This window comes from Cajanus cajan, chromosome 4, assembly GCF_000230855.2.
Source record: "Cajanus cajan strain Asha chromosome 4, NIPB_CcT2T_4, whole genome shotgun sequence".
Classification (NCBI taxonomy): Eukaryota; Viridiplantae; Streptophyta; class Magnoliopsida; order Fabales; family Fabaceae; genus Cajanus; species Cajanus cajan.
Genome location: NC_138520.1, coordinates 5320159 through 5464337, shown reverse-complemented (window position 1 = coordinate 5464337; position 144179 = coordinate 5320159). Strand labels below are relative to the sequence as shown.

Below are 144179 nucleotides of genomic sequence, written 5' to 3'. Positions count from 1 at the left end.
ATGAAATAGAAACTATAAAACCATTACTCGTTGCTTATGTACATTATATGAATAAGTTTGATTTTGCCAATATTTTTTTCCAAGTTACGAATCCCGTTCTCCATTCTCATTAATTCAAGTTACTTATATACATGTGGTTATATTATCTAATACAGCTGAATCAATCATGATAATCGGAAAAGATTACACAGAAAATAATTTAAAGAATCAAGAAGTAACTAACTCCTAAGATCACGTAATTGACAGCTAAGCTAACACTCCCCCTCAAGTTGGGGAGTAAATATCTTTAATCCTCAACTTGCCAAGAGAGTCATGGAAGATCCTCCCAGATACTACCTTAGTAAGCATATCAGCTAGCTGGTCTTTGGTCCTCACATATGGAAGGCTAATAATCTTGTCATCTAGGTTCTGCTTGATGAAATTTCTGTCCACATCAACATGCTTCGTTCGCTCATGTTGTATAGGATTTTCAGATAATTCAATGGCTGATTGATTATCACAGTGAGTAGTGAGTGGGGAGAGATTGAGAATTATTTGTTCAAGGTTTCAAGGGGGGTCTTGAAGTCAAGAGTTCTAGATGGCATACGATTCATGAGGTAAATAGAAGTCCCGATAGCTTCTTCCCAATATTTTGATGGCATATGAGCACCTATGAGCAAGGCTCTTGCTGTTTCTAGGATATGTTGATTCTTCCGTTTAGCAACACCGTTCTGTTGAGGTGTGTTAGGACAGGAGGTCTCATGTATAATCCCATGAGTATTAAAAAAGTGACGAAATTGATTATTAGCGTATTCACCTCCGTTATCTGAACGAAGAACACGAATATAAGTGTTGAATTGTGTTCGAATCAAACTATGAAAAGTTTTAAATATATCAAAAACCTCACTTTTATGCTTAATAAAATATAGCCAAGTAACACGCGTGCAATCATCGATAAAGGTCACAAACCACCGATGACCAACTAAAGATGGCAAGGATGATGGCCCCCAAACATCAGTGTGTATCAAACCAAAAGGAATATTAATTTTATTCAAGTGTGTGGGAAAAGGTACACGATGACTCTTTGCAACTATACAAGTGTCACATGTTAATTTACTCAAATCTATACTAGCAAAGAGTTTTGGAAGTACATGTTTCATGTAATAAAAAGATGGATGACCCATACGTGCATGCCAAACCCGAATCTCTCCTTCTTTGTTGTTGCTAGCCTTTCCCACATTATTTACTCTACTAGAATTCAGATCTTCCATGTAGTAGAGTCCTCCCCTCTTAGTACCACGCCCAATGATCTCCTTCGTGAGGATATCCTGAAAAAAGCAAAACTTAGGATACATAAGTGCCACGCAGTTTAATTGTTCAGTAGCTTGCCCAACAGAAATAAGTTTATTTGATAAAGAGGGAACAAGTAAAGTATTAGGCAAAGAGATATGGTTTGAAAAATTCACTGTCCCTGCTCCTGTCACTGGGTATGATTCTCCATTGGCATTTATGATACAAGATTATCTAGGTAGTGATTTCTTTACTAAATCACTGGCACAATATGTCATATGATCAGTGGCACCCGAGTCTATGATCCACCCTTCATTATTACCATTATTAGAAGACAAGTGTGTAAAGTATATGTTACCTTCATCATAGGTGTTAATTGAGGAAGATTCAACCTGAGTAACAAGGGATAATTGAGGCTCAGTATGTACTAGAGAGACCTTCGCTATCCCTCCTTCCTTTTGTTTCTTAGATTGGAGTTCATGCCACCAGTCCGGGTAGCCATGTATCTTGAAGCACGTCTCCTTGGTGTGCTTTTTGTTTCCACAATGGGTACAACCGCCTTCAGTATTTGATTGTTTCTTGATAAACTTACCACTATTCCTTAAGCTTCCCTTTGTAGCCATTGCTGCAGATGATCCAGCATCAGTGCCTGACAGCATCACACTCTGTCGTGTGTCCTCCCTTCTAACGTAATTATATGTTTGTTCGAGAGATGGGAATGGCTTCATCTACAACACATCTCCCCTTACACGATCCAAACGGTCATCCAGACCATCAAGAAACGTATAAACACGATCTTCTTGCAATAAATCTTTAAATTTCTAAATATCATGAGCACATACCATTGGATTTGGTCTCCGAAAATCAATTTCTCTCCATAATCCTTGAAGAGAATTATAATAAGTCTCCAACGTTCCACCAGCTTGTTTCATGCTATTGACTTTCCTTTTGAGATCATAAATCTGAGAGGAGTCACTACTGTCAAGATAGGTGGTAGCAATAGCATCCCACACTTGTTTTGCAGTAGAGAATCGTATGAAGTTTCCCACCAAACTTTGGTCTAAAGAGTTCAAGATCAAGCTTTTAACATTGACATTCTTTGTTTTCCACTGTCGATATGTAGAATCTATCACAGTAGGTTCTTGTACATCTCCATTTATGTATCCCAGTTTGTCCTTCCCGGAGAGGTGAAGTTCAACCACCTGAGACCATAGACCATAATTGGATCCATCAAGTTTTATATTAATTGTATTGCTGCCTGACTCTTGTGAACTGGTTTGTGGAGCAAACTGGTTCTGTGCCAGGACTTTAGCCATGGTAGCAGCTAGAGACTGCACGAGGTCCTCTAAGATGTTAGAGGATGCCTGAAGTTCATTCCTCGTGCTCTCATCTGCCATTTGAGCTTTTGATCTTCAGAACCCAGCCCTAGGATCAACCGCTCTGATACCATGCCAATTCTGGGAAAACAGAATCCCGTTCTCCATTCTCATTAATTCAAGTTACTTATATACACGTGGTTATATTATCTAATACAACCGAATCAATCATGATAATCGGAAAAGATTACACAGAAAATAATTTAAAGAATTAAGAAGTAACTAACTCCTAAGATCACGTAATTGACAGTTAAGCTAACATTTTAGGCCTACTTTTTTCTAAGTAATTTGATGAAGAGTGTTATGGGATACCACTTGCATCAATCTCCATACTACTTGCACAATTGCATTCAAGTTAGGGTTTAAAAGATGTTTGATGTAGCAAAAGTTCACCTTCCTCGTCAAGATCCAAGCACACTTCCTCGATCACTAACTTCATAATTTTGTAGTAGATTTGCAATCACTAAGAAGGGTTTGTCTCCTATATTCGTCATTTTATCTTTATATGAGTGTTTATTTGATAATTATTGTATTTTGCATCGATTAGGTTGTGTGATCCAAACTTGAAGTATCCCTCACCTGTTGTTTCAAGGATATGTTGTTGATCTACGTTCACATTTTCTTCCTTTGAGTGAGCATGTCAAATTAAGGTTCAGAGGTCGTCATTAAGTCCTCTCCTAAATTTTTAACTCTTTTGTTCTTCATGAGTTTGAATGTGTTTCTCTTTATATCCACAAATATTTTCAAAACACTCAGTGTATTTTAATTGAATATAATAAAAAGTATTATTTGTCTTCACTTGTACTATTTGTCTATATTCTTTCCTTAAATAGCTCACCAAACTTTTTACCATCTGCATTTTGTGTTTCTTACATTCGGGAAGTATAATTTTCTCAACAGTGCAGTATAACAACAAATCTTTATCACGTAACACAACATTTGCAATCAATAGGGGTGTTCAAAAAATTATATTAAATTAAATTAAACTATTATAAAAACTAAACTAAACTAAACTATAAAAAACTAAACTAATTTTTATAAAAACTAAACTAAACTATATTTGAAGTTTAGTTTTAAAAACTAAACTATTATAAAAAGTAGTTTAGTGCACTTTAATTATTAAAAAAAAACTTATAATTAGGAAATGTTCTAAATAATTAGTTAGAACTAAACTAATAAATAATTAAATTGGATTAAAATAGAAAAAACTAAATTATTTTTATAAAAATTGAACTAAAATAAATTTTATGTTCAGTTTTATAAATCTAAAACTATTTTCTAAGGAGTAATTTGTTAGACCAAACTATTAATAAAACTGAATTTTTATTATTAATACATTTTTCATAGCTTTTCAATTTTGCCTATTGCCCACTTTTAAGTAAGTATACTAGTGGTTTAATGTTACTGTGCACAACTACACAATTTTTATTAATTTACAAGATTAAAAGAAAATTAATTTTCATTTATTAATTGAATAAAAATTTATATACCTTTCATAATTATTACTCATTCAATATTTTTAATATAATTATTATAAAAATTTAAAAAAAAAATGTATTATATATGTATGTACAAACTTCTCTCTTTATTATCCAAATAACTTTTTTATGCTAAAAATATTATTAATTTAATAAAAAAAATTATAATATTAATTAATTGAGTTTAACAATTGAGTTTACAACATTATAAAAGTAACGGTATACATTTTTATAATATTTTTTAAAAGTCATACTATTTTGTAAAGAACGTATTAACTTAAAAAAATAGTTACATATAATATTTAGATATTATTTTTAAACTTTTATTTAATAATTAATAAGATCAGTAAATTGATTGAAAATTAATAAGATTTGATTGATTTTAAAAAAATATGAATAAAATATCTATCATGTGGACTTTTATCAATGTTATACTTGTTTTACATTTCAAGCTATTTTAAATTTAATTCATAATTAATATCAATGATTTGGTAGTTCAATTTAAAAATGTTGATCTTAAATTTGTTTTTTTTAATGTAGTTCAATTTAGTTTATAGTTAATAATAGTTTAATTTAGTTGATATTATAGTCTAGTTCAAACTCCTAGAACTATAATGAACTAAACTAGATAATAGTTTAGTTTAGTTTAATCAATATTTATTTTAGTTCAATTTAGTTTGGTGAACTATTTATTATAGTTTAGTTCAATTTAGCAATTTTAACACCCCTAGCGATGAAGATCAAGGGAAAACCCTAAATATCCCGTCAAGTGTAACAATGAATTGCCAGACACATCTGTGTGACATTTTATTATTTTCTTTTGTCCTTTTACATCATTTATGAGTTGGAAGACATCTTTGCTACAATACAAAATGACAAGCAAAAATTTGTCATTCTTATTCTTATTGATTGTCCATAAGAGGTAAGGATCGGAAATACAGAAGACATGTGTCCTAAGTTATAAGTTATCGAATTCATGTGTAAGAGGCAATTGTATAATACGACAGATTAAATGCAAATCCACATCTACATAAATTAAACCAACAAACCACTATATTTTTCTATATTCAACACATGTAATTAATTGATTTTAGGTTAAAACCTTTATTTGGTCCCTTATAATATTTTTTTGTTTCAATTTAGTCCCACTTTAATTTTTGATTTCAATTTGGTCCCCAATAATTTAAATCATTGAAACTTGGGACTTTCGTCCAAATGATTTAAACGGAGTTAACTGGTGGCCACGTGGATGCCACGTAAATGTCACGCAAATGGATCCCAAATTTCTTGAATACACTTGGAACCAGAACGGGCCGTTTTGGTTTCAAAACGGGCCATTCTGGTTCCAGAATTTCACGAAAAAAAACTCAAGATACAAAGCATTTCAAACACTAGATTTGGTAATATTATCAATGGGGATTGATAACTTTAATTGCTAAACATTTAGGCTATATAGTGTATCATTAAGGACGATGCAGTATATTACTAAGGACAATGGTAACAGGTTTTATTTCATTGTTAGTCAGACTGGAGTGAACCACTTACTACCAAATTGACTCTATACAGTCAAGGATGAATTTTTGAACTTTTTCAGTATATGTTATTTCATGTGCACTCTCAGTAATTTCTTTGAACTTTTTTAGTATATGTTATGTTCTGAATTTTTGTTTTCAGTTTCTAAACCATGTTTCTGTCTTTGAATTTATGATATGTTATGAATTTTTATTTTCAATTTTTGAATCACATTGCGGCATTTTGGTCAAGATTTTGAACTGGATAAGTTCAAATCAAAGAAGGATTTTAGAAGGTTTTATTTATTTGATTTTTTTTTAGTTTTATTCATAAACAATATTAATTTATTGTATTTTTTATTTATTGTATTTTTATTAATATATATATATATATATATATATATATATATAATGAGCAAAAAATACAATAAAAAGCATGAAGTTGGCGTTCTGGAAACGGGTCGTTCTGGATTCAGAACGGCCCGTTCTAGTTTCAGAACGACCCGTTCTGATTCACTCATATTGTGTTAAATTTGCATTTAGAACAGCCCGTTCCAGTTGTAAAATTAACACATAACATGTGCAAGCAGAACGGACCGTTCTGGTTTCAGAACGGGTCGTTCTTGTTCCACGTCTATTCATGAAATTTGGCATCCACCTGTGCATCTACGTGGCATCCACGTGGCCACCAGTTAACTCCGTTTAAATCATTTAGACGGAAGTCCCAAATTGCAATGATTTAAATTATTGGAGATCAAATTGAAACCAAAAATTAAAGTGGGACTAAATTGAAACAAAAAAATATTATAAGGGACCAAATAAGGATTTTAACCTTGATTTTATCAAAATAATTTATTAAAAATAACTAATTATGGGGATTGTTTGCCAAATATTTTAGTAGTGGTGTCTCATGTAAGAAGTGAAATGTTGTAGTGTGAATTTTTGTTAATGAATGTGTCTAAGTGAGTTTGTTGGTAAAGATAACGAGTCATTTCTTTGTAGCCTTAGTAGTAGATAGAAAAATAAGCCTTTGGTCTTTATTGTCAGAAGATTCCCCCTTCCATTATTCTTCTCTACCATGAATTTTGTAATATTAACGTTAAATTAGTAGCAACATTGCAATCAATAATCATAATCGTCTTGCATTTTTAACATGTTCTTTTCCCCCTAACTTTACTAGATTTTTCGTAATGAGTTTCTGTCTAATTATATTTCCAAGCTACTAATTAAACCATATATTAATAAATCATGAATGATTAATAATATAACAATAAAGTATCATCTATTTTACACACTTGTACATTACATGATGCGAAATATAGTATCATTCTTATTTTGTTTAGTTTGTTTATCAATCTACATATAAGAATTGAAACGGTGAAAATTGAAGTAATATATACATGTTTAAAATTTGAACTTTAAGTCGTCGCTGTAATTTTGATATACAAAAGGAAAATCTTTAACACAAAAGATACTAAATAGTACAGGATTTTAAATGATAAGTAATGACAAGGAAATAAAACCCTTGAAAAAACAATTACAATGCAAAATGCAAAATAAAACGGCCTGCTTAGCGTGTGTGGATCTCTAAATGACCATAATAGTTAAATTAGCAGAAAAATATAACTAAAATGACTATCCGAAAATAACATTAATTAAATAGTTAGATAAAAAGTCATTGATTCAATTGCACATGATTCTATTAAGCGATATCTCGAGTCCGAATCTTGTGACTAAAAAACCATAATTGATAAAAGAGATCCAACTAAAAACATAATCAAGATCTTCAACAAAAATTAACTACAAGTACAATCGATGAGTATTTTGTACTAATAACATTATTAAAAATAATAATAATAAAACAGCTAGGCATCTATGCCACACTCCCTAATAGAATCAACTGTGGGTCTTGGGTGGTTACTGCTTAGGCAAATTTCCCAGCAATACACAACAAAAATTAATGCCTGATAGCTAACCAATACTAACAATGAAATTCAACAGTAAACTAACGCAACCTTGCATATTCCTATACCAAACTTCCTCGGTGATAAAATTCCCCATCACCAATCTGTCGCACAACATTTCAACTAAAAGTCTAAAACAGAGCCCACAACTAAAAGTCTAAAACAAAGCCCACCAGAACAGAATCATTCAAACATTATAGCTCCTGCAGGTTAATAACTTGTGTCCCAAACCCAAAACATAATTTCCATCAGGCAAATTACCTTTCATTTATGACATTTGATCACAAAAGCACAATCTAACCAAGCAACTTGGATTGCCAGAAAACCAAGACTATAAATTCAATACACAGTTGGGCGCTTAGCTCCATATAGGAGACTTGCTCGAGGGAGTCTATTAAATCAGGCACAAGGAAGCAGAGCGCAATATGGTAAAACATGGTTATCGGCTTAGTAGAACACAAGAATGAAAGATATTTTCAATATACAAGCATATACATCTCTACCGGTGACAATGACAAGTGTACACAGCTAGGAAATCATCTCCAGACAGATGTTAGGCTTGACCAAAAATCATAACAGAAAAGTAGGCAGTAGATAACTAGATATAGCGACTTTCAGACATGATATTGAAATGATGCAAGCTACAATATATTACAATAATGATAAACAGAAAAGTAGGCAGTAGATAACTAGATGTAAGGACTTTCAGACATGATATTGAAATGATGCAAGTTACAATATATTACAATAATGATAAACATATTGGCAATTAAGACTGGCCCTGTAATGAGCAGAAAAGAAAACAGAGAGTAGAAACATGATAAGAAAATTTTATATAGGAAACATGTCCACTTAAAACAGCCATACCATTCTAAAAAGCAAAAGGTTTTATTTGTCGACTAATCCCAATTTTATCATATGCATGTCTACTACAAATGTACTATAAACAGGCTAAAAATCTTATTACATCAAACCAAACATCATATAAAATAAATCCACATAGCATTAATAGATTGGCCACAAGTATCCAGGCCCTTAGATTTCTATATAATCATCTTATTAATGTAAAAGACCATCCCTGTTCATCATATAACAGAAAAATAAAGCACAAAAACAATCTGAATGTAAACATCACCTAATGCATGCAAACCCACAACTAAGACAGTTGAAGTTAACAATAATCAACCAAGTAAAACCCTTAAATCAAGAAAGCTAGAGAATAATGAAATTACCATCCGCCAAAATAATTTTAGATATAGCATTAGCAACATGTACTTTAAAAAATGAGAACACAAAAAAAAATGCAAGAGCATAACTTCACTAGTTCAGCTATATAGTAGTCTCAAACTCTGTATAACAACCATTAAATTTATATCTATGGGTTTGGTGCTTCCCATCCTTCATATATGAATTTTCGCACATGGATACTGTGCAAATCAAGTGCCTATAAGAGTAATAAGACAATATTATTATATGAACAAATATCCTTACTCCTTAGTTAAAAAATAAAGAGCGCACCAGAAAATCTATCAGAGAAGAAGTCTGATTCTGCTAGCTGTCTTAGATTGTACCCAATCTATTGCCAAACAAAAGCAAGAAGAACACAGACAACAATAAATAAAAGCAGCCTCTTCAGATAATAATCTTGTTGCCCTTGATGTGTGCGCAGGGGATATCCATGAGCATGAACACCATGAAATGAATGAGAAAATCCATGTGGGAAACCAGCTGCTCCCCCATACATGGCCCCATCATGAAAACCATGCAACTGAAAGTTGAACAAGGACGGAATAAAACCACCAAAAGCCGCAGACAATGCGAAATTCCCAAATCTTGTGGTTGCCACCGGGGGTGGTGCAAATCCACCTCCCAAGCCACCCATAAATCCAAATCCATGTTGATGAAAATGATTTGTTTCGGGTGGAGGAGCAGTTTCAGGCCTCTGACCAGCCGGACGGTGCGGGATATTAACACCTGGAATAGATTTTGATCTTGGATCAGTCGAAGTCTTTCCTCTCCCATACAAGGGAACCAGCTTCTCCTCCTCCACAAGAGCCTTGCACACAGGGCATTCTCGCGACTGCGAGTGAAGGTGAAGCCATTTGTAAAGACAAGGCCAGCAGAAAAGATGACCACACAAAGTAATTATGGGGTCTTGCGCTAATTCAAAGCAAATGTTGCATTCAAAATTGGCAGCATCATTGTTATTATTGTTGCTGAAGTAGGAAGGGCTTGGGGGTGACCTGCCTGCTGATTCCCCAAACCCACTTGCCATCTACAAAACCCAAATCATCAGATGCCTATACACAATTTAATGACTAATGAGGGATCCAATAACATAAATATCAAGCACACACATGACAATCCTCGCACACCAAAAAAAAAAAAAAAAAAACAATATTCTACATGTGGTTTTCGTGAACCAAAAACCTATCCAGTTGTTTCATAACAAACAAAACGTGTTTTCAATGACATCCACATCTAAACGACGAAGCTCTATTGGTGCACGGAATTGAAAGTAACTGTCAAACGGAACAAAAATAAATAAATTATAAAGAAAATGATATATTTGTGTTAAGCAGAACATAAAAAATCAAACAAACACGAAAGAGGTAAAGGTGACGACATAGCTAGATACCGCTAGGGTGCATAATAAATAGTCAATCATAAAGTCTATCCTACATCAAAATTTGGAATTGCTAGAGAGATGAAAAATGAGGGTTTACAGATTCGGCGCATTCAGAAGGAAGAAGATGAAATCGAAAAGGAAAAGTGGAAATAGAGAGGTAGAAACCTGTGGAAAGCGAAAAATTGAGAGAAGAATGGATCGGTTGGAGAAGTCAATAGTCAATAGTGAAGAGAGAGGGTAATATGATTCATGAGTGACTTGCAATTTGGTTTATCTGATTCTGCAGAAAGGAAGGGATAGGAACCACGAACCTTCTTTCCTTTTACTTAATTTACTTATTGGGTACAAATCATCATTTAATTTATTTTTATTTTTTATCATCAGTGTTTTAAGGATTCATCTTAATCAACAGTCAAGTAAAATTTGATTAATAATTATTTTTCTCATGTATATAAAATAATGTAATGTTTTAAAACAATTGGGTGGAACAGCAAAAAATAAAAAAATAAAAAAAAATAAAAAAGACAATTAGGTGGATTAGTTCAAGATTGAAAAAAATAAGTACATATACAATTTTATCAAATTTTAAAGAATATTTATGTAATTTATTTAATTTTGTAATTAATATAGCCATATATATATATATATATAATTTATATATTTTAAAATTAACAATCTAGTTATTAATGTTATAAATTTAAAAATATATTTTGAATTAAATGATTCAATTTAATTATATTAAACTTAATTCAAAAGTTTTATTAATTTGTATGTAAGACTTATGTTGTTAATAAATAATAATGTTGTATTCACAATCATCGTAGTTTAAGATTTTTTTTTTTTACACACGTAGTAAAGAAAATAATAAATATATCATTTTATGATATAATTTTATTAAAATAATTTATCTTTTTAATAAATATATTACTTTTAATTATAGTAGTAGAATAAATTATGATGAGAAAATTTTTAAAAAACATTATTACATTAAAAAATAAGAACATGATTATTATAGAACATCTTCTAAATATTAAAAATGTACTACCATTTGGAGGCGGCCGGAGTAAATGCATCTACTTTATTGAGGATTAAGTAGGTGTTTTATTAATATATTTAATAAAAATGAGATGTATAAAAGGAAAGCATTTTTTTTCACGATTAAGGTTTTCGTACAAGTATTAAAAAATGTAATTAATATTTTAAATTTCATAAAAAAATTATATATTTATAAGATTTAACTTAAAATAATTATTTATTTTTTATAATATAGTACATACTACATAGTATTTATTTTTCATAATGATTAGATTTTTTTGTCATTTATATTCCTTTTATTTTTTCTCACACTACAATAAATATTTCAGAATTTAATAGAAAATGCATTTAATGTTTTAGATGGCCTTACCTGATTCAATTTAATTTCACTCTTTAATTTTTAAAAATATTTAATATTATTTTTCTGTTCAAATTGATAGTAATAATATTAATAAAATCGGTCGAAAGAATAATATTAAACATTATTTCAAAATTATAAAAATAAATTAAAATATTTAAAAATAGTTAAATCAAATTAAATATTTCATGAATAAAATAATTAAATTAAATAAAAATTTATCTAACATTTTTATTTAAATAAATTTGTTTTTCTTTTATTTATTTAATTATTTTATTAGATAATTCTTTTGTTTTTGTGATATTTTTCTTTTAATTTCAAGTACTCAATTTGTTATCATTGATAATCTTATTAAGGTAAATAAAATAAAATACAAATTTATTTAAACAAAAAAAATATTAGATAAATTTTTATTCGATTTAATCCTACTATTTTTAAAATATTTAATTTGATCCTCTAAATTTGGTCCTCTAATTTTTAAAAAAATATCTTATGTTATCATTCCATCTAATTTCATTAATGTTAATGTCAAAACATAAGGACAACGTTGAAAAAATTTAAAAATTAAAGGATCAAATTAATTTTTTTAAAATTAGTGTAATTAAATTAAATCTTAAAATAAATAGAAGGACTAAAAATATAAATTTATGTTTATCACACACATATATATAGAGAGAGATAAAGAAGAGTTTAAATAACATCGATGTAATTTTTTATCAACTATTATATCGTTCAATAATTTTCAATTAAATGTGAATTTTATTCATCCAACTGTTGAATTATAACTTTATATTACTTTGTATATTTATGTAAAATTTTGTTAAAATTTAACAATTTAAAAGTAATCAAAGTGTTCATGTTTTATATTTTGAAATGTATATATTACATCAATTTTGTTCTATAATAATGAAGTATTAAATCATCTTGAATTAATATAAAATTTCATATATATGATTTAAAAGTAAGAAACTTTCAACTTAACGGTAAATTTTAAAAGATTCATACTTAATTTAAAGTTATTGAACCATGTATAATTGGTATAAAAAAATTATATCGATATCATTTGAACCATCCTTCTACATATTTGTGTATATGTATGTATGTATGTATTTATCATAATTATTTCATATTAAAATATATACATGTTATAATCAATGAGATATTTATATAAATGGTAAAACTTTCTTCTATAATATATAAATTATAAAACAATAACCTTAATTTATTTAATAATATATTACTAAATGATATTACAAAAAATATTTATATCTTTAATGTATTTTAATTAATTTCTTAAACAAAATTGGTAAGATCTAAAAATACCATTTGAAAACATGGAGCACATAAAAGGTATTATGTTAAAAATAATAAAAAGATATGAGTTCAAAACATAGAATTTAGGCTCAACTATATCTTTGTTTCTTTTTGTTTAAATTATTTGTAATTTTAGTTTTTTTTTATTATAGATTTTTAGAGTCGATTAAACTTTCCTTTTTTAAAAATTAAGCAAATTTGTTTCTTTTATCATCTTCCTTTTGATTTCTCTTTTCTACTTAAAATCTTCGTTAATCAAATTTGATTAAATTATTTAAAACTTTTTTCTACTTTAAAATCGTCAACCAAAATATCAAATTTACTCAAAATATAAATATATATATATATATATTAAATACAAAATATATAATAACAAACTTTAATTCTATTATACATCAAATATACGATAGAAATAGAATTAATATCGCATTTACTTTTTATCTTATTCTATTTTGACATGATATCTTGTGATATCATTAACACCAAACTGGCCTAAGCGTATGAATAAAGGGAAAGGGAAAATTTTGTCGTGGTTAATTGGTTTAAGAACATGTCAAGGGTTGACTCGGGTTTGAATTTTGATCTATATTGGCTTTAAATTTCATCCCATCTCCTCATCCATTGGACGAGGACTAAAGAATTAGAAGAACAAAAGAATTTAAAGTTTGAACAGCTCCATGGCTTCTCTCGTTTTGTATTTTCCTTTTATAATAATCCTTCTAGACATAAGATGACAAAGCAAAGAAAACTCGCACAAACGCAATAACGTTAGTCAAGCCTCACACCCAACAATAAATAAATGACAGAGAATCAAAGTCTCCGTCTACGAACACACTAAACAAATCCTAATAGTGATTCAACATTGGTGTTCCAAATTCTATCCCCATTTTCACTCCCTTATATTCATATTATCACTTCATAAATTTACAATTAGGTTATCTCACAATCACAAACAAACACATTCCATCATAGATATTCTTATTCTTACGTAATGAAGAGCGTCAAATATTGGCTAATAGAGCACCCTTCTATCGTCTCCTTCCGCTGGAGTCCCACCCAGTCATACGGCGGCACGTGGTGGTTCCTCATCTCCGCCACCTCGTTCTACGTGGCCGCCGCCGTCACCCTCCACCTCCTCCTCAAGCTCTTCCGCCTCCGCCGCGGCGTTCCGCTGGGACCACTCCCGGCCGTCCACAGCCTGGCCATGTGCGTAATATCCGCCGCGATATTCGCCGGCATGCTCTTCTCGGCGGAGGCGGAAGCCCGCGACACGCGGTGGCTGTGGCGGCGGACGAGAACGACGTCGTTGGAATGGATGCTGTGTTTCCCACTGGGCACGCGTCCCTCGGGTCGCGTCTTCTTCTGGTCGTACGTTTTCTACCTGTCGCGGTTCCTCCACCTGGTGCGGACATTCTTTGTCGTTTTGCGGCACCGAAGGTTGTCGTTTTTCAGGCTGTTCAGCAACTCGGTGCTACTGGTGATGTCGTTTCTGTGGCTGGAGTTCTCGCAGTCGCTTCAGGTGCCGGCGATTCTGTTTTACACGTCCGTTTATTCCGTCGTTTACGCCTACCGCTTCTGGACGGAGATCGGGTTACCCGGCAAGTCGTTTTCGTTCGCCGCCAATTTTCAAATGTTGCTGTTGGGCTGTAATCTGGTGTGCCACCTCGGCGTGCTCTCGTTGCATTACTTGAGAGGAGGCTGCAACGGAATCGGCGCTTGGCTTTTTAACTCTCTTCTCAACGCTGCTTTTCTCGTACACTTCTTGAAGTCCTATGCCAACACTCATTGCACAAGGAAGCCTACTTGAACAATGAACAATGAAGAGGCCTATCCCAACATAATTATATTATTACTTAATTTAACGCCTTAAGTCACTAATTAATAATTACTTGAGGATTTTGTAATTTGAGGACTAATTAAGCTTCATTTGCTGCCTCAGTTTTTTTTTTTTTTTTTAAACATATTTAGCTTGATTGGGTTCTTCGTTTTCTTCTACGTCAAATGTAATGACTCTGTTTGTATGAATACAGAGCTTGTAAAGCTTTCATTGACGGCTTTCAAATTGAAATTGTGCAGGTCAAGAGATAAATTCCTTAACTAATCATGGTACTTCTTTTGCTTATCAAAAAAAATCATGGTACTTCTTTTAACTATTTTAATTAAGGACCTTCGTGCATGGCACTGCAATTTTAAGAGGGTAAGTGTGTGTTTGCTTTTGCGTTTGCATCATGCTTTTTTGTCTCGTTGCTTTGGAATGTACGTGAACGGCTATATATAGAAACACACCAAGAGACTGTTCTTTCTACTCATCAAAATCATTGGAAAGGAATGTCTGAGATACGGTTCACCATTATAGATTTATGTAGTTGAGAACTGCACTGGCCACTGGGTGTCGTGTCAAATATGTTATAGTTGTTGATGATTTTTATTATATGTAAATTTAAATCTATGCGATACGAAACCATATTGCACTACTAGATTATTAAGAAATCACGTACGTTTTCATGTATTATTGGACAAATATAAATTAAAATATAAGAACTTTGACGAAAATCAAAAGCAGATGTTTTTATATGAATATTTTGTGCCGCACCAATTCCTACTATCAAATGTTTTTCAATTTAAATAACAATCAAGTGATTCACGCGTGAATTTCTAAACAAAATGACAATATTCCATGTCAAGGAGTGAAATCAATCATTATATAAAATAGCAAAATAAAGTGCCTCATCAACATGAATGTTGTTGTTTGAGTGGGAAGTTAAAAATTTATAGTTGAGTCACAGTTTATTAAAAAAAATAACTGTTTTGGATAAATAATATTTTTTATAATTAAAAATTAAATTATTAAATTATCCTACATTAAAAGAAGAAGATGTAAGATTATCAAAATAAACAAAGAATAAAATTATCTTTAAAATATATACACTAAAATATTATATCGACTTTATACATTGTCATAGATATTAAAATAGAAAATATATATGTCCAAGAGAATATATGAATTAACTTAACATAAGATTATTCTATTTTTTAATTAGTAAGCATAAATCAACTATATAAAATTATTTTAACTAAATTAGTTATATCAATTTTAATTTATAAGCATGTAATTGTATTAAGTTAAATCAAATTTAAATACTAACATGAAAAAGACACCCATTCATGCATTTCTTTTCTGGACTCTATACATGCATTTAAAAGAAGAAAAAATCAAAGTTGAGTTAAATATATCTATACATCTATTCATATTATAAAAAATATATATTTCAACAACTATTTTTTTTATCAGACATTTTTATCCCTCAACAACTTTATAATTTTAAAAAACCAGTCTTTCTGTAGTAAATAAAAACAAAAATAAATAAAAAGCTACCTACTAGCATGTACTTGTCTTCAAATCTTAATTGTTTTCATTTTTACAATTATGTTTTCTCAAAAAAATTTAAAAATAAATATAAAGACATAAAATGTCTCTTTCCTTATGTTTTAATGTGTGAGATATGTTCTTGCCGGGCATGAGGACTAATGAAATGTGGTGTGGATAATAAGGCCAGTTACGTATGAGGTATGCAAAACTAAAAATACTATGTCCTAATTACATTTAATCGTTAGCATAATTTAAAGTATTTAGATTTGACTTTTCTAGTGCCTATGATTCTAGAAACAGTTCGTCAGCTTAATAAATAATAAACTAATTAAGAGCCTACTAGCCAATTCATTATTATAAAAGGGTGCTATCAATTCATGAATTAATCGATATTTTAATTTGTATCATTTAATTTTAATTGCATTAAGATCACGTATGTACATACGCACATACGTTACATTAAATTCAAGCCAAGATATCATATAATCAACATCTTGGTTGCCAAGCAAACTTACAATCATTTGTGAAACAGAGTGAGACACACACCGTTATGGACATTAATTAACCTTCTATAAGGAGATGCTTTCCGTAACTCATCCAAAATGGTCACACACTCGCACTTTAATTCTTCTTGTCCTAGTCATTTTATGTTTTATTTTTATGAACTTCGTGCTATTATTACAAATATATTATTTTGTGATTAAGGCCAGCTTAGTTTTAACATAAATGGAATGAAATAAAATTTTATTTGTTATATGCATTTGTTAATTTTATTTGTGAATTTTAAAATTTTTAAAATAAAATTGTAAAACACAAAAAAAAGGGATAAAAAATATATATTTATTTTCATATTTTTTTTAATTTGTAAATTGTTAAAGTAAAAATTAAGTTATAATGTGAGAATTTTTCTCACTTATATAATTCATTTTAACGTTATCGGTATAAGATATCAAATACACACTCCTAATGTCGATATCTCAAGTATAAATTTTTTATATCCAATCTTTTGGACATAGCAATTTCAGAATAAGTAATATAATAAGTCTAATAATGTTTATTAAAATAAATTTTGATATTATCGTAAAATTTTATTCTAAAAAAAAAGTGACCTGCTAGATAATAAAACAAAACATAAAGAAGCAGCATTTTTTTTTTTTACATAAATACGGTTCACACGTGCATTCAAAGCTTCTTCTTTTTTTTAAACACATTAGGTAATTTCTTATGTAGAAAACGATGATGGCGTGTGTTAGATAATTTTGTTAAAAAAATATTTGTGTTGATTTGAAATAAGTTTGTCTGGAACATAAATTATTTGAAAATCTGTAGTAATATGATATTAAATTATAACATAATAAATTATATCGACAAAAAAGTTTTTTAAAAAAAATTGATATTAGTATTATTTACTAATGAATGTCAATTATGTTTCTTCACTTTTATTTATTTTATTAAACGAACTGTCCTTTGTTTTTTTTAGGACAACGTACTCACTTTTTTTTATTTTTATGCAAACGTACCCACTTTTTAAAAAATATCATTTGTGCGTTTTTCTACGGAAGAGGGGAGAGAGGTACCTCAGCTACCTTACCTATCTGCGTTTTTCAACATTTTTTTTCATTTAAAAAATAAATGGAAACACACATGTGAACTCGGTTTACGTGAAAAAAAAAAATATCATTAATCCACTTCTCACTTGTGTTTCCACGTGGCCTTCACATAAATTCTAGATGTCATTTTTTTTATCTTAAAAATGAAAAGGAAAAAAGTTAGTTGGGTATGGAAAATGCAACTTTTAGCTTTGTTTTCTGGTATTGAATACCCGGATTAGAACTTTATTTTAAAACGATCCTAAGTTATTAAATATTTTTAAAAGTACTTAAAAAAATGGATTTAGAATCTAAATTAATTTTACAAAAATTAATTTATAAAATGACGATTTTCTTTTACTTATCTATACTATTACGATGTTATTTTTAGATGTTATAAAATTTTTAATATATCTCCATCACGCTTGATATTTGCATTATATATATATATATATATATATATATATATATATATGAATGTTGATAGTTAGTATGAATTGTTGAGATAAATTGATTTTTAAAATTTAAAATTTGAAATTGATAGTTTATATTACTTTTTGATTAAAATATGTTAATTTTAAGTATGAAATTAATATTACCTTTGAGTGAGATATACTGATTTTAATTTTGAATGAGTTAATATTACTTTTTAAGTTGATTTTAAAATTTGGAATCAGTAAATATTACTTTTTATTTTTTAATGTCATAGCAATTATACTTCTATCAACCACATAGTTTCCAAACATCATATTTATAGTTATAAAAGTATAATATTTATAGAAATATAATAATGGTCAAAGGTTGAAACCATATTTGGGTGGTAAAGTCGACCGACTTACCACAACTATTCATCTCAAAGATCCTTTAAAGCATGCGACCCATCAAGCTAATAACGTTAAAGAAGCATTTACTAGGAGACAACCCAAGATTCTACCTTTTCTTTCTTCACCTATTTTGATTGTATTTCAAGCTTAAGTAGTTCAATTAGTTCAGCGTTTGATTTCTTTTGAATTTTTCCTTATGTTAGATGTTTGAGTTTTGAAACGGGTGGAGTTAGAGTTTATGTCTTGAAGAATTTGATGCTTTGTGATTTGTTTTATAACTCCACAACTTGTTACTTTACCTCATGAATTACTTACTCTCGAGAGTTGAATAAACAATTTTTAATTTGTGGGTCAAGGTATTATGTGTGGCAAAGCATTCTGGGTTTAGAATTACAATTTGAATATAAGTTTGGCTAAATTAAAAATTATGCAGCAAAATTTTCAAGTAAAAGGAACCTGCAAAATTGCCTTAAGTCACAAAAATTTGGCTTATGCGAAATCTTGAAGAAAACCATATCGGTCAATTTGTGCAATTTAGGCTTAAACAAAGAAATATTAGCTTAAGCGAGACTTTGGTCTATTAGATTTCGCCTAAATTTGGCTTATGCCAGATTTGTTATGCTTAATTCAAACTTTTCCCTTTAAGCTTTTATCTTTTAGGCCTGAATTTGGTTTAAGTTAGATTTGTTCCACTTAAGCCAAATTTTTCTCCTAAAACTTCTATCTATTCAGCTTGAATTTGGCTTAAGCCAGACTTTTTCCGCTTAAGCCAAACATTTCCCTTAAGGCTTTGATCTTTTTGGCCTGAATTTGGCTTAAGCTAGATATGTTCTACTTAAGCCAAACTTTTCCCCTAAAGCTTCTATCTTCTCGACTTGAATTTGGCTTAAACAAGAAATTCATTAAGCAACCTTTTGCTTATGAAGCCCGTGGCTCTTATTCCAAGATTCATGCTCTCATACTATTTACTTACAAAATAAAGATTGGATAATACATAGCAACATAAAAGATTAGAATTATTTATCATTACAAAATAAAGATTGGACGGTACATAACAACATAAAGACTACAATTGTTTGTCATTGCAAAATAAAGATTAGACAGTACATAAACAACACTGAAATATGAAATCATTTTCTCATAATCCTACTTTGTTCAAGACACACAAAATACACAATAACAATGTCATTGTCCGAGACAGTCCTACGACACAAACCAAAATAAATCATTTCCTTCTCTCATCAGCAAGCACCTCTTGTAACTTCACAATTTTGTTGCTTGCCTCTTCAAGTTAGTGTTCAATTCCATCTATAGACTCATCTTCTACATCATTTTCATAATCCTTATTTACCCATTTAAAAGGGTTCTATAAAAATTAAAATAAAATAGCAGGAAATCCAAATTTTAGTAGGAAAAAGAAAAAGCAATGAGAATCACATTACTATGAAAACAAAATACATATATTCTAGTTACGACATCTCCAAAACCTTCTTCCACGATTTTTTTTCACCATTGGTTGTGTAAACGAAAGCTCTTTCCCCACACAAACATAGTTTGCACCTCCTCCTAGATGACAATGAAACTATTGTTGTAGAAGACATTGACGCATCAAATTTACGGAAACTACAAAAAGAAAACAACATGGAAGAAGCTCTCAAACTCTCACACTCTCTCTAGGGTGGCTACAATTTACTAAGGTCACACTCTCATGGTTTTGGTTACCTCGACAAAGGTTTTTCATTATAAAAAAGAACACTTTAAATTTTAAAAAAATGTAAATTCCAACTATACTAAATAATTACACATGACATTTATTAATCCACTTCTCACTTGTGTCTCCATGTGGCCTCCACGTAAATTCTAGATGTCATTTTTTTTATCTTAAAAATGATAGGAAAAAAAAATACAGGTTGTAGCTTTGTTTTCCAATATTGAGTACCCAGAATAAAATTTTATTTTTAAAACGATCCTAAGTTATAAAATGTTTTCAAAGGTATTTAAAGAAAATAAACTTAGAGTCTAATTTAATTTTACAAAATTAATTTATAAGATAATTATTCTTTCACTTATTTATATTATTATAATTTTATTTGTAGATGTTCTAAAATCTTCAATATATCTCCATCATACTATATATTTGCATTATATATATATACCAACTGTAAATATTCTTGTTAAAGAGAATTTTCTTTTTGTGTAATATTTTTTATAATTTAATACAGATATTAGTAACTTAAAAAATATAAAAAAAATAATTTAAAAATTACTCTCGTTAAACACTAACATCTAAATATTAGAGGGACCGTTATACTTTGACAATAACTATAGAAATATTTGTACATATTTTAATTCTTTATTCAATGCTTCCAACAACAATGTTAGGTATAAAATTTATCCTTGGTGTTATGGTATAAGACTTTTGATTCATAATTTATGTTAGTGCGAGACTTTCATAACTTCATATGACCTAAAAATCACATTTATTAAAAATGTCAATCAAAAAACAAACTTAATAACTTTTTTTCCATTGAAACAAATGAAAAGAAAACATAATAATATAAATAATAATGAAATAAAAAAAACTAATAACAAAATATATTAGGAATTCTGTAATAAAAAAAATAATGATAAACATATGCAAGAAAAGAAATATATCATAATAAAGTTTTTGTTTTCAAAGTTTAATTGTTTAAAAAATTTGAAACAACGGATAACCTCACTCAGTTGAAATAAGAAAATAACATGAAGAAGAAGAGCCAAATAATATTGAGATTTACATATGTTAATGTGCATTATTCAGTATAACAAAAAATTAAAAACTCAAATAACAGAGAGGAGTTACCAAAATTAAAATTGATTTATATTTAGTATAAATTAATTTTATCTGTTCAATTAGTATATAATATAAACTGGAACTAGTAAATACAATAAAACTATAAAAATATTAATTATTATAATAATATTTTTATGTTAATTCTTTTATAACAATTTTTTATGTTAATATTGAAACCATAATTAATGTTTTTTTATTAATTATTATAATTATAATATTCTTTATCTTATAAATACGAAATTTTTTACTCAAATAATACTATTTTTTTAAAAAATTACCTAAATAACAACTGTGTAAATTTATTTCCTCAACTAGCACCTTTTATTGTTCACGTTCAGAATGGGCCGTTCTGATTTCGGGCCGTTCCAGATTAAAAAATAACACATGACGAATGGATCAAAACGGGCCGTTCCAAATTCAAAATTAGCACATGAAAAGTGGAACCGGAACGGGCCGTTCTGAATCCGAAACGAGCCGTTCTGGCCTATATATAATATATATATTTTTTTTTTCGATTTTTACTTATCAAATACCAAAGCTCAGAGACTACCATCAAGTGATTAAATTTATTGAATATTAACATTATAAATATAATTAAATAGATTTATTAAAATTTATTACAACAATAAAGATCAATGGTGGCAGAAACTAAATTCATGACCAACATTTGGATATGTCTTCCTAGTGTGACCAGGGATGTGATAATAGGAACAATTTTTTACACGATTATGTTGTTTTCTAATGTTCATCTCTGTTCTAATCCTACTGGACTTTGGCCGACCCTTGAAAGTTCTCTTGAGTTCTGGATTTGGCCACAAAGTTGGAAGAAAAGAAACATTCAAGAGAAGTTTGACCTACTCGGAGATTTACAGTAAGGCTAAATAAAATGTGGTATGATTGCAGCAAGTTCCAGAAAGTTCATATCCCTTACTCGCATGACCCGCTGGGAGATTTACAGTAAGGTAAAATGAAATTTGGAGAGTTCTGACATGAATATTATTGACCTACTAACACTGGTCAAACTTTGTGGCCAAATCCAGAACTCAAGAGAACTTTCAAAGATCGGCTAAAGTCCAACAGGATTAAAATAGAGATGGACATTAGAGAACAACATAATCAGTTTCCGCCACCATTGATCTTTATTGTTGTATTGAATTTTAATAAATTTATTTAGTTATATTTATAATGTTAATATTCAATAAATTTAATTATTTGATGTTAGTTTCTGAGTTTTGGTATTAGATAAGTGAAAATTGAACAATTTCTTTTTTATTTATAGGCTAGAACGGCTCGTTCCAGATTCAGAACGACCCGTTCTAATTTTACTTTTTATGTGCTAATTTTAAAATTTGAAACGGCCCGTTCTGAACGTGAACAGTAAATGGTTCTAGTTAGGAAAATAAATTTGCACAATTGTTATGTGGGTAATTTTTTTTAAAATAGTATTATTTGAGTAAAAAACTCTATAAATGTTTTAATTATTTATAATATACATTAGTTCGATCGATAAATAAAAACGTGTCGCAACCAAGATAGCGACAGGACGGCAAAAAATAAATTAAAAAAGAGGGAGTCGTCACCAATGTTATTTTTTACGGAAAAACATTGGAAAAACCATAAAGTAGAAAATAGTCTACGAAAACCAAATTTTTTAGTTCGGGTGTCGATTACGTGTGAGGAAGGTATTAGCACCTCACAACGTTCGTCCTAAGACGATTACCTTTAATTAATTAAACAAATTAATTATAATTTATAAAATATTTATCCCACTAAAATGATTAAATATATTTTATTTAATTAAATTATTATTGTTATATAAAGGAAGATAATATATTTTTTATTTTTTGGCTCGACAAGATTTATTTCTTGCTCCTACGTATCTTCATGTGTAATGAAGAATCAGAGTCACGTAGTTCTTTATAGAAAATATTTGTGTGTTGATATTTTTAAATTAAAATTTATTTTTGTTAAATATAGAATTCTTGAACTGTCTCAGCTCATTCACCATAAAAATATAAAATTGACTAAAGTATACACCAAAGCCAATTCAACAAAATTTTAATTATAATTATTGCTAGAGATGTTATGATCTTAAAAAATTTATTGGTTAGGCATTTATGTTTTTGGAGAAAAAATAGAGGTATTTTGGTAGCTTGGGAATGGCCCATTCCGGGCTAGAAATTATAGTTCTTTCTAATATCTTGGAACGACCCGTTCCAGTTTGGGAACGACCAGTTCCGGGCTAGAAAATATAAGCCTTTTTGGAAGGTTGGAACGGCCCGTTCCAGTTTGGGAACGGCCCGTTTTGGGCTAAAATTTACAGGTCTTTTTGTTAGGTTGAAACAGCCCTTTCCAGTTTGGGAACGGCCCGTTCTGGAATAGAATTTATAGGTCCTTTTTTAAGTCTAGAACGGCCCGTTCCGGGTTAGAAATTTTAGTTCTTATTGGAAGGTTGGAACAGCCCGTTCCAGTTTGGGAACGACCCGTTCTGGGCTACTAAAATCATATGAAAATCACTAAATTACCCTCCATAAAAATATAAAAATTGAGGTGTTACATTTACCTTCTATATTTTTGTCTTTTTTTATTCTTTCTTGTACATACCTTTTTTGTTATTTTTTTAAACAAAATTGACATTTCCCGGACGAAATTGGGTTACTACAAAACGTTTCATATTTTTTAACTTTAATTAACTTAAATTGTTTTAATTCTATTAATATTAATCAAATGATAATGATAAAATTTAAAGGGTATCTTAATAAAAGAAAAATATGTATCATTTTCATTTACTAATAATCTTAACTTATTGGTATGATCATAAAATGAAGGTTAAAACCCTATTTTGGTCCCTTATAATATTTTTTTGTTTCAATTTAGTCCCTAATTAATTTTTTGTCTCAATTTGGTCCCAAATTAATTAATTGGTTTCAATTTAGTGCTAAATTAATTAATTGGTTGGGACTTTCCGTCCAACTTGCTTTAACGGTGTTAACTTTTGGCCACGTGGACGCCACGTAGATGCATACGTGGCATCCACGTGGATGAGAATTCTTTTGAAAACACCTGGACCCAGAACGGCTCGTTCTGAAACCGGAACGGACCGTTCTGGGTGCACTTTTGGTGTGTTAATTTTGCATCCGGAACGGCCCGTTCCAAGTGCAAAATTAACACACCCAAAATGCACCAGAACGGCCCGTTCAAGTTTCAGAACGGGCCGTTCCGGTTTTATTTTATTTTATTTATATATAAAATATTAATAATTTTATAAAATATATATTATTGATTATATTTTAATTATGTTATTATATCCAATAAAATAAATATATTAATATTTTTTTATATATTTTATTTTATTATGTTTATCTTATTAATTTTTATCATTTTATTCCTTTAATCTTAAATAAGTTGCAAAAAATTATAAAGTGATATTCCTTTTATCTTATTACTTATTATATTTTTTAATAAAATTAATTAAGAATATTGGTTTAATTGCATTTTTTATCCCTCAAGTATTACAATTGTGCAGTTTTGTGATCTCCAAGATTTTAATTGCATAATTTTAGTCCTTAAAGAATTGCAATTGCGCGATTTTGGTCCTTCAATTTTTAATTGAACAATTTTAGTCCCTCAAATATCATAATAGTATGATTTTTGTTTCTCCCATTAAAAATTAATAATTTTAATATATATATATATATATATAATATTTTAAAGTTAAATAATTATTTATCTATTCAAATTAACGTATATTATAATTTTCGATATTATATCAATAATATTATTAATATATTTATAGATAAACTAATAATTTGATAAATATAACTTGTTATATATTAATATACTTTTACAAAAATATAAGTATATTAATTAGAAATATATATCTGATCTTATATATTTATATTTTGTAAAAGTATATTAATATATATTAAGTTATATTTATCAAATTATTAGTTTATTTATAAAAAGGGTAAAAATATTATTGATATTAATTTATCAGTAATATTAAAATACTAATAATATATAAATTTTATTTATTTAGTAATAGTAAATATATATCATTTGATACATTAAAAAAATATATATACGTTAATTTAAATAAACAAACAATTATATAGTTTTAAAACATTATATATATATATATATTAAAATTTTAAAATTATTAAATTTTTAATGAGAAAGACTAAAATTCCACAATTATGATATTTGAGATATTAAAATTGTTCAATTAAAAATTGTGAGACTAAAATTACACAATTATAATCTTTTAAGAACTGAAATTACTCGATTAAAACCTTAGAGACTAAAATTACACAATTATAATATCACTGGTGGTGTTTTAATTTTGCAACCAGAACGGCCCGTTCCGATTTCAGAACGGGCCGTTCTGGGTCCAGGTGTTTTAAAAAAAATTCTCATCCACGTGGATGCCATGTATGCATCTACGTGGCGTCCACGTGGCCAAAAGTTAACACCGTTAAAGCAATTTGGACGAAAAGTCCCACATTGAAACCAATTAATTAATTTAGGACTAAATTGAAACAAATTAATTAATTTGGGACTAAATTGAAACAAAAGAAGATTATAAGGGACCAAAATAGGGTTTTAATCTAAAATGAAAATATGTATCGATAAAACTTATCATTTTTTACGAGTTAATCATTATTGGGAGAATCGTCGATAATATGTATTGGCAATAAAATATTTTTTTTCATATTATTCTTATTTTTCTTTATTTTTGAAAAATTATATATTAAAATATACTTTTTCATATTTTCATATATTTACTTTTTTATATTTTTTATTATTAATTTACTTTATAGTAAAAATTATATGTAAAAAAGTTTAAATGAAATTGTTAAAAATTGTTTTAATTTTATTATTCAAATGACAGTAATATCAACAAAAATTAATGTTAACCGTGCAATTTATTTAAAATTAATGGCTATATATATAATTACTAACCTATGGAAATCAAAATTAATGTTTTAAATCTAAAATAAATATATTAATTAAAATATTAGTCACTGTAATAAATTTGAAACTGTTAATTTGTTCAAAGTTATTTTTTTCGTTTAATTTTGATATAAATTTTTAATATTTGTTTAATTTTAATCAAGCATTCATATTACCTATTTTAATATTTGTACAATTATTAAAATTATAATCGGTAGCAGTTTTTCTTTTCATTTAATTTTGATATAAAACCGTTAATTGATTATTTTGAAAAATTAAAATATTAAAATATTTTTTCATCTTTTCATATATTTACTTGTTTTTAATAATTTTTATTATCAATTTATTTTATAATAACAATTCTATGTAGAAAATTTTAAATGAATATGTTAAAAATCTTGTTATAATTTTATTAATCAAATGACAGTAATATCAACCAAAATTAATATTATCTGTGCAATTTATTCAAAATTAATGGAAGTATATATAATTATTAAAATATATAAAACAAAATTAATTTTTTAAATCCACAATAAATATATTAATTAAAATATTATTCAGTGTGATAATTATTTTAATTCAGATTTTTTTCATTAATTTTGATGTATTTAAGTGCGTATAGATAAAGTGACACTTTTAGTTGTCTAAGATTAAAATATTGGAAGAAATTATTGGAGGCAAATTTTATATGTGCAAAATGTAGTGGTTGTTAGTACTAATTTATATATTTTTTATAAATTGATTAATTACTTTATTAATTTATTTTATTTGAATATTAATATTTATATAAAAAAAACTTTTGGAGGAAAGTGAATTTTTGAGGGAAAGGAGTTGTTTTCTGAAACTTCTTCCTTTTATATTATTAATATTTTATTCGTATAATAACATTTATATAAATAAAATAAAATAAAAACTTTTGAAAGAAAGAGACTTTTGGTATTGAAGAATTTTTTTCTTTTTATATTATTAATTATTAGATAGCTTATTAGATAATGGGCTATGGAATACGTGGCCCATAAGATGAAATTGGAAGCTAATGAGTTACTACGTCCAATCTTGAGCCCAACCTTATTCAGCTATAAACTCAGTTCCTGATGCGTGTTTGGGCTTGCACTTATGTTTGAGGTAATAATAACAGGAACTACTTATTTTCTCTAAACAATATACACTTTAAAAAATAAAATAAAAATATAATTATAGATTTATAGTTTACGATTAAAAAGTTGAGATTTAATGACAGAGATTTTAATAATTATATATACACACTACCGAGTGCATGGATCAAATGGTGTGTTTTCCCACCAAATTAGTATTCATAAGTTGTAGTTACGCGCGATTTGCAATTGATAAATTCATAATTATCCTTATTACGTACTACGTAGTCATATATATTAAACTCTTAAAAATTCATAATTTTTCTAATTATGTTATATTCATTATATTTTTTTACGGAAAAAATTCATGACATTAAAATTTAAATTAAACAATTTCATTTAGCTAAACAAACCACCTCTAATTCTTTTTAAGAAACTAGAAAGGTCAAAATAAATCGTTATATCCGAATTCTGAATACACCTGTGAACTGTCCAGAAAGGCAGAAACCCATCTACGAAACAAATATATATATACAAATCATAAATGTTTAAAAATCAATATTTAATTTTCTCTCAAGAGAAGCCAATTCCATTCTGATTAGCCAACTTTCTTGAGTATCAACAGTTTTTTTTTTTTTAATGATGATCTTCATTTTTCCGGAAAAATTGAAGATTAAAGACTACTCTTGAATGCAGGTCAAATATTATTTTATGCACGAGGCACGACAGCTTTAAGAACTATGAATATTTTTTTGAATAACTATGAATATACTATTAAGCAAAGCGCAAAAAACGGTAATCAGAATATAATAAAATAAAGGGGGGAAAAAAGTGATATATATACACAGGAATGAAGAAGAATTTTTTTCTTTTTTCCTTTTAAGGCCTTCGGCCCAACCTCTGACAACCATCTCAACAACCTATTTTTCCCCCATTTTCTTCTTTCCCCTCTACTTTCTCTATCTCTAGATTCCCAATTTTCTCTACAAAAGGCTCCTCTTTGAAAGCCAAATCTGCAACCTCATCCAATTTTTCCTAAACAATTTTGGATGAGTGAGCAACCCCCTAAATCTAACGATTAAAAAATTACAACCCAAAATCCCCCAAAGATAAAATAAGAAAACAAAAAAAGAGTTAAAGTTGCCTATATCTTACAGATATTCCTTTCAAGGAACTATTTCTCAAAGAAAAACTGCTCCGCAGACGATTAAACCATGACGATTTCATCTCACCAGAGCCAGTGCATTGACCCTCCCCCTCCCCGTCACTGCTGAATAGGGTTTGATCAGAGCAATCAAGTGAAGCTCCACATGCTAGATTATAAGATTGGCATGCAGAATGGCATACTCGAAGCCTGTTGTCTCCATCCTTGTCACACTTCTGGATTGAGATCTGAAAATTAAGTGTCAACCTCTTCAGACAAATAGGCAACACTACAAACTATGCACTAATGATATCTACAATGTTAGAAAGCATTACAATTCAATAAAAACTAGAGTCTCGTGTTTCACAGTTCCCACCGTTGCAAAAGTGATGCATTAATCGTGTTTCAAATGGCATATTAAAACTTGAAAACTCAGGAATATCTCAAAGCTAACAAAAAAAAATAACATTCATTAAACACCTACAGAACCATTTAAGTTCGGCTAATACTATGGTTTGATCCGAATAAGGGTCACATGCAGCACTTAAATGACGTGTAAGCCAACTAGGAAAAGAAATGAAGGAACGAAACCAACAAAAATCAGATTACTAAACAAAATTTTTTAACTAAAAAAATCATAGTACAGTTGCAAAACGATAAAAGCTAAAGAAAAATTTTAGTATGAAAGGACAACATACCCAGCAGGCAAGCCGTTTAGCAGTCTCATCACAGTAGGTGCTGCCAAATATATTAAATAATTTCCTAGCACCACCAGGGAATAATCGGTGGTAATTGGGTATGACAACCACTTCTTCCAGCTGCTGTAGTATGCTAGGTTCACTGGGCGCACAATGCTGTCCAGAAACATCATTTCCCAGCACATTTTTGCACACTGAAAGACTAGATAGGAGCATGGAGCTGTTCTGGCATGTGTATCCCGCATAATCAGAACAGCGGAATTCGCAAACTCCATTATCACAAACCCCACCATGAAGGCTGCATTGCTCATCGCACACAGCTGCACAAAGTACGAGGGACAAGTTAATAACCTAATTATGGTTCTTTAAGAACTAAATAAATGTTTTTCGTACTTGAACAATTGTTTGACAAGATTGCTGAATCTTTTATTTCCCTTTTTTGGGTTTCCAAAAAATTGGTACTTGATCTTTTATACCAGGTTACATTTTTCGAAAGCTCATCCCTAGAACATCTTATTACATTGGAGTTTCGAAGCAAAGCTTTCAACTTTCACTAACCAAGCCATGAGGTTGGTGAATGGTTGATATGGCATTTACAGTATATGCAACAAAATGGTATACTTTTTAGATAAGGTGGCAAGAAATTAATCCCTTAAAAATAAGCAAGTTATACCCACCCTCAAATCACAAAATACACAAGCTAAGAAAAAGGTCACAACTTGTAAATGTAGATCTCTTGGACAAAGAAATAATCTTGTGAAAAAGATCTAGTCTCAAAAATTGGTGAGTACCAGTGGAGCAGTCAATGCCAGTGTAGCCAGGTTTACATTGACAAATCCCATTAGAAAGGCATATTCCATTGTCATTGCATTTGTTGGGGCAGGAACCTGGAAGAAGTTAATAAGAGAGAGCATTTTTAGAAAAAGAAAATGAAAACTACGCACTGCTGCCAAACTGAAGATAACTTGGAGTAGAAGCACAGCAAGTTAAGCACAATGATTATACAAATCATCACATAAAAATAGAAGTGGGAAATAAGAGCTCACGTCTACTGCAATCATTCCCATGAAATCCAAGAAAGCATCGACATTTTCCATCAACACAATCTCCATTGAAGTTACATGAATCAGGGCATTCACCAGACGCAGCTACTGGGTCAGTGTTACAGAGCTCATGGTAAGCAGGGCAGATTAATTCACCTATAGACAAATGTAATAAAGAGTAAATTTGCTTTGCAACAAATGACAGATTAATGCCACTGTTTAAACAACTAAACATAGACAAAAAAAAATAGCAGTAATATTAACCATTAAAGCCAGGGAACTGAATGGGTCCGCCAGCTTGAGGACACACTTTCCATATACCATCCACAGCAACCTGTACGTCAGGGGTAACATAATGCAGCTTCATTAGAGAATTTGGTAATGAAGGAAAAGAAGGGGCGGGGTGAGCATACAATTCATATACAGGCTTGAGAAAAAAGTAGTAGCAATTACAGCCTGCTCAAATCTTTATGAAGAAATTGCCCTAGTACTCAGACATTACATGATTGTGCAATCACATGTATAATCATTTCATCAAAATGTAAATTATCTATAAATCTAACAATTACATCAATGAAAACGTGGGATCAATAAACATTCCATATTCACTGTATTACAAGAAAAAAAAATATATCATCTCCCAACAATTCATGTTGAAAAGACCAAAAAAAAATTTAGGAAACCTTATTTAAAATAAATAAATAAATAAAATCAGCATCCCTCCCTGGAATTAATGCAATTTATCGACATTGCATTGATTCCAAGGACTGAAGCATATATCACATTAATTTCAGGAAGTACAATTGACGAAAATTTATAGATCAAATCCTTAATTTTCGGTCAGTACCACTATGATAGCATAATGGGCAAGGACAGAATCTACGAGAATGATCACCAGACAAACTCCCAAGAATTCAAAAGCCTGGACTCTCCCACCCAAAAACTAATTCTCACCAACTAACTCCCCCTATCATCTTCTGCCTTTATGCATAACAGGCTAACTAATTTGATATTTTAATAGAATAAAAGGCCTACTCTCAAGTCTCAACTAACAAGGCCTAACTAACATGGCCCACCTTAACAGTGTATTTACATGGTGCTTACAGATCAAAAAAGGGTAAAACTTAGATCAAGTTTCATACATTCTTGGCATTTGCCATCAAGCTCTCCAATTAATGATAACACATGGATATATTATATAAAATTCTGCAATAAATATTTAATTTTAAGTTATTCATTATTGGAAAGAACATCCACATGTCATCGTTAGAATAAAGAACTTGATGGAAAAGATATAAGTTTTGTCCATCGAGGAAAATGAGATCGCAGGAAATTTTAATTATCAAAGTTTGGAGAATCAGACAGTATCAGAGTTCCAGATCAAAATCCAACAAAATAAAGCATTACAAGAAAGGGAAGCATTTCATTTCTATTAATACTCCAAACCATACCTCTAAAGAATTGTTGATACACCTGTGCTGATAACAACCATTTCCCTGGGTCATAGAACCTCGTACAAAGCCTGTGCGTACTAGTGATGAAGCCATACACCTGCACCCAAAAGAGAAAATAATAGTTAGCAACTCCACACATCTGTGTAGTTGAAAAATAAATGTAAAGCATATTAGGGGCATAAGTGTGCATTCACAAATCATACCTAGAGTTACTTCCTCTGACTTCACCTAGCATTCTATCAGGTGCTCGTGCACTGTTAGTGTCTGTACATGATCCATCAGAGTAAGCAACAAAGTAAGTGCAATAATCAGCCAAAGAGGACTGTCCACCTGCAACAACCAGTGAACAGCCAAACAATCACTTAGTGTTCAAATCATTTACAACGGTCACCAAAGAATAGTGACAAGAACATCTATGGTGTGTAATGGGAACAGGACAATAAAGTGGTAACTACATATCAATCAGAATGCTATAGCCTAGAAGGTTAAACAATTTCTTCACAATCCAGCATCAATATCAAAGAATCTGGTCTGAGGTAACATAAACGTAGAAAAGGCATGAACAGATCATAAATGGATTAGCATTGACTTTTATGTTACAAATGAAGGCATGATTCTACATACCCTTATTAGCTTGAGGAAAATACCGAGCCCACTGAGGGAGATCTCCACTATAAGTTAGGATGGGGCAGTATCCCTCTGCCTCCCTGTTATATGTACAGCCAGAGAACTGTGTTGTGTTGCAACGATAGGCTCCTTTCCAAAGATTGCAAGGAGACGTAACAAACTCAGTACCTTGGTTGCGACCCCAATCAAGATGGTCTGCCATACTATAATTGGCCTTGTACCATCCACTATCTTCTAATAGAGCTAATGTCATTTTTGAAACAACAGATCTTGTATCGACAGAACCAGTCATTATCTCATTCATCAGAAGCCTTTTTTCCCAGTGAGACCCTGCAAGTCATTCACAAATCTTGGACTAATCATATACAGTGCCTCCAAGGAAAATAGCTGACATAGTTTTGGGATTTGATATTTTAAGAACCTCTTGAGCAAGATTTAAACAAGAGATGGGGAAGGCCAATCAATATTTAGAATCTTACCCAGAAAGAGGATTAAATTAATTTAATATTTCACTAACAATGCAAAAAATAATGAATAACAAACCTGATGTGCCACGTCCTCCACCATCTTCCAGCTCTAAACCAGAAAAATTTCCTGAGAACGCCTGGCAACAAGTTACTCATCAGTCACTTGTTGAATTTTTTACAAAAGACATTCAAGTACGAGAACAGTAAACAGGACAATTGAAGTATTTGAGACTAATATGTTCCCAAGCAAATACCGAATAATGATATCGAGAATGCATGACAACGCGAGGAAGCACCACACGTGTTACCATTCGTCCAAGCTTTTCATCCATAACTTGTTCGGTAACCTTCAAAAGTCAACAACTAATGATGAGATTATAAAATATGCCATTGAATTGCCTGACATGGAAAGGAATGATGGAACTGAAAATTTCCAATATACTTATTAGAAAGAAAAACAATAAATGCCTAAAAACTAGACCAGAGACAAAAATATACTGCTCAATTAAGTACCACAAAACTTTAGTATCATTCATTCATTATTTATCCCCAAAAATGTCTTCATATTCAATGCAAATTATTTTAAAGACAAGTCAAAGAAATTGAATGGAATTACCATTCACCAGAATCATTACAATTTGTCCCCAGTAATACAAGCAGAGGTTTTACTAAACTTTCACGTATATCATGCTTCATTTATAAGAAAGTGACCACTAATAATAATTATCATCATAATAAGAATTTGGGGAAAATAATCATGACTCAGAAACTTGTACTTTGTGAGACTTACAAAACTAAAAAATTAAAATAAAGTTGATCATACAAAACAAAATCCTGTTTATACCTTGTTCCGTCGTCTTTTGCTTTCATCTCTAAAATGAGCAAAGGCATGTGGATCAAAACCAAGAACATGCATAACCTGGAGGAAAAAACAGATCAAATAGGATGAAGGATGCCAAATATTGCCTCCCGTGCCTCCATATATATAAAAAACAAACCTCATGTATCAGAGTAGCTGAAAGCAAGGTCTCTGCCTCAGCAGTTAAATGGCGAGGTGCAACATTAACATGTCCTGCAAAAAAAAAAAAAAAAGAGTACTTTCAGTTCTGAAGCATTCCAAATGCAAGACAATATAAAAGACCACCAAAACCAACATATGTTTCTAGCATGTTGTACCGGCTATAGCACGACCCCATTGATCCCGTTCACATGCCACCGCCCAGGCAAGCGTATTTCCAGTAGTAGGTCTTGTAGTCACCAAAAGAACCAAGTCGGCATCAAAGACACCCTCTGGGGAAGTTAAACAAAATGGTAATCTCTTAAATTCAGAAGTACAAATGACATCTAATTTTTAAAGGACAAACATTGTACACAACTAATAAAATGTACCCTCAATATATCCGCGAGGAAGCTGCACACCTCCATCTTGTCCACATGCAGAATATCCACTTAACCGCAAGTTACCCTTGACGGGCTCAACTGCCAAAGCTCTCCTAAACCAGTCAGCTGTCTGACCTAATGCCTGAAATTAGTAATGAAGGATAAATATCTCTATCCAATCTTTATATGAATGATCATTTTAATATTTATTATAGTTCTACAAAACCACTTTTAAAGAGACATAAAAAGCTGCCATAATTGACAAATCACCAAGTAACTTTCTCATGGAAAATAAGATTATCAACCTAGTGAATTAAAACAAACTTAAAAGGAAAATTTATTTGACCTTACGAAGGCGACTTTTTTTGTCCTCCCCTGAGATATCTTCAAAAGTGCAGTTATACCAACAATCACCAAAGACTGGAGGATTACCATGGGGATTGCAAGAAGGAAAACCAGGAGGAGAAGTCATTGGAGGCTCCCCAAGCTACTTCATATAAAATTAAAGATTTAATTACAACAAAATACTTGAGAAATATAGTAAATGTTAAGGGTAGATAGATAAAAATACATTCTAAATATTTTTATTTTTGCATTCATATTAATCACTCACTTTGACAATATCACCAATTGCTCGACAATCCCTGTCAGGAGAGTGGCCAACAGCATCATAATTTAGATATATCCTAATAGGTTTCTTTGCATTCTCTTGAGGCCTTGATAATGTTGACACTTCAAGTAACGCCCTACCCTTATTCTGAAGGGAATTCAAGCGACCAGGATCATAAACCTGCGGGGTAATTGAATACACCTTGCGACCAGGTCGCTTCCTCTGTTCAAGAATCTGATCATGTATGCAAGAGTGCGAGGCAATGTTCTCAGTATTCCTTTCCAAGCCTCCCCACTGAAGTTGGTGTTCGTGGGACTTTGCATCGTGGGCCTCCACCCATGTCAATATCAATATAATCTGCAGCAAGAAGCAGAAGTTTAAACATTAGCACATACGGGAAATATTCAAATGTTATCTTCCTTAGAACTTAGAAGGAATGAAATCTTTAAGTAGCCAACATTTACTGGAGCCAAATCTTAGATCAGCAGACTTTCAAAATTAATCATATAAAACCACAGGCAAAGGGTCCCCAAAAAAGACCAATGAATAATCTATAAGAAATCAGCCACCAAAGACGCTAGTTGGACAGCTTCCACTTGAATTTCAAGTCAGATATATATACATATATATATATATATATATATATAGAGAGAGAGAGAGAGAGAGAGAGAGAGAGAAACACACACACACACAGAGAACAACTCCGGGTAAAAAATTGCTCTTACAACAAAACCCTAATATCCAGTGTTCTATTTCAGGACAAACATAACAAAAACACAGAACACATACAAACTTCAAATATTCACTGTCACGCTACTTTCAGCGACCAATTAGAGCCCCACCACAGCTGAGCAGATAATCCATAAATAAACCCTAAACGACCGGAAAAAATTGAACTAAAAGAAATTTCACATACAACTAAAAAAAGCACACGAACTAGCAGTGTTTAACCTCGAAAACAACCACGGCGAATCGAAGCTTGCAATGAAATCTGGAGAGCGTGCATGAGGCGCACCGAACCATTAGCTCCATGAAAACGCGAACACTGAAACAAAAACCTCTCCGATTCCATCAAATCGCCGGCGAATTTTCGATCGGCTTCAGAACGCGCGAAAATCTCTGGCTGCGACGCATTTTGGAGATTCAACGGCTCGGAGACAGGAGCAGCGAAGAGTGATTTGGATTTGAGAGGGAGAAGGGAACAATGTTCGAAGTGAGAAGCGAGGAGTCTGATTTTGGAAGAGAAAGCGTTATTGGCGCATGGAGAGAGTCAGAGAGAGGAAGAGGAGCTTCGGAGTCGCGTTGGAGATGCGATAGTTTCCTCTTTCTGATCTGTGGAATTGACGAATGGAAGACACTGACAGTGAACGGAAGAAGAAGAAGAAGAAGAAGAAGAAAGAAGGAAGAGAGGAAAGAAAAAATATCAAATAGATTGGGTAGAGTAGTGTGTGGAGAACATCTTCCTTTTTTAACCATATTTGGGCTTTTCCAATAAAATACTACCAAATGAAGAAAAATAAAATAAAAATGCTTCTTCTGCTACATCTTACTTCTCAACATCCTTAATTAATAATTACAATGCTAACATTTTATCTTAGTTAAAGGATAACTTATTACTAATGATTTATCAAGATATGTTCCACACGTAGATCTTTTGGTCGTTTTGCCCTAATGGATTGCATTATCTTGAATATCATTTTATGATTATAATTTTCTCAATTTTTAAAATTAAATGAATTTTTTTAAATAAATTATCTTTATTATAGTTTAAATGATTAAAAATTTAAAACAAATTTTAGATTAAAAGTTATTTATCAGGTTAAGAATTCATAATTTAATTAAATTTCAGAATTTTTTAAAGTAATATATAATTTTTTTTATCCATGAATGTTACTGGGAAAACTTTAAAATAGTTTAATTAATCCGGTTAGTAAGAATTTGGTGTAAAATACGAGTATTTTAAAGTTTTAAGTAAGAATAAGTTAATCAAAAGATTTAATTGTGATAAGTTAAAAGTAAAGAATTAAAACAGAATCAAAAACTAGTGAGGGATGAATATTATACCTTACCTGAAGTAAAACAACGAAAAGGGTCTATTAATTTGTTTAAAAATACATATAATTTTCCTTCTTTTATCTTTAAATTTTTATAGTTTAAAATAAATTATTTTAATTTATATGTTTATATTTTTTAATTTTTTTAGTTTCTACCATTAATTTTTTTCTAACATCATTTATGTGAGTAATATAAACGTATTAAATCTACATAACATGAAGTATTTGATTTTTAAGATGTCGATGAATTATTTAATGATTTACATATTACTTACTCATCAACAATTTGACCGCTTATCTGTATTACATTTAATTATAGGAATTATTAACTATCCACAAAAGCATTTAGACTCCTATTTTTTTTTTTAAATTAAGTGACACGTCCATCTCACTTAAATTTAATAAGTCCACATCTCTTAGGTAAAAATAACATTATAAAGAAATTAACAATAAAAATAAAAAAAATTAAAAATATAATTATAGGAATTAAAAAATATGTATTTTAAACTATATAATTTAAAAGATAAAGTCAATAAAATTTAAAAAATATATATTTTATCTTAAAAATTATAAATATAAAGATTAAAAATATTTATTTTAAATTATAAAACTAAAAGATAAAATTAATAAATTTATAAAAATTAGGAAGGTATTTTAACCATTAATAAAAATTAGAAAGGTATTATAACCATTACTTTTTATGCCAAGTTCAGGTTGTTTCTAATATATGGAAGATGGATGAAGTGGTAAGGTACCAACATGTTCACTATTCACGACCGCAACTTGGAGAATTGGAAACGTGGAATTCCGTTCTTGGTATTTTTGTATGAGCTACGTTACAGTTTCCGAAATTTTCTCCGGTCCGAAAAATTAAAATATTAATATATTTTAATAAATTTATTATAAAATAATTATTTAATTTAATATTTTATAATTTAAAATATTACTTTAATATTACTGTAACTCGCAAATTCTGAATGATGCCGATAACTATGTTCCAAGACTACACGTCTAGGATTGGAGTCATTGTAGGATAAAAAAGGGGTGTTTCCTAAATCAAAGAAAAATTGCAATATAGAAGGTGTGATTCCTTCGTCGAAGAAAAAATTGCCCAACAGAAAATAACATACTACCTAAAAGAAAAGAAGATAGCAGAGGAGAAAAAGAAATAACAAAGGTCACAACTGAGGAAGCAATTCTTAATTTATTATATGAATGGTGTTTATAAGCACAATTAATAAAATAAAATAAAAAGTCAAAATATCCTAAAAAGTAAAAACACTTTAACGCTATCTTTTTGTTCTTATTAACATAAATAAATAAATATATAGTTTTTCTTAATTTTTATTTATAAGAAGTATACTCATGTAAGAATCACTTAATTAGTTACTTTAAATATGCAACGGTGCATGTTAACGACCCAAAAAAAAAAAAATTAAAAGGAAAAAACTTACCTTTTTGTTGTACTTCGAAAAAGAAATTAGAATTTCATCTTGATATTTTACATAATATTTTAACATATACTTTTATTTTACATGATATTGAGATAAAATTTCAATTTTAAATAAAGAATGATATAAATAACACCCGTGGAATTTCATGTAAGTTTTTACAATACTATATTAATTTTACATCAATAGTGGAGCTTAGTTATATTTGAGTTCATCGAAAAATGTTAATAGCAAATTTTTATTAAGGAAAATTATTAAGCGATTCAAGATTATTTATTGGGTATACTTTCAATGAAATTATATACATAAATACTATCAATTTATACTAATCAATAAACATATCTTATTATTAACGCAATATATTGATTGTATAAATTGTATATTTATTAATATAACATTATATCATATTATTAGTATAAAATTATACGTACTTGTTAAAAAAAATATTCATTTAAAGTCTTTGAAAGTATTCAGTTTTTGGATTGGTAGTTATATTTGTAAAAGAGATTTTGATGTTTAAGTCAACGAGTGTTCTGAGCATATATTTATAATCTCAAGAATGAGCGTACCTTATGTAAGTGAAATGTTGGTGTATATATAAGAAAGAAAATGTTACCATTAGTAAAAAAAGCATTAAAGTGCATTCAAAATCTTTTATTGTCATGTAATGTTAGATGTTACCATTTGCTAGACTTGATCATTGAATGAAAGTCCCCATTATGTCGAGGACTATTCGAATTAAGAGTAGTTTCTACTAGTTATGTCGATTAGTATTTAGACAATAACCAAGGTTTTTCCTTATCAAGTCATGAATGGAAGCTGAGATGTCTTTGGTAGGGATGTTGAGACCTACCCGGTACATAACCTCCAAGTCTTTGGCTTATTAGGAGAAGAGTTCGTCCAAGTGAATAACCTTTTTAGAGAGATTTTTTTTTTGTTTCCCTTGATTCTTGAATTTTTTAAATCATTGATTTCTTAAGTACGTTGTCATTCGGGATATGTAACGTCAAAGTCACCTCAAGTGTATAATAATGGTCTGTCAACTACCCCAAGAAATAACTAATGAATCATGTGCAAGACCTACCGAGGAGGTGTGTTCGGCTGACCTCCTCTAGTTTATATATTTGTGCATTAGAGAAACACTACACATATAAGTGTAATATATTATAATGTGTAAATTATCTCTCTCTGTTTTTACTAAATACCTTTTGATATCATTATTAAAGTGTTTTTGTGTTTTGGAGTGGTGTTCTTTAGTTCAAACATTTTTCGTTACACACAATTGATCTGACGAGTTGTCATATTTTAGGATAGGAGTGTATTACAAAATAATGTACCATCATTTGTTGATATTCATTTTGATATAATTTCATAGATAAATAATAATTTTTTATTCCCTATTTTCATGGTTCTAACAATCTTAGAGAGAAAAACTTTATTCTAAATCAAAATCCTTTTTTATAATAATATTTACCATGAAAATAGAAAGTATTACTTTAAATTAGCTATATTTGATGAATCTTGTTTTGATGTGGTAGAGTACAAACGCCGAATAATGGGGTTATAAAGGCAATAATTTGTCTTGGAGAATAATTGTGTAATCATGTAAAAATGTGGAGATAAAGGTAAAGAATGAAACTCCAATTGACCTATTGTGATCTATCATATATGATTCAATTATTAGAGTGCTTTGATCATGTTGATTTTTTGCTTCTTTTGTATAATTTGTTGTGGTTAGCAAAATGTGTTATAATTATGATGGTTAAAATCGAGATCAATAGTGTATAACGTAATTGCAACACATTCATGGCGTGACCTTAAGATAGGACCTAGTGCTTTATGATTTTCAGTTGTGTAATATATTGGTATAAAAAAAGGAGTAATTTTAAATTTTATTTATATTTATCAAATTATTTACCATGATAACAAAAAATATTTATTTTGATATAACAATATTCTTTATATTTCTAATACTTGAAAGAACTTTATTAAAGATGTAATCTTCATACCTATAAACATTATGTTTGCATTCTTTTTAACCATGAAAGTTTATGTGATATTGAAACTTTTATGATGATTGTGAATTAATATTTGTTGAATCATGTTGGATTTATAACTTGTTACTTTCATTGATTTGTAACTAATGGAAAAATGATTGTTAATGGTTCTATGATTTAATACTGACAATGTAAGAAAGTTGGACAATGAAATTGAAAAAAATATATGTTTTATGGGTTTCATCTTCGATAAAAAGAAAATACTTGCATAATTTTTGTGGGAAAATAAGAAAATCTTAGATAAATTAATAATATATCAATTATTATTAATATTTATCGTCTTATATCTCGTGACTTTTGATTTTTAAATGGATATGTTTAAGTGCAAACATCTTCACTCCAATTCTTGTGTGTTCCTATCAAAGTCGCGAATGAAATTGGATTAAAATTGTCTCATAGAGAGTGAAATTACTTTTTAGAGAAAATTTTGCGAATTTGCTTATAAAGAAAAAAGTTGTATATCAACACATAGTAAATTGTGGAAGGGAATAAGATTAAGGCCCATTAAATAGTCACAATCACTAACATCCACTTTGTGAATGCGATCCCAAGAATGAAGTTCAATGAGTAACAGCGAAGTTATTTGTTGGCTAAGACACAAAAAAAAATATTATTATATGAAGATGTTCAGATTTTTATTCCTATGCCGAGATGTATTTTTTAAATTGTGCCAATTACAAGGTTGAGGTATATATAATTTTTTTAGTAAAAACAAATTAAAATTCCTTTTAATAAACTTGACAATTGCAATTGTAAGGGTGAGGGTCACAAGCCACCCTTTGAAATATTCACCTAGTGAGTGTGGCGGTAGGCCTATCACCGTGAAATATGGACAAATTTCTGAGTGATACTTGCAAAATAAGATATATGTGTAAGACTGTAACGTATACCATTGATTAGAACACAAAATGAATACTTATTTTATTTGTGTTATACTCTAAAGCCTAGTTAAAAGGATATGATTCATGGCAATTATGTCTCCATATTTTTCTCGGGTAAAAGTTCATTGTACTAGGTATAAGGCTCAAATTCATAAAGTTTCTTATCCTTAAAAAAAATAGTCATATTCCATTAAAAATTGTTTTTTAAGGTTTTTATATATTTTGATTCTTGATTTCAATTTTGAATTAGTGAAGGATTGTTGGAAAATTTTATTTGTAATTTAAATTAAATGTTTTTATTTATTTAATTTATATTTTAATATTTTAATTAGCTTTTATTGATGATTTCAAGAATTAAATCCGTTGTGTTTTTTTTTTTTACTTAGATCAAGTCTTTATTCAGTGCACGTGGGAGCTCAATTAGTTTTATTGGTAACTTTTGGACGTTAGGTTTTTTTGGTTGTTTTACCGGTGCAGGTTCCTTCTTAAAATTACGACACATGGCATACTCTAGTTCATATATTTGTGCGTAAGAGAAATTACAATACAAGACACTATGCATATATATAAGTGTGATATATTGTAATGTATAATTTTTTTTATTAAATATATTATTATTAAAGTATTTTTTGTGATTTGGAGTGGTATTGTTGAATTAGGGAATCTTTTACTATATATGATTGATTTGACGTATTATTATATCTTAGGAGAGGAGTATAGTATAAATTAATTTATTATAGGACATTTTCTTTATAAGAATAATATTTAATGTATTTTGACTCAAATTTCTTTAAATTATTATCTATTTTAGTTTTTGTTATTTTAATTCATCATTTATTGATATTCATTTTTATGTAATTTTATTGATAAATAATATATTTTTTATTTTTTATTTTCATGATTCTAATAAGTCACGTGTAACCTCAAGTGTGTGGTTCAGTAGTAGGGGTTGATCCATGCTTAAGCAAAGTCAGGGGTTTGAATCCTGCCTTGTGTATGCAGTCGCGTTAAATCTTGGGGCCAGCTATCCCACCCTTTGAGGTGTCTCCAACCTAGCGAGGAGATTAGTCACCGTTATCGGCGGTGGATACTCCAGGGACGAACAAAAATAAAAATAAAAATAAGTCATGTGTATTTTTAATTGATGTGTCAAAATATTATTGTGGAGTAAGAAGTGAGACAAGTGATTTTCATCCCTCAAACTTAAGTTGTTAATAAAAAATCATTAACTTAAATAGTTTGATCAAAAAGTCATAACTGAAGACATCATTTTATCCTTATAAGATCGACCTATTAGAAAAGAATTATATATCCTTATTTAATTAAAACTTGAGTTGTTAAATTTGAACAATTTTAAGATGTTCATTGATAAAGTCTTATTTTTAGATGAATTAAGGTATCTATTAATTAAAACCTAAAAATCACTCTTTTAAAATATCAAAATCTATTTAAAAAATTAATCTTTTCTAATAAATATTTATTTATATACATTAAATTAATATTAAACTAGCTCCTAATCATATACTTAAAAGATAAGGTTTTTTGTTATTTAATAAAAAGTATAGTTCATTTTCACGGAATTAATCTCTATTTTCTACAAAGATAAAATGTTATCTTTGTCACGACTTCGTACCCAAATAACATACCCAAATAGAGAAGGGACAAAGTTATTTAAAAAATGAGGTTAATTTTGTTTACGCTATAGAACACATTAACAAACCCTATAGTACTAGTGAGGTTCAAGAGACCTTGGACAATCTTTTCACGCTTTTATTAAATGTGATTGGGATAAGGCCGCCCTTAGAAAGAGCCCTCAACCAAACATTTCACAACTTTTCAAGTACGAGAAAGAAAGACATGACACTTGTCATATAAGACGATCCAAAATTATACTAATATAATTAGTATAATTTAATATAAAAAAAATAATTAGTATAAAATTACTTTAATAAGTAATCATATGAGTATGACAATTCAAATGCAATACACATAAGGACAAAGATTAAATAGAATATAACTAGCATTATTTTCTAATCAATGTCAATGCTTGGTTTTAATAGTTACTAATCATTTTAATGGCTAAATGAGAATAACAGTTATATTGAAATGAAATATTTATTATTTTGATTAGAAAATGTTAACAACATAGTATAATCTAAGTTTTGTCTTCTACTATATATATATATATTATCATGAGTAAAAAAGTATATAAATGTCTGCTCTTTTTTCCCTTCGGAATCAACATTTCTATGAAAGTTTAAATATATTTATTGTCTTTGAAAATATAACAGTTTTTTTAGTTTTAACTCCTATAAAGATTTTTATTTAGTGAATTTTAATTTCTATATATAATATAAAACAAAACAAAAAATTCAATCCCATACTCAGGACTTAAAGCAACAATTTTATAATTTGTACAAATTAAAACCTAATAATTTTGTATAAAATCAAAATCAATAAAAATCATATATATATATATATATATATATATATATATATATAACTTTATCTACAAACAAAAATTTTAAAGATAAACTTGATAGTTTGACTGAGCCATCACAACATATATGGGATGATGGCAGTTGGTCAAACCCCTCAATCCACAACTTACATTCGTTAACATAAGCTATTTGTTATGAACAATTCAAAATCAAGAAACAGTAAATCAGTAATAAAACTATGCCCTTAAGAGAGGTTTAGACAGTAAACTACTGTGCGTGGAAATAAAAATAATACAAAATGTTTTTAGCAGTTCAAACTTGCTCCACCACATTACCAATCAATAATCATTAGTGTCTCCTCTTTGGAGAAGAGAAAAAGTTAGGCCACAAAATCCTAGTATGTATCACTATCAAATATTTCGTCTGCTATACATATAAATTATAAAATGGAAGGTGGACCTCAAAATATAGCAGATAGGAGTCCTTTCATGCGATAAAAGAGATACCACTTTTTCTCCTCTGGGTGATAATTGAGAGTACTCAGCATCATTAATTAGTGTCCCACACCGTCTTTTTTATTTTCTTCCTGCTTTTTAACATTTTGTTGGGGTACACCGATTTTTTTAAAAAAGTTGGAAACTAATCCATAAGTGCAGAGATAAATAAACAATTGCTCATCATGGTGTTAAAGAATCTCAACTTATGGTTCAAACAATTGCTCATTGACCTGCATAATTAATTAAAAATTTGGTTGCCTACCACCGAGGCACCAACTCTTGGGGTTTGTGTGTTATCAACTGCAACACTTACCCTATTGGACTAATGCTCTTAAATGCTTTCATCTAAAGGACGTTTGTTTGGATACCTAGTTAGCTACCAATACGGCACTCATGATAAGCTTTTATTTCATTGACCCAAACTTCCTTCAGGAGCAGCATCCAGCTACAATTAATGGATCAAGAATACCATATTCATGTAACAACATTATACAACAACCTATTTAATACTATTTTCTTTCCATTTCTAATTTGAAAGGAAAAATTGTATCATCTAGGTTATCAATTTATCTCTTATTTGTAGAAAACAAAATGTATAATTTTACTATAAAAACATAATTTCACTAATAAGATTGTTGATCAAAGTAAAATTAGACATTAATCTCGCAAGTAATATATCATATTTGAGCATCGTAAATAAATAAAAAAGTTATTGAAAAAGAAAACATTACTATAGTCAGAATTTTCAACATATATTGGTTATTAACAAAATTGATAGATAACTCTAATGTCTAAAAAAATATAAATAGAATTTGAAAGGCGAGTTTACTATATTTAGTATGGGATGCTTAGTAGGCAAAGGTAGCTAACAAGTGCATTCAAAATGTCATTGCTTATTAGATAAAGAAAGTTGAAGAAGTTGGTGATAGCTACCTATGTATAACACCCGAAAGGAAAAAATCATTCAATAAAAAAACCATTTTATTAGGTATATTTGGGGGTATAAAAATACATTCATTTTTATAATGAGAAGAAGACAAGAGAGTGGGACTGGCATGAGGCCCAGTTTGGTGAAGCCCAACGCCCTGCCACATGGAAAATGTCTAAAGTTATGAAATGCTTGGTGCCAAGTGGGGAATGCCTAATTATATAACTCCTCTGCATTTTTATTCACTTTTTCCATATATATAATATGCATTGCCTATTTATGTGGCTATGCAATTTTTATATGGTTTTTGTAATATCTAATTTATTGTTAAATTGTAAGAAAATAAAAAATAAAAACCATGCACTTTCACTATAATATTGATTTACTTTTCTAATTTCAATAATAAGGAAGAATATGCACAACACATAAACTGTATCCAACAGTAATGCAGTGAGTCTGAATCTGATGTGCCTAACCGGCAAGTTCTGTAAGCTCATAAATACATATAATTGTTTGAATTGGAAACCCAATATATAAACACAAAAAAATCATATTAACTTAAAAAATGCTATGATTATTATTTTCTCAGTAAACATATATTCGATTAGAATATTCTTACAGATTATTTTGTTTGCAAAAATATAAATAAAATTAAAAAAATGTGATAGAAAAATAAAAAAATTATAACAATGTATTGTACAAAGTATGTACACAAATTAATAATATAACTTGTTCAATTATACTTTAGGTGGCGTAAAACGTAGTTCACATAAACATCAGAACATTTTTTTATTGGTGTTTATTCAATCATTCAACGGTCCAAGGAAGTAACTTCTGCTTTTCACCAAACATTTTTATTAGTTATCAGTAGCTGCTACTTCTATGTACTTGTTGCCAGCTCAGAACTTTTGGAAACACAAAATGATTGCGATGTTCACAGGTTTTGCGCTTGAAATTTTTTTATATGCATTTAACAATTACTATCAATTGTAATAATAAATTGAATAAACGTTTAAATTATTAAATTTTTGAGGAGTTTAATTTATAATTATATAATATAATTTTAGTACTAAATAGATAATTTTATAAGAATTTGAAATTATTCAACAATAAATATTTAAATTTAATAAAAATAAAATAATATAATAAATTATGATAAATTTAAATTTATAAGAAGAATAGTCGGAGATTGATTTATTAATTTTTTCTATGAAAAATTTCTTAATTTTTTATTTAATGTTGTAATTATATAGTTAATTTGATAACTTATAATTATATTTAAATTCTAATTTCTTAGGTGAGAAAGTCTAAATTGTTTAAAAAAAAATATCTATCTTTTGATAACTTTTGTTAAACAATTATGCATTAAAAATCAAGATTAAAAGTTGACTAATAAGATTTATCCCAATTCCTTAATAAAATATTATTAACATCTTATTTAGGTTGTAATTTTAAAAAGATTTTTTAACCTTGATTATAAGTAACTCACTATGAGCTAGCATTTGTATACTTCTAGGGGTGCTCTCTATTTGTCTCTCTCAAAATGATTTGTTGTCGCTATGAACAAATTTGTGGCTTTGAGCTTGAGGGATGATTTTTCTCTCAAATTTGTAGCTTCCAAATTATTTTTTCCCTATGTTATATCTAAAAAAATATATTAAAAATATGTAATATTTAAATAATTAAACCTTAAAATAAAATTAACTTTTGATTAAATTTTATGGTCAAAAACAAAATTTAGAAACATAATATATATATATATATATATATTAATTAATATATATTAATAATTATCTAAATTGATAAAAAATTGTATAAATATTTCACAATTATCACCTTCATTATATATATTATTAATATTTGGCTATAGTCTTAAGAAGACATAATTAACATTACTAAATGTGTACTCTTTCTACCGTATACATATCATAATTATATTCCTTTCATGTAAGGCTGCCCATTGAGAGAGAGTTTGAGTTAAAAATATCTTGTCCAACCTAAAACACATCAAGTTTAGGCTCATTTGTGTCTAAACATTTATTCAAGTTATGTAGGTTTGAGGTGGATTAAATTGGATTTGAATGGATTGAACTCAATTAAAACATATTAAGTTTAGGCTCATTTCTACCTTAACATTGGTTCAAGTTATGCAAGTTTGAGGTGAATTGAATTGGATTTGAATGGATTGAACTCAAATATGACCAATAATTTTTAAGACATTTTACATTTTTACATAATTTAAAAAATAAAAATATATCTTAATTATGTAATAAGATAATTTTATATTTTAATTTTTAATTCTAATGGCCTAAAGGCCAAACACTTACTTTTTATTTTCAATTCTTAAAACCAAAAAGGTCGTAATAAATTCATATTTTTAAAGTATAAACTTAAAATGTTATATTGATTATTCAATTTGTAATATTTTGTTTTAATTTTAATATTTTTGATGTTATATTATACCATTGTTATATAACAAACAAAAAAACATGTATGGATTTTGTTTGGCTCAAAATTTAATTTAAAACCAAATCCGACCACCCAAATCCATCTAGTTGAAATTTCAACATTTTTATCCGATAACCAACTCAAAATTGCCCCCCAAAAAAATTATTTCAGTTTTTAGGGATTCGGGTTGTGATTATATTATTCCTTATCATATTTGACTAATTTGTGAATTGTTTCGTTTTATTTATCTTTTATTGCCATACAGTTAAAAATAATTAATATTTTTATTTATATTAAAATTATTTGTAGTTTTATAACATGTGTTTCGTTATTTCTATTAAATAGTTAAGATTCTGAAATTTCATATACAATTATTTTTTCTATTAATTTGTAACCAATGCTATCTTGAAGTTTTACGGTGATTTTGATATGTCAAATAAGTTAGTTTTTAAATTTATTATTAATTAGTTTATAATTTTATTTGATAAAATTAAAATATTTACAAAATAAGTTTATTTCATTATTAATCTTATAATTTATAAGCTACTTCAGTTGAACTATGATTTATAATTTTGTTGTTGTACCACTAGAATGTGTGAAACTTTTAAGGATGATAAAAAAAGCATTTTATGCTGATTTAAACCGTCATAAATTTTGACAATATAAAAAGTCTAAATATTTTATATTGGTTATAAAAATAGTAGAAGTCATAATTTTTTTAAATTAACAATTACTTATTTGTTTTTTTTTTTTCACGTTGTATTTGTATTTTGTTGTTGCGTTCTTTTTCTTGTTGTATTTTTTTCGCATTATGTGGTTGTGCTCTTTCCTTCTCTTCACATCTTTTCACATTTCATTATCATTGCACTTTTCTTTACATTTTATTGTTGCTCTCTTCCCCACTCATTCTCGCATCTTAACATTTTGTTGGCACCGTGTTTTACATTTTGTCACCTTTGCCACCAGATTCACCACTTTTACTACCATATTTGCTTTCAAGCTATCACATTATTAAAGCAAAAGAAAAGGGAATGATAAGAAAATCATAAACAAAAAATGCACAAAGAAAAATGAAAGTAATAGAGGAAAATAATTACCTAAATGTGCAAGAAGGTGAACAAAGAAAAGGAAAAGGTAACGAAACTAAAAATAAGAATCTAGAGTTGAAAACGTGAAATGTGCTCTTTAAATTTTAAACTACTTTTTATGTTAAATATTATTTCATCCATCACAAAAAAAATAAAAAAATATGTTGAATGTTATTAAACCTGTCATAAAAAAGTTAAAATCAACTATAAAATTAACTATCTCTGACGCATTTTATAACGAATGTTAATTTACTCGACATAAAAAAATATTGGTTATATAAAGTTGCATTAGTATATTTTTGTTTTTATTTTTATCTCTAATATATTGATAATGATTCAGCAAAATTATCAGCAAAAAAAAAAAATCTCCGACAATTAGATCAAATTTGGCCACCTTTAACCAATTTATTCGTTAGTTTTGTCAATTACATCCTTAATTCAATGAAATTTTTAATAATTTACAAGCTTTTTAAGATAAACTAGCTAGTTCATAAATTTTCAAAGTTAATTTATCAATTAATTTTGTCATGCAGTTAAATTATTTGTAACAAAAAAAAAGTTTAAATATTGGATAAATATTTGTTGCTATTTAGAAGTGAGGATAAAAAGAAAGAAAAGATGGTTCATAAATGATATAACTTATTTGAGGTCCAAATGAATTACTGTAATGTAACTGAAAGAGTCTCCCTATGAGAATCGAATTAAATGCTTGGCGACAAAGGACATATGATCATGGAAAGTTACGCAGTATAGGCGTTGCAGCGAAGGGAAGCACTGTTTTACCCGATGACTTTGGGTGCTACAAATGCTACTGCTATGGCACATGCCAGTGGGCCTCGGGTGAGACAATGCTGATAGACTCTTACAACATAGATGTTTGGATCCTATCACATCATTTATAGAGCTGCATATGTTTCTTATTTTTCACCATTTTAATATTAGTTAGAGCTAGACTATATTACTGTCTTTTTCAATCAAGCTTTAAATAACATGGTGGGTCATGACTTAGCTGCAACTTGATCAACTTTTTGTTCTCTATACTATACATATATATATGTTCATTAGATTTTATATTATTTTTGTATAACCAGATGAGATGGTATTCAAATATGTGAGTATGACTAATCCAATAAAATCAAATAATATACAAATATGTTCACAACCATGTCCACCCACCATAGAATCAAATAATACTTCTAAATATTCTCACTCCATATCCATGAAGATCTATCTCACGACTTTTGTTAAGAAATACGAGTGTTTGAACAACAAAAACCAAAAATATTTGGTTACATGTTCATTATGTGACTATTGTACTAGCTATTAACTACATCTAAGCTCACACATACATGTACAAACTGCAGCTTTTTTGTCCTGCTAAAAGAAAAGCCTACGATCACTAAAATTTATGCGAACGAAACAAAATTAAATAATGCATTAGGATATTCATAAATACATTTTGGACTATGCATTAGGATATTCATAAATACATTTAGGACTGTTCATACGTAATCACAAACACACACAAATATGTTCATTCTATAACACCAAGATTACAGCGTACTTATTGTTTGGGGCAGCATATATGGTTGATTAGTCATGAAATCCAAAACAAGATGCTCAAGTAAATAAATACCTGGTAATTAGGGTTTACATAAATAAAAAAGTAAAAATCCAGGGTGTCGGAACCTTCTCTCTGACTCCCTTGCAATGCACGATTTTTTAATTAGACATGTTATATTATTAGAATGTTGCGAAAGGTTATGGATTAAACTTAAATAACATGCAACCAATCTTAATTAATAGGATCTTTGGATCACCGTGTTAACCAAGGTTTACATATATATATATATATATATATATCATTCAACCACACCCCAACTAAAAGTTATGCACAACTCATAATCAACATATCACTAATAATACCATCGATCACTTTATTATATTTATCTTAAAGAAAACGTACAATATACTTTCATTCAATATGTTTTTTCATAAAATAAAAGTCAAAGATAACGAAGATCCATTAAAAAAGGATTTCAACATTTTCTAATTAAGGAGGATCAGAATAAGAAGTAGAGTTGGGGTTATGAAAATACACACTCAGTCTGCTAATTAAGAAAATGCAGATTACAACTTTAGGCCTTAGCATTGAAGAAAAGTGATGGATATCTGTTGATGTGATCACCAAACCCAAATATAATTTAGGATTCTCAAATGAAAAGGAAAGGAGAAAAGGATTGCATCGTTTCGAATCAGGTGAGCTAGACAATCACTTCCTTTGAAAATAAGCACTACATGATATTTTCATTAAGCTATAAAAATATGGAGGGTATAGGTTGGTAGCTTCATTAGCATTTGATTTTTTAAATTCAGTATTTAAGAAATTTAGTACAACTTGAATTGTCTTAATTAGGAGTATATATATGAATGCATAATTTTTTTATTTACGTCATAGTATAGCGTTGGATTGCCCCACCCTCAATTTTTATTTTTATTTTCTTTATATATATATATATATATAGTTATCGGTTGTGCTAACACCAACCATGAATCTTATATAGTTTTGTTGACCAGTGAGTGGGATGATTATTATTCTTTCTTATGAGGTCCTCAAACAAAATGAGTAAATGTTTTGAGATGATTCTAACTGCGCAAGTGCTGGCCCAAATAAAACAGAAAGGCAAACCGACCATACCCTTTGCCAAAAAAATTTGTGTTATTCGTATTCATAAAAAAAAATGTCCTTAAATTTATAAGTTACAACCACTCAGCCCAAGAAAAATACCTTATTGTATTTTAGCACTGTTGCTCCCAATATTTTATAATAAATAAGAGGGATATCCATTTATTCAAAGAGTAAATTTTAATAAACTTACATTTTATTTCACATTAATTTTTAACGATTTAATTATTAAATTAAAAGTTTTTAATACATAGATTAAGTTTACAAATTTTAAAAAAATTTAAAACTATTTGACACTATGTGTTATTAATTCAAATTGACAGATAATCATATAATTTTAATTTCTTTTTAAATTTGTAGACTTAGATATATTTATTAAGAATTTTTAATTTGACAGCAAGATCGTTAGAATTTGTGTAGAACGAAAATTATTGAGTGAGGTAAGTTTATCAAGATTTATGCTTGGAATAAGTGGATCTCTCTTATTAAATAATGTATATATATATATATATATATATATATATATATATATATATATATATATGTATATACATACACGCACGCACACACACATATATAATATTTTAAAACATAAATAAAAATGTTTTTTTATCTATTATAATAAAAAGTTTTGTAAAAAAATATAGTTAGAGGATTTAAAATTATACTTTTAAATACGTTGATGAGTAGTGATTTAAAATAATTAATTAATGTAATATATTTAAGAAAAATAATTTGAGATTAATTTATAAATCATCAATCTAGCATATATTTTTCAATCTAAGAGTTTGTTCAATATTATATTATAACATTGTAAATTTTATAATTGTTTAGTTATTTTATTCATTAAATGATTGTATGTTTTATTGTTTAATTGTTGTAAAACTCTAAAGATTAAAGAATTTTTATAAGTTAAGTTGTTTTGAAGTTGTTTTGTGTTGTGTTCAAATTGACCAAGTATAGGAAAATGTATATAAAGTTTTCTTAAGATATGAATTTCATAAGTTCATTTTTTTTAAAAGTTAGAGAGAAAATTTTTGGAACCTTTCTTCCTTCAGACTTCATAGTTTAGCTCTAATTCCTCCTCGGAACAATTCTAATTAGAGAGCTGAATTCAAGTCTAAAGTTGAATTCAAGTCTCGGAGCTGAGAGTTATAAATTTGAATAACTTTAAAGATTTTATCGCATCTTATATTTATTTAATATATTTATTATATATATATATATATATTTCTTTTCTTTTACTTCTACACAATTAAATAAGGTGAAAGAGAAATTTTATCATTTATTTTATTTTTCTCCTTTAAAATGTAATTTAAAAAATTATCTTGTTATTGCTATCTACTTTTTTTTTTTTTTTTTCATTTTCTAAACCAAATACTTTTCTTATATTTTTGGTAATTATGATACAAGTACAAAATATTCATCACTAAAAACAATAATTAATCTCTGTTGATAATTGTGAATATACACAAAGTAAAGGACACAAACATATATTATTTTTATTATGATATAATTATTTTTGTTAAAAATATCAACCGAGTATTTTGAATTTAACATATTAGTATTAAATATATATATATATTTTTTTTTTGAAGAGTGTGAAAAATCTTAAACATAGTATGTGTGGGTGAGATCTAGAGGAGGAGCATATAATATGTAATTATTGAATTTGTAATATAAATAAATAAACTTTATTGAATGTGCATTTGAGCTGTTCCACACGAGCAATGTTCCCCTACAAAACTTCGTCGTTGGCAGAGGGGTCAAGAATAATCAACATGCGGGGCTCGGCTCCAACACCTACGGTCTATATGCCGTCGTAATCAATAGACAACTATCACTCATGTTTTTCTTGCTCCTCATTCTAAGAAGGGGTGTCTTACACAAATTCATGCTTTCTCATGTATAGGTTTTCATTAGTTGATGACAGAGGCCAAAACAAGAAACAAAATGGTAAACTAATTGTTATTCTTGAATGAAATAATTTGGCACATAAACACTTTGATTAATAGGACAAAACGTTATTTGTAGTTTTGCACCACCACAAAATATACATTTTTTTCCCTTCCAAATCTATCTAGTTAAAGCCTATACTGCTAAATAAGTAGTAATTGTTAACTATCATTCTAACCAATGGTTACATGTTATAATTTCTTAGTTTAATAAAAAAAGAAAGTTACAAGTTAAAGAAAACTATTTGTAGCATTTTCAATCTGTCAAGTAGTGTTGGATTAATTTGGATTTTTGTTAAAAAAGGAAGTGTTTTCAACCGATTTCCGCCATGGAATTCCAACCTTATAAAAATGTGCTGCTATCTACTTCTACCCTCTTCAATTTTTATCTTCCTAATGATTAGGGGGAAAACACATGCATCGCTATTACATGTCTTGTTAGATCTTTTAATTTTGTTCGTTCAGCTAATTCCTTTAATTAACTTGTGAATTATTCTAACTTAACTCATTTTTAACATAAATAGTCATCCAATTAAATATTTTGCCTTTTGCCTACAATTAAGTTCGATATTTTATGTAGAAACTAATAAGAGAATTATATTCCAACACTTGGCAATGAATTTTAGTATATGACTCTCATGGTGTCTAAAAGGTATACGTCACGATCTTACACGTAGAGATATAAGTGGATACAGATAATTTATGAATTTGAACTGACTTAAATCAATCTAATAAGTTTGGATTGAATTTTTCAGTGTTCGGTCAGATTTAACCTAATCCAATCAAAAGTCGACACTATGCGAATCGAGTAATGGATTTTGTGTTTTCAACTCGTTATCTGACCCAATCTTATCATATTATTATTATTATTGTTGTTGTTGTTGTTGTGTTTAAATAATTATTTGTTCAGGACAATACTCACTGTCACTCTTACTTAATAACAAATTTTGTATTTTAGGTCGATAACGTTGTAATAATATAATACATTTATTTTAAATCTCATTTTATATTAATTAATAATATTTTTTGAATTAATAATAATGTAAAAAGTTAATAAATTTATTTTAGAATTTAGTTTGTATCATTGTTTGTCTTATAGGTTGATAACATTTTATATATAACAATGTATCAAATAATTTACATATATATATTTTAAAATATTTATTTTTTCACCAAAAATAGATAAATTTAATTATGTTAACACAATTAATTCAACTTAACTCATTCATCATTGGGTTAGATTGGATTGAATTTTAAAAAAAATTACATAAATCCGATCCAACCCAACTCATCAAATTTTGATGGCAGATGATAAATACACCTCCACTCTCGTATAAACACACCCCCTTTTTTAAAAAAAATATATAAAATATCTAAATTACCCTTTAAAAAAATGAAATTCCTAAATTTACACCTCCCTTCCCCGCACCCCCCTTCTCCGCACCTACACTCCACACCCCTCTTTTTTCCAAAGCCTCTTTTCGCTCAATGTCATTAAACAATATACTTTTACAGTCATTCTGAATAGAAAAAAAGGACTAGCCCCACCATAACCAGCATAAGAAAGGCTCTTTGCCGGTGAAGGATTTGACTCTGGTAAGTATCCTTTATACTAAAGCTTCTTTACAATGATTTTCTTTTATATAAGTGCTCGAGTTAGGATTGTTGACTCAGAATTTGAAGTATACAATCCATTCCTGGCCGATTTCTTTCTCAATACCGGGACATCACATGCGTACATAAGGTTCAACCATTGCGTAAAAAGTACATGCATGGAACATTATCCTGTATCTGCATGTAAACTTTAGTCTGGAACGGCACCAGAACGGGCCGTTCTGCAAGAAGAACGGCCCGTTCTACCTTATGACTGATTTTAAAACCCCTATTTTAAAAGTCATTTTTGTACTAGTGTTTCTTTCCATAGAACAAGTAAGAGTCTTTCTCTTACAAGACCACCTGTTGACATTGCGCACCCCTCTTCTTTCTCTTTCTGGCACTCATCTTCTTCTTTTTTTTTTTCCCGCACCTCGCACACCCCTCTTCTTTCTCTCTCTGGCACTCCTCTTCTTCTTCTTCTTACTGTTACGGAATGTTCTTTCCAGAATTATATAAAAATGTTCCGGAAAATACTTTCCATAATATTAAATTCTTATTCCGGAAAGTATTTTCCGGAAATGTTTTGTTACATAATTCCGGAAAGTACTTTCCATAATATTAAAGTTACTATTACGGAAAGTTCTTTCCGGAATTATATGAACAATAATTTTACTATTCCGGAAGTACTTTCCAAAATGCTAATAACTGTAAAAATACTTTCCGGAATGCTGATGATTGTAAAAGAGTCTTTCTTATGCTGGTTATGGTGGGGTTACTCCTTTTTTTCTATTCAGAATGACTGTAAAAGTATATTGCTTAATGACATTGAGCAGATAGAGACTTTGGGAAAAAGAGGGGTGTGGAGTGTGAGGTGCGGGGAAGGGGGGGTGCGGGAAAGGGAGATGTAAATTTAGGAATTTCATTTTTTTAAAAAAAGTAATTTAGATATTTTATATATTTTTTTTTAAAAAGGGGGTGTGTTTATACGAGAGGGGAGGTGTGTTTATCATAAGCCAATTTTGATTGCTAGATAATAAATCTATCTAAATCCAATTCAATCCAATCCACCAACACTCCTACTTATACAATAACTTTAAAATAAAATATCGAATTAAAACCTCTAAGAGCATTATTTATAAATAGACAAATGGTCAAAGACTGCTAGCTGTCCCCTCGCTCCTTCCTTATTTTGTATGACGTGTGCCCATTTTGTGGGGGTGAAACGTGTGCAAATTTTTCATTTCAAAATTTTGCGGAAAAAACAAGAAGGTAATCCCATAATTGATAGAGGCCCATAAATAAAAAGGACCACAAAAAAAAAAAAAGATCTTGGATCATTGGGTTTGATTTCAACTTAGAGGCTACAAAGTCGCTTTATGATCTTTTATATATTAACTCGATGATTGTAATAGTTGTGTCCTTTAGAATTAAAATTTCAGTAGTGCAGTGATATATATAAGTATTTTTGATTTCAGTAGACAGTAGTGAAGTATCTTGAATCTTGATCATGTAATAGTCGTGCAATATAATTCTTGAACGATGCATGGCAGCAAGAACAATTCCTTAGGCATGATTGAAAGGTGGAAAAGGTTGGGAATTGGCACGTGCGTAAGAAGTTGGATAGCACGCTTTACAAAGGTCATTGTACCTTTGAATATCAAGGTTGTACCTCTTCATGAGACGCTGTTGCTTGGTCTTGAACCTGGTATGGAAATAGCCCTGGAAGGTGGGTTCTGTTGAGGTTCTAAGGAAGAAAATGTACGCAAAACTGAAGTACAAAGAGGTCAAAAAAAAGCATATGGGCTCCATCACATCCCAGCTTAGCTCCCAGAAAGTAAGCCTCATGAGCCCAATTGTCTGAGCCGTCAAGAAGCCCAGCCCACAATAAAGCTCGCCGCGGACCTGGGCCTTTGCTTTTTCGTCAATCATGGCCTTTTGCCTCTCCATGTTCTCTAGCTCCTTTCTTCTCGGGTCCTCTGGATTGGCTATTGATTCCAATATCAAGCTCTCCAATGTTTTTGCCATCTGTAAAATGGAAAACAGATGATGATTTATTCATTCATTCATGGAATTTTATAAGATTCTGAAAATCACTCATAATTAAGCACTATTTAATACTTTTTATTGAATGTTTGTGCTATAAAAAATATTTTATTTAATATTTTTGAATAGTGTCTTTTTAACCCTTTGGCCATACCACCCTCACGAGCTTATACTAAACCAGGGTTGTTTTTTCTTTTAAAAAAAAATATTAAATTAAAAAATATATTTATTTATTGAGTTAATGATCTAATCATATTTTTTAATAATGTCATATTATTTATTTATTTAATTAAATAAAAATAAAATAAAATAATTTAAAAGATATGATTATTATACATGATTAACTCTACGTACCTGTTCTGGGCGAAGAAAAACGACGTTACCGAAGACGATGACGTTTCCAGAGTGATCCAATATCTTGGCAAACTCAGCAGCTTGACGTTGATTGTGGTGAGAAAATTGAAGGCAGATCCGAAAATAGTGAGCGTAAGAAATTGAGGTGTGTGGAATGTCTCTGAGCTTGGCTTTCAGCTTCTCCACCTGCGATGCCATGAGAATCTTCCTCGTATCCTTGGCACAAATTCCGTTGCCGCCTTTCACTTTCTCTCCCACCGGAAACGACACAATCTCCGACTGCGCGTAGTTGTATACGCCTCTGCCCTCGGCCTCGCGGCGGAGGCTGCTTTTGGAAGTGTTTGGCAGAGACCGCAACGTCGATTTGAAACCTTCCATCAGTCGTTTTGGGAATACTTTCCCAACTGCCATTCACCTGCCTCTTTCTTTCTTTCCTTCTCAATTTAATCACTTATGACAGAGGCTATAAACCCACTATATTTGCTCACTATATATATAACTCTCACAAACTAACACCAACTTCAAACAATATATTCTTACATTTCTGTACCCTCCAAATCCCCAATTGACCGAATTGACTGAGTAAAGACTCTTTGCACTTTTAACAATTAAGCATGGAGTGTCACATATCTTCCAACTCCCCATCCAACCGAACAAGTCGAATTCAAGATCATTCACGGATTTTCTAAGACTGACTAAGGCAGTAATTTTCATGATTCTCGCACATATTTGATTACGGTTATAAATGTAATTTATAGGCTCATTATGAGAAATAAAATGAAGGCTTATTTCAAGGGATTGGGATTGGAGAAAAAGATTCGTATCCTTAAATATGACACCCATATATATAAAGGAAGAATGGTTTTACTAAAAGGAAGTTACACTCATCAAATGTTCTAGGTTAGGACGACGGGTAAATTTTCTTAGAGTTCATATCACTAGGGTTTTTCCGACCGTTATCCTTTGACCGGAACAATTTCTAACTTCTTTCTTGCATTTGCTTCGCTCTAAAATCTAAATAAATAAATAAGGAGTCATCATTTTTTTCAATAATCTAAAATTTGTTCCGCTTACATTTTTCTTAAGTGGTATTGTGTTAAACGGGTAAGAAATTTATAATCTCATTAAAAAGTTTATGATTAACTATTCATAATCTTAAGAATAGTACTTGACTTTGTTTTTATATAAAATTTAGTCTATTTTAATTTAAAGTTCTTGTTAAAAAAAATATATATTCAGGGGCTCTGGCTTACAAAAGTTTTTAGTTTATTAAATAATTGATTAAAAATAATATTAAAAAAATTACTAGTATTTTACTCGTGATATTCTCTTGAAAAAATACTTCGACTTAATTGTATAATAATGCTTGAAAGGCATTTGTAAACTAATTAGAAAGCGAACTCGTTAATTAGTTTATTTTTTTTAGGTAATTGCCCACAAAATAAATTGATTATTAACTAATTTGCCACCTTTTTTATTTGAAAATTGGGCACAAAGATGATTTGTTCCTTTGAATCGTTTTGAGTCTGCATGGAGCTGGCTGCTGCATCTCATTGGAATCTTTATTTCTTCAAAGCTTCAAGAGTAGTTTATCGTATTTGTCCTTTGGACAATTCTTGAAGACGTATAATTAGATATTAAACAAGACAAAAAGTTGAGTCTCTGAATGAAGTCTGAACCAGATTCAAAAATTAAATTGAATGTAGACGCTGATTTAATGCATTTAGGAATTTTAAATATGAATAAATAATAACAAAACAGGATTTTAAGATGATAAATGCACTGAATTGAGTCTTGTACTTATTCCGAAATGTTTCTTCGTTGCTTGCACGTTATCGTGGAAGACACAAGGAAATCCTAGCTGTCTTCTCATTATTACCTGGAAATATTTACGTATTTAATATACAAAACAGTATTTTGAGTCTGTAACAAAAACAAAAAATGAGCTGTAACAAAATAAACCAGTAATAAGGAGTTTATTCATTTAAGTAAGGTACTGCATTTAAATTTCATAGACGATATTATTAAGTCATTTAATAATTTTATATTTGATGTGTTGTCAAGTATATTAAATAGTAATGTATTTTTTTGTATTAATAATATATTATAACCAAATAATAATTAGGTTAAAATGTAATTACCCTAATTATTGATTTAGACTTAATAAGATCTAACGATAATGATAGAGAAACACTCGAGTGTTATTTTAATGATCGGTTAAAGTTTAATTAGGTTGAAGTAATACCTTAGTATTTGACTAAGATCTAATATTGCAATGGTGATAGACTAATGCCTAATTAGGTCAAATTATGATTGTTCTAAAATTAAATAGGCTAAAGCATTATATTGATAGTTGACCAAGATTCAATGAGACTCAAAACGTACATATTGATAATTGATTAATGCACAAATAAGTTAAAGTGTTACATCACTAAATAACTAAAATTTATCTAAACACAAGAATAACATTAATGATTAATCAATGTCTAATTAGATTGAAATAAAACCTTGATGATTATCTAACACACAATAAATTCCAATTATAACACCGATAATTGAACAAGTATAATAAAATAATTGACTAAAACATAATAAATCATAAGTGTATATTGGCAAGACACTATTAATATAATATCTTACACCGATGATCAATGAAAGTTAAATTAAACCTACACATAACACTGATAATTAGCCAAGATCAAATAAGGGTGAAGTGTGACATTAATGAAAAATTTGTTTTTTCATAAGTGAGATACCCATTCTCAAGCAATAATGATGGGTGCAATATTTTTTTTTAACAGAAAAAGAATTTCGTTGAAAAAAAAGTTACAGGGTACAAAGGAGTGCAATATATAATAAATTGGGTGCATGAAATAATTGTCCATTAATATTGACTATCATCCAATAAAACCCAAACGTAAAATTGATAATTAGCCAAGACTCAGTAAAGTTGAAATATAACTTAAATGATTGATCAAGCTAATTATGTCCTAAGCGCAACAATGATAATTGATCAAAGTCAAGTTTTATAGGGTGACATTGATGATCGACGAAGACCCAAAGCGGATTTAATAAAATTTAAATGTGTAAAATCATTGCAATTTGTAATAATTAGTCAAAGTCTAAAGTGCATCCAGTGCCGGTGGAATTAACTTTTTCAAAGAGAATATGCGAATGTAGTAGCAGATAAATTAATAAAATTAGCCTTCTCTTTTTTTGGTGAAAGGTACTGAACTAAAGATGGGCCTTCACATTTCACAAAAAAAAGAAAATACCTTCACAAGTTCTTCCTCTCATCCAACATGATACATTAAGGTGAGAATAGGTCAATGTTGATTTTTCAAAAATTAAAATTAAAATTATAAAAAATATACTAGATTTAATAGGTCAACCTATTTATATATATAATATAATATAAAATTAATATATATATATATATATCAATAATATAAATAAATAAATAAATTTATAAAATAAAATAAAAATTATTAATATTTTTAATATTTATCATTCCACTTAAATATTTACGTATCCTGTTCATACAAAATTTAAAAATTACAAATAAAAATTCTAACAGCCGTATTTATTGTATATAATTAAAATGATTCTTACTATTATTTCTTTATCGTATTGTATATGTATATCTGTGAGATCACCTCATGTAGAATGAATATATTTTTAGTTTGTTACTATAACTATTTTATTTTATTAAAATATGAGTTAATTATTTTGAATAGGCTAAATGAGATACAAAAAATATTTTAAAATTTTTTTTATAATAATAAAATTACCATTTTCATTAAATATTTACAACCTATACATCAATTTACGTCTATATATAAATGTGTACGAATTGTCTCTCTAACAAAAAATATTCATTTTTCTTTCGTTGTGACATTGTATATATTTCTTTTAAAATTTAAATTTTAATAATATAGAATAAATTATTTTTTTATCACGTAAATTAAAAAAAAACTCAAAACGACATTTAAAAACAGATTTTTTGTTTTTAAAAAATATACTTATTGACCTAATTAATATCATTAATATAATATAAAATTTTAATTAGATTAATAAATCAAACCAAATTTTTAAAAAGGTCGATATTTATAATAAAAAAAAAGTTATAATAAATAATAAATTAAATTTACTTTTAATTTTATAAAATGAACTTAATTTATATATTTAAAATTTGAACTAATTTAACCTATTTACCCCCTAATAATACATGAAGGGTACTGAACTAAAGATGTATCTTCACACCTTCTACCTCTCATCCAACATGATACACATATAATGAATTTAATTGCTAATTCTCAGGCTGAATAAAAGAAAATCGATCTCAACAAAGTCTAAAGTGTGTAAATGGACCCATAAATACTAGGTTCTCTGCAAAAATGTCTTGAGTTACGTAACACGATGAAAGTATATATAGACAGAAATCAATTCGTCAAAAAAAAAAAAACAAGATACATATATAAGTGAGAATTGTATATTAAAAAGCATATTGAGAGTATTTTAATAATAATTGATGCTGCACCTTTTTTTATTGTAATAAAAGTACTTTATTATTAGTTTATAAATTAATATTCTTAGAATTTTAGTTAGCATTTTTCAAACAAAAAAGTAAGAAGTATTAAAGGATAGGATGAGACAAAAAAGATTGAAGTGCATAAGTGGGAATCAAGTAGGGCGTTGGATTCCATTTTCTGGTAGTGGAAATCTACTACCCGCATTTTTTGTCCCATGCCTAAAGCTAAAGCATGCTTATTGAACACTCCATCACATCTTTATGGTTCTATTTCTATAGGAACCATAGTGTAAAGGAACCAAAAAAAATATGGGAATAGAAAAAAGTGTGACACAACATTATTATACATTTATTATCCTAATAAGTCTCGGTCTAGTTAGTAAAGAATGACTCATATCTTAAAAATATAAGTTTGATTTATGTTAAAATTTATTAGTCATTAATCTATAAATAAATATGATAATGTATGTTAAATTTAGTGAGTGTTTATTTTTTGTGGTTAAGTTACACAAATAAATTTATCATTTCACTGAATCAATTTGTATCAAATTTTTGTTTTATAATTTAACTTCTCTTTTTAAGTAATTATTTTTATTTTATATAAAACAAAAATATATTAGTTTAATCATATATTTTTTATCCGTAGATTTTTTTTTGTATAGTGTCTTTTTTAATAGAAATATATTATATTTTGTTTCTTTGCATGAAAAAATATATCACCTACCAATTTTATAAATAATAATAAAATTATAGGTTGAAGTAATAATGTGTATTAAAATAATTTGATTTAGATTTTTTTTTTATAAAAGAATTAGATGAATTGAAATTGGATTAACTTGTCAACTCATCATTTTTATCCCACCAACTTGCTAAAATAAGTCAACTTGTAACTTATCTCTGAATAAGATGAGTTACATTTTTAAATTGTTTTCTTTGGTAATATCGACTCTTTCCATCTTTTTTTTGTGGGTCAATTTAGCCCTTTTTATTTTAGATGGGTTAATCCACTTTATTACACCTATATGTAAATATCTCTTTAAACACTTATAAAATCTTCGAATATGCTCTCACCTTAATGAGTGGTCAAAGTTCACTCACCTAAATTTTTTTTAATCCAAAAAAACTATACATTTATTCCCTTGACATATAACTTTGCTAGGCGTTAAACTTTGTTTATTTAATAATGCATTTACAAGTTAAATTTGTAAAGACACCTACAAGTTTTTATTTATTTATTTATAAGAAATGTTCACAAAATAACTTTTAAACACACTCTTTATTTTTTATTTTTTTTTATGATGAGACACTCTTTATTACTTGAATGACTAAAGATAAGAAGAAAGTAAAAATTTTATTTCTATTTTTTTTAATCCATAAAAATTACAATAATAAAATAAATTATAAATTTTTTACTAGTAACTAAAAATATTCAATTCAATTTAAAATAAATATTGTTATCAATTATTATTTTCCCATAAATTATTTATTATATTTATCTAAAAATTGTTTAATTAAAAGGCCAAGATAAAAAATATAAATATAAATAAAAAAACAACTCTCTTTCACACGTTTACATCGGTCTATATTTTCGTCCTTATATAGTATATACTTCTCTCATCGCTACTTGCTCAAATATAAATTGCGGATACCTAGTTACCCAACATTATGACTATAAAATAGCATTTCAGTCATGTCAATAATGAATTTTTAGCAGCTGAACAAACACTTAAATGGGTATGACGCTAAGAGCACTAAACTTTCATACCCATTACCCTCACAATATTAAGTATTAACAACACCAATAAAGCCTACACTGCTTGAATAGTTTTTTTATTAGAAAAAATAGGTTTTAGTAATTCACATCCTCCCTTCAAAACTTTATGTAATTCATATCCATATGTTTACCAAAAAATATCTTCCCTTCAAAGAAAAGAAAAATCATATCCACATGTTTATGTAACCATGTATCTTTTTACCCTTGCTATATTTTTGTATTTCTCTCGTCTCTTATTTCCATTATATTATTAATCGTATCACATCTGCAACTTCTGTTGTTTTTTCTTTTTCCTATGGCCTTATTTCTATCTTCCTCTATATATATGAGTATACAACCTAGTCAAAGCATTATTTTTCCATTTTATGGAAAAATCAATTATGGCATGAATCAAAGTACTTTTTTTTTTTACATGTCAAAGAATAGTTTTTAAATAAATACTTTTAAAAAATAATTCTTTAAAAATAGATGTAAGTTTCTTTTAGAAAAAAAAAAATAAATTACTTATTTAATTAAAAAAAAGTTTAGTAACACAAAAAGTAAAAAATAAATGTTTATTTTATTTTGAAAAATATTTTTATTAAAAAAATTAAACAAACAAATTCAATACTAATTCACAACTTCAACACGTTTCAAATATATCAGAAAAGTATTGAAGTGTATAATTTTGGGAACCGTATTATTTTTTCAAATATTTTTTTGTTATTTTATTGTTCATATATATATATATATATATATATATATATATTTTTTTTTTTTTTTAACTTTTAACAAACGAATATTCCATTGAACACAAGACTAATCTCTTTCCGGGTTTGACAAATACCAAATGAGTGGATATCTTCATTCAACTTGGATTTTTTCATTAAACTCTAGGCACTTGATTAAGCACCTAGACTTTCTTGTCATTTACGTCAATTCAAGTTGTTATTATTCGTATTAATACCCATTCAAATATAAGGTTTAATTACTTTTCAATTTTTATATTAATTTTACTCTTAATTATTTTTATTTTTATTCATATTTTCTTTTTGGATCTAAGAACTAGTGTAAGACCCCCTTCCCTCTCTTTTTCCCTTCCTTCACTTCCAACCACTCCAACTCTCTCTTCTTCCCTCTCATTCTCTTTTCTCTGAATTGGTGGCTTTAGGTGCTGAGCCAGGGGCGGGTGGAGCTAGTTGAGGGTGGTGCTTCCTTTCAAGTTTAACATTCTCCTCTGGACAAGCTCTTTCTTTTCTCCACTCAAGCTCCCAGAACTAGAAATCTTCACCCGAGGTAAGGGAAGCTAGTTAATTACTCTGTTTGGCCAGGAATGAGTGCATATGCTCATTTGTGGTTGAATGATTGCTGACTTTGAGCTGAGATTTACTGAACAAAATGGGATTTTGGGGTTTTTCCGGGGTTGGATAAATTTTAGGGTTTTTGATGATTTTGTGATTGCATGTTGGAAATGGATCGTTTTTATTGATATTTGATGAAAGAGGAAGCTTTCGGATGGTTTGCATGTTGGATTTGTGGTTGTTTTTGCAGGTTTTGGTTAAGGTTTTCGAAATGGTGAGGCTGCTGCTGAGCTTCGCGCTAAGCGGGGTTCTTCGCGCCTGGGCGCGCGGCCACCAGGAGACCCCATTTGGCTAAGCTCGCTGAGCGCAATGATGAGTGCGCTGAGCGCGCTTGAGAATGTGGTTCTCTGGCTGGCCCGCGCTGGGCGTGACGTGGACCGCGTTGGGCGCGATGCCAATTGTGGCAGGTTTTGGTCTTTTTGTTGGGCGCTGAGCGCGCCCCTTATCGCGCTGGGCGTGAGACTCTTTAAGAGTCTCTGCCTTGTGGGCGCTGAGCGCAATTTGAATTGCGCTAGGCGCGAGACCAAGGGAGGTCTCTACCTTCCCCGCGCTGGGTGCGGGTATTGGTGCACCGGGCGCATGAGACTCCTTGAGTCTCTGCCCGGCCGGCGCTGGGCACAAAGACTATTGCGCTAAGCGCGAGATAGTCTTGGGTTCTCTGGTTGAGTCCCGCTGGGCGCGGGCATACCTACGCTGGGCGCGCTGGCCCCCTAGTGCTTTCTGGTTGTGCTGCGCTGGGCGCAGCCACGTGTGCGCCGGGCGCGGAGATGGGATGATTATGTATGAAGTTTTGTGCTGAGTTGAATTGAAATAGAAGGTTATGAAATGATGTCTAGCAGATAAAGTTATTATTGATATTAAATTGTATCTGATGAATGTGTTGAGAAGTGGTGTTATGTTGTAGTTGATTTGTTGAACTGTGAAGTTGATATGTTGAGTTGTACGTTTATGTTATGTTGTGAGTTGATATGTTGAGATGTATAAGTTATGTTGTGTTGGAATATTGATGTGAGTTGTTGTAGGCCGCAAGGCTGAGTTGTTGTAGGCCGCTAGGCTGAGTTGTTGTAGGCCGTAAGGCTAAGTTGACGTAGGCCGAAAGGCTGAGTTGTTGTAGGAGATCTCCGAGTTGATATGCGTGACGACGCATTGTATGCTTATTGATGATCATGTTGAAAAACTGATGGGATGTATGTTGATGAAGTGTTGATAGTTATAGTTGTTTATATTACTTAAAACTTTCTACATGCTGTTTCTTTTTATGCTAGCTTACCCTTTTGTTGTTTCCATGTGGTTGGACTGCAATGATCATACTATGTATGGGAGCAGAGCAGGGATAGGTGGTGGATAGTGGTGAGTCTGCAGCTGGTAGGCGGAGCTGACTCCTATGGATGTTTTGTTTTGTTTTGTTACGGCTACTTGATATAGTGGCTTTGGATGTATTTTGTATTCTACACTCTAACTCTAGTCGGATGTAGGACATTGTATATATTTATATTCTAGACACTATATTTATATACTCGTTCTATCCTGTCTCGAGTTTCTGGTGTACTGTGATGGTGAGTGTAGTGACCTGCCGGGTCGTTACACTTTAGTGGTATCAGAGCAGGTCGAGTCTAGTGGACACTCTTTGGGGGTGGTTCCTTTAGGCTTTTGTTGTGTTAACTCTGTGATGTGTTGTCTTGTTGTGTTGCTTGCTGTGCTATTTGATGTGATGAATTACTGTGTTGATAGTTGTTGTTTGGGTGATTGGTAGTGTACTAAAAATGCTGTTATTTTGTAGACGATGACTTGAACCAACGAACAGATAGCCCGTGCCATAGAGATGATGGCTATGGCTATGCAACAACAGAATGCATATTTTGCTAGGATGGAAGCTGAGAGAGCTGCAGCTGGTGCAGCAAGACCCACGGGGTCACAGGAGAGCCGGGACCTAGCTGAGTTCCGGAAGTGTCATCCCCCGCAGTTTACGGGTGAAGCGGATCCAGAGGTAGCTGACCGCTGGATACGTGAGTTAGAGAAGATCTTTAATGTTCTGGGATGTTCTCCGGAGAAGAGATTGGCGTATGCTGTGTATATGCTGGTGGGAGAGGCCGAGCTTTGGTGGAGAAACACTTACCAGATGCTTACTGCTCGGGGAGTTACAGTTGATTGGGAGTGTTTCAGAACCGTATTCATGGAGAAATACTATCCGGAGAGCGTGAGGCACGCCAAGGAGGCCGAGTTTTTGCGATTGATTCAGGGTGGGTTGACTGTATCAGAGTATGCATTGAAGTTCGAGCACTTGGCTCGTTTCTATTCACAGGCTATTTCTGAAGCCTGGAAGTGCAGAAAATTTGCGGAGGGGCTGAAGTATGAGTTGAAGAAGGTGGTGGTGCCTATGGCCATCACCGAGTTTCCCGCCTTAGTGGAGAAGGCGAAGATTGTAGAGAGATTGGAAGGGAGTAGCCGGGTGATCAGAGCTGCTGAGGGACCATCTGGGTCCAAGAGAGGAAGTGGAAGTCAGGGGAAGCCGTATGATAGGCCCCAGCCACAACAAAGGGGTCCTGTTATTAGGCAACCTACTGAGACTACCAGAGGGGGAGGACAGGGCGGAGGTGCTGCCCTTAGGTGTTACAGATGTAGTGGATCCCATTTGATCAGGGATTGTCCACACACTGAGAGCAGGTGTTTCAGATGTCAGCAGATGGGACATGTGTCTTTCAACTGTCCCACCAGGGGTAGACCGGAGAGGAGTACTCAGAGGAGCGATGCACAGAGGGCCGATACTCATAGGACTGAGACTCAGAGGGGTGACCGACCCACTACAGCTGGTAGGGTGTTCGCTTTGACTGGTGCTGAGACTTCAACTTCTTCTGACCTAGTGAAGGGGAAGGGCAAGGCTGCTGGTAAGGATGTGATGCTTTTGTTTGATTCTGGGGCTTCCTATTCTTTTATTTCCTATGCTTGTGTTGCTATGTTGGGAGTGCCTATGTCTGATTTGGGATTGAGACTGCTAGTGTCGACGCCCGCTTCTGCTTCAGTAGTCACTTCTGAGCTGTGTGTTGGCTGCCCCATTGTTGTGAATGGGAAGAAGTACAAGGTAAACTTGATTTGTTTGCCTTTGGTTGATATTGACATAATCTTGGGGATGGATTGGTTATCTGCCAATCGTATTCTTATAGATTGTGCCAATAGACGGTTGATCTTTCCGCAGGAGGGAGATGAGTTATTGATTTCAGCTGGTCAAGCTGAATCATGGTTAAGGGATAGAGCAGAAGGTTGCCTTCTGTTTGCTATGATGAGTGAGGAGACTGAGAGAATCATTTCTGAGATAGATGTGGTGAGAGACTTTGTTGAAGTATTCCCTGATGAGGTGCCTGGGTTACCTCCTGTAAGGGAGATAGAGTTTGGCATTGATCTGGTTCCAGGTGCGGGGCCAGTGTCGGTGGCTCCCTACAAGATGGCTCCTGCCGAGCTGAGTGAGTTGAAGGGTCAGTTGGAAGACTTATTGGAGAAGCAGTTGGTGCGGCCGAGCATTTCACCGTGGGGTGCTCCTGTGTTGTTGGTGAAGAAGAAAGATGGGGGCAGTCGTCTTTGTGTGGATTACCGGCAGTTGAATAAGTTGACCATCAAGAACAAATATCCTCTTCCCCGGATAGATGACTTGATGGATCAGCTAAGAGGAGCATCGGTGTTTTCTAAGATCGATTTGAGGTCGGGGTATCACCAGATTAGGGTGAAGGAGGGTGACATACCGAAGACTGCTTTCAGGACTAGGTATGGTCACTACGAGTACATCGTCATGCCGTTTGGTGTGACCAACGCCCCTGCAGTGTTCATGGATTACATGAGCAGGATCTTCCGGTCATTCTTGGATAAATTCGTGGTAGTGTTCATTGATGATAACTTGGTTTATTCGAGAATCCGGGAAGAGCATGGAGAGCATTTAAAGATGGTGCTGGAGGTTTTGAAGGCGAAGCAGCTGTATGCTATGCTTTCAAAATGTGAGTTCTGGTTGGATGAAGTGAAGTTCTTGGGCCACGTGATTTCAGTTGAGGGGATTGCTGTTGATCCGGCTAAGGTGGAGTCGGTGTTGCAGTGGGAGCGTCTGAGGACTGTCACTGATATTCAGAGCTTTGTGGGATTGGCGGGCTACTATCGTCGATTCATTGAGGGATTCTCTAAAATAGTAGCGCCTTTGACCCAATTGACGAGGAAGGAGCAACCGTTTATTTGGACAGATGCCTGTGAGCGGAGCTTTGAGGAGTTGAAGAGGAGGTTGACTACTTCCCCTGTGTTGGTGTTGCCGGATTCTGGTGAGCCCTTTGATGTATATTGTGATGCTTCTCACCAGGGTCTTGGGTGTGTACTGATGCAACATGGGAAAGTGGTGGCCTATGCTTCAAGGCAACTGAAGAACCATGAGAGGAATTACCCCACTCATGACTTGGAGTTGGCAGCTGTTGTTTTTGCCTTGAAGATATGGCGACATTATTTGTATGGAGCTCGGTTCAGCGTCTTTAGTGATCATAAGAGTCTGAAGTATCTGTTTGATCAGAAGGAGCTGAACATGAGGCAGAGATGATGGATGGAGTTCCTGAAGGACTATGACTTCCAGTTGATGTATCATCCTGGTAAGGCCAATGTTGTGGCAGACGCGTTGAGTAAGAAATTCATCCACATGTCGAGCATGATGGTGAGGGAGATGGAATCTTGAGGTTCAAGGGCAGAGTCTGCTTACCTCAGGATGCTGAGTTGAAGAAAGTTGTGTTGGAGGAAGGCCACAAGAGTAGACTTAGCATACATCCGGGTATGACTAAGATGTACCAGGACCTCAGGAAGACTTTCTGGTGGCCTGGCATGAAGAGGGAAATAGCTGAGTTGTGGCGCCCTGTCTGACTTGTCAAAAAGCAAAGGTGGAACATCAGAAGCCGAGTGGGTTGATGCAGCAGACGGAGATTCCGGAGTGGAAGTGGGATAACATCACTATGGATTTCATTGTCGGGTTACCTAGGTCAGCTAGGAATAGTGATGCTATCTGGGTGATTGTAGACCGGTTGACCAAGTGCGCACACTTCTTGCCTGTCAACATCAAGTGGTCCTTGGAGAAGCTGACGCAGTTGTATGTGAGGGAAATAGTACGGTTGCACGGGGTGCCTTCCAGTATTATTTCAGACAGAGATCCGAGGTTCACTCCCAGATTTTGGCAGAGTCTACACCAAGCCTTAGGCACGAAGTTGAAGTTGAGCTCTGCTTATCATCCACAAACGGATGGTCAGTCGGAAAGGACAATCCAGTCCTTGGAGGATCTGCTTAGGGCTTGTGTGTTAGACCACTTGGGTAGCTGGGAGGAGGTCCTACCGTTGGTTGAGTTCACCTACAACAACAACTTTCACGCAAGCATTGGGATGGCACCCTTTGAAGCATTGTATGGCAGGAGATGTAGGACTCCTTTGTGCTGGTACCAGAATGGTGAATCAGTGGTGGTAGGCCCGGAGCTAATCCTACAGACCACTGAGAAGGTAAAGATAATTCAGGAAAGGATGAAGACTGCTCAGAGTAGACAGAAGTCGTATGCTGACAAGAGGAGGAAGCCTTTGGAGTTCGCCGAAGGGGAGCATGTGTTTCTGAAAGTGACACCGACCTCTGGTGTGGGAAGAGCACTGAGGGCAAGGAAGTTGACACCAAGGTTTGTGGGTCCCTATCAGATCATATAGCGTGTAGGTCCAGTCGCTTATCGGTTGGCCTTGCCACCGTCTCTTTCAAATTTACACGATGTATTTCATGTATCTCAGCTGAGGAAGTATATTCATGACTCGAGTCATGTGGTGGAGTTAGATGATGTGCAGGTGAAGGAGAACCTGACCTTTGAGAAGTTGTCGGTAGCTGTAATTGATCGTAAACTGAAGGAGCTGAGGGGCAAGTCTATTGCTCTGGTAAAAGTGTTATGGGACGTGGCTACCGGTGAGGCTACTTGGGAGGTGGAGCAGATGTTAAGGGAGCATTATGCTTTTCTTTTCCCAAGTAAGTCCGTTTTCGGGGACGAAAACTCTTGTTGTTGGGGAGGTTGTAAGACCCCCTTCCCTCTCTTTTTCCCTTCTTTCACTTCCAACCACTCCAACTCTCTCTTCTTCCCTTTCATTCTCTTTTCTTTGAATTGGTGGCTTTAGGTGCTGAGCCAGGGGCGGGTGGAGCTAGTTGAGGGTGGTGCTTCCTTTCAAGTTTAACATTCTCCTCCGGACAAGCTCTTTCTTTTCTCCGCTCAAGCTCCCAGAATTCGGAATCTTCACCCGAGGTAAGGGAAGCTAGTTAATTACTGTGTTTGGCCAGGAATGAGTGCATATGCTCATTTGTGGTTGAATGATCGCTGACTTTGAGCTGAGATTTACTGAACAAAATGGGATTTTGGGGTTTTTCCGGGGTTGGATAAATTTTAGGGTTTTTGATGATTTTGTGATTGCATGTTGGAAATGGATCGTTTTTATTGATATTTGATGAAAGAGGAAGCTTTCGGATGGTTTGCATGTTGGATTTGTGGTTGTTTTTGCAGGTTTTGGTTAAGGTTTTCGAAATGGTGAGGCTGCTGCTGAGCTTCGCGCTGAGCGGGGTTCTTCGCGCCTGGGCGCGCGGCCACCAGGAGACCCCATTTGGCTAAGCTCGCTGAGCGCAATGATGAGTGCGTTGAGCGCGCTTGAGAATGTGGTTCTCTGGCTGGCGCGCGCTGGGCGTGAGACTCTTTAAGAGTCTCTGCCTTGTGGGAGCTGGGCGTAATTTGAATTGCGCTAGGCACGAGACCAAGGGAGGTCTCTGCCTTCCCCGCGCTGGGCGCGGGTTTTGGTGCGCCGGGCACATGAGACTCCTTGAGTCTCTGCCCGGCCGGCGCTGGGCGCAAAGACTATTGCGCTAAGCGCGAAATAGTCTTGGGTTCTCTGGTTGAGTTCCGCTGGGCGCGGGCATACCTGCGCTGGGCGCGCTGGCCCCCTGGTGCTCTCTAGTTGCGCTGCACTGGGCGCAGCCACGTGTGCGCCGGGCGCGGAGATGGGATGATTATGTATGAAGTTTTGTGTTGAGTTGAATTGAAATAGAAGGTTATGAAATGATGTCTAGCATATAAAGTTATTATTGATATTAAATTGTATCTGATGAATGTGTTGAGAAGTGGTGTTATGTTGTAGCTGATTTGTTGAACTGTGAAGTTGATATGTTGAGTTGTACGTTTATGTTGTGTTGTGAGTTGATATGTTGAGATGTATAAGTTATGTTGTGTTGGAATATTGATGTGAGTTGTTGTAGGCCTCAAGGCTGAGTTGTTGTAGGCCGCAAGACTGAGTTGTTGTAGGCCGTAAGGCTGAGTTGACGTAGGCTGAAAGGCTGAGTTGTTGTAGGAGATCTCCAAGTTGATATGCGTGACGACGCATTGTATGCTTATTGATGATCATATTGAAAAACCGATGGGATGTATGTTGATGAAGTGTTGATAGTTATAGTTGTTTATATTACTTAAAACTTTCTACATGCTGTTTCTTTTTATGCTAGCTTACCCTTTTGTTGTTTCCATGTGGTTGGACTGCAATGATCATACTATGTATGGGAGCAGAGCAGGGATAGGTGGTGGATAGTGGTGAGTCTGCAGCTGGTAGGCGGAGCTGACTCCTATGGATGTTTTGTTTTATTTTGTTACGGCTACTTGATATAGTGGCTTTGGATGTATTTTGTATTCTACACTCTAACTCTAGTCGGATGTAGGACATTGTATATATTTATATTCTAGACACTATATTTATATACTCGTTCTATCCTGTCTCGATTTTCCGGTGTACTGTGATGGTGAGTGTAGTGACCTGCCGGGTCGTTACAACTAGGATAACTCATAGTTAAATAATTAATAGTAAATAAATAAATATTAGAAGTTGTAAAAGATTGTGATTAATCATATTTTCCTTTAATTTCTTTTTCTTTTTGAAAGATACATAAAAATCATTGAGAAACTGACATTACATAGGTGACTGATCATCTCAATGCCTTCATCCTTACTTTCAAAGTCATCAAATTGTAATAAAAATTGACTATAAAATTAAGCAAATACTCAAAAAGCTAGAATTAGCAAGACACATGATAGTATGGTCGGTAGAATTGTCCGAGTATGGAATAAAATATGAAAATAAAGGACCACTAAAAGCCTAATGTCTAATCAACTTTGTCGTTGAGTTAAATCCAATACCATAATAAAGAGAGCAATGGTGGATCTAATATGTTGATGGTTCATCTAATGTTAGAGGTAGTGGAGCAAGCATTATTCTTGAAGGATCAAATAACATCATGCTAGAACAAGCTCTCAAGTTTGAATTTAAATCTACCAATAACCAAGTAGAATATAAAGCTTGATCGGCAAGATTAAGGTTGGCAAAAGACGTTGTAGTCAAGAAGTTGAAATGTTGTATTGATTCATAGTTTATCACTAAACAATTTGGGAGAACTTATCAGACAAAAGAACCCCAACTTCAAAGGTATTATCATCTAGTCTCTCAGTTAATCTCTTATTTTGATGATTTTAAGATTATAAACATATCTTTAAAGAAAATAACTCCAAGACAGATCTCTTGTCTAAGTTGGCTATCACCAAGCATCTCGACCAATATAAGACAATCATCCAAGAAATTCTTACAACTCCAAGTTTTGAATTTAAAACAATCTTGGTTGATGAAGTAGGCGATAAAGGTTAGATGACAAATATTTGGATTTATCTCAACAATGGAATAATACCAGAAAGTAAAGTGGAAGCCAAGAAGATCAAGACTAAATCATGTCATTTCATCATTGAAGCGGATGAGCTTTTCAAGGGAGATATATTTTCTCCTCTTCTTAAACTTTTTAACAAAAGATCAAGCACAATATGTGATTGAAGAGATCCATAGAGGTATCTATGACATGTATTCTAGAGCTCGATACATGACTACCAGAGTCACCCAAGATGGTTATTATTGGTCAACTATAAGATCTGATTGCAAGGATTATGTACAGAAACGCAACTCTCATCAAAAATTCGGTAATTTACACAAGTTACAAATAGAAGCTCTTCACCAGATGCAATCAACTTGGCCTTTTGCATGGTGGGGAATGAACATACTTAGTCCTTTTCCCATGGCAAAAGGATAACTCAAATTCTTAATTGTGAGAATCAATTATTTCATAAGATAGATAAAAGTAGAGGCCCTTGCAAAAATTATTGCATATAATATGCAAAAATTCACATGGAAGAATATATTTTGCATGTATGGTCTATAACAAACTATTGTTATTGATAGTGGAAAGCAATTTATAGACAAAAAAGTTTGAGAGTTTCTTAACTCAACTCGGTAAAACATCCTTAGACCAATGGCCAAGTTGAACTAGCTAATAAGGTTGTTCTTAAAGAATTGAGAAAGATTTTTGGAAGCACCAAGGGGTAATGGGTAAAAGAATTACCCAATGTGTTATGGGCCTATCATTGTACACCACAATCAACAACACAAGAAACTCTCTACAGATTAACTTATGGAGCAGATGTAATGATTTCAATTGAAGTAGGTGAGCCAACTCATAGGAAATTGACTTTTCACTGAGTTTGGAATAAAAAAGAAATACATAAAGAACTTGATCTCTTAGACGAGGTTAGAGAAAATGCTCAGATAAAGGAAGAAGTTTACAAATTACGTGTTTCACAAAAGTACAATTCAAAACTAAAATTGAGAAGATGTTGTGATGGAGATTTGGTTTGGAGAGTAACAGGGGAAGCAAGGAAAGACACCTTAGCAGGAACATTTGCAGCAAATTGGGAAGACCATTCTTTTAGTTCTAGAAAATTTACAAAAATGGAGCATATAGATTGGTAGAGTTGAATGACAAAGTTGTATCTAGAATTTGGAATGTCACTCATTTAAAGTTCTATTTCAGTTAAATATGTAATCTCAAGTGATGTACTTTTTTCTTACTTCAATCTTTTTTTTCATTGTAAAAAAATAAGGGTTTTGATTGAACAGGTTATAATGAGACATGCCTTGAGAAAATGAAGGGATGTAACCATACAAGTTTATATAATTCAATTTTTCCTTTATCATTTTACATTCATAATTTATTGTCATATTTTTATTTATTACCTACTCAACAACAATGAAATTTGATTGAGTTCAAAGTTAAATCTCTAGACAGGTTTGAAGTAAAAAAAATATATATATATATATATATATATATATATATATATATATATATTTATAAGTGGATTGATGGTTGAGTTTGAAGTCAATCTATTAAACAAGTCAAAATTGGCCAAGTTTGAAGTTAACTTATGAATTTTTATCAAGTTTGAAAATTGGCCAAATATGAAGCCAACCCATGACATTTATCAAATTTGAAAATAAAACAAGTTTGATATCCATTTATGGAATTTTTATTTTCTGAGTTAAAAATTGGTCGAGTTCGAAGCCAACAAGCTATACTATCTTAAATTAGCCAAATTGAAAGATAAATCTTTATACTCAAAATCAAAGATCAATTTATAGAAGAAAAAAAAAGTGAAACCATTAAACATTATATCATTCATAGAATATATAACAACAAAGATATGTTACCATTACTTGGTCAAATATAAAACAAAACATTACAATTATTAAAACATTAAGATAGAAAGGAAATTACTTAATCATTTTTCTTTCCTTCGCATTCTTCTTCTTCACTAGTATCATTAGGAAGATCATCTTCATTAATAAACTTTTATCAAGTACATCTTTTTCAATATGAATATCATTGAGATTGATCTCCGAAGAAACAACCTTAACTCGATGAATTTCTTTAGCAAAGCTCTCGTAGTGTTCAATTACAACTTGGCATTGCATCTCAAGAAGCTCTTTTTTCAAGTTCTCGTTGTTCAACTTAAGCACTTCTAACTCCTTGACTCCTTCTTCAGGTTGACAATTAGTATCATTTTAGTAGCAATAACACTTTTGACATGCTTGATTTTGCTCTTTTGACAATTTGATTTCTTCTTCAAGAACCTTGATATTATTCCTATATTTTTTAATCTCGTCTTCAAAAGTCTTGGTAACTCTCTCTTCACAAGAATATGGTACCTAAAAAGTAGATGAAACTTGAGAAGTGAAATGATGTTCTCCAAGCTTTAACAATGGAAGACGTAAAAAAGGGAAAAATAGGACAAAGAAGATAGACAAGGAAAGATGAAAAAGCGTGGACTAGAAAAGAGAAGATTAAACGGAGTATATGTCGTGTGTAAAATGAAAAGTCACTATTCATATTTTTAATAGTAAAAATCCCTTAAAGAAAACATCTCTTAATGAAAGGTTTATTATCTTGAAGAGTAATAGAGATAAAAAGACATATCTCAAAGGTCTAATGGCCACAAATAAAGGGGGAGATGAAAAGATGTCTCTAAATGATTACATCCGTCGAAGTTTGAAATGCTTTTATAATTACTAATTAATTATTAATAATCACATGTGATGTATACATGTGGCAAAAATATTGCTATTGATACAAATAACTCTTTCAGTACTTTTACATAGTTTAGAGCTCGAGGGGCTTATGCTCTAATCTCGCCAATGACATAAACTGAGTCAAACACTTGTATTACCAAGTTAATATACGAATCTCCAACTTGGACAATCATCTTGTGTCGTTGTACTAATCAAATTGGTATATTATTTTGATTGTATTATTCACATACCAACTTGAAAACACTGATGTCTAAGTTTGATCAGTTTCTTGACATCGTAATTGTGACAGTTACAAAATCGATGAAAACAGACAAATACAATTGATCAACAAAAAATGAATGTACAATTTTATGAAAGAGGACATGAGGCAAATAGACTACTTTGGTGGTTGGAGTTCTTTTTGGAGGTAACTTCATCGCATTTAGAATAAAGGTTGACAAGAATCCAATTCGATATAAAAAAATAAATACAAAAGAAGATCTTATTGAAAAATCATTTATCCAAAATTATTATGATAATAACATGTAATAAGTGACGAACTTATTAAAGTTTTGATTTGTTTATAAAAAAATAATAAATTTCTCACTATAATTAATGTTTTAATTTCTAGTTTACTTAAAATTAATTGAACACATATGATTATATTTGAATGTTTAAAATTTATTCTTGTAAATTAAACAAGAAAGAACATGGATCGAGTTGAACATTTGCTTCACTCATAATTGTAATGTATATGGATGAAAATGAAATAAAAGAATGTGATGATCCATTCCATGCTGCAATTAAATTATACATATGGTGTGTTGTGCAATGATAATGGTGCGTAAACAAGAGAGGCAAGCAACTGTGGTGTGAAGAGTCCTGATGGGGTACGAGTTTATCACAATGATATTGCGTGTCTTCCAAATCTCCACGTTTCAAATTCATTCTACTAAGTCTTACTCGACCATCCAAATCAGAATGTCACACTCCTCCTTAGTGCTCTCCCAATCCCACCATCGTCGCCCAAAAAAAAAAGAAAAAAGAAATCATGTTTGATATTAAAGAATAGTATCATCGAGAAGCGCATTTTGTAACAAATTTGCTTCTTTTTTGTTTTCAATTTATTATGAATCCTAAATCTTAATACACGGAATGGGCTTTCCCTTTTTCTTTTCCTAAAGGAAGAAGAGAAGGTAGGATTCCTTTTTGGTTTAGCACTACAAATATCTTCACAATCATGTCTTAACTTGTATCATGGACTCGTGGTGGGTTAATTCTTCTTGCAAGAGTTCTTTTTTTTCTTCTTACAAAATGTTTCATCTTGTAAGTTAACGAAAATCATACATAAATCAACTTTCTGTTGGTAGATAACGATAAGAATTATGAAGCTAATTTATAAGATCTTTAAAGCTAAAAAAATGACAAGTTGATATAGCACATTAAGTGTTTTTTTTTAAATTATTTTTCACTTGAAATTTCACCTCAGTAACCTACACAATAAAAGTTGATATAAGACTCTAATTTTAATTAAAAAAAATGTTATAAAAATAATGGGAAAATACAGTTAAATTTTGTCAAAAAATAAATACAAAATAATTAGTTTCTAGTAGAAGCTTATCCTTGTTTGTAGAAGAGAGTTCAAGGTAGAATAGCCAACATCTAAATTAAAATGGCCAAGGCCCAGGGTGTTTTGCCAATCCATAAAGATCGAAGGCCGAGAAGTAGCCTTATTGGGCCGAATTGACCTCAATAATCTGATCCAACAGAAGTAGCCTTATTGGGCCCAATTGTTTCCTGATAATTCATAGGCTGGTGCAACAGAGAACGAAAAACCGGTGAGAAGGAATATTCCTATTGGCCCAAAGTACCTTCCGGAAATTGTGCTTACTTAAGGTTAGCTCATGTTGAATTTCAGCTTATCAGAAAATAATTTATTGTCCATGAGATTTCATTGGTGAAAGCAAAATGCAGTTCACTTCATATTGAGCCAACGCGACAGTGCTAAAAGCAACGAACGAATCTACTGGGCTCTCGTGATGAAATTATCTACGGTCCAAAGCATTTTTTTCCCCTCAAATAATTAACACAATTATTTGTTTATAATTTGAATTCGAGAACATGGTCATGCTAAAACAATTTGCATCCACGTGCCCGGTTCTTTATTACTCCTTTCATATTTTTTTTCATAGTCGTTTTGTTATTGTTATTTTTTTTTTTCATTGTCATATTACTAAAATTAATAAATTATTAATTTTTTTCTTTCATTTTTACCCTTGATAATTAATACATGTTTCCTGCATAATGTGTGTATTTATTTTTAATGTCTACCTAATTTTTCTTCAACTACTCATATAAAGTTAATGTGCATTTATAAGAGTAATATGTTCCCAACAAAATATTATAAAAAAACAAAAAAAAGAACAACTATTTAATAGAGTAGTTCAAACGTCTAAAAAATGCAAAAAAGAAGTTCCTACGGGTATATAATAACTTACCTATATAAAGCATTGAATAATTAATTCACTCAGAAACGATAATAAACTCTCACGCGATCCTCAAAAATTATAAATATCGTCAAATTATTTCTTTAAACTTATAGCTATGAAATTAGTCACGTAAAAAATAAAGAAATCACTAGCAGTTTTTTAAAAGAAGTTCCAATACAAAGTGATACTCGAGTTACAAATCAGTGACATGACAAAGTAAGTAAGATTTTGGCAAGAACGAAGGGTTTAATCTGACAAAGCGAAAGAGGAAAAAAAAAAAAAAAGAGTGAGAAGAGTGGAAGAAAATTAACAGGAAGCAGTAGAATAACATTGATTTTCCGTCGAGGACCGTTGAAGCACATGTTATGGTAAATCAAGGTAGCGGAAAGCTTGGTGATGGGCCGAGGCCCACATGGGTTGGCGTTTTGGGGTGATAGGGAGGGCTAGGAGGCGGCGGAGAGAAGAAGTAGAAGGCGGCCGGTGGCGGCGGCGGCGGAGTCGTACGAGGCCTATGTTTTGGAGGCGTAGGATGGTAGCACTGAGGCTTGTGCGGGTGTGAGTGGACAAGAGCACATGAAATGAGAAGAAAGAGAATCCATAGTTGAAAGGTAGTGATGTTGTTATGGTTAAGCTTAAGCATTGCCGTTACCACTTATTATGAACAATAATAGAGACAGATGGTACTTATAGGGGCAACAGGCAACAAGGTTAGTTAATTATGCACTGTGTGTGTCCCAACCCAACATACTCTATTAATAATCATGCTAATTAATCAATGTCAAACAAACCACCCACCACACCACCTAACTTTATTGGCGTGTCTCTTTTTTTTCTCTTTTCGTCAACACACATCTTCAATTTTCATCGCCCTTGCATTCACTGCTTCGCCGCTATCTGACCCCACTACCACTACCACTCTCACATTTTCCTTTTTACTCATTATTTTTTATCTCTTTTTCTTCATTCTTTATTTTTTTAATCATTTTATTGATAGTAAAAAATATGGCAATGGTTGACCACTTTTCATATACTTTTATTATTATTTATTTATCTTGTGTGTTTTGGTATTGAATCGGATTGGAGATCGTGAATAGGAAGAGTAGGTAATGTAGTAAGTGATTTACCAAATTGAATGGACCAAAGAGAGGATTTCACGCATTCCATTGTGTCTGAGTTGGATACAGTATTACTATTATGGAGCACGATATTTGATTAATTTGGTCGATATTATGCATAGATGTAGGTTGGTCAGAATCAGAAACATCTTTTTCAATTTTGGACCGATGTCATGAATTATATGACGGATGATGGATTGTCTTCATAAATGTATACGACGTCCATATTTTTCTACTCCCTTCTAAATCAACCCAACCTCCATGGATTGAATATACACAATTACTTTACGGGTTTTTATTTTATTAGGTTACCAAATTCATTCTCTCCATTTCCTCCATTATAGTGGCCTACGAGTATATAATAACTTACCTAATCCTTGTCCAAAACATGCAATGTTGCACACGCAAATTTACTTTTGCATTTTTTAAATTTGCGAATGTTTTTCAATTCTTACACCGTCTTTCTAATGAAATTCATTTGGATGTATCTTATTTTCGTTGTACAAGTTAAATCTCCAACCTTTTTTATCATGCTATTTCACGAGCTTTTTCTAAAATATTTTGAAAATGTAGCTATTGAACCCCAAAAGAATATGCAAAAATAGTAATTTACTTGGATGAGATAGGTTCAGACACATAAGGTTCGAGTTGGAAAGTTTAAGTGATGCAAGAAGGAATAATGTAAGTACATAAAAAGAGACATATATATATTAGATCTTATTCAAATTCCATTTGGTCCATCGACAACAAGTACATGCTAAAAAAAATGCAAAGAAGCACCTAGTGAATTTTTACGTTATGTTAGAAAAAAAAAATCGATAAACGCGTGTAAGAGAAGAAAATAAGGAAGTTTGATGAGTTATATTTTTCCTTGTTAAAAGTGACCTATGTATATAAGTTAACATCATCATTTTAAAAAGTTAAACTAAAAAGTGTTTATAAATTAACTGGAATAAGGAATATCATAGTAAAACTTAAAAAGGACCGGTAAATAGAAATAAATTTGTCATACATAAAAAATAAAAGTAATTTATTTAATAATTTTAAAATTAATTAAAATTAAATTGGACAATAATTTTTGAATTGATTTAAATATGTTTTAATTCTCTTAAATTTATGATAAATTTATTTTTGATTACTCAAATTTAAAATTATTATTTTTAATTTCTATAATTTTTTAAAATTTATTTTAAGCTTTTAGGTCATCAATAACATATCAGAAAGTGACTGATAGATTAAAATGGTTATGTCATATCAATTAGATTTAATGTGATGTTTTAACTAATAAAAGGATCTATAAATAAATTTTTGTGACAATATTTGACAAATGTTTTAACAAAATATGAGTATAAAAATTAAAAATAATATTTTTTGAAACTACAAGAATTAAAAAGATCAATTTTAAATTTAAAAAATTAAAAATAAATATACTTTAAATTTAAGAAAATAAAAATATATTTAAACAAACTTTTGAATTTTATAATGAGGTGAACACATAATTAACCTTCCATCCGAAAATGAAGATATGTCTATTAGTCTTCCGGTGATCCTTAAATATAAAGAAAGTTTCTTTGTTGAGCTATATAAGAGATTAAGGTTTTAATTTAGTAGTTTTATTGATAAAGTTAATGTATACAATGACCCAATTAAAAAAAGTCACGTGTTTGCTCCTCTTCAATTTGCTTCCCTCACATAGCCTTTTTTTTGTCCTGGTCGAAATTGACCCTCGTCCTTGGTTCACGTCTCAATTCATGTTCTTCTTCATTCACATCACAACATCTGTGCTACTCCACAAACAAATCACAGTCATTATATTCATAAAATTTTATAAAAAAATAATATTAAAATTAATCCAATCTTATAAAATCTACTTTTAAAGTGAGGATTCATTTCTACCTGCATACTACTTATTAGTTTTATCTTTTGTTAGATTTGAGTTTTTTTTTGGATGGTTAATTCGTACCTTTTTCTTTTTGTAAATTATTTAATCAGAAGTTTATATTATTTTGAGTCCCAAGCCGTAGGTGTGTCGTCTGCAATGGAGAGAAAAAAACAAGGGAAAGGGGAGAAGTAAAGAGTGACTTTCAATCTCATCCTTCAAAATGTTTTCATTATAAGATATTTTCTCCTTTAAAACACCATATGCGTATAAAACAACACTGTTTTAATACAATTTTTATTAGTTAAAATTTATTATAAATTATAAGTAAAATTTATGAAATTAGTCAAACAATTTTATAATATTTAAAGCATTTTAATTAATAGTACTAAAGAGTGTGTGGCAGTATTTCAATCACATATATTTTAAAATAGTGGGTCTAAGGTTCAAACAAATGCATGTTCTTGGCTTTGCATGTGTTTATGGGCCCCGTTTTGATACAAAAATCCTCTGATTTTGACTCACATGATGGGGATGATGAGTGTGATGAATCGGGGATGGATATTTTTTCTGAGGAGGAAAAGGATGTAACAAACACACACTCATCCCCACAATGTTCAAACGGAAACATTACGCTAGTGCCACCAAATAAAATCATAATTAATAATAGGTTTCCTTTTCTTTTTTTCTATTATATTTATATCTGTATCTATATCCTTCTATACATGCTGCCATTTTTGTTTATCTTGCCTTTTTCATCGGATGTTGATTTGGATATTTCTCACCTTTTAGGGAGACTAGTTTTTGTCACCAGCGAAACAGAGAGTGCTTCAAAATTGTTAAGTCTAGACAACGAAATATCATCACAATCAAAGGACAGAACATTCTATTCAAATAAAACTATGATAATATTATTTTTTTGTTACCTTAAAAACGCCAAAACTTGAGCATATAACGAATGGTAATTAGACTGCAAGTTCTTCAACCAACAGATTGTTATATTCTTCTGTAATATTTTTATAATAATTATCGATGATTACAAAAAGTATAACATGAAAAAAATATATTTAAAAAACTTTTGCATATATGAAACATATTAAGAACTTTATTTAATAGTTAAGAAATTTATTTATAAGAATGGTGAAACAGGATTTAAATTATTCGTGGTACAATTCGTTTTTCTTTTTTTAGATAGGCTTAAATAATTTTTTTTACGGTAATGTAGAGTTTTTTTGGTTTATTTGTTACAAAAAAAAAAACCCTTTCAAACAATTCTCTGTTTTAATTCCTAATCCTTTACTTGAGTTTAGTTTCTAATATATCAAAATTTTATTGAATTCTCTGCTGACAATTTTGATCTTCGATTCTTAAAAATTATATATTATGGTGACTAATGTAACATGAACCAAAGTATTTTATGTGTACCCACCATTACATGGACTAAGTTCAAATAACGGATATCAAAATTCAAATGTAAAATATATATAATAATTATTAGGGGTTAAAACCAGTAAAAAAACATATTGTAGAACTAAAAGTTTAAAGGTTCATTAAAAATAAAAGCATTATCAAATAAAAATTAAAGTTTTAATATTATTTTTTACGTTTATATAAAAACACCAATGTTACCAAATCAATTGATTCATGTATATTCTTCTAATAGACTAAACGTAACGGCTCGAATTCCCCAGCATTTTGAAAGTTTGAATTTGAAATTGTATGGAACATTGTTTTTGCTTTCGCAGAGGGTACCCTGCTGTCAATTACATTCCAAATTGAAACTTACGAATTTGGAGGAAGCAATCTTCACAGATCGTACGTTTTACCTAATGGATTAGCTGTTATAGCATCCCCACTTCGGTTTTTCACCATTATAGATAGTACTCGATCAGCTTTATATTTTTATAATTTCATTCAGTAAAAAAATTATTTTATTGCATTATTTGTCATACAGTCATATTTTAATATTTAATTTAGACTTAAATACTTCTTTAGTAATAATTTTTTTTTAAGTCTCAGATTTAAAATTATTATTTTTAATTCTTATAATTTTAAAAAATATTATTTTAGTCACTCGAGTCAATAATAACATATCTGAAAGTAACAAATTGGTACATTATGTTTGATGTGATGTTTTCACTACAAGAGACACTTATAAATAAATTTTAATGCGATAATATTTTAATAAATTTTTTAACAAAATTTAAATATAAAAATTAAAATGAATTTTTTGAAATTATAGGACTAAAAACATTAATTTTGATTTAAAAATTTTAAAATAAATTTATCTTAAATATGAATGACTTAAAAACATATTAAAGCATTTAATTTATTATACCTAAACCATTCATCAATTTTTACTAATAATTAACTTTTATCAAAGAATTTATTTATCATTAACGAAACTTTCGATCAAAATTAGAGTTTTTTATTCATAATATTTGAATTTGAATTCAAAATCTTAAAAGTATTTAATTTTAATTTTGTTTGAACCAATACAATCGGACATTAACCTTTAAAATAATCTAAAATATATATTTCTTATAATTTTTTTAAAGTTTTAAATTCAATTCTCATTGCTACCTATTACACCAAAAAATAAGCTTTTTTAAAAATAATTTAAGTGTTTGATAAATGTAAATGAGAAGAAAAAAAAAATTATATGCCCCACTATATATTTTTATTTTATAGAACCTATATTTTTTTTTATAAAAAAAGTACAATAATTTTAAGATTTTTAATTTAATTAAATTTTCTCTTAATTTTTAAGCTAAATTATTTTAATAAAATAAATTATATAAACTGTTGAATTATTAAAACAAATAGAATATTAAATAAGATAGTAAATGAAAAAACTATTGAATAGATTGAGGTTAAAACAATAAGAAAAATTGAAATACTCTTTTAAGTTTTTGAAGCTTCACTAACTTTATACTTTAATCTTTATAGTTTAAAACTTTTTACTCTTTACTTTTCTTTTACAATTATTTTTAATCTCCATAATTTAAGATAAATCTTTTTAATTTCTAAAATTTTCAATACTTTTCCATTAAATTAAGCCTCTCATCGTTTCCTACCACTTTTGTATCCTCATCTGTGAAACACCCAATACTGAGACTCCTTTTCTTACCTCACATGCTTAAAGACCTATCCTATCAACACAATATAGACATAACAAAAAATAATAAATAAATTGATAACAACACTAAAATAATAAAATACTACAAGCGACTAAAAAAATTTATCTTAAATTATAAAAACCAAAAGGGATTGAAAAAATATAAGACTAAAACAGATTAAAAATATATATAGAGACTAAAAAAACTTATTTTATTGAAATTCTAAAAATTAAAAAATTAATTTAACCTAAAAAAAATAACAGTCATAAATCCATTTATCGAACACCTCAAATTATTAATAAGACTTATAAAATAATACAATTAATCGAATAACTTATCTAACACATTCTTACGCTAAAACGATATCTCTGAATTGATTAACCACCAATCCAGCCACTGTATAGATGTAGCAGGGGCACCAGTTCTCCAATCCACCGAAGCAGCAAAACACAAAAATTCATCAAAGATGAATCAAAGTTTAAAGAAACTAAATATATATACATTAAGGTCTCTGAAAACCCACTTCCCAGGTCAGCAATACATTGAATCAAGTTGAAAAGAAAGCCATCGAGACTTCCCTAACGATCCAGTTGCAAGGTCACATACATATCTACATAACTGGGTGGCTAACGAAAGAGTGAAGAACCTCTATAACCTCAAAATACTAACCTACTACTATATCAGAAAGTTACGAATCACAGATAGTTACATAATACGAAGGGAAGTGGACATTACATACATTATCTTTGTTAGCATAGACAATATAACTTATCAAATGTCATTTCTCGCATCATTACATCTCATTTGCACACAGTCTTAAGCCTCTTCGCAGCTTGAACAAATCCCATGATGACCTGCAACTCGTCCATTTGCTTAACGAGAAAAGAAAACAAAAAAGAAAAACACAGTTTCAGACTACGACTGCCAAATTCATGTTCAAGTTTTACAAGATCTTACTTCATCATATACAAATACACAGTACATTTAAAGGTAATGCTTTTTTCTTGGGGTAGATTAGGGTGACATGCTTCCATAGTAACGTGACTTGCTAAGAATCACAGGATGGTGAAAATATGCTAAACTGGATTTTTTAACCTATGGGTTTCCTGCGTATGTAAACTTTTACTAATTATTAATAACAAAATAATATTAATTATTTAAAATACTAACAATAATTAGGTTGGTATTACACAAAAACACTATAATTAAAAAATCAAGTATCAAATTTAATTTAACTATAGAAATAAGTTTACTCCGAAAGAGATTGGGAACGGGTATGCAATTCACCACTATAAACCTCATTTGAGAACCAGAGAATATTTCTATGATTACCATTTAAGACAAACAAATATGCAACCGCAAATTGTTAGATACCTGCGACATGAAATGCCTTTGAACAACGTCTACTAGCTGCTCTTTTGATGGGTTTGGGACCGCATCCACCTACAGAACCATTTCAAAATGTAAGTACAATTAGGACACATACACCCGCTGCAAAAACCATCTTTATGGGACAGTAACCAAACAGTTAGTTCTAAGGAATTTACTAGATTAAAATGTCGCCAATATCTCCACAGTGCAGCCATTTCAAGTTTGCTCAAATCGACCATCTACAGAAAATATTTATTAAAAAAAACGTTAATAATTAAAACACTAAACATTGCATCATTTACTTTCACAGCAGGAAGGTAAATAAATTAAGAAAAACAAAAAAGTTGATATACCGTGGACCCATGAGGCATAGAAACGGACCCCTTCGACTGTGAATCGCCAGAGAAGGACCTACTCATGGTCTTGTGAGATGATCCCAATGCTCTATGCATTCTATGCCTCGATTTGTGGGATTTCTGTGTGTCGTCCGATGCTGAGATATCAAACAAAGCACGCAAAATTTAAAAAAAAAAATAAGAATAAAAAACAAGTGGTGGGGTCAACAAAGATTAAAAGTAGGACGCCACAACTTTAGGGAGAGCAAAAGCAAAAGCAGAAGACGTAACGGATCCAATGTTACCAACCTCTACCACTTTGCAAACACACGGATATGGAACCCAAAACAACAATTAAATGAATTAATTATTAAAAATATCACAGCAGTATCATATAAGCCTACTTTCAGTGTCGGATGCACACACAATAGCAGTAACAGTCAACATGCAAAGCTGGATACTTCGATCATAATACCAATGCCAGTAAGCAAGCAAAACATTAAAAAACTGTGAAGTGTGAAACTCACCCATATCTGATCCATTCCACTGCATATTTTCAAATTCAAGGTCATCGTCCTCCTCGTTACCAGTGGGTGCCTCAATCACACTAAGAGCATTCCTCTGGAGCTTCACTTCAATACCATTTGTAAGAACCTGCAATTGTTAATACCAATTAAGAACCACAAATGCCGTCCTGATTTCAAATAATCTAAAAGCGCATAAACAATATTAAACTACAAATATCCCAGAAAAAGGCCCTAGACAGACTTGATTTTAATGCGAATTGATCATGTACGATGCAAATTCAATCAGTATTGTAAAAAAGACGAACAAAATAAACTAGAAAGATGAAATTGGGGGAAAAAATAAAATTCGAACCATTAATTAATTAACCATATATAATTAAATTAATGATTAGCTTCTCGTCCACAATGCCAGCAAAACGCTTCTATATGATTCAATTAAAATATCAATAGGACAAGTTGAATCAAAGCACAATCAGAAATCGCATATGCCTTATCCCTGAAAGAGGGAGGCAAAAAAAAAAGGACATGCAAGTAATGAACATGCAATAAATCAAGAATCCCAAATTGAACATCGGCATCCGTTTGAGGAAAAAGAAGAGAAAAAAAGAAACAATGCAAAAAATGAATTATTTAAAATAGGAAACAATGCGAAAAGAGCGTAAAATAGTGAATTGATAGGTGAGACCTAGAATTAGGAATAGGAGTTGAAAGATCATTTAATTTAGTTGGCTGAATTAATAAAAGCAAAGAAAAGAGCCAATTAGCGACTGATCCTGACAGAGCAGCTCAGAAAACACCAGATCCAGCAATAAAGAAAGACATGCAATGGATTCGAAATTGAGAATATAAAATAGTAAAAGGCATTGAAAGGAGAAGACGAAGAAGAGGAGATTTGAAATTGTAAATTGAAAAAGGTGAGTGGATAAGAATTAAGCAGTAGGGTTTGTGATTAGTTGAGAAAGAAGAGAGCAATTAAATTGGAGGAGTAAGGAAATAATGAAACAGAAAAAGGAAAATTGAGCATCGACAATAAATGCAAAAGAATGAGTGAAGGAATTACAATTACCAGCCAATGCCATCCGCCAAGGCCAACGGCTTTCTTAACAACACCTTGAAGACCAACGAGGACCGATTTGGTGCGGTTGTTTCCAGTTACAACCACTTTGGTGTGGCGAGGAAGCACTGATAACTCCTCTTCGCTACTGTCTCCACAGCTCTGCAAATGAGAGAAGCCTCCATTGACCGAACTCTCCATTGCCTCTAGCATTTCCACTTTACTCACTGTTTAATTCATCCAATCATGCATCAATACACCACTCCTACGGAAGATCTCGCATTGCTCCTTGCGAATGCGCCACTTTCAGAAGCAGAGGAGATAGGGTGGGAGAGAAATTGGGGGAATTCTGCAGAGAGAAAAACACAGATGGATGGAAAGAAAGAGAAAGAAAGAGAAAGAGAAAGAGAAAGAGAAAAGAGAGAGAGGAAAAACGAGTGAGAACGACTTCCATTGTTTATTGGTGTGTTGGGATGAATCCCGACGAGACCAAAACCCCCAATCATATTCTGCCACGTCATCCAGGGAGGGTGGCCTCTTTAATCATGCGCTTCCAGAGACCTAATGTTGCGGCATGTATTGTACATCATCTATGTATGCCCACGAAACATTTTTTTTTTCTCCACTTCATATCCTTTTTTATTCTCCTTAACAACCCCAGTTAGCACATTAATCTTCTGAATTTCAAATTTTTCCTCTAAATTTAGTCTTGAGATGAAAATTTAGCTAGCCTAGTACATATCACTGCCTCCCAATCTAATTGCCATACAAGGAGATTTGCTAACCAAATATATTATGTTTTGCCTGCAATTCACATGTACTACTGTAATCATACTTGTGGTCAACTTTCAATTTCACAAAATATCCACTTCTGTCTTGTGCCCTTATCCTCTGTTATAAAATGAATGCTGTAACGATGCAACAATACACTTCCATGGTTCTTTCTGAATCTAACGATGAAAGGGGGAAAAATATACACTAGCTGGTATTTTGTTATGGGGGTAATGTTAATTGTCTACTTATTCTTTTATATACTCTTTTCCGCCAAAATAAATTGCGCTCATTTTTGTTTTTATTTCTTTAAATATTTGTGGAGAAAGTAGTTCGTAAGTTATTCATTAATGTTAAGAAATTTGATTCTATTATGTATACTTCAAGGATTTTTGTCGACTTCTCTAAAATAAATTAGTATCAACTTTTTTGACTGATCATATATTTAAAATTTGTCATCAAGGAGGACACTTAATAGTTAACTAATGTGCTTGGCAAATTGAATCATAACAAACCGGACGATCATGTCAGGTATTCTTTTCCCCTGATATTGCGAGTAACTACCTCTTATTTGTTGTTAAGAAAAGCACAAAAGAAAAATGACATAACATTAATACATGAATTGGTCAATTGTAGGCAACTTTTAGAATTTAGATCATAGCTATTTGTTATTGTCAAGAAAATTGTTCCTATTGTATACACTTTAAGGCCTTCAACTGAATATTCAGGCTAAATAAGTGTCCATCTTTTTTATAGATCTATCATCAAAATTGGGTCATCAAACTCTTATCGTAAGCATAAAAGGTTAACTATTATATGATCTGTTGAGAGTTAAAGTCGTAGCAGAAAACACGGTTACAATAGATTTTTTAGAAATATGTATAATTAAAATAAATTATTAAGTAATCCATGCATAAGCACGATAATTTTTTTTACTAATTATTTATAAAAGAAAATATTGATTAAATATTTTATATTAAATAAAAATAAATAATAAAATAAAAAATATGTACAAATAAGTACATATAATGTAAAATTTTATTAGATAAATAAAAATTATATTTATAAATTATTATAATATCATTAAAAAAAGGTCATTTTATTTTTAAGTCAAAAGCATTTAATCAAAGAATATATAATTTTTTACTAATGATTGTTAAATTAAATTGTAACGAATTTTTTTAAAATAATATTTAAATTAAAGTTTAAAATTAAAGCTATATTACTAATAATTTTTTATAAAACATTAATTATAAATTTAAAATTAAAATTATATTACTAATAATTGTTTATAAAACATTAATCAAGGAGCATTTATTGTATTATATTTATTAGAACATCTGGATAAATTGATCCAATGGATTATGGTTTATACTGTCACTTTGAAACAATAGAAAAGGAGTCAAAAGGAAAGGAGAAAAAAGAATGCATAATTATCAAACACTTTTCCCATATTTGATTGGTAAGAAGAAAAAAAAAATAGTGAGTTCCACACAAATACTGTTTCTTCTGATTTCGAAGAGAAATGAAAATAAGACAAGTTTACTAAGTAAAATGCCTAAAATATTCTTATTTATCCATATAATTTTTAATAATAATATTTATGTCATTTTTTATGCACATAGTTTGTTTCTTTTTTCCTACTATTTATACACCATAAAAAACAATCTTATTTTATATTTTTTTCTTTTCTTTATACTAATTTCTTAAATCAAACAGAACACAATGATTTACTTAAATTCAATTAGAATTATGTATTTTTTCAATAAATATATTTTCTTAATTATTAATCTTAACACTGTTTATTTTCTTAAAAAAAAAAATGTAATTTAAGGTTGAAACATTTAAATGTATATGGTGAAAGGAGATAGATATTGTGATTTTTGAAGGATTTACTGTTTACGAACTTAAAATGGGAGAAAGACAATGCAAAGAAAGAAATAAAGTACGTAAAGTCTAATGGAAATGTGAACGTAAACAGACACCGAAAATTCATCAAGTGGGCCCCACTTGCACAGAACTCTGTACCTGCCGTCGGTGTTGTCCTATCCATTCCAGTATGGGAAATTCCAACTCACTGCGCTCACTCTTGGTAAAGCCACAAAGTCACAACAAACATTATAAAAAAACCAAACAATTTAATTAATGATAACTCTGTGTGTAATTGTGTTGTCTCTTTTCTCATTCTCCCGCCAATTTCCCGCCACAACGGAACAACACAAACCGTCGATCATGGATGAACCTTGTGCCGAATCCAACCGTTGGATTCAGAAAAAGAAAAGCATGCATCCCCTCACAACGTGTGTCCTGCTACCTAGTACTAGTTATCATCATAATAATAAAGTTAAAAAAAAAAAAGAGAGTTAAACTTTTTTTTTTTTTTACACTACTCGCATAAAGGATAATGTTAACTTGCTAAGAATTGGGGAACAAAGGTAAATTGGTGAACATAACCTGCTTGTCACTCATTGAGAATCCAAGGAAAATTATATTGTGACAATTTCTTAAGTATAATTAATATTATTTTTTAATTAAAATTAAAATTTTACTTTAATATTATGCAAATCTCATTTAATACCATACTAACCAAATTTAAAGAAGTATACATATATTTTACTTATTAGTATATTTTATTGGAACTTTTTAATGAAACATTCGATTCATCTGTGTATCCATATTTAGAGTTAATGTGAATTGTCTTTTGAGTTTAGATCTCTTGCGTAAAATCTACACTAATATAACTTTCATATTTCTTTCTACAATGAATTTAGCAATCCTAAAATTTTACTTTAATTACTATATGAAATTTTCTACTGTATTTTATGTGTCAATTGATTATTTGGTACATCAAAATATATTAAACAATTTTCATGGAGTCCAAACTCTTCTCCTTTATCATTTCAAGTGTATTGGGGAAAGAGAAAAAAAAATACAATAGAAATAAATATGTAAAAAATAAAGTAAAAATTTGATTATTTTATTTGAAAAAATAAAAAAAAATAAAAAATAATTATTAATGTTTTTAATAATCACATGATAATGATATTGAATCTGTACCATCCATGTTTTAATCAACTGTAGATTTTTTAATTTATTAAATAAAAAATATTTTAAAAAAATGTATGCAATGATCAACAAATCGCCATATCTACAAGGAAATTATTTTTAAAAGATTGTGTTTTCTAACGGTCACAAATGCGAACTCCACATTTTTTTTTCTACTATTTTACTTATCTATGCGATGTGCGCGGAAATAAATAAAAGTAGGTTGTTGCATCTTTATATTTCTCACCCCTCCATTTTTGCCATACCAAATACAAACACGCATTCTTATTTTTACACATTTATTTACACTTTTTCCCTTTCGTTTCATGCTATTTTCTTTGTCACCAAACAAGAGTTTGAGAAAGCTTTAATGTACTAATGTTTAATGGAAATAATTAATTAGACAAGATGATCATCAAAATTATTGTATAAAACTATAAAGTCATGGTGCGGAGATTAAGGAAAGTGTCTTGTGAGTTGTGACCTTCTTTTATCACAAATATTATTTATTATCTTTACAAACTAAGCCATTTACCAACTTTTTTAACTTTATGTTTAAAATTCTGTGCATATTTTAGTTTTGAACTTAATTTTGATAGTAAGAAACTACATTATATAAGAATTTAATCTTAACGAATTAATAACTTAAACATTTTTTTAACAATAAATCCTCATGTGCAATATGATTACAAACTTTTATAATAATTATTTTATGTTTTAAAAAATATTTGAGTCATAATATTTTACTAATTTATATTTTTTTTTTAGAATTTCGTTGTTTTTTCTCAAAAACACAATCAATAAAGCTATTTCTTATTGTAGTTAAGGGTGTTCATGGATCAGAATTTAAAAAAAACAAAATTGAATCGAACCGATCCGTTTAATAAAAGTGGATCGGTTAATCAATCTATTTTTTATAAAGTGAATTGGTTTGAATTTTTTAAAATATGAACTATTTTTTTTTTTACATTGGATCAATTCAGTACAGTGTAGTTATCCATTTTTTACTCATATATGGCTCTCTTTTTTTAAATCGAACCGATCCACTTTATAAAAATGGATCAGATAGCTAAACCGATTTTGTAAAGTGGATTGGTTCGAATTTTTTATTATCAAAATAGATTGGATTTTTCAATTCAAATCGGATCGATTATGGATCGGTTCAGATCAATTTGGATTTTTTGCACACCCTTAATCGTGGTATACTAGTACTTCCCCAAACCTAACTTTGTGATCGTTGCCACCTTCACCAAGTAATATCAAGCTTAGGAGGCGCAACATAGAGCAAAATATAAGTGTCTCGTGCACTGTTAACTTGAGTACAAGATGTGGTCATGCATCACAAACTCAATTTATCAAAGAATTGATTTGCTAAGTTTGCTTGAATTTGATAGGCTAGTCCTCATGAGATTCCTTTGATCATACAAGTTATTGTGATCACATTCATTGACTTCAACATCATCATGTCCCACTCCTCAAACCATTCTTCAGATACCAAAATAAAGTTCAAACATTATAATTACATAGCCATGTTGCATATTCAAGTAGGGGAGAAGACAATGTTGTATATATGTGCATAATAGCTTAACGAGAAGATTGTTCTGGTCTCGGGGTAAAGGAATGGGATGTTGCAAAGGAGAGGGGGTGATGAAAGAGGGTGTGATGAGGAAGAATTGAGTTGATAATAATTGTCATAATTTTTTTCAAATGTTTGTATTTTACATAGATAATTATCTTATTTTTCTTCTTAATCTCAATCTTTTGATTATTCTTTTCATTTTATTTCAATATTTTGTGAACTTTTCTTATGTAGAATTTAATTCTCCTATTCTATGTCATTTTGTTGTTCAATAGGCCAAAATTAGCTTTCACAAGTTCTTGTGCTAACATCTGTCAGGTGATAATGCACTGTCAGGCAAACTTGTTCACTTGGATGCGCTCGTGTAGCGATACATGGGCCACCCTATGATTTTGTGAGGATATTGAGGCTCGTTCTCTTGGCCCACTTTTCGCACATGGTTTATAGGTTTGTTGGATGATATAATTGGAGTTTTTCCTCTCAACCTCACTTTCACACGAAGGCCCTCAGTGTTGCACAACAATATCCTTGAAGTTGTGTTTTTGCACAATAGGTTAAGTTAATTGCCTAACAATTATTTTTCTTTTTTCGAGATTATTGTATGTTATGTTTTAAAGGGATTGAGAGAGTGAGGGGATACGTATGGAAGGGAGCACATAACATAAGGTCATCCTTTCATTGCTCTAGACTATTTTTCAAAACCATTTTCTCTCTTCATTGTAATCATCTATTTTGGTGGTTGCTCATGGAAATGAGTAACTAATTTCATCATTGTCAAAGTTAGACATAACTAAACTTATTCTCATATATTTATTGAGATCAATATATATATATGTGTGTGTGTGTGTGTGTGTGTGTGTGTGTGTGTTTCAATATCAATATATTTACTTGCATATTTAGTGCTTGCTATGGTTTGATCACTCATACTTTTGTCTTGTGATTTTGATTATCATTGAGAAATGTCCTCTTAACTTTAAACTGGAGTAACACAACTAATGAACCTTATTTCAAAAATGAATATGGCTCATTGGTATCTTCGAATCTGTCACATATAACACAAGTTACTTTATCAAATGATCAAGGGATTGACATTAAATAAAATAATTTAGTTCTTTTTATTTTAAGGGATTAAAGTTAAGAAAACATTTACAATCAGGTGTGGTTTATAAGTTCAAAGATGGTATATGTATCTTCTTGTAAAAATTTTATGAGTTTAATGGAACCTAACACCAACATATTAATTCAATCTTTGATAACCTTATTAATATTGCAACCATTTCGAAAACACTAAAAATAAATTATTTAGATAAGTAATTGTTTAAGGAAAGTTTGATAGACTTTGTTAACTTCAAATATTGTACATAAAATAGTTAATAAACAACAAATATGTGATAATTTGTTAAATATTGCACAAGTCTTCAAGGGGTCGACATTTTACTCATTCTAAAATACTTAAATCAACTTTGTACATTTGCAAAAGTTTCAACAATCGAGTAAGATGAGAAATTTAATATGGTGTAGTTGATACAAATATAAATTGTGAGAGTGGTATTAATGGTTAAAAAACTTAGTCCACTATAGACATTGATAAATATAAAAGAACCAGTTTTACATATACTCGTTATAATAAAATTACTTAAATTTTTTTGTTTAAATATATAGTGCAAATATGATATTACTTAAATATGTGAGATTAGAATATTATAATTCTTTAACTTTTATTTTAGGCTTGTGAAAATTAATTTTTCTAGTTTATTAAATTTGTTTAAATTGATAAGATTATAGTATTTTAATCATTAAATTTAGGTTTTAAATAAAAAATTATTGATTAATAAAATTATGTATAATATTTGAATAATTCAATTTTTTACTTTTAAATTATTATTTTTGAAAATTTTATAAAAATAAAAAATTATTTCTAAAATATTTTATTAAATTATATATAGGTTTTTCATATTTGATTTTATAAATATTCCTAGCTGTCCATGAATATCATAAATATTAAAAATATTTATAAATATTTATTTAATAAATACTTATATAAATATAAAGATGAATACAAAATAAATATTTATCTAAATAGTGTAAAGCAAAAGACTTAGAAGCAGTGGTTTAAAAATCGGACCGAACCGGCTGGCCAGACCGGTTGGACCGGGAACCGGTGGTCTAGCCGGTCCGAATCTTAGTTGGATCGGTTATGCAGTCGACCCGCTTCAAATCGGATTGAACCGGTCAATTTTCCGGTTCAACTGGTAACCGGTGGGTCAAATCGGTTCAACCACTTTTTTTCTTTTTTTCTTTTTAAATTTTTTTAAGGGACCATAAACTACAAAAATAATAATGAAAATTGAATCTCTTAATGGAAAAGCAAGGAGTCTTATTAAATATAACAATGACTACTTAGTTTAATATATTTTTTTGCAATATATACAACTTAAATAACTTTTATCGTATATTATTTATTTTAAATTATATATTTAATAATATAATATCTATGTAAATATTACATATATTATTTTGTGATATTAATTGCTAGCATATTATATATGTATATATTATTTATATTTTTAATTTGTATTAATATACCGTTTAACATATAATTTTTTATGTATTTTTTTATAAAATAAAAATAAAAATAATTTTATATAAGATAGAAAAATTGAAATTTAAAATAAAATATGAATTTATTAAAATTTATAAGTATAAAATATATTTAATATGAATATTTTTTAATAAAAATAAATAAAAATCGAGTCATGCGGTTCAACTAATGACCCACTAGTTTAACCTTTGACCCACTGACCCAATTCCTTAACCGGTTCGATGACCGGTCCGATGACCGGTCCGATTTTTAAAATTATGCTGAGAAGCCGTGCTTATCCGTAGACCGTAGTCATGTGGGTAAAGGTACTGAAAGCTTTTCAACCAATATTCCACATTGCCCCTTACGACTTTTGTGACGCAAAAAAAGGTCTATGTAGCCTGAGACGCTGATCAGATACCGGGAAGGTGCATATTCACGTCATACCATCAAATTACTCTCATGTATGATGTATCTCTTAATCCCCTTGAAAATTATAAATTTGAAATATTTTATTTTTTTTATCATACTTTTGCAAATCTTGACAATTCTTTTTTTACGAGTGACTTTGCATATATATACTATGATTCTACGAGGTATCGACATAATTTATAAGTTAGTTACAATTCAAAAGCTAATTTCATTTTCTTCTTTTTCTTTTCCAAAATTTAATCTTATTGTAAACTAAAAACTAACATTTTTCAATCCATAAGTTATATTATTTGAAATGATTGATTTTTATGTTAAAATGTTTTTTCATTTTTTTTAAGTACATAATTTATATTATTTAGAATTGATTGCTTTGATGGCTCAATCAATAAAATCTACGATATTTACTTATTATCATTTAAAAGTTTTAGATTTTAAACATAACAAAACTCTTGAAAGTTAGTTTAAGAAGTAAAAGTTGTTTTTTTATTTATATACTTTATTATAAAAATATTGATAATCAATGTGAAAATTTTAATATATATATACTAGATGACACATTTGACTACCAGTTACCGATAATGTCTACTCGATATATTCTTTTTCGACCCTATATCTTTTAGCACCTTCAATTCTTAATAGTCTTGTGTTGGTTAAGTGAGATCCCTTACATGTATCTAAAAATACCCGTTTGACTCCTTAGACTCCCCTTCAATAACTTCAATGACTGAAAGATAAGTATTTCCCGAACCTGTTCGATCTCCAAACCCTCATTGATACATTTGATCGTTAATAGGTTAGTGTACCCAAATCCATTCAAACCCTATACTTGTCTTTGGCATCTACAGTTGCCAATAGGTTGGTGTGGCCTAAACAAAGTTTTAACTATGTACTTAAGAGCACCCATTTGATATCTATATACTCTTTCGGTACTCTCGATCGTCGATCTGTTGCTTGTTGAACATATTAGGTGACTTGTCAGTTTACATTGAGATAATTAAGGTGATTAGGGTCTAATTCCAGTATAAAGTAGATTATTAACACATTACCTATTTGATAATTTAAGATTGATGCTCATTGAAATTTGAACCCATTACAATTAATATAAGTAATAGTGTATATTGAGATAAAGTTATTATTCATTTATTGACTTTTAATATGCTAAATGAGTTATTTACTTGAATGTTATAGTATTTTTTACATGTATATACCCCTCGACACAAAAAGACAATAGCAACTCTAAAAGTAAAAAGAAGTGAAGGCATAAGAGAAAAAGAAGACGAAATATCTTACTATATATACAATACAACTTTCACATTAAGGAATAAACATATTGATCATGAAGTTTACAAAAATAAATAAATAAAGTGTCACATAAGATGAGATATTTAGTGAATTTTGTATTCCTTATAATATTTTTTAAATTCAACACTAATATATATATATATATATATATATATATATATATATATATATATAAGTTGTGGTCCTTAAAAATTATAATATTTTACCTTTGTGTTTTTTTGCTGAATAATATATATATATTTTTTAAAATTTTAGTCATTATAATATTTGGTCTTTATAAATTGCTTCTAATATTATTTGGTTCATATTAAATTATAGTCCCCACAATATATACATTTTTAGTTGCTAAAAACTATATCCTCGACATATAACAAAGACTAATTCAACATAACTTAAATATTGTATATGCTAAATTTAAATAATGAGGATCAGATGTAAAAATAAAATTTAAAAACTAGGATTAGATTTGATAACTTGTTTTTGCAAGGATTAAATTTTTTTTTGCATATTAGAATGACTCAAATGTTATTCAAGTTTGATAAAACAGTGTTACTCAAGTCTATCTAAAAAAACTGATGAATTTTTACCAAAAAGAAAAACTGATGAATAATTTTAAATCTTCTTTCACATCATTCTTATAATAAATTTATTAATTATTAAACAAAAATTTGAATATTTTCATATTTTTAAAATTTTAAATATATTTTTGTGAGCATTAATATAATTATTATAACAAAAATATTAAAGAAGAATGTAGCATAATCTTTTCCTTAAGGAACTTGTAATTTGTTTTTTTTTTCTTTATAAGGGAACTTGTAGTTTAATTATTCATTTTATGTTCAATTGTATGGACTATTGATGTAACAAAAAATAATAGCATAGTTTTATTTGAATTGAATGTTCTGACTTTTTTATTCAGATGATATTTCGTTTTCTAACTTTCATTCCAAAAGAAAAATAGAATATTACAATACTATCAATTTTTTTTTAAGTATTCTCTCCGGTCTCTACAGCTCGTAACAAAATAATGGTCTCCCAAAGATGAGAAAGATCCAAATAAACAACTAATGAAGAAGGTGATCTAAGCAAAAATAGGGAGCACATAAATATATGAATCATAAATGTACTGAAAAATCAAAAGGGTCCAATACGGTTGATAAAATGTCTGTAATATTTCGTAAGCGTGTTGATTTTGATTGCATGGGTTTGAAAAGGTTTTATTGAAAGAAATAAAAATCCATTTCGGTAATTGATTCTTAAATGAAAAATAAAATTTAAAAACAAAAGGAAAATACGGGAACCTGTGATTTTTATTTTGTGGTACTACTACTTGCGTAACGGTGTCGTTTCAACCTTGTGTGTGAGTGGTGCGGTCGTACTGCTGAGTGTATATATCCTTTTCAAGTTTTCATCCTTAAAAATAATCAATCAACAAAATAAAATAATAAATAAATCCATCCCAGATTGATCACGCGATTCACACACATAACACCCCCCCCCCCCCCGAGTCAAAATCAGCGGATTTTGGAATCAAAACGGGACCCATGTTGGACAATAAATAATATGTATATATATATATAGATAAATAAAGAATGAAGAGAAGAGAAATTCACTTATTTTATAAGTAAATCTACTTATACTTACTACATTCAATAACTCATTTTAATGATCTAATTATTAAATTAAAAATTCTTAATGTATGATCAAGTTTTTACATTTTTAAATAAATTAAAAATTATTTAATATTCTATTTTATTAATTCAAATTGACAGATAATCAGAAAAATATTTTATACATTAATTTAAATTTACATAACAAAGTATTAAATAATTTTTTCTTTTTTTTTAAATTACAAATTTAATTTATAGATTAAAAACTTTTAATTTAACAGATAAATGATCAAAATTTGACGTAGAACATGAGTTATTATTGAATGAATTAATTATGGGGAGATTTACTTTTAAAGTAAGTGAAATAAGTCTACTAGACTTATTATGGTGAATAATTCATGATTTACATCAAATTTTAACGATCAAATAATTGAATTTAAAATTTTTAATGCATGGATTAAGTCTACAAAATTTTTTAAAAATTGAAAAATTATTTGATATTCATTAATTCAAATTGATAGATAATCATAAAATCACTTTCTACATATTTAGTGTACACTCACGATCTCCAATAGAGATTATGAATACTTTGATTATATTATACTATGGTTACTAAAAAAGATGTCCAATGCCAACCAACAACACCTTTAAAAATGTGTGTGAGCAGAAATCTGTTTACTTCAAAAGTAAGTTTATCTAAACTTATTTCATTAAATAACGTATGTTTTACACCATATTTTAATGATTAAACTATTGAATTTAAAATTCTAAATACATAAATCAAATATATAATTTTTTTAAAAAAATTTAAAAGCTATTTGATACTTCGTTTTATTAATTCAAATTAACTTATAATTTTTTTTATATTATAGAAAAAAGATAGACACTAAAAGGGAGATGGACAATGTCGATCAAAAACTCACTTTTTCAAGTAGTGAAATAGTAACACTAATATTAAAGACTGTTAGAGAAGAGGCAGACGAAAGACGCGATGTTTTTGTACCAATTTATGTTAATTATCGAGACTAGTTATTGATCTAACCAAATTGAGTTTCACTATCTTAAACAAAATACAAGTATTATTTCAACAAGTCATTTTTTACCGAAACTTGTATTCTGTAAATTGCTTCTTCAAACAATCTATCAAATTATTCTTTTCATACAAAGTCTCTCTATACTTTAATACCAAATATTCTTTTATAGATAAGTCTCTTTAGACTAAAACAACAAGTATTTTCTTATAAAAAAGTCTTTCCGAGCTCACACAACAAATATTATTTTACAAATAAATCCCTTTAAACTCAAACAACTAGTATTATTTTATAGACAAATCTCTTTAAATTTAAACCTAATAATTAAAAGTTACTAAGGTTTATAGATTATTTTGATCTTCCTATACAGACATGATACAACGGTTATAAATATAAAGAGCTTTACATAATGAAAAAAATATTCTAAAATATTTCTTTAAAAGTTCTTCAAACTCTTAAGCTCTTAAAAAATTAAAATTCAAATACATCAAAGCTTCGATATTTTAAAATAAAAGGTTCAAATATATACCAAGTATCAACGATTTAATGCCTTAAAGACAAATATGTTAAGCAAATTAGCTGCGAAATCTACGAGGTTGTTAGGATAGGCAAAATTTTTCAATGAATGTATGAATTTAAAAAAAAAAACTGACTATATTATCTTCGGCTGCAGGATAAACATACTAGTCCACATGCACATACCAAACCTATTCTACAATAAAAGAAAATTAAAGTGTAACAAATTTGTTACCTCGTTGGACAATAGTCAATATACATAATGTGCTTCCTTCGGTTGTGGTAGGGTCATCACCCATGACGACAATAGTCAAATTAGTACCACAAAGTATTCATACATATTATTACACGAACTACTTTTTCCTTTCGCCTTTTTTTCTTTATAAAAAAGAAGACTTCAGTTCAGTTATCTAAATTACTCTTTGCTTAATTAATGCAACCGATGCATGCATACAACATATCACACTCCATTCACAGTAGAATGTTTATGAAGCAAGTCACAAAGAACGTATATTACTCGTTTGATTTATACATATTTGTATTTGAGAACAAACTTAAAAAATATTTCGTTACATCATTAGAAATTTGATCATAATGTGGTATATAAGTTACATAACTTGTTATAAAACAATATAACTACAAGAAAATATTGAGAAAATTTTGAAGAGGAGCGGAGGAGAATGGTAAACATGTGTCAAGTTTAATTTATTTTAAAAAATATAAACAAATGGACGAATGATTTAATTATGATGTAAGAAACTATCAATCAATAATCATATGAAACTTCTTCTGACATCACTTTATAAAAATAAAATTAAACGGTATTTTTTCCTGCATTAACTTTTTGGTGTTTAGTTTTTATTTTATTTATATATATTAATTATAATAATGTGTTGATATTTATTAAGCTAAAAATCAAGTGGAACAAAAAAGAATGTTAAAAACTAAGTCTTCTTCTTATTGCTCTCCTTATTTTTATTTTGTTAAAATAAGTCAAAATTAATATATTAAATTTTTTGAAATATTTTTATAGTATATGCAATATTATTTATATTTAAGTTAGTAAAAGGATTTTAAGATTGATTTAAGAATAAGACTATTAAAGTTTAATCTTTAGGTTCATCAACTTAAAAATATTTACTATTAGATTTTTGTAAAGTGAAAAAGGTTATATATTGGTAAAATAAAATTTTAAACATTTAGCTCTTTCATTTAAAGTATAAAAATCTCTTTAAAATTTTGCTTTAGATTTTTGTCATTGTTGAACTAGTCCTAACAAGAATAATGACTAATCCAAGTCCATATTATATTATTTTAAAAATAAAAAAATGTTAAAATTTTGACATAAGAAATAAATTTTTAAATTATTGTTTAGTTACTTAGAGAAAAATATTGTTTAAAATATTAAAAATGAAAAAATTATTTAATATGTTTATAATATAAAATCTCATAAAAAGTAATTGTGTGTGACATATATTTATATTTAAAATATATATATATTTAATATTACAATTTTATATATAAGTATTGTTTCTAATATCTAAAAAAATTTGATCTAATACTGCCATAACGTGTATATACATTGTAACTGTTGACTAACTATTACTCAAATTCATCGGATTAGAGTTTTATATATTCTTATTTTACTCTTTAGTGACACTAAAATTAAGAAAGAAAGCATCGAGTAAATTTTTTATTGAGTCATTATTTATTTGATAATTCACCTTTATATATTAATCAAAATTGACTATTCTGTGCAAAAGAAATTTTAATTTTTTTAATAATACTTTTTTAAAGTATTTTGTTCAATAATAAACTTGTTAGTAATTTTATTAACTTTTTTTAATTTAAATTTTTATTTATCATATTTATTTATAAATTAAAATTTAATATTTTTAAAATAATTTATCAATCATTTAAAATAATTGTGTTACAATACAATTTATTTATTATAAATTTTAGTTATATAAAGTAAAAAACTTACTGTATACATTAAAAAGTTAAATATTATATATATATACATTAAAGTTTTTTAAAAAAATATTTATGCAATAAAATACATTTAAATAAATTACAAATAAATATTTTTCTAGCACAACTTCACTAAAAAAAATTAATGAATTGACACGGTAATTAATCAACGAGACAAATAATAATGATTTATTTAGCAATGAATTATATACTTGATTTTTATTGTGTTTGAAATTTTTTTTTAGTAAGTGATAGTGATATAAATAAGATTTGTATTAATTTAATGAGTTGGAGAATTTTCGTGACATGATAAAAAATAAATTAAAAATTTATTAAACAAATCTTAGGGGGGTGTATTGGTTTATGATTTTATAGGATTTTAAAAGATTTTTTTTTTAGTAAAAAAGTCCGTTGGTATTCAATCAAGATTTTATGTTACTTAAAAATAATCCAGTGGTATTCAATTAGGATTTTCAACATTTTTTAAAGAGTCCATTAAAATCCATTGGTATTCATTTGAGACTTTTTACAACTTAAAAATAATTCATTGGTATTCAAAAATATAAAAATTTTAAATGATTGTTGTATTAGAGGGATTTTGATGGACTTTTTAGTGGTATCTATAAATACCAAATTCATAAAACAATCATATCCAAACTCATAAGATTTTGGAAGATTGTTTGAAGTGACTTTTCAAGTGCTTCAATAATTTTCAAGTGAGTTTTTCATCTCTTTTTTCTCTATGCTCATGTCTTCTCCATTTTTTTCTCTTGTTAATAATACTGCACTACTACTTATATATAATATTGTATTACTGTTCCCATTCTATTTTTCTATTTGGTGAAACTTCTATACATAAATGGTAGTGTCATTGACTTGCTCTATTTTTTTGTTCGTTCTCTTTAATTGACTTGCTCTATTTTAGTCTATTTAATTGAGTTTGTTCCTCAGTTATATAACACAGAAAACACTTGAAATTTTAACTTTTAAGTAATAATTTTTTTTATAACACGCGTCAAGAAAAAGGAAAGGTGAAAGCTAAAATTGATATCATGACCTCTATAATCAACTATAGATCTTCAAGACCTTGTAATCAATTTAGATTTATTAGAAATGTAAAAGATGAATTTGAATTACGGTTTCTATAAGTAGAATGAGATAAGAATAGATCTTAGTTGGGGGAAGAACCATCTCAACACAAAAACTGCGATCTCTCTCTCTTGAATTTGTTATTGTTATCCTTCCCTTTTTATGACTCAACAATTATTTTATTTCTTTTTTTACTATGAATTTTATTTTTTTAATTTTTATATTATGAAATTAGGATTTTTATATTTAAAAAAAGAAAATTAACATAAGACATTGTAGTATCTTAGAATTCAATACTAAAAATATTTCTTCACGAGTGAATAATTGAAAGCAATTAAAAATTTAAAAAATTGTTTTGTACCTATAACAAATTTCAGATATATTTTTTTTCTCCCAATTGATGTTTGTAAATTTCTACTTTAGTACCGATATAAAATGAAGAGACATATTTAGTTATAAGAGAGTATGGTAGTTGTCCCACTATTTTTTTAATCATTTATAAAATTATAAATAAAATATTTTAAATCACAAATTATAAAAAAATTGAAATGTTGTTTAGAATAATTTTTAGCATGTGTGGGACTACATAACTTTTTTCGTAAAGAATGTCATTATGATGAATTTCCAATTGAAGTGATGGATGAACCTTCATCTTCAACATTATTGATTAATGAAAATCATAATTTTGAGCCTATTATTAAAACACAGGAATAAGAGCGAAAAGATACTAATGTTTGGAGGACTAATAAAACTATGAATATGTGGGTGAATTCTATTTAGAACGACATGATATTACGAAAAATTATTATTATTATTTATCCTGATATTATTGTTTTTTTTTTATTTTTATATTTGATCTTTTTAAATTTGAATATATGAAAAAAAAATCTTGAATTCTTATTCTATGTCAAAAATTTATAAAATTCTGCAAAGATCACAAAATCTTGCAAAATCCATTAAAATCCTAACTTAAAATTTTTGCATAATCTATTAAAATCCTGATTGAAAGTCTTGTAAAATCTTACAAAATTTTAAAAATCATAAAAATCTTGCAAAATCTTTTAAAATTCACGTTCCTTTTTTCAACTAATCTTGATTGAAAGTCTTCACTTGGCCAGTTGGAGATTTGTAAGTTGTGGGTGAAGCTGAATTCTCCAAATACTAACCGGTAAGTAGTAACCATAAATAGTTAAATACACATATCAATATTTAAAAATTCATTTTTATGCCTCTTTTTTTTTGTCGCTTTTGACATTTTCCGGCTGTTTTTTTTAATATCTGTTACCTAGCTCGATGCAAATCAAGCCAAAATATTTTTTAATATAAAAGGCTTTATTAGTTAATATTTAGTTTTCATGAGTTGTTTTGTAGAATAAAGAAAATTCTTGTAAGGTGTTACAGTAGGAAAGGGCAGGGGCAGAGGGAACAAGAAAGTTGTTGCAATGTGGGGCCCATTTGTTTTTGTCCACTTTCCCTGTTACTTGCTCGGAAAGACTCTTTCTCAGACCTACTGCTACTGCAGTGCACAAACCATCTACCTGTCACATTCATACCCATTACTTCTTTCTTTCTTTTTTTTTTTCTTTTTTTTGATGATACTTCTTTCTTTTTAATATCTTCATTTTCTGCAACTTACAACAATCTCTATCTTATTAGTTCACACCTTTGATCATAGTTTTCATATTGCTTAATTATATAACTTTTTTCTCAGCATAATTTCTATTTTTTAAATGATCAACCATTATCTATTAATACATTGTAATTTTAGTGCGTGTATATATAAAAAAGTTTAGTGATTCCTTTTGCTTGTTTATTGACTAATTAATTTATCTCGATTGCTACTGAACTTTCTCGATTCGCCATGTGATGAAACAAGAAAATAGAAGGTTCCTAGGTCACGACAGATCAATTATATGTTTCATAGACTAATAGACAAAACGTGATGTCGTGATATTAAATTTTTATACATTTTGTGTGTCTCTTTATTCAATAGAAAATGTCTCACAAATTTTGGCCAGAACTGTGCGTTTCTTCAAATTTACTTTAGACAAATATTAATTTTAGGTTATTTGAAAAATGTATTATTCTTAAACAAACAAATTTAAGTTATCGATACTTGTAGGTTAAAATGACACACTTTTTAACTTTTAAGTGTAATAAGTTAATAGTTAGAGTTTAGTGGACGTTAGAGAGAAGAATATATAAAGCTTTCTCTAATAATAGAGTCGTATAAATTTATTCTCAAAGAAATTCTAAAGAGAAGGACTATGAGTCCGTGAGCTCCTTTCTCTTTCAAATTTTTCTGTTTGATTCTTCTTCTCTATGTTACTAATCTCTTCTATCACTTTTTTGAATTCAGGCTAGAAAGCTTGATGTTGGCGGATTGAAGTCTACAGGTCGACCGTTCATAAGTTCTTCTCCTTCTTCCTGTTATTGGCTGTTCTTAGCTAATTTTTCATGTGAGGGGAGCTGGGATTGTGATAGATTGGTTGCATGTGAGTCTAGAAACTCAATTGATGCATGAATTGGATATTGATTTGCTGATTTGGGGTTTTTTTTTTTCATTTTTGAGGTTTTCAAACTAAAATGGGGTTTTGGTTGATCTTGATGCATTAGATGAATGCATGTTGTTTCTAGGACTTGAATTGAACTGTTTTTGGTGCATGGATGTTATCTCTTCCATAGCATGTGGGTTTTTTTTTCGTTTTAGGTGTGGAGGTCCAAAAATGATGAAGAACACAATGCCTCTGTCATCAAATGATTGAGTCGTTTTAAAGGGCTAAGCCCTTTGGGGGTCGTGTGATAGAGAGGGATCTCTAGAACCAAAAAGCTTATCCATTTTAAAGGGCTGAGTCGTTTCAAAGGGCTAAGACCTTTAGGGGCAACATGTCAGGTAGGATCCTTGGAGGCAAAGTGCTGAGCGCTTTGGGAGGCGCTGAGCGGTTTGTTTCTTTCCAAATTAGACTTTGTTGTCTTCATAAAAGTTTTAGTCTTGGATTTTAGTTTTCCAATGGCGTTGGAATCACCTAAAAAGGAGGTTTATAACTCTAATTATGATTGTTTTAGTGAACAGGGGTCAAGCTGTTAGCATTGATTATATCTGTTGCGGTTTTTGACATTTTTAGCTAAGTAGATGATTTTTTTAAGAATTTTATGTCTTCATGGGAGTTGTACATTATTCTTTTATCTTTCTTTTGAGATAGGTTTGAGCTTATTTGGATGAGTACAAAACTCTGTGTGTTATTTTCTTTGAGAGTTGTCGAAGAGAGATGCATGTTATTTTGATGTTCTAAGGTGTTATCATGTGAATTAAAAAGTTGTATGATACTAAGTTGTAGAGTTGGTTCATATAGATATGGTATATGATGTAAATTGGTGCTTGATTCATATGTATGCTTGGTAATGATATATATGAATGTTTAAACATGATTTGGTATGTACTTTCATATGAGGATGATATTGATCATGATGGTGGATTGACCATGTATGATGTGTGATGCATTGTTGCATGTGATGCCTTATGGCACGTGTTTAGCCTAAGACTTGAGGAGAGGGAAAATATTTTGGAGCTGGAAGAGTTCACATAGAGTCTTTTGAGAGTGGTGCTTGGATAGACCACTAGTTTAGACGAGAGTGATGCTTGAATAGGCCACTGATTTTGGGTGAGAGTAGTGCTTGGATAGGCCACTAATTTGGGTGAGTCTTCTCTAAGTCTTTAGCTAGTATTGGAATGGGGTATGAGGTCAAGGGTTATTCCCTTAACCAAATACTGGAGAAGGTGCGTGGTTCCTTGCAGATAGTCGGTGGACGAACTCCACAAGTGACTTGGTAATGCATGTCAAGGTCGTGGTAAGCCTGTATCTAACTGTGCTATACCTGACAGTGGAATCAGACTTCCAAGTGTGTAAGTGACATCATCTGAGTAAAATCGAGTGGGGATTAATATCTCAATTTGTTGTGACCGAGCGGGTACATTGGGCGTAAAAATGGTTGGGGTGGTTTCAGAAGGATGAGATGTCACTTATACTGCTTTATTGTTAGGGAGATCTCCTAAGTGAATGCGTGAAGACGCATTAGATGATTGATATGCATTGATATCTGTCATGAGTTGCAGTTATTACATGATTTCTATTATAATGAAGTGTATGGTGTTTGACTTCATGATTGATGAGATGATGATTGAGTGAAATGGAAGTCCCTCGAGACTCGATTGGATGAATATGTAGTATAGATTATTATTATTTTGTACTTGTATGTTTGTTTATTAAACTCTAGCTTACTCTTTTGTTTCCATGTGGATGGACTGCGATGATCATACTATGTATGAAAGCATGTTAAGGTTAGGTTAGAGTTGATGTGATCGTAGTTGAGGCATTGAATGTTTTGTCCCGGTGTCAGAGTTATTGTTAGAGCAAATGGTAGGTGTGCTTGATCGACACTAGGCTAGTATTATTTTGGATGACTGTATATACATAGTACTATAATTTGTATATAAACATTTGTCTTTTTTATCACTTCCTTTACATGTATATTCTATTATCTAGCTTAATATTTTATCTTAGATGACTAGTGTGATTAGCATGATTCCTTTGAGTGTAAGAATTATGGCAGGTCATTACATTAAGATGTTAAATTTGAGTCTTATAAATCAATTAAAAAATTAAAGTTTTATTTTTTAAAAATGAATTTATCTGAGTTAATTAAAATAGTGAGCTTGAATATTTGAGAGTTGTAACGCTATGGACATACCGAGCTATTTGGTAGATATACTATATATATATATATATGTATGCATGTATGTATATGTTGTTTATATGGATTTGGATTGGATTATGGAGATGTGGATTTGAAATGTACTTACTTCTGTGCATGTTGTATGTTGATGTGGTTTTGATTAGTTGTTTAAGCATAGTAGTGATTTTGTAGTATGAGATGAGAGGTTGATGTTTTGAGAGGTTTATATAGGCATGTGTGTGCATGAATTTGGTGAATGATGCATTGTACACCATTATACTGAATTGGTACTAAGAGGGAAGAAGACTGATCACCTTCCTTCTCATCTTGGTTAAGTGAAGTATTATGGCAAGCAACTCATTATTCCAAGCATATGTATCTGAAAGTGATGTTTGTTTGTGTGTTGATAGATGTTGCATTTCATATGGTGGTGAGTTGTGAGTATTGCATGGAAAGGAATAGGATGGGTAGGAGATTGAAGGATAGGAACATAACATAAATCCAGTGTTTCTGAGTGAATTTGAGGTTGTTTTAGAGCTTAGGGAGTTGAAATACTTCAAAGAATAGGATATTTGAGGTGAATAGGTGCTAAGGGTGAAATTTGGAAATTTCAGAAAATGACTATATATAGGGACTTAGGACCGGAGGGTCTCATTTGTCAGACAGGGACAGTTCTAGAGAGAGAAAGTAGAGAGGCTCTGGTCTGGAGGGAAGCTGAGGACACATTTGGGAAACTTATCAAGCTAGGATCAATCTTTATAACTGGAGTTTCAAGAGATTTGGCCTCTAAAGCCTTGAAAAGTGAGATTGAAGTTTGAATTGGGAATTTGAGGGTTTTGTTCAAATCTTGCATTTATGAAGTTTTTGAGGTAAGGATAGTACTTATAAGACTTAATCTGGTGTGTATGGGTTTGAAATATTACATTGATTCCATGTTTTAGGCATGATTAAGGATGAATTGAGTGGAAAGGGTTTTGGTAGGGTTTCCCTATGATTTCCATGGATTAATGGTTAATACTTGATTTTATTGCTTAAAATGTTGTTTTTGGATATTGTTTATGCTTTATAATGGTTCGAACTCATGTAATTTGGATTGGATTCATGATTGGAAGGAATTTTAGAGGTTTTTCGAGGGTTTTTGGTTGTAAATGCGCCGGGAGCAGTTCTTGGCGCCGGGCGTGAATTCATCAGAGACCATCATTGTCAAATCATGCCGGGAGCGAGTTTAGTCACGTTGGGCGCAATTTGGTTACTGATATTGCGCCGGGCGCAGAATAATTGAGCCGGGCTCAATGACCTCTTTAGGTCTCTGTTTGAGTTTTGCACCGGGCATGATATTAGTGCGCCAGGCGTGTGTATGTTGGTCTTGAAGTCCTCATGAAAGTTGTAGCTGTGGATGTTAGCTTTCCAATGGCGTTGAAATCACCCAAAAAGGAGGTCTAAAACGCCAGATATGACTGTTTTAGTGAACAAGGGTCAAGTTGCCAGCATTGGTTATAGCTGTTGCGGTTTTTAGAATTTTTAACAAAGTAGATGATGGAATTAGGACTTGATGTATTCATAAGAATTGTAGGAAATCTTCTTATCTTTCATATGAGATAATTATGAGCATGATAGGAGTAGTATAACTCTTAATATGCTATTTTATGTGAAGATTGTCATTTCACAAAGGGTAATTTGGTTAAGTTGATAGTTGTTTTGGGTGTTTAAATATTTATGTTGTTATATTGAGTAATTTGGCATGGTTATGGAAAATTTTATATGAAATTATGGAATATGCTATGTGTGTTTGGTTTGGAAAGCTAATAGAACTTAGAGGAGTAAGGTTATGGTATGGATTAGGAGATCTCTTGGTGAGATCAGGATATAATCTTTGGAAAAATATAGAATTTGGGAGTCCCGTGGTGAGGATTCCAATATGGAACTTTTCCAAAGATTATATAATAAATCACTTCAGATGTTAGGTGGATTCTGAAGTTGTAACAGCCCGATTTTCAATTTTTGTTTGAGGGCCCAAAGGCCCAATAGGGGTGATTTAGTAGCCCAGAGCAGGCCATTCTCAAATTGGAACGGGCCGTTCCAAATGACTAAAATGAGAGTGATTTTGTATCCTAGAACGGGTCATTCCCAAACTGGAATGGGCCGTTCCAAAATACAAAAACTGTCTACAAATTTTAGATTGGAATGGGCATTCCCAAACTGAGAACGGGCCGTTCCAGAGTTGAGAAAGGGTCGTTCCAGAGTTGAGAACGGGTCGTTCCAAAATATGATCGTTGTGAGTATTAAATGTACCCCAGAACGGGCCGTTCTGGTTTGAGAACGGGCCGTTCTGGATGTGATTTTTAGTCGTGAGTTAAGGGTCCAGAATGGGCCGTTCCGGATTTGGAACGGGCCGTTCCGGCGAAGCCTGATGCCTATAAATAGAGCACTCTGCCACTCCCAAAAAGCACACCTCTCATTTTCTGATTTCTTTTCTTTTGCTCTCTCTTCTTTCCCTCTACTTTCTGCTTCAGACCGAGGGGAACCCAGCGAGGGAGACCAACCAGATCTTGCGTAGGTTCAGCTACTACTTGTCAAGGTACGGGGGAAAAAGGGATTATTTATATGTAGAGTTACATGAGGGAATTGGGTAAGGAAAAACCCTTAGGATTATGAGTAATTTTATAATTATTTCTGTTTGGAGAATTATTGATCTTATGTGATTCTGAATGTATTTAGGAATATGAATATGTGATTTATTTGTAAAAATGATGATTTGGGAGAGAGAATGAAATTATAGAAAAGTGGCTGTAGGCTAGGTTTTGGAAAAGTTGGATTATTTCTGTTTGAGAAATTGATGATCCCATTAGATTCGATATATGTTGAAGATGAGAAATATATATTTAATTTGTAAGAATGATGATCTGGGAGAGAGAACAAAATTGTAGAAAAGTGTCTGTGAGTTAGATTTTGGAATAATTGGGGATTTTACCGTTTATGTTAAAATTATATTAAATTGCTAATTCTATTGATTATTATATTAATTTATGAATGTTGTTGTTATATTATTTGATAAAATTGATGATCTAGGTGAGGATTCATGTGAATTACTTGAGGAGTATGTGAACCACCATTTTGTGCGGATTGTGTATGTATTGTGGAATTGAGATGTGGATATGGATGTGGATGTGAATGTGGATGTGGTTCCTCACACTTGTGACCAAGGGTGGCACGACCTTAGGCAAGAAATGCTACAGGCGTGACCTTGGCATAGTATGAGATGGGTGATTCCTCATGCTTATGTCGGGGGTGGCACGACCTCGAGCAAGAGATGTTGCAGGCGTGACCTTGGCATAGTGTAGGATGTGTGATTTCTCATGCTTATGTCGGGGTGGCACGACCTTGGGCAAGAGATGCTACAGGCGTGACCTTGGCATAGGGTGGGATGTGTGAGGCAATTAATGTTTATGTCGGGGGTGGCACGACCTCGAGCAAGAGATGCTACAGGCGTGACTTTGGCATAGGGTTAATTGCACGATTTGTGTTGGATTGGTGTGATTGTGAATTGTGATGTGAAGATGTTGCGTGATTGATAAAATTAGGATAGATAGAAATGCTTGTAAATACTTTAATAAGTAATGAGTTATGATGAGACGATATTATGGATTTTTCTTGTGTGCTTTTCATATAGATGTTTTCTTTTCTCACCGTATAGTTTGTGGATGTTTTAGGTGAGGAAGATCCGGCTATGAGTGGCATCTAGAATGCCAACAGTTGAGTTATGGGTATGCTCTGATATTGTGACATCGGGGCAGAGGACTTCTAGGACATGGAATTTATTTGTAAATGGAGCTGTACTTATTATTTTGAAAACATTTTATAACCTCTTATGTTTTATTTTTCAAGTGTCATTTTCAAAATATTTTGGATATCGAAGAATGTTTCTAAAGGTTTTTATGTGAACCCTTTTACCAACTTTGAAAGTTTATTTTTCGTAATTTAATTACATTATTACAATGTATGTGTTGGGGTAGTGAGGGTGTCACAGAAGTACTCCTCTGAGTATTCTATTTGCTACCGGTATGGGGGCAAAGCCGAGTCATACCGATGGATGAAGTGGCCGCGATCACCAGGGTTACGTGACGACGTAACCCAACTGTATATTTTCCATGAGAGGTTAGGTGTGTGACATGGGCAGATGACATGTTCACAAATTCAACACTTGGTTTGGATGTGTTGAGGCCAACATTTGGTTTGGATGTGTTGGCTACTTCATGGGATGATACAGTGGTGTGACTTTGGTTTGGATGTGGAATATGTATGCATTTGGTATGGATTGTATACATTGGATATGGATTCTTTATTATCATAGAATATGTATGCATTGGCATGGATGTGTATACATTGGACTTTGGATTGGTTTATATTTGGCATGGAAATGACTTGTTATAATGTTGTCATTCCCTTGGTATGGATACATACTGTTGATGAATATCTAGTTTAATGATATTTCATTATGTTGTACTATGGTTTGTTTTATACGTGCTAACCCTTATATTTCCATGATGTGGACTGTGATGATCCCACTATGTGGAGGAGCAGATCAGGTGTGAGGCTTTGGGATAGCAAGGAGTCTTTTGGTAGTTGCTTTGAGAAGTGGCTAGGCTTAGAGCTTGACCAGCACCTAGGGTGTCTTATTTTGATGTCTTCATGACGTTGTATATTCATTATCTTTTTGGATTACTGTATAATCTTGCTGAGGATGACTCTTTTATAAAATTATTTTTTATATTATGGAAACAATTTATACATTATTGTATATTTACACTCTAGTGTAGCTGGCCTTTGCTCTATTTTCTTTATTATATATTATTTTATTTTAGTTGTCACATTGGTTATTGATGTGACGGCCTACGGCAGGTCGTTACAAGAGTAATATAATAAGAGTATTTTTATACAATTTCTTATAAGTAATTCATTAGAATTTTTATTTCATTTTAAATATAATTATCATGTCACATCACTTTTAAGCAACTCATATTATATTTTTACAAGTTTTACTGTGATGAATAGTTTTTATAAACAATCTACATTTTTATAATTTTTTATTTATATTTCACATTTTGACAATTTAAAAAAAAATAATTATTATAATTAAAGAAAACATAATAAATAATATTTTAATATGTATAAAAAATAAATAAGAAAATTAACACAATTATTTTAATGCGTATAAAAATATTAAACATTAATATATATATATATATATATATATATATATATATATATATATATATATATATATATATATATATATAGTAAAGAGAACCACACAAAAATTAGAAATACAAAATGATAAATTATTTATATCAATAAATAAAAATTAATTTTCATTATTCTCATGTCTAAAACATTGTTAAATGAGCAATCAAAATAAGTTAAAATCTATGAGTCAACTCAATCCACTAAAAGTTTGAGTCCGGATGGACTAGGAAAATTTAACATATTTTAGTTATAAGAAAAAATTGGTCTTGAGTGATGAGCTGAGTTGGCTCATAAGTTGACCTACCTAATATACTTTTTTATTCTTATTTTTTTTAGGTTTCTATTAATTTATGTAATAATGTATTTATATCATTGACCAAATTTTATATATACTAGCCGTGAATTATAATAATAGTTTCAATTTGATATTATTTATTAACATTTATGTGACAACTTTGATATTGTAAGTTCTTTAAGTTGGTTGTAGTTGATGTCTATTTTTTTTTACATTTATTTTGTCATTTTTTTAACATAGGTGTAATTTTATAATATAAGGTTGTAACATGTTATTTTTTTATAAAGTTCAATAATTATGTTTTATTTTTTTAATTTAAGTGAGTCAACTCGTTTAACCTACTAACTCGTGGTGGGCCAGATTGAGTATTTTTTTTAAGCTAACCAAAAGGTGAACCAGATTAGGTTGACCCACCTATTGTCCAACCTTTGGTGGGTCAGACCAAGTTGAGTTACCCACTTTAATAATTTTACCAAATATGTTCCACCAAGTCATTATAATTTAATAGTCTTTTTTATGTAACAAATTATTAGAATATATATATATATATATATATATATAATTTTATTAATCTTTTTTAATATATAATTGTCAATTTTAATCATCTTTATTGTTACCAAACATAATATTAAACATTTTTTATGAATGCCATTTCTGATAGAATATTAAACATTTTTGATAGATAAAATTTTCGATGGAATATTAACCATTTTTTACGGATATTTCCATCAACAATCTCTTGTGAGAAACCATTAAATTTTTGACAAACCATTATCTGTCAATAACATTCTGTTGAAAAATTTTCTCTTAAGCATTTGCCAAAAATTTTTGTTAGAAATTCTTACATTTTTTACATATATAAATTTATCGGTAATATAACTTTTTCTTTGACATATACATTTTTTGACTGATTTATATTCATCGAAAATTATCCATTCGTAAAATCCGTCAAAAATATAATTTTTTTTATAGATTTATATCCGTCGAAAATTATTTGTCAATAATATAATTTTTCCTATGATTTTTTTTTCCATTGGTAAAATATGTCGAAAATATAAATTTTTTGACAGATTTGCATTCGGTGTAAATTATACGTCGGTAATTTGCACTTTTTTTGTAGTGCAACCTCATGCATAATGCACCTTATCAACAAAATTAAACACTATAACATTCCTTTTTCATTTCACAAAATATTACTACCCAACAACATGTTTCTCATGCATCAACTACACAACATACAAACATATATAATACATATTCCTTCAAGCCATGATACTTACACTCAATGTGATTAGTTCGTGCCCAATGTCCATGCTTTGAGCCACGTACCTGGTGCTTAACACCATTTAGGTATAGAGCCTTTGGCTCACTCATGTTTGATGCTACCAAATCGATGCATGATGTAATTTAGGCAAAAAACCTATGCCTTACCCATGTTCGACAGTACACAAATTGCACTTGACGTTGTCAACTTGGAGATCCACTAACTTGATCACATTTAATACTACTTAACATGTGCTTGACATCAATAAGTGAAAGAGCTCTCAAGGCAATTGCGCCCTACGTCCCTCAGTTCACGCTTGATATAACTAAATATGAGAACTCCTAACTTACTCACACTCGATGGTACCTATCCCGCATCTGGCGTCAGTGATGCGGAGAGCTTATCACTTGCATTATATCCAACACCATGAAGTTGCACTTAGCGCGAAGATGATATTTGCACTTGCCAAAATCGCAATTTGGCTTAATTACTTGCATTTTCAACTCTGATCCAACATGAACTAGTGAACCAATATACATACACTACAAGAAAAAGTTAAATTTCCCACAGATAATTTCCCATGGACAAAAATCCATCGGAAATTTTCGACGGATTTTTAAATGATGGAATTTCCGACGAATTTAAATCCGTCTGAAATTTCCGACGAAATTTCCCATGGATTTAAATCCGTCTGAAATTTTTGAGAGAATTTCCCACGGATTTAAATCCGTCTGAAATTTCTGAACAGAATTTCCCACGGATTTAAATCCTTCTGAAATTCCTGAACAGAATTTCCCACGGATTTAAATCCGTGTGAAATTCCTGAACAGAATTTCCCACGGATTTAAATCCGTCTGAAATTTCTGAATAGAGTTTCCCACGGATTTTAATCCGTCTGAAATTTCTGAACAGAGTTTCCCACGGATTTAAATCCGTCTGAAATTTCTGAACAGAATTTCCCACGGATTTAAACCTGTCTGAAATTATTAAATAAAATTTAAGCCAATTATTTTTCAAATGCAACCAATCCTAATCGCATCGATACACACAACAATGCACTATATAATATTTTCATTATTATATGGGTTTTTTCAAAATATAAATAAGATAAATATAAATCAAAGTGTGTGAGGTATGACTTATATTATATTACCTATATATAATTATATGTTTAGGTTATTATAAATTATAAACTAATTAGCATAAATGTGTTTTTTTTACTTAAAATACCAACACATGACGTCCAAATTTAAGAATACCATATATTTTCTTTAATTATTAAAAATCACTCATTTCTTTGAAAATAACGTTATTAATTAAATAAGGGGAAAAAAGTTAAATTATGTTCTGCAAATATCATATATATGTATCTATCATTTATTTCTAAATTACATCCAATACTATACATGTCATTTTCATGAAAACTTTCATTGATCTTCAATTTTGAAAATAAGATTTTTTTCAATTCATTTTCAAAATTATTACTTAAATTTAATATATTTTTTAAATCACAGTGTGCATGATATTTAAAATAAATTTCAAAAAAGTTGAAATAATGAAATAAGAGATCAAATCTCATTTAATTAATGATATTTCATTAATAAATTATTTTCTCTTATTAGTATATAAATAGTATTATCTTTATGTGCCACTTAAATAAATAAATAAGAAAATTAATACTCACTTAAAAATTTGAGAAGAGATATACGTATGACGTTATTGAGAAAAACTTCAAGTAGGAGACATTGAAGAAGCTACGGCAGCGGAAGTGGACGCAGCAGAAGAAGCCATAACAAACAAAAGCAAGAACAGAGAGAACGGTCTGAGAAGAAGATCAAGAACCAGAGCAAAAAAGAAACAGTGAGCAAGAAAACTTGGGCACGAAGGAAGAGAATGGTGAAAACAATTTAACCCTAGGGTGAAAAAGGGGTTTTAAACGAGGTAAATGGGCCTAGGTTGAAACGGGTTAGGTTAGGCAAGATTATTTGAAATATTAAATTGAATTTCCAAAACAACCGCCAAAACGTTTCATATCAGAAGGCAAATTTATGGAAAAATAGAAGTATGCGCCGTCAGAGCTATCAATGTCACATCCAAATGGTCAGTACCTTACAAGAATAGGTTTTCATCGAAAGAAAGATTAAGTTAACGTCAAGAAAAGTGAACATCAAGAAACAAATCGAGGAAGTATCGAAGAACAACCTTGATAGGAATTTAGTTTTCTCCTAAGATGCTCATCGAAACCAAATTCCTAGGGGGGCATTTGTTAGGCATACTCGAAAATCATGTGACTCGAAAAGATTGATAGCGCTGCCTGAGAAGTAAAATCAACATATGATGAAATTATGGGACTCGAAAAAACAAGTGTTGCTCGAAAATAGTTGAAAAGTTGAGACTGTCAGAACATGGAGGTTAAGCCAAAACGGTTACTAAAAAATCAATCGAGAAAACAAGGAACGTGGGAAGAGCGGTTAAAGGAAGTTGAGTCAAGACCACGTAGCAAAGATAGTGGATAGCGGTTGAGTCAAAAGCGTACATGTACAGAATCAACCGCCCTTGATTGCTCTATAAATACAAGGAGTACGGACCTTTACTGAGGTCGAAAAACTCATACTAGAATTGGACTTTGAAGCACTCTCTGCCTACACACACATATGGCTTTCGTGCACAAGATCGTTTTTGGGTATGACTGACTCTCGGCCACTTTTTTTCTCTTTTTAGGAGTAGAAGTAGAATAGTCTTCTTGTTCGTTGTTTAATTACGTAGTGTATTCATGTACTTGGATCAATATGTTCGCATGTGTAACGTAATTTGATCATTGTACGAAATGAACTATGATTTGCATTGCTAACATATATATTGTTCACTCTATTCATATTATTCTTTGCTTGCATGAGCATTGCTTGTTAGTAGTAATAGAAGAACATTTCGAAACAAGTAGTTGCTAAGACTTTTTCATCCTACTCTTCATTCTCGGTAACACGATAACACACAGTAAGGCACCTAAATTGAAATACGTTCGTATGCTAGTCTAAATAAAAAGAACCCAGGATTTGATAGTTAATTCCACCGTAAACAAATTGGCACGCCTGGTGGGACCCGTTTAATTTAGAACATAATTGGACTAGTTTTAGGTGTGTGAATTGCATGAGATTAAGGAGTGGAAGAACTATGTCTACGTCTGATAACATGAACGTAAACCATAATAATGTAGATGTAGAACAGCCGAACTCCAATCCTGATAATGCTACCAATGTGACCAGGGGGGCAAGATCTCCTCCTGTGTTGTTTGAAAACCATGCTAGGCATAATAATACCACTCAAGAGTTGGTAAATGTTACCAGGGAATACCCTTGGGGTATGCCAACTAATTGGCGAAATACCCAGCCTGCGTATGTCGAAATGTCAATGCCTTTTATAGGGCCAAATTCACAAATGAATATATCCCCACAGGGATATAATCCTGGGCCAAGTGGGCTGGGTTTTGTTATGCAAGACCCGTATCAACATGTAGGAACAAGTCAGGAGGGTTCACTAATTCGACAAGGTAGTTACATGCCCACGGGTATTAGTAATCAAGCAATGATGGCCTTTCGACAACAAATGGACCATAGTAATCATGACATGGTCAATTTGTTGTCTACTCAGATGCACAACATCATGACACCCCTTTACGAGCTAATAAACAAAATAGGAGATAAGTTGGGTAATGGGACTCCTTCGAGAGCAATGAGTGTGAATCTGAACGATACAGAAAACCCTGGGGGGCATGGAAATTTGCAAAACATAGTTCGACCTAACAGGAACCCTAATGATAATTTAGATCAAATGGTAGAAAGGATATTGAATAGACATGGATTCGATGTAGGTCGAAATGAATGCCCATACTTTGTGTCAGCCTTTCCAGATTATATTACACAAGTAGAATTACCCCGTGGAATGAAAGTCCCAAAATTCTCGAAATTTGCAGGAGAATTAACTGAGTCAACAGTTGAACACATAGCTAGGTATGGGGTCGAATGTGGGGATTTGGCTAATAATGAATACTTGAAAATGAAATATTTCCCAAGTTCGTTGACTAAACATGCTTTTACCTGGTTTACTACCCTGCCTCCTAATTCGATACATACTTGGGTACAGCTAGAGGGTAGCTTTCATGAGCATTTCTTTCGAGAGGAAACAAAGGTTAGTATAGTCGATCTAATGAATATCAAAAGGCAAAGTAATGAAACATTAGATGACTATTTAAATAGGTTTAGGCAATTAAAATCTCGATGCTATACTAATATTCCAGAACATGAATTGGTTAGAATCGCCGCCACAGGTTTAGACTTCTCAATACGCAAAAAATTAGTAAATGAACAATTGAGGGACATGGCTCAACTTGCTGAGAAAGTGAGGAGGATTGAACAAATTAAATTAGAAAAGGAAAAGTTGATGAAATTCGACAAGTTCGTTCGAAAAGAAAAGGTAGCGTATTTAGAAAGTTCTGAGTTAAATGAGGATTCTAATTATGAAGTTGTGAGTGAAGATTTCGAGATTAATTTGGCAGAATTGCGCCCTGGACCTACGTACCAATGTCAAATGCTAAAACCAGGAGGTAATATAGAAGGGAATTCGACTAAAAAATATAGTTTTGACGTTAGTAAGGCAGAAAAGATATTCGATACTTTGTTAAAAGATAAACAGATTATACTCCCAGAGAATCATAAAATTCCACCTTTCGAGCAAAGAAAAGGAAAGAAATTCTGCAAATATCATAATATGTATGGACATTGGACTAACAGTTGTGTGTGTTTCAGGGATTTCATCGAGAAGGCGATTACTGATGGTCGCCAGGCTTTTGAAGAGAAGGAAATGAAAGTAGATGTTGACCCATTTGCTGCCCATACTGGCTATGTTGAACCAGTTTCGATGTCCATCAACATGGTGGAAGTCGCTGCTGAGGACGATGCTAGCATTGAGCCCATTTCTGATGAGAAGCTCGAAGAGTTAATGGAGGATTTTGCTAAAGAGCAAGAACCCATATACCCAAAGGAAGGAGATAGTCTGGTGGAGTTTTTATCGAAGAAAAAAGAAGCTGATAAAGAGGTCATGTTGTGTCCTCGATGCAGTGCTGTCTTCGACAGAGCAGCGGCTAAGGCTTTCGAGGAGTCTGAAATAATGAAGAATTACAAAGCTGAGAAGCTGCGTGAAAAAATGAAGCCCAATGCTAGGTTGAATGCTGGTCTGACTATGAGGCAAGTTCATATGCCTCAATATAATGCCCCGGTTGGGAAGATGGAGATGTATAACTCGTCTAGGTTCGGCAATACTTTTGTGCCGAACGCGAATGTGCCTGTCGGGAAATGGAACGCACCACCTAGGTCTATGATGGGTCGAGGTAAACAAGTAATGACTAGCATGGGAAACCCGGGACAAAGAAATGCAGGAAAATTTTCGAACTTGACTACAGGGAATGTTGGAATTCCAGCTGGGGGATATGGACGTGGATTTCGACAGCCATTTAACAACTTAACCAAAACCCAATGGAGGAGGCAGCAAAGGATGCGTAAAGCAACCTTTGAAGGTATGGGAGGAAATCGTTTTTCGATCCCAGTTCCTCAAAAAGGGGAATCTTCTGGCAAGTTCATCGAAGACGATGAAGACATGATAACAAACTGCTTCGAGAGCGGTTTCGAGGATTCTTTGGAAGATATTTGCGGGGTAGTTTCCATTTTACCTTCGGAGTATGCTGGTGCTATTGAATCCGTGAATGAACAAGAGGATATCATCAGGGAAGACGTTTTCGAGGACCCCAATTATGAGTCCAAAATCATATGGGTCAATCAAATCTCGAGGGTTATCCCTAAGTTCAACTCTGCTGTCTTCGACTCTCCCACAGAGGAAATGAAAGGACATCTCAAACCCCTATTGTTAACACTGATGATTGAGGGGCAAGAGGTAAACAAGGTCTTGGTCGATGGAGGCGCAGCTGTGAATATTTTGCCTAAGACAATGCTGAAAAGGTTTGGGAAATCCTTGGATGATCTGAAACCCCATAACATCATGATCTCCGACTATGCAGGCAAGTCTTCACATCCTGAAGGTATGATTCTGCTCGATGTACAGATCGGAAGTGTGAAGAGGACTACCATGTTTATAGTAACACCTTCCAAAGCAAACTTCAACGTGTTGCTAGGTCGGGAGTGGATTCATGGTGTAGGTGCTGTTCCTTCGACCGTACACCAGAAGGTTTTCTTCTGGAACGATGATGAAGGTTTAGAGGTTCTCGAAGCTGATCAGAAGACTTATGAAGTTGGCATGTATTTTGCTGATCAACAACTGACAGCATTTGCCAAGACCAAACCTTTTGACGCTTACAACTCTGGGGTGATGGATGAAGAGGAAGGTGTCAAGAAAACCTTTTGTTGGGATGTAAAGAGAGGATTCGTTATTCGAGCCGAAAAGAATTCGGCTCCATTGGATGCATGAAGGACGAAGATCCTTATTCGAGCTTTTTAGCTCGAATATCGGCCTACGTGGCCGATCAAACGGCCAATTTGGCCGACAAAGATCAATTTGACAATGAGGTTAGCACGGCCATGTTGGCCGAAGAAAAACAAAAAAAAAAGAGAAGAGATGGATTTCGAATCAATAAAGGAAAAAGAAAAACAACAAAAAGAAAAGGAGTTCGAAATCGGGAAAAAGAGGGAAGAAAAGCAAAAAACAGAAAATCAGAGGGACGAAGGAGTCTCAGATAAAAATGAAAAGCAAAAAGAAAAAGCAGAGCTAGAACTCAAACTGGACTGCATTTTTGATGATTCACCTTTGGGTTTCGAGAGTGCCGCTAATGAAGAGCATAAGTTAGAATCCCAAGATCCGCTCGAAGAGGTTAATCTGGGAACTATCGAAAATAAGCGGATCACTTACATTAGCAAGTTCTTGCAAGGGGAGCTGAAAGGAGAGATAGTTCAAGTCTTGCATGAATACAAAGATTGTTTCGCATGGGATTATGATGAAATGCCAGGTCTGGATCGAGAATTGGTAGAACATAGGCTACCAATGATCCCAGGAAGGAAGCCCATGAAACAAAGTCCTCGAAGATTTGCTCCTGAAGTGATCAAGAAAATCAAAGGGGAAATTGAGAGATTGCTGAAAGCAAAGTTCATCAGAACTTCGAGATATCCTGACTGGATCTCGAATATAGTGCCAGTTATAAAGAAAAATGGAAAACTCAGAGTTTGCATTGACTTTCGAGATCTCAACATGGCAACTCCCAAGGATGAGTACCCTATGCCCATTGCTGAAAATATGATAGATGTCGCTGCAGGTAACGAGATTATGAGTTTGTTAGATGGTTATTCTGGATATAATCAAATTTATATTGCAGCGAATGACGTGTCGAAAACTGCCTTTCGATGCCCAGGTGCCTTAGGCGTCTACGAATGGGTGATGATGCCATTTGGTCTTAAAAACGCTGGTGCGACTTATCAAAGAGCGATGAATTTAATCTTTCATGATTTGATTGGTAAGTTCGTGCAAGTTTATATTGATGACATAATTGTTGGCTCAAAACAAAAGAAAGACCATTTATATCATTTGAAACTAGCCTTCGAGAGAATGAGGAAATATGGTTTGAAAATGAATCCACTGAAATGTGCTTTTGGTGTCATAGCAGGCGAATTTCTGGGATTTATTATACACCAGAGGGGGATCGAGGTAGACAAGAACAAAACCAAGGCTATCATGGAGACCAAGCCTCCATCGAACAAGAAAGAGCTTCAATCTCTCTTAGGTAAAGTAAATTTTTTGAGGAGATTTATTTCGAATTTGTCTGGTAAAACTAAAGTATTCTCTCCTTTGTTGCGTTTAAAAAAGGAGCAAGAATTTCGATGGGATGAAGAGCACCAGAGAGCATTCGAAGAAATTAAAGCTTACCTGGCTCATCCTCCAGTGCTTGCACCAATCTCTGAAGGGAAGCAACTGAAGTTGTACATTTCAGCTAATGATTCGACTATTGCGGGCATGCTGGCGCAAGATGATGAAAATGGCATCGAAAGAGTCATTTACTATTTAAGTCGAATGTTAGTAGGAGCAGAACTTAGATACACCCCTTTAGAGAAATTATGTTTAAGTCTTTATGTTGCGTGTACCAAGTTGAAGTACTATATTAGGACTCGTAATAATGTAATACTTTGTCAAAGTAATGTGATAAAATATATGTTGTGTAAACCTGTGTTACATTCTCGAGTCGGCAAATGGGCACTTGCCTTAACCGAATACCCATTAACTTTCGAGCCGCTAAAAGCAACTAAAGGACAAATAATTGCAGATTTTCTTGCAGAACATTCGAATGGAACTGAAGAAGTTAATTACATAACCACCAAGCCTTGGCAATTATATTTCGATGGCTCGAAACACGAGTTAGGCGCCGGAATAGGTCTTTTAATCATCTCTCCCAAAGGGGTCCCGACGAAGTTATCAGTCAAAACAAATACAGGATGCTCGAATAATGAAACTGAATACCAAGCATTGATTACTGGACTTGAGATTCTTGAAGAATTAGGCGCTAAAAATGTGGTAATTCGAGGAGATTCACAACTGGTCATCAAACAATTAACTCGAGAGTATAAGTGTTTAAATGAAAAATTAATTGAATTCAAAACTCGAGCTACACGATTACTTGACACGTTTGATGAAGTAGAGTTACAACACATTCCCCGGGACTCAAATCATATTGCAAATAAATTGGCCCAAATAGCCTCTGGATATAAAATCAGTAAAGAGTATCTTGAATATCTGATTCATACTGAGAGTGAAGTGTTAGACTATCGAGCAATTCTAAATATAAGTTCAGCAGGTCAACAAGATTGGAGGAGCGAATTGATCGAATACTTGAGAAATCCTAACATACAGGTCGAAAGGAAGATTAAACTCCAAGCTCTTAATTATCTCTTACTAAATGATGAATTGTACAAAAGAGGCTTCGACGGAGTTTTGTTCAAATGTTTGGGAGACCATGAAGGTTATATAGCAATGGAAGAAATTCATGAAGGCATTTGTGGAGCACATCAAGCTGGAAAGAAGATGAAATGGGTTTTGTCAAGGAAAGGCTTATATTGGCCTACTATGATTAAAGATTGTATCGAATTCGCAAAAAGTTGTGTGGAGTGTCAAAAGCATGGACCAATACAAAAGGTACCGGCAAGTGAGTTGCATTCGATCATCAAACCTTGGCCATTTCGGGGTTGGGCAATGGATTTAATCGGACAAATACACCCACCTTCCTCGAAGAACCACAGGTATATACTAGTTGCCATAGACTATTTTACAAAATGGGTTGAAGCTATTCCTTTAAAAGAAGTCGAGCAAAAAGATATAATTGATTTTATCGAAGACCATATTATTACAAGGTTTGGAATTCCTCAAACAATCACTACTGATCAGGGTACGGTTTTCACGGGTCGAAACATTGCTCGATATGCAGAATCAAGAGGAATTAAGTTGGTAACTTCAACACCATATTATGCCCAAGCTAATGGTCAAGTTGAGGCTGCTAATAAAGTGGTAATTGGTTTAATCAAAAAACACATATCAAATAAACCTCGAAATTGGCATGAAACTCTCGTCCAAATACTATGGGCATATAGGAACTCACCTCGAGATGCCACGAAAACAACCCCATATAAATTAGTATATGGCCATGAGGCTATTCTTCCTATCGATATTAATTTACAATCAATTCATATACAAAAACAAAATGAATTACCCGTGGAGGATTATTGGAACTTGATGTATGATGAGTTGATCTCTTTAGAGGAAGAAAGATTAATTGCGTTACAGAATATTGTTCGACAGAAAGAAAGAGTCGAGAAAACTTATAATAAGAGAGTGAATATGCAACGTTTTCGAGTCGGAGAATTGGTATTAAAAGTTATACTTCCCATGGATCAAAAATCTCGATGTTTGGGGAAGTGGTCATATAATTGGGAAGGCCCATTTCTAGTCGAGCAAGTATATTCAAAGAACGCATATGTAATTAAGGAGATAAATAATTCAAGTGCAAGCAAAGTCATAAATGGGAAATATTTAAAACATTTCCATAAAAGAGCAGAAGAATAATTGTTCAATACAAGGCAAATATAAACTAAAAGGTTGGAAAAATAGATAAGAAGAATGAATTATTGCAAAAATTGCTTCTTGAAATCCTCGAAAGCTTTGTAAGCCTCGTCCAGATTCTTTTTGCGAGACGCACATTGAGCTTCTAAATGCCTCTTCTGCTCCAAAGTCTTTGCTAATCGAGAAGAAATGGCTTTGCCCTCTTCCTTAAGCCCTGTTTGATGTTGCTTGATCTCTTGACTCTTAATTTTCACTCCATCCTTCTTCGAGCGAGTTTTGTCAAGCTCGTGGTTTAAGGCTTCGATAGTACGTTCGATATCAGCCTCCTCCTTCTGCAATGCTTGTAAAGCAGAAATCATTTCTTCCGTTGATTTCTTGATAGAAACCAACTCGTCTCGGAGTTTCTCGAGCTTAGCACGGTCTCCTTCAGTTTCGACCTCAATTTGAGTCACTTCTTGATATGCAGTAGACCACTGAGTTCGAAGTTCCCAGGCGCGGCTAAAGGGCTTGATAAATGCTTGAAGCTCTAAAGAAATATCAGAAGGAAGGTCCGAATAACTGAGCAACTCATCAATCATTTGTTGCACTTCCGTTTTGAATTCAGGAATAAGGAAGGCTTGATCGAGATCTTTAACGTATGCCTTCGAGCGAAAAGAGTCGAGTAGGGGTTGGTAAGAAGGTGTGTCAGAAGCTGGCTCAACAACCTTCAATTTGTCTTTCTCTGACCCAGAGGGACCACTCGTCCAGTTGTCCAACACTTCGAAGATATTATTGATATCTTCGTCCTCGTCATTAAAGAAACTCATCAAATCCAAATCTGGAGAGGGAATCAAGGAGAGACCTTGGACAGAAGAAGTAGCACCGCCCTGGGTTGAAGGAGAAGTGGTAAAAGGTCTAGGGGACTCAGTTGAACCTGCACAAAAGTAAATACATAAGAAACTTCCATTAACAAGGTATCATATCGAAGATTAAAGTCGAAAGAAATATACCCTGGTTCGGATCCAAGGGAGGTTGTAGTTCGAAAGAAGGTTCACCTTGAGCGGAGTCTTGCCGCGTCTCCATATTAATCAATGGTTCGGGTTGGGGAATCTTACCCTCTTCGACAGGAGGGGGAACTTCTATCGAAGCCATGGCAGAGGCAAGCGCCGCAACATCCATTTGAGGAGTAGACAACTGAGGAAATGAAGAAGTCAGGCTAAACATCAAGAGGAAATTTGAGTCACAAGGTATAACAAGATGAACATGTTGGGTTACCTCAGTGGCAAAGGGTACGCTTTTCTGCACCTCTTGAGACACCCCTTGAGAAGAATCCAGTGGGATAATCGCAATATCCTATTAATAGGATTTTAGAACGGTTAAAGGCATAAGAGAAATATAAAGGAGGAAAGACGTCGAAATTGAGATACCTTAGGAACGGACTTCATGGCGTCTTTAAGCAACTTCTCGCCAGAGGATTGTTGAGGTTTTTTGGGAAGAGGCAAGACCATCTTACCTTTCCCCTTGTCTTGCTTTTTTGTGGTCGAGACCTGAATTGGAAAATAATTGATTAGGTATGAAAAAACGAGCAAGAAAATAATCTTAATATTTGAGTTAAGATACTTAACAGTTTTGGTACTGTCTGAACCTATTCTTTGTTTCTTCGAGTTTCCAATACTCTGTAGAGTAGAATTTCGAGAAGGTAAGATAAAATATTAGATTCGAGAAAAACTGCAATCCAAATAAGGTATACCTTAGAACGTAAAGAAACCTTGTCAGCAGCAGTCTTTCTCTTTCGACCCTTTTTAGATGTCTCCTTATCCTCGTCATCGTCACTCTCCCAATCAGGAGTTGGATCAACATGTCGAGGAACACGCTGAGGGATGGCAGCTACAAGTTTCGAGCAAAGAAGTGAGAAAAGTTTAAGGTATACGCGAAGAAGAAGGAGGTGAAAAATATTTACTAGGAGGAGGGTTAATGTTATTGACCCAACATAATGGCCACCATTTGTTTCGAGGAAAATCGTACACGGAACATCTCGCGTAGGTAACTTTATTCTTTACAGGAACTTCTTTGCGCTCAAGGTAAAACGGGTCGAGTGTTTTCACCCAAGGAGGATGAGATACATGTTTAACTAGACCAAAAAGGGCATTTGGAAGAGGAGGTATATGCTTTGGACAAAATTTTTCGAAATCAGTTTTACCTTGAGGATTTATTACCTTTTTTGAGCGAATGTTCCGTTGTACCATTTTCAATAATGAGACAGAAGCGTCAAAAATGGTTCGGTGCGCATTGTCAGGTCGATAACAAACCTTAAAAAATTGTTCGAATTGATAAATGATAAGTTGATTCTTGAAAGTACCTGGTTGTTTAGGCCCCTGCGAACAAGAAAGAAGAGAACTAATCAGCTTTTTCAGAAAGCCATCAAAATCGGTGAGTTTATCTACAATATAGTAACACCACCATCGAAGGTAGCATTTTGAGACTAAGAAGGAAGGAGAAAAGGTGGTCGGTGTAAGCCTAAGTTCTTTATCAGGGCGAAGGATGAAGTTAAGGACTTCTTCATAATTCCCTTTTTCGACACAAATATCCGCATCAATGCCTTCTTTACGTCGAAGGGGAAGAGGTTTCATTTGGCAAAGCCCAAACTGTCGAGCAAAAAGTTGGGGCTGATAAGGATAAAGTCTGACATCTTTTTGCCTCATACCCGACATGATCACATCCCAAGACAAGAATCCAAACCACAGGTCAGTTGAAGCTGGACTTATGCTACCAACTTGGTTATTTTGGCGCAACCATGTAGGACCTATCAAATTCGGTCGAATGAAAGAGGCTAAATCTTCAGTGAAGTCAGTAAAGCTAAGGATGGCTCTAATATATTTCTCGAAATTGTCTACCAGACGCTTTCGAGGGGTAAGGGTTGTTAAACGAGCTCCTTCGAGTTCACATATGGGAATGGGTTTTGAGGGCAAATGAAGTTTCTTCTCCAATAGCGCGTTGAGCCAAAGTTGAAGTAGCCATAACGGGCCAGAGAGATTTCGAGGCCCAGATTCTCGAGCAAGACTTTCAGAAGCTTCGTCAAGACAAGTATAAAGAGAGGCCAGAAGTAATTTGCTTAAGCAGATTTTCCTTTGCAAATGAAGGGCTTGAGCTAAATTGTAATAATATTTTGGGACTTGAAGCGAAGGGGTGCAAAAGACACAGGCTGACAACCAGTACATAAGAAAGGCAATATGCTCTGAAGGTGAGACAGGCGTGTCAGGTTGTCCCATATGCGCGTTAATAAAGGCCAAATAGGTCTTCTTATCCCAAGAAATTGAAGTATACTTGATCGAAATTTCCTCTTCAAAGGCGTCAGGATAAAACCTGTCTCCAATAGGCTTTAACCCTGTTATAGCAGCAACATCAAGTAACGTCGGGCAAATGAAGCCACAAGGAAACTCGAAAGCCCGAGTCTCTCTATTCCAGAAGAAGATAGCAGAAAGGAGCATTTGAGGGTCGAAAAGGTGGAGGTCGAACTTAGCTAGTTGGATAAATTCAAAAATACCTGTTTCTTTCCATTCTGAGGACATAGAAGCCTCTACACGAGCTAACCAAGAGAGGTGCCTTTCTTTAACGGGGGGAAACGCTCTAAAAATTTTGGTAGTATCCCCAAAAAGGTTTAGGTCTATTTCTGGGGAATAAATGAAAGGTAGGGTGGTGGAGTCCTCAGGCAAAAGGGTATTACCATATCTCTTGGTATTTTGACCAGCAAAAGGACCAAGGAAAGCATGAACAGAACCATCTGCTAGAGAAAAAGGAAGAAGTACCTGAGATTGGTATATTTTCAAACTAGCCTCCTCCATGCCTGGAATTGGAATGAAAGTGTCATCACCTTCTTTGACCTTTTGAACCTGAGCACCAGTCAGTAGCAGAGGAGTGTCCTGGATAGTAGTTGCGGTGGCCATAGTGGTTACCGGAGTGGTGGGCATAGCAGCAGAAGTAGTAGCAATCAAAATAGGGGAAGAAGTGGTGGCAGTAGGAGACATTGAAGAAGCTATGGCAGCGGAAGTGGACGCAGCAGAAGAAGCCATAACAAACAAAAGCAAGAACAGAGAGAACGGTCTGAGAAGAAGATCAAGAACCAGAGCAAAAAAGAAACAGTGAGCAAGAAAACTTGGGCACGAAGGAAGAGAATGGTGAAAACAATTTAACCCTAGGGTGAAAAAGGGGTTTTAAACGAGGTAAATGGGCCTAGGTTGAAACGGGTTAGGTTAGGCAAGATTATTTGAAATATTAAATTGAATTTCCAAAACAACCGCCAAAACGTTTCATATCAGAAGGCAAATTTATGGAAAAATAGAAGTATGCGCCGTCAGAGCTATCAATGTCACATCCAAATGGTCAGTACCTTACAAGAATAGGTTTTCATCGAAAGAAAGATTAAGTTAACGTCAAGAAAAGTGAACATCAAGAAACAAATCGAGGAAGTATCGAAGAACAACCTTGATAGGAATTTAGTTTTCTCCTAAGATGCTCATCGAAACCAAATTCCTAGGGGGGCATTTGTTAGGCATACTCGAAAATCATGTGACTCGAAAAGATTGATAGCGCTGCCTGAGAAGTAAAATCAACATATGATGAAATTATGGGACTCGAAAAAACAAGTGTTGCTCGAAAATAGTTGAAAAGTTGAGACTGTCAGAACATGGAGGTTAAGCCAAAACGGTTACTAAAAAATCAATCGAGAAAACAAGGAACGTGGGAAGAGCGGTTAAAGGAAGTTGAGTCAAGACCACGTAGCAAAGATAGTGGATAGCGGTTGAGTCAAAAGCGTACATGTACAGAATCAACCGCCCTTGATTGCTCTATAAATACAAGGAGTACGGACCTTTACTGAGGTCGAAAAACTCATACTAGAATTGGACTTTGAAGCACTCTCTGCCTACACACACATATGGCTTTCGTGCACAAGATCGTTTTTGGGTATGACTGACTCTCGGCCACTTTTTTTCTCTTTTTAGGAGTAGAAGTAGAATAGTCTTCTTGTTCGTTGTTTAATTACGTAGTGTATTCATGTACTTGGATCAATATGTTCGCATGTGTAACGTAATTTGATCATTGTACGAAATGAACTATGATTTGCATTGCTAACATATATATTGTTCACTCTATTCATATTATTCTTTGCTTGCATGAGCATTGCTTGTTAGTAGTAATAGAAGAACATTTCGAAACAAGTAGTTGCTAAGACTTTTTCATCCTACTCTTCATTCTCGGTAACACGATAACACACAGTAAGGCACCTAAATTGAAATACGTTCGTATGCTAGTCTAAATAAAAAGAACCCAGGATTTGATAGTTAATTCCACCGTAAACAACAGTCAAACGAAATCTTAACTCATAAGACTCGAATTGCACATACACTCAAAGCTCTCTTGTGTAAATATTGACGCGAGCGCGAAAAAATTTGAAATTTGTAGATATTTTACATAAGACCTTGTAGGGGCCGACGTAAATTGGAAAATCTACGTCGGACACAAGCTATATCCGACGTAGATTTTCTTTTTTACGTCGGCCCCTATGAGGTCTAACGTAAAAAACTTGATTATAATTACAAAAATACTACTACGTTTTTCTAACGTCAAATTTTTCTTTGTCCGACGAAAATACAATGACGTAAATTACCCTTTTTCTACTAGTGATCAAAAGAAATTTATCTTTCTCGCGTTCTCTTTTATTTTTCTCTTATCAAATAACCTCAATTTTCATTTTATTTTCTCCCTACTAATATTTTTTTTTTGTCTATTTATTTCTTCCTCACCAAACAAAATATAAATGTGTAATATGTAAATCCGAACTTGCATCTAAACATGTAATTAGGCATTTAGCGCGGCAAAAGTGCTGGGAGCAATATCTCATATCGTTGAGAAAGCTTTTGGTTTCCTGCGAACCCGCACGCAATTGCAGCATGTCGAATGCTATATTCACACTTCCTTTTAATTCAATTTTTGCAAATTTTCCGTTTTTATTTCTCATTTTGTTTGATTGGTTGAATTTCATGTTTTTATTATTGAAAAAAATATTTTAATCTCTTGTTTTTTAAAATACAACATTAATTTTTTGTCTAATTAAAAAAACACAAACTTCTAATGAAAAAAATGATACGTTCTTGTCCCGTACATGACACTTTTATTATAATTTTCAATGCAGCTTACCAAAAAAAATACTACTTAAACTAAATTAATTTTTTAAACTAAAGGAGATAAATGCATTTTTTTATGATGAAATATCAACTTAAACTAATTAAAATAATAATAATAATAAAAAGTCATTTATTCTTCAAGTTTTTATTCTAATATATACAACCAAAAATTTTCGTTCCGGTATAAAGACTATTTCCAGAAAAATCTAATTGTTGTCCAAGTGAACACTCAAAGAGAATCATATTTTGCCTCATATCTTTGTATTTATCTCAACAGTAACAAATTAATTATCTTGTATTCTGTTATGATTAGATAATATTCTGTTTCAATTACTGCATTCCGTTATTTTCTTATTCGGTTATATCTACTGCATTCTGGTATTCCCTTTGCTGTATATAAATCGGTACCCATCCATTAATAAAGTGTGCCATTAATTGGTCATTTGCTATTCATACTTTTCCTTTTTCTATGAATCTGTTTACTTTTGTTATGGTATCAAAGCCATTTAGATCCACTTTATAAATGGGTCACCCACCATTCATTGATACATGCACCATGGGCATGAGGAGGTGTATTTCAAGTCCCGTCAATTAGAAAAGGGCCACCTACCATTCATTGCTACATGCACCATGGACATGAGGGGGTGTATTCAAGTCCCGCCAATCCTAGATCATTAAAAAGGGCCACCTACCATTTATCCACGTACCAAGCCCAATAGTGCTGGACGTGAGGGGGGTGTATTGGGAAAAACCCAAGTCCCACATCGACTAGAGATTAGGCAATTAAATAGTATATAAGTGGAGAGCAACCCTCACCTTACAAGGCGGTTTTGTAGGGTTGAGTTAGGCTTCAATCCACTATTCTAACATGGTATCAGAGCACTTCGTATGAAGAGTTCTGCTGCGCACTTAATCTTCCTTCTCCATCTTTCAATTATTACTTTCATTCTTTCCTATCAACAATGAGTGGGGTGAGTGAACAAACACCTAGCATGGACAGTTTCTTATACCTCCATCCGAGCGAGAATCCAGCAATTGCTCTTGTCTCCCCAGTTTTAGATTCCAGTAACTATCATTCATGGAGCAGATCCATGATGACTGCCTTGAGTGCTAAGAATAAGGTAGAGTTTGTGGATGGAAGTGCCCCTGAACCACCCAAGACAGATCAGATGCATGGTGCATGGCGTCGCTGCAATAATATGGTCGTCTCTTGGATTGTTCATTCAGTGTCCATTTCAATTCGGCAAAGTGTCTTATGGATGGATAATGCAGAAGAAATTTGGCGTGATTTGAAATCCCGATACTCGCAAGGAGATCTCCTTCGGATCTCAGATCTTCAGCAAGAAGCATCATCAATGAAGCAAGGTGATCTCTCTGTCACTGAATTCTTTACAAAATTACGCATTATATGGGATGAAATAGAAAATTTCAGGCCCGACCCTGTCTGTTCCTGCACTGTGAAATGTTCTTGTTCTGTTTTCGTCACCATTGCACAACGCAAACTCGAAGATCGAGCCATGCAGTTCCTACGTGGCTTAAACGAGCAATATAGCAATGTTCGATCACACGTCTTGCTTATGGACCCCATGCCTGCAATCTCGAAAATATTTTCTTATGTTGCACAGCAAGAACGACAACTATTAGGTAACAATTTCATAACAAATATTAATGTTGAATCTAAAGAAAGTTCGATCAATGCTATAAATTCCACCTCCTCAATTTGTAACTTTTGTGGACGATCCGGACACACGGAGAGTGTTTGCTATAGAAAACACGGGTTTCCTCCCAATTATGATGGGAAGAACAAAGGAAACAATACCAAAAATGGAAAAACATGTACTCATTGTGGAAGGAATGGCCACACTATTGATATGTGTTATAAGAAACATGGATTTCCCCCTGGACACAAATTCTTTAATACAAAGAACACCACGAACAGCATAGTGACAGTTGGTAGCAAAGCCATTGATGACCAAACGCAGCACCATGAGTCTCAAGAGGTTCGTTTGACACCCCAGCAGTATAAAGCATTGCTCGCTTTAATCCAACAATCATCTCCTGAGAATTCAGCATCTATCCCATCTCATGTCAACCAAATTGCCTCTGTTTCTTCATGTTCCACTCATCATACACCACCCTCAGGTATATCTTTGTCCTCTATCAACTGCACACCCACACCCACTTCTTGGATATTGGACTCTGGAGCGACTGATCACGTCTCCTCCTCACTAACTCATTTTCATTCTTACAATCAAATCGATCCTATTTCGGTCAAATTACCAAACGGTCATCATGTTCATGCCACTCATTCAGGCATCATATATCTATCAGCTTCCATAATTTTATCTAATGTTCTTTATATACCTTCATTCACTTTCAATCTCATTTCTATATCTAAACTTGCTTCCACCACTAACTGTAAACTCATTTTCTCTTCCACTTCATGTATATTGCAGGATACGAACACTCAAGCGAGGATTGGTACAGTTGAAGTGAGAGACAGGCTTTACCTTCTTACACCCAACCACATCACAACACATGCCATACACTCTACTATTGTTCACCCAAAATGTAACATAATTCCTATAGATCTTTGGCATTTTCGCATGGGTCACCTATCTACTGAACGATTACAACTCATGCAGTCTTGTTATCCTTTTTTACGAAGTAATAAAAATTTTACATGCAATACATGTCATTATGCAAAACATAAGAAGTTATCTTTTCCTGCTAGCAAGTCACATGCATCTAACTGCTTTGATATTTTGCATATGGATATATGGGGCCCGTGCTCGAAACTTTCCATGCATGGCCATCGTTATTTCCTCACCATCGTGGATGATCATTCCCGTTTTACGTGGGTGTATCTCATGCATACAAAAACTGAAACTCGTAAAAACATTACAGATTTCATTGCATACATTGAAACACAATTTAACAACAAGATTAAAATCATACGAACTGATAATGGGTCTGAATTTGCCATGCATGATTTCTTTGCCTCAAAGGGAATAATTCATCAAACAACTTGTGTTGAAACTCCCAAACAAAATGGGATTGTTGAACGTAAACATCAACACCTTTTAAATGTCACACGAGCTCTTTTATTTCACGCTAATCTTCCACAAAGTTTTTGGTGTTTTGCTTTACTTCACGCTGCATACTTAATTAATTGCATCCCAACTCCTTTTTTACAAAACATATCACCTTATGAAAAACTTTATGGCAGCCCATGTGACATCTCCAATCTTCGTATTTTTGGATGTTTATGTTACATTAGCACCCTCAAAACTCATAGACAGAAACTTGACCCAAGAGCTCATCCATGCATTTTCCTCGGCCTCAAACCACACACCAAAGGTTACCTTGTTTATGATCTTCATTCCCATAATATCACTGTATCACGAAATACCATCTTTTATGAAGACCATTTCCCGTACCCATTCACTGAAACACAAAACACAAATAATATTTCTCCCTCTCCTATACCATTCACATATGATAACACATACCTTGACCTCCCCTCTCCAGTTTCCCATAGCTCCTTACCAGTATCACCCTCTACTACTACCACTACTAGTTCTCCCCCTACCTTACGCCGTTCAACAAGAGTCAAACATCCCCCTACCTACCTCCAAGACTACCATAGTGCTCTCACTTCAACCAATGTTGCCACCTCGCCAAGCGTTCGGTATCCTCTCAACTCTGTCTTGTCTTATTCTCGTCTCTCTTCACCTTATCACCATTTCATCATGTCTATCTCTGCCACTACTGAACCCACTTCCTATACTGAGGCTTCACGTCATGATTGTTGGATTAAAGCAATGCAAGCCGAATTACATGCACTTCAAATGAATCATACTTGGACTCTCACTACCTTACAACCTCATAAAACTGCAATCGGGTGTCGCTGGGTGTATAAAATCAAATACAATGCTGATGGTTCCGTTGAGCGGCATAAAGCGCGTCTAGTCGCGAAAGGTTATACACAAATGGAGGGATTGGACTTTCTCGATACATTTTCACGTGTGGCTAAACTCACCACTGTTCGATTATTGCTAGCTCTAGCAGCTCTCAATAATTGGCATCTAAAACAACTAGACGTAAACAATGCTTTTCTTCACGGTGAGCTTCATGAGGAGGTGTATATGAAGCTTCCTCCGGGTCTCTCCACTGAGAATCCTAATCAAGTTTGTCGTCTTCAACGATCTTTGTATGGGCTCAAACAAGCCAGCAGACATTGGTTCAGTCGCCTGTCCTCTTTTCTTCTTTCTCATGACTACAAACAGTCTTCCGCTGATCATTCTCTCTTCCTACGCTTCAGTGGTAACACAACCACAGCTCTTCTTGTCTATGTTGATGATATTGTTTTAACAGGGAACAATCTTGACGAGATACGCCACATCACGAATCTCCTTGATCAAACTTTCAAAATAAAAGACCTTGGCAATTTGAAGTTCTTTCTTGGCATTGAAGTTGCTCGGTCCCGTAGCGGCATTCACCTCTGTCAACGAAAATACACATTAGATATGCTCTCTGAATCCGGTATGCTTGGTTCTCGTCCCACTTCAACTCCTATGGATTATTCTACTCGTCTACATGCCACCTCGGGTACCCCCTTATCTGCTTCATCTTCATCTTCCTATCGACGCTTAGTTGGACGCCTCATCTACCTAACAAATACGCGACCAGATATATCCCATGCTGTTCAACAATTAAGCCAGTACATGGCCAGCCCTACTACTGCTCACTCTCAAGCTGCATTTCGCGTTCTCCGTTACCTCAAGGGCACCCCAGGTTCTGGTGTCTTTCTTTCTGCCACTGGCAATCTTCAACTCAAAGCATTCAGCGATTCTGACTGGGCCGGATGTAGTGATTCTCGACGCTCAATCACGGGTTTTTCCATCTACCTTGGCGACTCTCTTATTTCTTGGCGCTCGAAGAAACAATCTACCGTCTCTCGCAGCTCCTCTGAAGCTGAGTATCGAGCTCTAGCTTCAACAACGTGTGAACTCCAGTGGCTCACTTATCTTCTTCAAGACATTCATGTGCCTTTTGTCCAGCCGGCTATTCTTTATTGTGATAACCAATCAGCGATACAAATAGCTTCTAATCAAGTTTTTCACGAAAGAACTAAGCATATTGAAATAGATTGTCATATTGTCCGTGAGAAAGTTAACAGTGGCCTACTAAAAATTTTGCCTATTTCCTCTTCCATGCAGCTCGCAGATATTTTTACTAAAGCTTTATCTCCATCCATCTTCCAAGGCTTTTGTTCCAAGCTAGGAATGATGAATATACATTCCCAGCTTGAGGGGGGCTCTCAACAGTAACAAATTAATTATCTTGTATTCTGTTATGATTAGATAATATTCTGTTTCAATTACTGCATTCCGTTATTTTCTTATTCGGTTATATCTACTGCATTCTGGTATTCCCTTTGCTGTATATAAATCGGTACCCATCCATTAATAAAGTGTGCCATTAATTGGTCATTTGCTATTCATACTTTTCCTTTTTCTATGAATCTGTTTACTTTTGTTAATTTATGTTGCGTTTATGGGTTCCAAGATTTTAGAGGAGTATCATGAAAATCTCAAGATAATGAGTTACATTTTGATATTCATTCTGAATATTGTAAGGATCCATCATGGTCATCACACTACGAGATAACACAAGTTACTAAGTAAACAACTAAAAATATTTAACTATAAATAACAAAATTTGTTACTATAAGGTAGCCTACCAAAAAGAACATTCACTTCGGGCACCTCTTGTAGCCTCTAACAGTTATCTCTCATCCTATTCCTACCCTGCTCCCATATATCGTATGATCATCACAATCCAAACCACATGAAAACATGTAAGGGTAAGTTAGAGAAAATAAACAACTCATAATAATTAAATATGCAACACAATAATTATATAATCATCTTCACATCCGACACAAGTAACAAACAACACATATACTACACATCTCAACATCATTTCAACTTAATTCAACACATCAACATAGTATCAACATATTAATACATGTTTAAAATATGTAACACAAGCTACTATACAACTCATCCTAATAGTTACCATATTCAACACAACAATAAACAACACATGTATTACACACCTTTCAACAATACATATTTAAAAGCAACTTACAACACAGGTAATCTAGCAACGCTATCATCATCATCATCAACTTGTTCAACATACAACGCACAACACATAAACAACACACATCTCAACAACACCTTCACAACACTTCAACACATATAACTCATATCATCACAATATCAACTCATCAACACATATGTGTCGTCACACATTTCAAACTCAGAGATCTCTTACAACACAGGTGAGCAATCTAAGTGACTAGATCCTACCGAACTGACAACACAAGACCTTTTTGGGCTTGCTAGGTAAAAAAAAAAATTGGATTAAAATCCACAACACGATTACGGTTTCTCAGACTTTGTCACTTAAACAAGGAATTATAGTATTATGTTAGGATAGGATAGTTGGGTTTAGGCCTACCACGACATTAGTTAGGTCAACTAAGTCACCTATGGGATTAGCGTACTAACTATCCTCTAAATACTACAACCCTCCGATATTCAGTTAGGAACTAAGTTCCTGACTTCGTACTTTACTCAAATTGGTCGCTTGTAATCGGTATAGCTCGAATTGGCCCCTATACCGTGGTCGCTTCATACACGTGTGCCTCGAACTTCCCCACACACGGGACCAACTAAGTCCTAGAGGAGAACAACACATCATCCACTCTAAGGGACAACTTCCCAAATAGTGTTTTTCAACAAATTGGGCTCTTATAGCACTACAACTATCTCAATCCACGCAATGGGATGAACAACTTCGAAAATATCTTCCCTAGTCCTAGTAATCAACAACTCATCATCACAACACAACAACACAATTATCATCTCATCAACTCAACTATTAACTCATTTCAACTTTAAACAACACAGTCAAATCAATAACTTTTGGATCATCTCAACACATTTACACACTTTACATCACGCTTCTCACAACTCACAGCATTATCATCATACACTTCACAACTCTCAACTAGATCATCTCATCATATTTCACAACATATAAATAGTCAACAGATAACTTGTAAACAACTTCAACAATATACAACATATTCAACACATTTTTAACAACACAACAGTGCAATCAACTCATAACTCGACATCACCGTTTAGCTTAACAACATGATATAACAACGCATTTTTATTTAGCACAATAACTCACTCAACGCATAACTTTTCAACTCATTTAGCACCTCAACACAACTACACAACTTCACAACTCAGCTACAACATGCATCTCACATCTCACTACTAAGTATCCTCATCATGCTACACAACATCATCTTTTAACACAAAGCAGATCAACCCATGTTATGTAATCATCTCTAACCACTTACAACATTCACAACACATAATAGCTATTCATACATCTCGTTTACAACCCATCTTCATCACAAAAGCATCACCAATACCATAATTATTCAATATTTTATCATCTATTATCAACACACAACATTTTCATCACATAATACAACTCATACTACATTTTTAAAACTCATCTATCATGCCAACTTACACATATAAATAACATAAATCAACCTAAGCACTCAAAACAACTTTCAACTTAACCAAATCACTTATTGTAAAATGACAACCTTCACATAAAATAGCATAAATGAAGTTATACTACTCATGTCATGCTAATCCATATCTCATATTAAAGATAAGAAGATTTCCTACAACTCTCTTGAAGACATCAAGTCCTAATTCCATCATCTACCTTGTTAAAAAATGTAAAAACCGCAACAACTATCCTAAATCCTAACAGCCTGACCTTTGCCCACTAAAAAGGTCATAATTGAAGTTCTAGAGCTCCTTTTTGAGTGATTCTAGTGCCCTTGGAAAGCTAATATCCAAGGCTACAACTTTAATGAAGATCCCAAGACCAAATTATGTCATCTACCCTTTGTGCTGTAGCGCTAAATTCAACGCTCTAGCTCTAACTCTTTGTCAGCTTCGTTTTCTCCTGGGGCTATAGTGCCCAAATTAGAGTTGTAGCTCCATGTCTTTATCAAATAAATTTCTTTCGGGGCTGTAGCTCCCAACTTGGAGTTTCAGCTCTAGGTCTCGGCCTCTATGTTTTCTCTCACAGTTGCAACGTCAATTCAGCGCTCCAACTCGAAGAATAGAACTTTTTGCCTTTCCATGGCTTCCTACATCGTTTTTCACCCAAAATCCAGCAAAAACATACAATCCAAGGAAACCCAACACATGCATTTGCAAGAAAATAGTTGTACCATCAACATGCAACTTAGAAAACATCACATAACCCACATGCAACAAGAATCGGATCCAATCGACCACCTTTTCTCCCTTCCACTCAACACCTCACTTTCAACTCAAATGCTATACATATTAATTCCTGTTTAGCGAACCCATCAAACAACAACACTTTCATGCAACAAGCAACAATCAACGGTAAATTTCTAGCTTCCCTTACCTCGAGAAGGAAAAACACCGAATCCAAGCTGTCCGAGGAAGAGGGAGAAGAGAGAACGAAAATGGTTTGGGGAGGAAGATTCCAATAATAGCTTTGTAGCTTTCCTTGCTCCACTAATAACCATCACCTTCAAGAAAGTCAATGGAGGAGAAAGGGTTCAACACTTGAGTTTCAAAAGAAAAAGTGAATGAGGAAGAAAAGGATAGAATGTAAAGAAAAATAAAAGGGACAAGGAGTCGTGGGTCTCACAAATATTAATTGGACAACTTTCGTGTATTTAATGCTTTGTTTCGATAAATGATAAATAAACTTCTCCTCAAACCTAAGCCGAAAAAAAATATACTTATGAACAAAAACATTATTTATATATTTATAGGATATCGTATAGTTTCATGTCAAATACATTATTTGAGAATTAAAATCTTGTATTGTATTAAGTAAATTAAAGTAATATAATAATTTTATTATAATAATTTTTTTTAACTTGAAAATGTTCGAATGTTAGTTATTCCACAAAAAGAATTTAGTTTAAAAGTTTTATATAAAACATTTCCTGAAAATTATATTTCTTAAGGGGGGTGTATTAGATTAGGATTTTAAAAGACTTTTTTAGTTAAAAAAAATCCTGCAGATTTTAAAAGATTTTGCCGGATTTTCATGATTTTTAAGATTTTGCAAGATTCTGTAAGACTTAAAATCAGAATTTTAATGGATTCTGCAAGACTTTTAAATCAGGATTTTAATGGATTCTGTGTAATTTTGTAGAATTTTCGTGAATTTTTGACATTTGATAAGATTTCAAAAAAAATTTTCATAGATTCAAATTTAAAAAGAGTCAAAGATAAAAATAATAAAAAACAATGTCTAGATAAATAATAATAATTCTCCATAATATCCTATCCTCTTAAATAGCATTTCACCCACATATCCATAACTATACTAGTCCTCCAAGCATTAGCGTCTTCTCGCTCTTGCTCCTAGGTTCGAACAATAGGCTCAAAAGTATGATCTTCATTAACCGATAATGTTGAAGATGAATGTTCATCCACTGCTTCAATTGGAAATTCATCAGAACGACATTCTTTAAGTAAAAAGTTATGTAGTGCTGCACATACTAACACAAGTTCTACTTGTGTCTTAAATACAAATGGAGGTGCTAACTTAAAAATTGTGAACCTTGATTTAAAAATACCAAATATTCTCTCGATCACATTCTTTAAAGACGCTTGACGAAGATTGAACAATTATTTCTCATTTTCATGGTCATTACCCTTACCTGCAAAATCTTGTAGATGATATCTTACACCTCGAAATGGAGCTAAAAATTAGAATATTCGATACTGAGAAAATATTTAGATAATTTTATATATAAAAAAAATTTAGTATATTCGATACTGAGAAAATATTTAGATATAGAATATATATATATATATATATATATTATTTTAGTTATATATTATATGATAATTTTTTAACGATATTTATAAATGTAAATTATTTTAACAATATTTCCCTTTTTCAAAAATAAGCTAATGAAGGCATAAACCCTAAACCTTAAAAAATTAGATACTGGAATGTCTTTTGTTCATTTTATTTTTTTAAAATATAAAAAAATCCTAATTTCATAATATATAAAAAGAAAAATAAAAATTCATAGTAAAAAAAAAAATAATTGTTGAGTCATAAAAGGATGAGGGATAAGAGTAACAAACTCAAGGGAAGAAGAGAGATCACACTTTTTATGCTGAGAGGGTTCTTCCCCCAACTAAGATCAATTTTCATCTCATTCTACTCATAAAATCCCTAACTCAAATTCATCATCATCATATATATATATATATATATATATATATATATATTGTAGAGATCATGATATCAATTTTATCTTTCACCTTTTCCTTTTTTTGACGTGTGTTATAAAAAAAATTCCACTTAAAAGTTGAAATTTCAAGCATTTTTTTGTTATATAAAGGAACAAATTCAACTAAATAGAATAAAATAGAGCAAAACAGGAGAATAGAATGGGAACAATACTGCAATATTATATGTGAGCAATGAACAATAGTGCAGTATTATTAGCAGAACGAGAAAAAATGGAGAAGACGGGAGCAGAGAAAAAAAAAAGATGAAAAACTTACTTGAAAATTATTGAATCACTTAAAAAGTCATTTCAAACAATCCTTCAAAATCCGATGGGTTTGAATGTGATTGTTTTATGAATTTGGTATTTATAGATAGCACTAAAAAGTCCTTCAAAATCTCTCTTACACAACAATCTTTTGAAATCCTGATATTTTTGAATATCAATGGATTATTTTTAAGTTGTAAAAAATATCAAATGAATACCAATAGTTTTTAATGAACTCTTAAAAAAATCTTGAAAATCTAAATTGAATATCACTGGATTGTTTTTAAGTGACATAAAATTCTAATTAAATACCAATAGACTTTTTTACTAAAAAAAAAAATCTTTTAAAATTCTAAAAAATCATAAACCAATATACTTCCAATATATTATTTTTTAAGATGACGATGTAAAAACATTGCACGCTTATCGTAGACCCTTATAATATCAACAGACTTCAGGTGTCCAAACATTAACCCCTTGAGGGTTGAGGGGCTTCTTCCGATGTGCAGATGCATTAACCCTTGCAAGGCCAACAAACTTGAGGTGGTTTCAAGTCTTATTATATTAAAAAAAAAATCTGAAGTAACTAGTGAGTGAGGGAGGGATGTGTTGAGAGCAGTGAGTAAGAATTTCCCGTGGATACAACTCCCACGACAGCTACAGACTTGGCCGCAGCTGGGGCCCACTTGATGAATTTCGGGTGTCCGTTTTCGTTCTCCTTTCTATTCAATTATTAGACATTACGTATTTTATTTCTTCCCATTTAATTTTAAAGGTGGTGAAGAAAAACATTTAAATTTCATCTTAAATTACATTATTTTTCATTTTTTAAATTTAGACCAAATATTGAAATTCACAGCATCAATGTGCTAAACTTTATGACATTATTTTTCAAAATATGAATTTGATGATAAATGTAAGAGAGACACAAATGAAATTTCAAAATATGAATTTCAAAATATGAATTTGATCATATATTTAAATATGAAATTTAAATATATGATCAGTCAAAAAAGTTGATACTAATTTATTTTAGAGAAGTCGACAAAAATCCTTGAAGTATACATAATAGAATCAAATTTCTTAATATTAATGAATAACTTACGAACTACTTTCTCCACAAATATTTAAAGAAATAAAAACAAAAATGAGCGCAATTTATTTTGGGGGAACCATGGAAGTGTATTGTTGCATTGTTACAGCATTCATTTTATAACAGAGGATAAGGGCACAAGACAGAAGTGGATATTTTGTGAAATTGAAAGTTGACCACAAGTATGATTACAGTAGTACATGTG

General features: G+C 31.5%; 9 protein-coding genes and 1 long non-coding RNA gene across 14 annotated transcripts; 5 read left to right on the top strand and 5 right to left on the bottom strand.

Annotated features, from left to right (window-relative positions):
* Positions 1-8900: 8900 nt before the first annotated feature.
* On the bottom strand, positions 8901-10551 carry LOC109788379 (uncharacterized). Of its 3 annotated transcripts, none has more exons than XM_020347092.3 (2): positions 10393-10551; positions 8901-9873 (listed from the first exon to the last, which is right to left on the bottom strand). In XM_020347092.3, the coding sequence occupies exon 2, from the start codon at positions 9871-9873 to the stop codon at positions 9175-9177; it is 699 nt and encodes a 232-aa protein (XP_020202681.1). In that variant the 5' UTR covers positions 10393-10551; the 3' UTR covers positions 8901-9174. The 3 variants fall into 3 exon arrangements, with proteins under 3 accessions (XP_020202681.1, XP_082930099.1, XP_020202682.1); XM_083073973.1 differs by having other exon boundaries at positions 8901-9898; positions 10393-10531; XM_020347093.3 differs by having other exon boundaries at positions 10325-10527.
* A 3092-nt stretch (positions 10552-13643) lies between these two features.
* LOC109788380 (fatty acid elongase 3-like) lies at positions 13644-15031 on the top strand. Its single transcript, XM_020347094.3, has one exon. It carries the CDS (start codon positions 13926-13928, stop codon positions 14739-14741), a length of 816 nt encoding a protein of 271 aa, XP_020202683.2. The 5' UTR covers positions 13644-13925; the 3' UTR covers positions 14742-15031.
* Positions 15032-28448: 13417 nt separating this feature from the next.
* LOC109788373 (uncharacterized) lies at positions 28449-36482 on the bottom strand. Of its 3 annotated transcripts, none has more exons than XM_020347080.3 (17): positions 35972-36482; positions 35024-35377; positions 34757-34897; positions 34420-34552; positions 34207-34320; positions 34029-34102; positions 33875-33949; positions 33285-33377; positions 33107-33167; positions 32561-32893; positions 32140-32200; positions 31934-32033; positions 30747-30816; positions 30486-30638; positions 30231-30326; positions 29440-29759; positions 28449-28989 (listed from the first exon to the last, which is right to left on the bottom strand). In XM_020347080.3, exons 1-17 carry the CDS (start codon positions 36050-36052, stop codon positions 28732-28734), a joined length of 2517 nt encoding a protein of 838 aa, XP_020202669.1. In that variant the 5' UTR covers positions 36053-36482; the 3' UTR covers positions 28449-28731. The 3 variants fall into 3 exon arrangements, with proteins under 3 accessions (XP_020202669.1, XP_020202668.1, XP_020202670.1); XM_020347079.3 differs by having other exon boundaries at positions 32140-32266; positions 35972-36481; XM_020347081.3 differs by lacking the exon at positions 35972-36482 and having other exon boundaries at positions 32140-32266; positions 34757-34900; positions 35024-35165.
* Positions 36483-56419: 19937 nt separating this feature from the next.
* On the bottom strand, positions 56420-57982 carry LOC109788378 (calcium uniporter protein 5, mitochondrial). The gene is made up of 2 exons (XM_020347091.3): positions 57500-57982; positions 56420-57127 (listed from the first exon to the last, which is right to left on the bottom strand). The coding sequence occupies exons 1-2, from the start codon at positions 57908-57910 to the stop codon at positions 56666-56668; spliced, it is 873 nt and encodes a 290-aa protein (XP_020202680.2). The 5' UTR covers positions 57911-57982; the 3' UTR covers positions 56420-56665.
* Positions 57983-65144: 7162 nt separating this feature from the next.
* Positions 65145-69840, top strand: LOC109789719 (uncharacterized). Its single transcript, XM_083073328.1, has 8 exons — positions 65145-65237; positions 65335-65391; positions 67108-68223; positions 68338-68859; positions 69045-69107; positions 69223-69370; positions 69478-69530; positions 69742-69840. Exons 1-8 carry the CDS (start codon positions 65145-65147, stop codon positions 69838-69840), a joined length of 2151 nt encoding a protein of 716 aa, XP_082929454.1.
* Positions 69841-70531: 691 nt separating this feature from the next.
* On the top strand, positions 70532-71864 carry LOC145957116 (uncharacterized). The gene is made up of 3 exons (XM_083073327.1): positions 70532-70812; positions 70945-71147; positions 71686-71864. Exons 1-3 carry the CDS (start codon positions 70532-70534, stop codon positions 71862-71864), a joined length of 663 nt encoding a protein of 220 aa, XP_082929453.1.
* Positions 71865-85667: 13803 nt separating this feature from the next.
* LOC109788381 (uncharacterized) lies at positions 85668-88917 on the bottom strand. The gene is made up of 6 exons (XM_020347095.3): positions 88490-88917; positions 87424-87550; positions 86915-87054; positions 86738-86800; positions 86565-86633; positions 85668-86062 (listed from the first exon to the last, which is right to left on the bottom strand). The coding sequence occupies exons 1-6, from the start codon at positions 88688-88690 to the stop codon at positions 85991-85993; spliced, it is 672 nt and encodes a 223-aa protein (XP_020202684.1). The 5' UTR covers positions 88691-88917; the 3' UTR covers positions 85668-85990.
* A 37081-nt stretch (positions 88918-125998) lies between these two features.
* LOC145957577 (uncharacterized) lies at positions 125999-128842 on the bottom strand. The gene is made up of 7 exons (XM_083073972.1): positions 128381-128842; positions 127772-127908; positions 127647-127697; positions 127449-127568; positions 127297-127374; positions 127032-127215; positions 125999-126955 (listed from the first exon to the last, which is right to left on the bottom strand). Exons 1-7 carry the CDS (start codon positions 128730-128732, stop codon positions 126105-126107), a joined length of 1773 nt encoding a protein of 590 aa, XP_082930098.1. The 5' UTR covers positions 128733-128842; the 3' UTR covers positions 125999-126104.
* A 4234-nt stretch (positions 128843-133076) lies between these two features.
* LOC145957015 (uncharacterized) lies at positions 133077-137703 on the top strand. Its single transcript, XR_014433453.1, has 2 exons — positions 133077-133568; positions 137426-137703. It is a non-coding gene; the product is annotated as an uncharacterized LOC145957015 (long non-coding RNA).
* LOC145957014 (uncharacterized) lies at positions 133575-135100 on the top strand. The gene is made up of 2 exons (XM_083073253.1): positions 133575-134345; positions 134660-135100. Exons 1-2 carry the CDS (start codon positions 133721-133723, stop codon positions 134692-134694), a joined length of 660 nt encoding a protein of 219 aa, XP_082929379.1. The 5' UTR covers positions 133575-133720; the 3' UTR covers positions 134695-135100.
* Positions 137704-144179: the final 6476 nt, after the last annotated feature.

Coding starts and splice junctions, on each gene's coding strand:
- LOC109788379 (XM_020347092.3), bottom strand. CDS start 9,873: ATGGCAAGTGGGTTTGGGGAATCAGCAGGCAGGTCACCCCCAAGCCCT.
- LOC109788380 (XM_020347094.3), top strand. CDS start 13,926: ATGAAGAGCGTCAAATATTGGCTAATAGAGCACCCTTCTATCGTCTCC.
- LOC109788373 (XM_020347079.3), bottom strand. CDS start 36,052: ATGGAGCTAATGGTTCGGTGCGCCTCATGCACGCTCTCCAGATTTCAT. Junction 34,321..34,419: donor TCCTCGCGGATATATTGAGG/GTACATTTTATT, acceptor TAACTTCCCCAG/AGGGTGTCTTTGATGCCGAC. Junction 30,817..31,933: donor GTATCAACAATTCTTTAGAG/GTATGGTTTGGA, acceptor CCTGACGTACAG/GTTGCTGTGGATGGTATATG.
- LOC109788378 (XM_020347091.3), bottom strand. CDS start 57,910: ATGGCAGTTGGGAAAGTATTCCCAAAACGACTGATGGAAGGTTTCAAA. Junction 57,128..57,499: donor TTTTTCTTCGCCCAGAACAG/GTACGTAGAGTT, acceptor TCCATTTTACAG/ATGGCAAAAACATTGGAGAG.
- LOC109789719 (XM_083073328.1), top strand. CDS start 65,145: ATGATTGCTGACTTTGAGCTGAGATTTACTGAACAAAATGGGATTTTG. Junction 65,392..67,107: donor TGAGCTTCGCGCTAAGCGGG/GTTCTTCGCGCC, acceptor CATCCCCCGCAG/TTTACGGGTGAAGCGGATCC. Junction 68,224..68,337: donor TGAATGGGAAGAAGTACAAG/GTAAACTTGATT, acceptor ATCTTTCCGCAG/GAGGGAGATGAGTTATTGAT.
- LOC145957116 (XM_083073327.1), top strand. CDS start 70,532: ATGGCACCCTTTGAAGCATTGTATGGCAGGAGATGTAGGACTCCTTTG. Junction 70,813..70,944: donor GCAAGGAAGTTGACACCAAG/GTTTGTGGGTCC, acceptor TCATGACTCGAG/TCATGTGGTGGAGTTAGATG. Junction 71,148..71,685: donor TTATGCTTTTCTTTTCCCAA/GTAAGTCCGTTT, acceptor GTTTTGGTTAAG/GTTTTCGAAATGGTGAGGCT.
- LOC109788381 (XM_020347095.3), bottom strand. CDS start 88,690: ATGCTAGAGGCAATGGAGAGTTCGGTCAATGGAGGCTTCTCTCATTTG. Junction 86,634..86,737: donor ATTGGCGACATTTTAATCTA/GTAAATTCCTTA, acceptor ATGGTTCTGTAG/GTGGATGCGGTCCCAAACCC. Junction 86,063..86,564: donor AAAGGCATTTCATGTCGCAG/GTATCTAACAAT, acceptor TTTCTCGTTAAG/CAAATGGACGAGTTGCAGGT.
- LOC145957577 (XM_083073972.1), bottom strand. CDS start 128,732: ATGTCGGGTATGAGGCAAAAAGATGTCAGACTTTATCCTTATCAGCCC. Junction 127,375..127,448: donor CCATGAAGTCCGTTCCTAAG/GTATCTCAATTT, acceptor TCCTATTAATAG/GATATTGCGATTATCCCACT. Junction 127,216..127,296: donor GCGTACCCTTTGCCACTGAG/GTAACCCAACAT, acceptor TCATTTCCTCAG/TTGTCTACTCCTCAAATGGA.
- LOC145957014 (XM_083073253.1), top strand. CDS start 133,721: ATGCAGTTCCTACGTGGCTTAAACGAGCAATATAGCAATGTTCGATCA. Junction 134,346..134,659: donor TCATCATACACCACCCTCAG/GTATATCTTTGT, acceptor TGTATATTGCAG/GATACGAACACTCAAGCGAG.